This window comes from Bacillus rossius, chromosome 1 (assembly GCF_032445375.1).
Source record: "Bacillus rossius redtenbacheri isolate Brsri chromosome 1, Brsri_v3, whole genome shotgun sequence".
In the NCBI taxonomy this organism is placed as follows: domain Eukaryota; kingdom Metazoa; phylum Arthropoda; class Insecta; order Phasmatodea; family Bacillidae; genus Bacillus; species Bacillus rossius.
Genome location: NC_086330.1, coordinates 235,737,948 through 235,882,126, shown reverse-complemented (window position 1 = coordinate 235,882,126; position 144,179 = coordinate 235,737,948). Strand labels below are relative to the sequence as shown.

Below are 144,179 nucleotides of genomic sequence, written 5' to 3'. Positions count from 1 at the left end.
TGGTACTTTAAGAGTAGATAAGATTAGCTAGTAGGTCTAAAAACATTGTGAAAAAGTAACGTTTATAGTTGGCAATGAACATTTTAAATCACAAAATATACATATTTTATAACATGAAAAGTTGCTTTTATTTCTAAACATGTAATAATTTAAGCCTAGGCGTGTAAAAGTCCAAGTAATTGTGGCAGGAGACAATCTAAAATGCACGAGGGAAAAACGTAAACTCACGAATGTATAAACTTTACTGTCGGGAATATTGTATTACGTGGCTGCTTGTAAGTTCTGATACTGTATTTCAGGGTTTCTACAATCTGGAATGTCAGGGATAGTCAGGGAAAGTCAGGGAAAAATAAAGGTGTCAGGGAAAGTCAGTGAGATAGCTATAAAGTCAGGGAAAGTCAGGGAGATAGCTATAAAGTTAGTGAGATGAAGTGGAAAGTAAAATTTCGAAAAATAACTCTGAAAGAAATATATCTAATCAAAAAACATCATAGGTCTGGCTATTAGCTATGTACATACATCATCTCTAGTTGCAATAAATTCTGTTCCGCTCACTGTATCTTTTGAAGGTTACTGCAGTCATCTGCATGCAGTAGTGAATGAAGATGTGAAAGTAGTAAAGAAGTTCACTAACTCGGCTTGTATGTCTTAAGTTTTGAGATATATTAAGTATTATGCTGTATTTACCATTTGTAGTGTTTTGCCAACACACTTACTAGTTTGTTTCAAAATACAGTGGAACCACTGAATTACACTTATCAAGGGGAAAACTGAATAAGGTGTAATTCGGAGGAAAGTGTAATTGAGGGGAAAGTAAATTTTACTAAAAACTACATGATGATAGATATAATTATTCTTCAAGTCAACGCTTGATGTAATAAAATTTTACAACAATAACTATATTATTTTTGTTTGCAATAAACTTTAGTATTTAATAGCAATCCTATAACTTAAGTAAAAATATGTTATACGCCTAACATTAACAACTTGATATTTTTAAATTTTTTTTCCATTGGTCCACATTGTTCTGCGGCATTTTCGATGGACGTTCGATTTTGAACAATTGTGTTTAATGTAGACATGAGAAATTCTCAATGCCTTGGCTAAGGCCACACGCGATCCAACGCAGTTGTCAAACTAACTCAAAATATTCAATTTTTGCTTAACTGTTAACAGCGTTTCTTTCACGACCACTCGCCATTGCATGAATATGGCGAAAAGTAATCATAAACGTGAATAAATTATCTGTAGAACGTGTCAATAAAGCACGAAAATTTACTTCAAGGTAAACAAAAACAAAGCCCAAAATCACTGGTACCAAACAAACAGAGTGGCGTGCAGTATCTGTTGCCAACTTTTGCCAAGGAGTGAGAAACTGTATTTGCTACGCGGACGTGTTCCTTTCACTACATGGAACGATCACCCTTGAAAAACACCATATTTCAAGGATTTATATATTTTACGGTGATATAGGATGTTAAATAACGCGAACCTGACTTAACCTTTCACTTTGGTAAACTTCGGAACTGTTCGGGTTGTGGTTGTGGCTCTCTTGCCTGTGAAAAGAAGGCTACCTGTTTGTTGCATGTGGAGTAGTAAGCTTTTGTGTGTAACCATCCACCTACTTTGTTTTGTTCCAGGTTGATTATGTAAAGACTGTTACAGTTCATTATGTCTGGGAAAAAAAACTGTATTTAATCAGCTGTGGCTGAACCGGCTCTGTTTCCAGATTTTTAAGCATGGTTGCGTCCTGTAGATGGGCATAATACTCAAGCATTTTGTAGTGTGTGTAAAAAGACTTTGAACTTGAGCAATATGGGAAAGCAAGCATTAGTTTCTCATGGGAAAGGACAAAGGACCAACCCATTTGAAAATGGTGGAAGGTGCAACAAGTCAGACTTCTTTGTCTTCTTTTTTCATAAAGACGCCAGGTAATATTGCAAGTTGTTCTGGATCAACAGCGATTTCAGGCGTTAACCTAGACAAGGGACAGAGTAGTGATTCTTCTTGCTCAAATAGTGTTTTCATGTCACAATGCACTCATCTTCAGATAAACACGGTCACTAGTCTACAGAATGTAGTGCCTCAAAGAAATCTCAACAGTTACGTTTTAAAAGAAGATGCAATGAAAGCAGAGATTATTTGCAGTCTGCAGGTTGTGTGCAAGAAAATGTCTTTTAATTCTTGCAGTAACATAAGTACTGTATTTAAAATGATGTTTCCCGATAGTGCAGTTGCCAATTACTTTAGGAGGAGATAAAGTTGCCTATGTTCTTGTTCACGGGCTAGCACCGTACTTCCAGCAGAATATGCTAGATCACCTGAAGTTGTGCGACAATTTTGTATTATGTTTTGATGAAGCATTGAACAAAATAATTCAGCGAGGACAAATTGACATAGTAATTAGGTTTTGGGATGAAGAAAAGCAAATGGTTATTACCAGATACTTGAACAGTGTGTTTCTTGATAGAAGCACAGCTGAACATTTGCTTAGGAATTTTTTGGATGGAATTGCTCCTCTGTCACCTTCCAAAATAATACATGTGTCTATGGATGGCCCCAACGTCAATTTGAAATTTTTCAAATGTCTCCACGAACACATCAGATCCACCACAAGCAATGAAACTTTCACATTACTGAATCTGGGAACGTGTAGTTTGCATGTGGTTCATGGTGCTTTGAAACTGGCATTGAATCTGTTGGATGGGACATTAGTACCTTGTTGCTACACTTATATTTTCTTTTCCATGATTCTCCAGCTCGACGAGCATTATTTACAGAGCTGACAGAATGCACAAAATTTCCTTTGAAGTTCTGTAATGTACAATTGCTAGACAATGCCAAATGCCTTAAAAGAGCGTTAGAGATATGGGATCATGTTGCAAAATTTGTTAATGTAGCCAAGCTTCCGAAGACAAAATTACAAAAACCTTGATTGAAGCCGTTCGTGATCCATTTGTTAAGTGTAAATTGGCATTCTGCAAGACAATTGCAGATGAGTGTGAGCCCTTTCTTAAGAAGTTTCAAACTTCAAAACCGATGAGTCCATTTATTTTTGAAGCAGTGCAGAAAATTCTGAGAGAAATTATGAACCGCTGTGTAAAGCCTGACGTGATGAAGTGTACTAGCACAAATCTGCTCTCTATTGATGTAAAAAAATCAGACAATTTGATCCTAAGCAATAAAGTTGATGTTGGATTTGCAGCAAAACGCTTTCTTGCAGAAGTATCAACCTCTGTAACGGAAAGAGAAAAGCTTGAGTTTATGCATGATTGTCGTGGTATGTTGACAGCCATGACTGCCAAACTTCAAGAAAGATGTCCTTTGAAGTACAAAGCAGTTAGAGGATTGTCTTCTCTAGATCCCTTGATTATTCAACACTCACCTTCGCTTGGTCAGAAAATGTTTTCTTTTCTTTTAGATGAGCTACTTGCGTCAAACAAAACAGATGATGAAGTTGCAGAAAAGGCTAAAAAAGAATACTGTAACTTGTGTGATATGAAGAAAACTGTACTTAGTGAAATGTTTCAAGAACACTGCAAAAATAATGTGGAGGCAAGACTCGATAGTACCTTTCTTATTTTAACCTTCTGCGTGAGAAACTGTCAGCATCCTCCTCCCCTCCCACTCCGCGTGCGTCAAAAGCAAGGTTGTATAGTCCATTCTCGGTAAAATAAATATTTTTATGGGCTTATACGACTGTCCTTCGCCGTTAATAAATACTTTATAAGTTTTTTATTAGTCACAGCAGTTTCTGCTGAAAAATCACTAATACCTCGAATTTTATTGAATAGAAAAATTTAGCAGGGCCGTAAATATATTTATTATACTGCATAGTTATTTTTCCATCTGCATTCAAACGTGTTTTTTTTTCTTTCTTTTTTACACTGTGAAGGGTCGTGGAAAAGATAATTGCTTCAGCTGTCAAAATAAACATCGCTGACGGCAAAGGCGGGAGCGCATCCTGTCGGTCTGTCGCTGTGATTATCTACTCCAAAAACATGTCACAGCATTTCAGGATAGCATTGTTCTTATATCTTTCGTTTATAGCCGAATGTTTTCTACCTGATCCACACAAGTTCCTTCGGCACGTTTTGAACGAAAATAACAACCAGCCGGCTAGCATAGCCGAACTCGCGTGACGTGAATTCACTTAGCGTGATTATTTATCGAAACCCATAACGAAAACCGCTGTAGATATAAAAAATCATAACAGGCCATTTTTATTCGTAATTAAATTTACTACAACTTTTATTCTGTGCATTTTTTCAATACAAAGCACTGTTTTCGAGTTATAGTCTACAATTAAGACATTTCAAGAAGACAGGAATCTAACTTGACTTCAATTTTCTATATTCGGTTATTACGAGTACTTGTTATTACAACAATTTATCAAGCCATTATCATCTCTCGTAGTAGCGGAGTTTTACAGTACCTGTTAACTCTTTCGTGGACGGTGCGCCGGCCATTCGCGTCATTAAATTACCGGTGCTACCTTTATGGGGGGGAATCTTAAATACCAAATTCAATACCTCAAATTATGGGTGCCATCTATATGCGATGGTGACCTATATGCGAGTAAATACGGTAATAATCTTCCAGAGTGACAATCCAATGTTGCCATTTCTGTATGTAGAACTGTATTCAGTGGCACGCAGCATTGCAAGCTGGTTTGTGAAAAGGAATGTAATGAGTTCTGTGAAGAACACAAAACAGCTACTTGCAATTGATGTGAAAAATAACTTGTTATCTACACAAAATGTGGACATACGATTCGGTACGAAAAACAGTTGTAAGAATGTAAAAAAACTCAATGTGCAACAATTTAGAAGAGACTAGAAGCTTTTTACTTGAAATGTACATGAAATTGACTGGACCAAAGTCTCCATTACGTAATAGTATGGTAAAAGGAGCTGCTTGTCTTTCACCAACAGTAATAATAACACATTAAGGTTACAATATATCACAATCGCCCTTGATGAACTAACTTCAAAAAATCATGTCTCTAACATTGAGGCAGACCTGTTTAAATTAAATTATCTTGTCATCTGTGAGCAATCTGCTGTTAAAGAAAAGTTGAAGACTTTTGACTTAAGTTCACACAGGTGGGACACTTTCCTCTTTGACATCTTCACAGATGCTAAAGCTAACCAGGCATTGTTGTCATTTTGCACAACTATACCGTATTTAATAGCATAATGTCCGCCATCGCATAATGTCCGCACATTTCTTTTTAAATTCTTGAAATGAAATTTTTTTAAATCCACATAAATTCCGCACCAGACAAAGCAACCTTGGTCACCCCTGAAAGGCACAGTAACGGAATGGAAATTTACTGACTGTCAACAATGCTTTGACCTTGAGTTGTTCATTTCTCCGGAGCGGTCACATGCACAGACGTCTGCCGGTAACTGTTTTTATGCACCCAGTGGGCAAGGGACAGGGAGGGAGGCTCGCCGGCGCCGGCTAATGCCGACATTAGACATCTGCCCCATGCAATTAGTGGCCTCTCAATGAAAGATTAAAAAAATATCTTTTCACGCAAAGAGTTTATTTTTTGTAGGCTGGCTGCGGCTTTTGAATGTAAGAGCGCACAGGCGAGTGAGAGAAGAAAAAAAATGAGTGGCGTCTTCCACTAATCGCCGGCGCCCAATTATCTCGACACCTGTCACATTTCTCACGTCCGCTGCGGAAGGTCGCCAGTCACCAGCGCTCTGCAAAGTAGTGTGCCGCCGTTAAAATTTTTTAACTGGGCCGAGGAAAGGGTGCTAATTTTACGAAGCAGCAATTTTACTAATGCAATCCGCGGAACCGTTGGCCGACGTAAAATCAGGGTACTAGTAAACTAATTATGAGAGAACAATTTTTTTACTCTACACAAAACATGTAAAATTTTGAGGAAAGAAATTTATTTTCGGACTTCACCTCATAATGTCTGCACGCTGCACCCCATTTTTTTTTGTCGAAAATGTAGCCAAATTACTGCGGACATTATGCGAGTAAATACGGTATTTACATTATTTCATGGCAACAGTGCAGTTGAGAGGGATTTTCGATCAATAAAGAGTTTTTGGTTGAGAATATGAATGAACTCTCTCTTATTTCTCAACGTAGCATTTATTCAGCTGTGCAGGCAGTGGGTGGAATAAATAATATTGAAATATGCAATGGAATGATCCAAGCAGCTAGGCGTGCAAGCTTCAATTGGAAGGAAGCCCTTGAAAAAAAGAATTCAAAAGGAAACCAAGAGGCTATCAAGGTAAAAACTGCCATGGAAACGCTTGTGAAATTAGCAGTCAGGAAGAGAGAACTTTTCTTGGAGGCACTCCAGAAGGAAATTGACATTGAGAAGAAGAAGCTGAAAAACATGTCAACTAATTAGAAGTTTAGTTTCATACTTTACAGTTTGTTAGTGTAAATACTCTCAGAATTTTTCAGTTCTTCACGGAATACAGAGAAATCAATCAAGAAGAGTGTTTTGCAAGTACCTATCTTAAGTGTATGCAATTAGTTTTGTATGTATGTGGGCTTAACTTATGTATTTTTTTCCAGCATTTAGGCCTATACATTTTGATAAAGAAAGCAAACGTTCAATTTTTCATTTTATTTTTGATGTAAGGTATAGGCTACACTTAATTTATAACATTTAAAAATTATACCATTTTGACAAGTTTCGTGGTCACACTTTTGTAGAAATTGTCATGAAAAAGTCACTAATTTTTATTTTTGTAACTAAGTAGACACCCTGAACAACTGAAAAATAAAGCAATGACTCGAGATTATATTTACGGTACTCGGCTGTACCCATCTTAAAATTTGCTGAATCATTCTTCTCTAATGATGATGATAATTTTATATTGGATGTTTCTTTTTGTGTTGTTGGCATACAGGACTTAAGTTGGGAAGTTTAAGTATGTATTCTATCAACCAACTGAAATCGTAAGAAGTTGTTTAGCAAGAACTGGAAATAAATGAAGATTAAAAATGAAAGTTTCCTGTGTATTAACACTGAAAAATCTAGGAATTTCATTCACTCTCTTTGTATTGTCGGGTTTTGATTCTACTTCCCAAACTAACTTATTAAAACTTAACAATTGCTCCTGAGAGCAACGGTGCTGGTCTTCACAAAACTTTAATTTCCAGCATACTTTTACTCACTAGCATTTTGTTTTGATATCTTAAATCAATTTATAATATTTTGACTAGAAAATTTTTAGAAATTAATAATTGCATTCAGTGCCATAAAATAAAATTACAAATGCATGTCATGCTTCGTTGCCCTGCAGGCGCTGCGACGCAGGACTTGGTGTGCCCCACGGATGTCCAGCCGGACCAGCATCTGTAGACCAGTGAAGTGGAACCTGCCATCCATAGCAGAGTCGAGTGGTTCAGACTCTCCGCTTGAGAGGCGGCACAGTTTCAACGTGTCCCTGGAGGACAACACCTCTGAATGTACGTGTTTTAAACTTAGTGCACCCCAGGAAGTGGAGAACATGGCGGAGGTGGACATGGGCCTTTAAGTTTTTATCGGGATTCTCTTGTTTGTACCCGCCTACTCATTCCATCAATGTTCCATTCACATCTGATCATTCTAAATAGGTCTGTGCATGATTCAATCTAAATACACTAGAGTCCCGTTATAGCGAGGTGTCACGGTTCCGGGTTTGATCCTCGCTATAACCGTGTCCTCGCTATAACCGAATTGGACAAATTTTAGCCCCCAAAAATTAAAATTAACCGAAAATAGCATAAAAATTTTGTTTAAACCTGTATAATTGGAAAATAATAGGTTATATTAACGAAATCTTAATTTCTGTGAGCAGATGTGTGAATTCTCTTTAAAACTATACCGCATAAGTACGGATGCGATCACCGATTGCGTCAAAATAAACAGAATACCCTACCACGCCACGTAAGTATAGCATCTCAGCCCGCGGCCGACGTAGCATTGTCCTGCTGTCTATTGTCGACGCGGGCAGTCTGCTGGCGGCCATGTTGGTTCGGGATGTTGTTAACAGGTGGTGCTAGTGTAGCGCGACGATTTAATTCCTTACAAAAAAGCAGGAGTGCGGCTGCGGCAACGCACGTACGCCTCAAACGAAATAATCGCTGGAAATTTATATTTTTTTCATTTAAAGAAACCTGTCAACTTTTTTAGAAAATTAATTTGGGATTAAACTCAAACCATCACCACCCCTTTCCCGGACAGATACCCCAACAACTGACCGAAACAAAAGTTACAAGAAAACTGCCCTAGCGATTCGGAAATAAATACGGTAGTGCCTACTAGAGGTGTAAAAGTAACGAAAAAATGTGTGCCCGTATGTATTCGTTACTATAACAATTAGTACTCGTTACTATCGTTACGTTACTCGTTACTTCTGATACCGCATAACAAGCTATGTTATGTTGTAGCAACGAATCCAGTCGTATTGTGTACGCGTTCAGTATGACGTCGCGTAACTAATAATAAATAGAATATAAACAATTAACAATATTTGATAGTTAATAGTTTTTGTTAACCAAGAAACAATTAAATCTCATTAAAGCGGCTTTTTAATATTATCTCTCTTAAGATAACAACCAAAAAAACGTGAAAATACGCGATTATAAAAACAAAAACATACATATTTCTAATTTGTAAAAAAATACTTTCTTACGTTGTTTCTGTTCCAATCTCAAACTTTGTCTACACACTGCAGACGGCACAGATAACTAATGGAAGTTTGATAAAATAAAGAATGGATGGGATTCTATTTTTAAAGCCACGCATTTAGGTGGCGACTGCAAGGCTGAAGAATGTGACAGGCATCAACGGCAAGATGTCTAGTGGCGAGCGAGAGGGCATACACGGGAAAATAAAAAAAAAATGTGACGTTCGAATGATAGTACAGGTCTTGTATTGCAAAATAAAAACGGCAATATCTCCTAAAGTATTTGGAATTTATTTCTCCGCCGGGTTTAATGAAAAGAGGAAGTAAAAGAGCGTATGATAAAAGAGTTTTCGGATTTTTAACATTTTTTTTTTCCTGCAAATTCCTCTACACTACATATTTACCAAAATTGGTTTGCTTTCAACCAGGCAAAATAAACTTATGTCGAAAATAGTCTCTTCATTCATGTTGTAATTGAAGGAGACTATTTAAATTCCCATGCATAATATAAAAAATATAATGTACAAGTCTAGTCAAATTACGTACGCATTTAACATTTACAAAAAATTGTGCATGACCTCGGTGGTAAGCGAGTTTTCATTGGTCAGCGAGCAGCGCACAGCGCACACGCACAGAGAATATTAAAAGTTGGTCAACTTTCTGTGCGTCGATCCTGTGCTATTTTCCTGTGCGTATGCTGTGCTCTAGTGTAGGTGGCGCAATTCAAAAACTTCGTTTCTATTTTCTGTGCGTGTGCTATTTTCTGTGCTAAATCATTTGTAGGCTAGCCTTTATTATTTACAATCGCTACGTTAAGCAGGGTTAATTTTGTTTTCGTACCCTACGTACTTTATTTTAAATAAACAGTAAAAGAAATGCGCTTTAGTGTGTAATATTTTAATGATTAAAAACGTAATCTTAGAAAAACATATTTTGGACGTTTGTTATTTTTGTATTTACAGAAAGAGAACGGCGGCCATTGTATCATAGTTATCAACATCTTAAATTATTATGGTACACAAGATTACCGTTTAAAGAAAATATTACATTAATTCTGAGACTTCATTTTAAAATCTACAGTAGAACCCAGATTTAACGAAGTGCTATGGTTACCGAAAATGTTTACTCTAAATCGATGTTTCGTTAAATCCGATTTACCGATTTTCAATGACCCCCGCACTCATAATCGCGTCCCTACGTTTCCATATCGTAGACAGGGTCGACGCTGATATCTTGTGCTGCCGTGCTATCTCAGACTTCGTCAACTTTACATCTTCAACGTCTTTTAATCTCGCTCGTACGGCCCCCGGTTCGTAAGTACACCTCGGTCGTACATACAGATTTTCAGAAACCGTGAAAAATGAGGCATAAAATAAAAAAAAGTTTAAGAATATGTAAAGTGTAAGAAATGCGTTAAAGTTTATTAAAATACAGTCGCAACCTGCAGCGTTTATAACAAATACGAGCTACATACACATTGCGTCACAGTAAAAAATAAAAAAAATGGCCGCAAATTCATGGTAAATTTCCGTCAATAGCGCGCCGTACGCGGAGAAAGGTCATTGTACTCGGTCAGCTGCTGTTACGGCGCGGCGTAGCCGCCGGCTGACTCTCTTTGTTCGCTGAGCTGCGCAGCACTTATAAAAAACGTATTCCAAAAACTAAAACACCGCGCACAAAGCTCTTACCATTGAATATATATAACTTATAGAAGTCTCGAGGGTATAGGATTTATTATTCCAATTTTCTGATCCAAAACTGTGGTAGTTGTTAGCTCCGCCGCTAGACAGCTCTTCTTTCCACAAGAGGGTACTCGTAGTTACCAGCTTCCACGCCAGAGCGCTGTAGCGTCGCTTTTTTCAAGGTCGTGCGCGTAATTCTCTGTCTCACTCTATCGAGAGGCGGTGCCTTTTGTTGAAATCCGAGCGCTTATATACGGGCGGGCGCAACTGAAATGGAGTACGGCCACCGAAAAAAAAAGTGCAGTTAAAAGATGCCAACATCAAAAATTAAGTTTTAATTATAAGAAAACTACAGAAATTTCTTAAACGTAATAACGTAAAAAAAATACTGACCTTCGTGGTTCAGAATTTATAAAATGTTGTGTTAACGGAGTGGCGCATTGAGTAATATGGCAAAACATAATTTGGAATAATTCTTGACAACGTTGTATGATTTTGGTAGCTATGAAACAACTATGGCTGCGATGACTGTTCAAACGCGTGCACGTGTTGTTATTGGTAACTGAAACTAATGTTATGATGTCATACTTTGTGGCTATGCAGTTTATAATTTTTTTAACATAAGATGAAGCATTTTTACATAATGTTTTGGTTGTTTCGTAATTCAAAATAAATAATCTTAAACGTTATACGGTAACGAATGACCACAAAAAAAAAATCAATTTTGCCAACATAGATTTGAAAAGTTAACGATTTACTATGTTAAGTTGCTTATAAACAACGCACATTTCCCGGATCTCCAAAGAAAATAAGAGTATTTGTTATAGCATTGAGTTGCCACTCTTTATATTCCTTGCTTTGAGGTTAGATACACAAGTTATGCTCGTAAAAACGATGCGCAAGTATTTTGAATACAAATATATTTTCTTTTAATAACCGAAAGGTAAATATTATTTCCATGAAATATAATACAATTCTTTAAACACAGACAACATATAAGAGCTTTTTTTTGTTTATTATTCCATATGGCGTGATAAATGTTATATTTTAAAAACAGTTTGTGGATTTTTAATATAAAATAAATATTTATTTTTGACATCATTTTAAGTTGTTCAAAAAATTCACTTTGGTATGAATTCAACCAAATTCATGTTATTAAGGGCAGAAAATTAGAAACTACCAAAAAAGACTATCTACATTGCTGTTTTGTGTAAATCTGTGCACGGACTTAGTAAGTGATATATTTATAATTCCTCATTTTAGCAACCCATTTTAACACAAGAGAAAAAGGATTTTATACTAAAAGTTATTATGTTAAATAATTAATTAGGCAGGAAACATGTATGTATAATCTATTTAAATTTGCATTTGAACAGTGAATATTATTTTGCAATAATAAATAATTTTTTATCATAGTATGTTACGGATGAAAAGTTTGTATTTCCATCTAATCAGAAGTATTATATGACACAATTAATTAAATTGCTTTACAAATTTTTATTCACATGAAAATTATTAAAAAGTGGTTGGGAAGTTATATAAATATACAAAATCAAATCATTATACATACAATTTTATTATCTTAGTGAATTTAAATTAATTGTGTCCCAGTGACTACTGCGAAGAAAAAAATTCTTGCGAAAGGTTTCCTCGTAATTGAAATTCGTCAGAAAAAATCAATCTCTCATTTTTGTTGACATTTCTGACAAGTGGTACGATGAAATTTTAGACTGGCAAATGAATTTTGTGAAGCAATAAACAAAATATCACATTCGTGAACTACAAATGTATAATTGTTTTTATTTTATAATAAAAGTGTATCTAATTACCCATGTCTTTGCTCACGTAATTTCCGGGTATTGCTGATATTCTACCATTTTAAGAAAAGTATGTATTAAATGGAAAGATTTTTGAAGAAATATACACAAAGAACTGTCAAGTATAGAAAATATTTAATAAATAAAAATATTTTTACGACTTATTTTTAATTGGTTTAGCATAAGCCTATTTTAATTTTTATTAAAGTAGGTACCTACCTTATTTTCTATCTCCCGATTTAGTAACTTTGAGAATATATTTTATTTACCTTGATGAAATCTTATATTTTACCTTGATGAAATCTTAACTCTTTTTCATCTGACGAAGAAGCCAATTAAAAAATAAACTAAGACTCGCTCACTTATTGTATGCTAAGACTTTGTCATCGTTTTAAATTACTGTAATTTTTTTTAGTTATAGTCATGCTTAGGATAATAACATAATATGCCTTATTACGCATACATTTCAGTATTCATGAAATCAATGCAATTTTATTTGAAATTTAGAGCAGTTACCAAATTTCTTATCTCGCATATTGATTTTTTGGTATGGCTAGTATTACTTAAACTAAATTTTTGAATTTTCACTGATGTACTCTTTTCCCTTTTTTGTGATTTAGAAAATATAGCAATATACGTAAACCAATTAAACCAAAATCATCCTGAATTTTTATTACCGAAAAAAGTTAAATACAAAAAATTTTAATATTGAATTTATATATATCTTGCCAATGCTGATTTAGTGGGTTCCATTGTTTTTTTTAAAAATAATATCTACCCCTTTTACTACTTAATATATAACGTTGAATAAGAGAAGGTAGTTTAAGGTATGTTGATTTTCCTATCCAATATCTAAAAGTAAATTTGTTTTAATCCGAAGATTTATTTATATTTATTAAAACCACATTTACAATCTTTTGTCCCTTAAGAAAAAGAATTTCAGGATGTAGTAAAAAAATTGGTGGATTTTCCATGTTTATAAATCATAGTGCATTGTTGCATAATTTTCCTGTGATATTTTCAATATACCACAGCTGTCTTAAGATTATATTTTATGTACATGCACAAGAAATTTCAATATAACTAAACAACTAAAAAGTCAATTTTAACTCACATACACACATGATCAGAGAAAACTAAGTACAATATCAATTTCAAACGTTAATTACATCATCAAATTAGAATGTAAAACTCTTCTTTCGAAGTAGGTAACTTATTACTTCCATTCATTCTTATCGATAAACATTCACCGTGCCATGTAGTGGTATTTGAGAAAATATTGTATTTAATATCTTTGATTAAGTGAATGAATGGAAATCTTTAAGAGAGTTAAGTAGACCCCACATCTTCAATGGATTATGTTCACATTTTTTATACTTACACAAAGCTGATAAATATATACAGTACTGTAAAATTGATAATACAGTCAAACTTCGTATAATTAAAAACAAAAATTGACCCAGTAGACAAAACATATAACTATTTAAAACGAAAACTAAAATGAATGGTGAAAACAATTCACTGAATACAAATAAAATATACTTCACTAGAAATAATAACACTACGAGAAAATATTACTAAATTAATTTTGTGGTACGTTAAACCTGTTAAGTGTTCTTTACGGAAGTATAATGAAAACTTTACCATCACTGGTGTGATCATGATTTGAAAAACGATGTATAGTGTTTGTGCTAGACTCTTAGAGACAAATCGCATTGAATTGCAGTTTTAAGTTGAACACTCCGTGAAATGGTTCACATTGTTGCATCATTGGTGTTTAATCTTTTTAAGTTTTGAATTTTCCTTCATGTCGCTTCTTTTTCGTTTAGTGTCGCGTTCTTGTCTGGAGATCCACTTTACCCGATTAAATATTTGACAGCGCACTAAAGTCCGCAATAGAAAATCTTTGTGGTCACGGCACGTGTCAAACCACGTTGGGAAGGCAGTACTGGTACACTCTTTTATAACATTCTCGATCAGGGAGGTGAGATTTTTCTTAAAACAATGGGCTTCGTAATATTTACAAAAAATTTCTAGTTGAAAGGTCGTGACTTCAGTGAGAATGTTGGACGCTACAGTTAAATGGTTTTCTTCGTAATTAGGTGGTTGAAATTTTTCTTTGCAAATGTAGTTCTTATAATAGTTCAAGGCTTTCTTCTTCTGACTTACATTAGTATTTTCTGTTAACACTTTTTCACAAGACAGGCAACGGAATTTGTTCAAACACATTTTGGCAGTGTAACCAGCTAAATAGTGCACTGCACAATCTTCCAGTGTTCCACTGCTCTCCTCAGTAGTTGCGTGTTCTTCACAACCTTAAACAACAACACGGTTAATGAATATAAACAAGCATTTAAATTACGTATCTGTAAATAGTTTACCACTAAGACTGTCCCATAATAGAGTGAATGTTTCGAATCTTACATCTAAATTCCCAAGTTTGAACTAATTTAAGTACACAAAATAAAATATTTGATACACCTCAACCCAAAATTCACTGCATGATTTTGCATGTTTCATTGTAAGAAAATCACTAGATGTTGTAAAACAGTAAAATTTACCAGTGCATTACGTTTAGTAGTGGATGAGCATGAGCTCTTAATTTTTTATATTTCCCACTACTATAAGACATTTTTCGTTTTTAGGACAATTTCGAAGGTAATTCTGCCTGTTGCAGTCGTTACCATGTTCCGACTTCCGGAAACTTGTTACTTAGTTCTTTCTTTTGATGACCCTGAGACACTAAAAAAAAATGGTTTAGCTCAAAAAAATATGTATACACTTTTGGAAGAAATTTATATAGGCCTATATAATTTGTGAAGAAATTTATATACTTCTTCCAGAATTATACATAATATCTTCAGATAGAAAATTTCGGTCGAGTTCGATAATGGTCAAGGAATAGAAATAAAAGAAAATGTCTATTAAAAAAACACGAAATATCCTTCAGTATAAAAATATTGCATTCGTCTCAATTGATTATACTTCCTCAAAGAAGTACGATGTACAAAAATGGTTTAAAGAACAGAAAAAATTATAACCCCGTTTATTTGTAACAAATTAAATCCGTTCAAAGTTGTTGTAAACTTATTAATTATAATCAAAAACTTTTGTGTGTTTTTTTTTTACATGGCACACCTTTCTTCAAGGGGTGACCAAAATGAAGTCTCAAAACAAATTACAGTAACTCCTTACTAATTACAGTTTTAAATATATTCAAAGTTATTGTAATCCTTGAAATTATTATACAAAACTTTTGGCTTAAGACCTAATAATAAGAAAATGACACGACTTGAAGATTGTGTCACATGTGTTACATGCTTGTTAGTTTATCTTATAGTTACAAGAATGTACAGAATTATTTAATCAGCTATTCTTACCTGAAAAATTTGGATCCATTACGATTTCAGTTTGAATTTTTCTTACATGAAAATCGCTTGATATTTCCTTGTATGGTCTGCAGACTGTTGCTAGATCATCAGCATTTGTACAAAAACCTATTAAAAAAAAAGGAATTAAAATTGTCATTGTATATGACTCTTTGATATTTTATATAGGTACTTATGCCCAAAAAATGTAGATAATTGAAATAAAAGTATAAACGTAATTACCTCCTGGATTAATCAACGTGTTGGTGGTGGAGTCACTCATCTTTTCATTTTTCGTTGACGGTTTCGAAAAAAGTAGCACATTTTCATCACCGTCGTCCTCACAATTTGCTGACTGGGGTGGAATGGATAACCTTACCGACATATTATGTTGTAAACTTTGTCGGAACTTCTGTGCAGAAGGATTGCGTCCATAACCACACCGCTGTCGCAGTACAGAAAATAAATTTTCCAGAGGATCTTGTTGAAGTCTTGAAGTAAGAAAAAAATAAACTCCTTCCTTTCAGAGATCCTCCCAGAGCATCAAAATGCTCCTTAATGTAAGGCGTAGATTTTTAAATGTCGGAGGGAGATTTTTTTTACTTCTCAATGTCCATCGACGTAACCAAGCTATGTCTTCCTCCATATTATTTATAAAAAGGGTATTTGTGCACGAAATTGGTTGACGGTGTGGGTTTGATCGGTGCTTGATTTGCTATTTAAATTGTCGAAAAGGTTGTTCATTTTTTCTACAAATTTTGCAGTCGCTACAGTTTCTTCACGGTTCTTGCAGTTACTGTCTGCAGTGGCATATGCCATAAGTGCTGCATAAACTGAATGGCTGAATATTTGTGCAGCTAACTTGACACTCATTTTTTCGAAAGAGTTGGGTCTGACATGACGCTCACTCAGTTTTGGTACTGCCCTGGCAAGTTTATTTTGGGAGTCACTGCAAGCCAAATTTGTAATGGCTCTCCATGTTATTATCTGTCCGTCGATTAAAAAGTCATTCGCCATTAGATTATTTCGCACACATTTTAACAGGTGAGGAGCATCGTAAACAACAAATATTTTATGTTCTCTGAACATAAAGAAGGGGGTTTCTTCACAAACACCAAGATGTTCAATAACTTTTTGGTTTGAAGTACCCTGGTCGCAAACTATGGCACGTACTTTCAAACCTATATTTATTAATGATTCTAAGACCAAATCCATTAAAATCATCAAATCAAAATATTTGACGGTTCCAGAAGACAAATAATAAGAAAATGGCATTTTCCATGAACACAGAAGGCCTCTTAACATGAACACAAGAGACTGCGAAGCAAGTAATTTGCTTCGTCCTATTTCACCAAGATCTTGTCTTCCCTCTTCTTCATCGTTTTTTGTGTTATATGTGAGCCATTTTTTGATAGCCATTTCGTCGAGCATCAGTACACATTCTTTTTCGTGCCGTGACATGGAATTTACTTTAGTTCTCAACTTTTCTGTCACCTCATGAGTGATGCCAGGTGCAAGATTCATTACATTGATCCACTTTCTTACAGTTTTTTCGCTAGGAAGTTTGAACCCTTGTTTTATCCATGACCGATAGAGTGAAGGTGACCTGTAAAAAATTGACATCGCAAATTCTTTTTCGTCTTTTTCCCAAGGGACTCGTTTTTTGTGGTTTATTTGCATTTTTAATAAAGTAAATGGGGGGCCGGAAACATGTTCGTTGAGCTGTAAAAGTAAGTCACATACAGATAATTTTTTAGATTTATTTTTTACAAACTGGAGTTGGCTCCGTTTACTTTTAAGCATCAATACTTTCTTACGAAGCTTGGCCTTAAGTCGTATTTTCCTCGGTGTATCATTATTGCTTGCCAGTGTGGTAGGATCACTAGTAATGAGTGATGCTGCTATTTATATATCGTTGGAAAAAGTATCACATATTTGGGATTCATTCAAAACAAATTCTGATGTATGACATTTGGAAGGGCTAAGTTTTTGTGTTGCGTCGTCATGTTCAGTAATCATGATTGTTTCTTGATCTCTAGAGTTTTTTTCTGTACTGGGATTGTGCATATTCGGAATTGCAAAATAGTTTAAAGAGTTCTTCAGTTCATTTTTGAATTGATTGGTATCGAAATGATCAGCACATATAACAATGTGTTAATGAACTATCTGGGAGTTCCAAAAGCTTGTTGTTTCCACTCCTCAAAATCCACTCGAGACATCTAAAATAAGAAAACATTTTTCTTAAAATTAATTCTATTTGTGCCGCATAAAAAACTCAATTCAATTTTTTGAACAAAAAGGATAGTGTTGTAACACCTCGAGTTTAAATGAGTAGGCTACCCTACATCTTAGAATATCGAAATAAATGTGTTATATAATATTTTTTTGGATATGCAATAAAATGTTTTAATTTAAAGAAAAGTTGCTTATGACTTAAGTAGTAAAGGCAGTATTCAATGCATTTTAAAAAGATTTAACTACGTTTTAAAAACAAAATTCTATATACTGGTATGTTTGTGTGGAATAGATTTTCCCACTATGTTTTTGTTTTTATTTTTATGCTGATAAATTCTCTTACAAAGTATGTACTCTGGAAAATAAAAGCACTTTATCTCACAGTCTTCTTTGACAGTGCCATTAATCTACTGACATTAAAATATTGTACTTAATAAAAAAAATTCATGTAAATATATCATACATAATCACAAATAATTAAATATTTATTTGATTTATTAAGCAATTTAAGTAGTCTATTCCTAAATTAATTTTTAAACACTTGCCTAAACAAATGCATCTGTTGTAAAACCGACGATGTGGGGAATAATAAGGTAAAACTACTTTTTATTATAAATTACACTGAAAATTATTTAGTGTGGTCGGTTGTAGTCAAAACTAAGTCCTAAATTATTTTTCAGGGTAATTAAAACTCATTAAATAATTTAGAACATATATTGCATACTTACCTTTTTTCACTCGGCATATAACTGATAAAGTGAAACGAAAGTATAATTCAAAACTTACCGGTCTTTGTCTTTCACTGGAAAACGGAACATTGATATGCCCCGTGAATAGTTCCTCTCATTCTGAAAGCCTGTGTAGGCACATTTCTTACCCTTTAGAATGTTGGACATTCTAAAACTACCAACGCGAAATATAGTTTAAATAAGTATTTTACATTTAAAATAAAACCATATTTTGAACGGAACACTGACTATTGGCCCAAAACAAAGTTTTAATAGCTAATTTTAACTTCACTTGGGTACAGAATCCCATCACTCAGTGATTCCCGTGGCTAGCTTCTTTTGGGATTTCATCATTCTCAAACGATGGTAAGGAAAGCTCCTCTTCAAGGTCGCCTAAAGATGCTGATAAGACCTGCCGGGTAATTTGAATCGTTGGTCTGGGATTTTCGAATGGGCCGGGGGGGGGGGGGGGGGGGGTGAAGGATGATGTCACGACTGGGCTGGTTAACCTAGTTCTGCCAAATACCGCCAGGGGCGTATACGGCCGATACCCAAAGATGAAAGCGATCGCAGCGGCGGAGCTTGGAACTACAACAATTCTTCTGAGAAACCGGACAGAAAATTTAACCTGGGCTCGCGACTTCTATACATTATATATATTCAATGCTCTTACTGAGAATAATAGAGCTGTAGCAAACAGTATGTATTCGGTACTGAGTAACAGGTAGCGCCATCTAGTAACGAGTAACGAAACGTTGCACACGGCTGCATCTCGTTACTCACATTTTTCGTATGTTTTACGCATGCGCGCGCATATTTGATGAATTTGCGTTACATAGAACCATGTTTGTTTATTAAGTAAAGTATAATTTGGAAATTCGTCGTCAAAGTTTTTTACTGTTTGTTAAAGGTATTGTGTGTGTAGACAAAGTTTGAGATTGGAACAGATACAACGTAAGAAAGTATTGTTTACAAATTAGAAATAATTTTTTTATTATCGCGTATTTTCACGTTTTTTGTTCTTATCTTAAAAGAGATAGTATAAAAAAGCCGCTCTAATGAGATTTAATTGTTTCTTGGTTAACAAAAACTGTCAATTATGAAATATTGTTTATATTTTATTTATTATTATATACGCGACGTCATACTGTACGCGTACGCAATACTACCCGATTCGTTGCTGCAACATAACATAGCATGTTATGCTGTATCAGAAGTAACGAGTAATGTAACGTGATACGATAGTAACGAGTACTAATTGTTATAGTAATGAACACATACGGGTACGCTTTTTTTAGTTACTTTTATACCTCTAGAGAATAATGATAATGGCGTATTGGTGTGACGTGGTCATAAGTTGAAAAAACCTGGAGGATGGGAAAGGGAATTTTTGGAAACGTGTGATTATTGGCTAGCACTGTTACTATGCGGGCGTGTTTGGAAGATAACGTGGTGAGTCAAGCCAGGCATAGTAGGGGGGGAGGGGGATGCGGACAAAGAAACCCTTCATGACGTCATGTGTTGCGGACAGTCTATCTATCCAGGCGCGCGCAATGGCACGCACCTACGCAATTCAGTTACAGCACCCGGAGTTTTTAAGTAATTTGAACAATTTTTTTTAATTTTTTCGTATTTGGACAGATGATGCAAAGGCACATATTAATATATAGTACCTCCATTCTATTACTGACACCACATAGTGTAATTTTTAATAAGATTCCATTACTATTTACTTTCATCTTTTGGAAATCTATATTATTATTTTAATAAATTGGTGTTTTTTGATGGTTCCTGAAAACCTTTACGTTAAATCGCTGTTTTCGTTAAATCCGTGTTCGCGATATGGGGGTTCTACTGTATAATGATCACTGTCGCATATAATATATATGGCTGCTAGATACTGTCAGAAATATTTGATTGTGCTGAAGATAGTGAGTTGTCCTTACAGAATGGGAAAAAAAAAAAACGTAAATAATCAGGATAGACGAAATTTCGTGACATATCGCGGATTTCGCACAAATTCGTTTTATTTCGTGTTTTCAAGCGGTTTTCGGTGTTATTTCGTTTTATCGCGCATTACCATATAATCGTGCCTCTATGTATAACGTGTATGAATCAACCATAAACCAGCCAATATTGCAAATAGGTTTTATTGTTCTTGTTACTGTTGGTATGTACCGGTATTTGTTTATTCGTGTCACAACTACAAGTTGCCAACACTGGTGCCATTTTGTTTTTCCTGTGGTAAAAGAGTAAATAAAGCATACTATGGTAAATAACCATACGGCAAAATTGCTGTTTTTACTAATTGTTTCTGTAAATACCACATTTTACAAGCAAATAAAATTACCGCAGCCTGTTAAATAAAGTTCAAAAATAAACAGACCGAGCTTTTAAAAGCTATGTGCTACAAGTGACCACATCTGTGTACTTAACTTAAAATATGATAATGTTATTAGGGTTAAGTGTGTATACTAAATTTCTAAGTTGGAAAAATTAGTAATTCCACGTAAGTACAGCATAATTTTAGGTAAATGAATTGTATATCTGATAACATTTTTATGCCATAAGTGATTCTCCTTGAAATGTATGTGTTTAATTATACTATTTTGGCTAGTGCCCCATTATAGGCCGACTCTAGATTTCAAGGTTGACAAAACTGGCCAAAAAGGTTGGCCTATTTTCGAACCAATACTGTATGTAGGTTTGTAAGATAGGGAGGAAGGAAAAGGATATTTGTTTTCATATTTAATTGCAATTGGTCAAAATTGACCAATGTCTGGAGTAGTTTGAAATACAGTAGACTCCTGGTCATCGGGGGTAATGACTGGCAAGGGATCCATGGATACCAGAAAAATAGTTCAGGAATGTAAAGAAAAATGAAATTTTTCTATCCCAACTATCTGGACAAACACTTTATAAGACCAGTCCCTCAAATTATAGCCCTTATTCGCAGGGTGGCCACTCACCGGGAAAACCGGGAAAACCGGGATTTATCAGGGAAATCACGTTGATCGGGAATTATTAGGGAAATGTCAGGGAATTTTTTTTAAATCCGAGAATTTTTTGTGTCATGAATATTTCCGCAGAGCTGCCAACCATTACGAATTTTCTGTAATTATTACGGATTTAACACAGAATTACAGAACATAGCTGGTTTATTACAGAAACGAGGCTTTGTGCTGCTGGGTAACGGAAAAAAATTCCATTTCTGGTGTGCGTGTTTCGTGAACGCAGTTCGAATACATCACGTGGTTGCGCAGATAACGGAATTAATAAATGTGTGCATGTACTGTCGAAATAAGTAGATTAATTCTTGTGTTTTGTAATTGAAATGGTACGGTATTACGTCGGTTGTACGATACAACTAGTACATATTCTCGGACTTTTCGTTTGTTAGCTACTGACATTGCGATAATTTTTGTACGGTACTTTGGCTAACCTGTGTTGTGTTAATTACTTTCTTGAAAGCCATTTTTTTCATCAAAGTGTTTTTGTCGTGTCTACAGACGTGAAACCATTTTATGTTGTTCGATAGTGTTGTGTTCTTGAGTGCCGGTTGTAGAAATGAAGCGTGTGGCAATAAATGTGTATCTGGGGCAAAAAAAAAAAAAGAACGTTATTCTTCAGAACTTTTGACCAAACTATTCAAAAGAATGGCCTTGCTTGTCATTTTCAAATGTTTTGGAACGCCACACATTTTGTAATGTATGCACGTGTAACTTTTTGATTGCACATGGTGGAAGGGATGACTGTAGACGGCATATTGAATCAAAGAAACATGCAGAACATTTTAATGCCATGACGAGCAATAAATATATGTCGTCGTTTTTCGCTACATCTGAAGAAACGAAAGTAACAAACACAGAGTTATTGCTTAAAATTTTTTTGGTAGAACACAATTTACCGATAGCAGTAGCAGATCATTCGGGTAATTTATATAGAGCTATGTTTCCGGACTCAAAAATTGCAAGGAAATACAGCTGTGCGAGATCAAAAACATCTGCCTTAGTGGAGTATATGGCTGGTGAAACTAAATTGAAACTTTTGAATCTTTAGTAAGTGGACCATTTGCTTTAGCTACAGATGGGAGTACTGATTGTAATGCAGTGAAGATTTATCCATTAGTTGTTTCATTTTTAAATCAAACACATGGTAAAATTTGTACTGTACTGTTATCCCTTGTTGAGAGTACTAAGACTAAGAATATTTCACAACTAGAAATGTTACACTTCAAAAATGAATGTAAGAACAGTTATCAAAAGTTGTGTGAAAAAATGTTTGAGTGCTCGCCACTGAAATACCCCATTACTAGGGACAGGAAAAATTTGCGGGTTCAATGACCTGTAGGATGAACTCCATAGTTCTGTGTACTCTCGGTCAAATGCCACCCACTCATTAGCTGCTTGCTGTCTTCTGAGACGTCCCAACGTAGCAGCCTGAGATTCGATAAAGCTTTGGTCGGGTGTTTCTCATTGGCCCAGAGTCATCCAGGTGAATAGTGAGCCAATAGCAGAGGCAGCACTGAGGTATAACTATTTGTATTTTAGCCTAGCGCGAAATGAATTCGCAATTTTTTCCAGTTTCTAGACATAAAACAAAATACAGACTGCAGGTCATTGAAAGGGACGCTATAATGTAAAGTGACATATTTAAAATGTATTATGTTATTTAACGAACTTCCGTATGTATATAATGAATAAAATACAACAGGGTGCTAAAATGTGATTAATCTTTTTCTTTAATATTATATTATTTCATCAAAAGTATGTTTTTTTTTTGTAATTGTAAATATCAGGGAAATTTTGAATTATTAATCAGGGAAATCAGGGAATATTTTTGGTGACTGTGAGTGGCCACCATGTATTGTTCCAGTGAAACTGAGCGCTAATCAAAACAGCGATACTATTATACGGTTTTTCCATAAAAGAGTTTTTTTAATCAAAATAATTGTTTTTCCAAATAGAAAAGTGTGATTTATAGGGATAGTGATTTTTCGTTTTCGCGAAATAGATGCAAAAATATGCTAAATTATATATTTTCCGCTCTAATATCCGAAATCTGGACTATTCCGAGATAAATGCAAAATCAAGGTAAAAAACGTAGATTCGTCTTCACTCTACACAATTTATTTACAGATTGTATTTCTTTTCAGTTCTGCCCCCCCTACAAACTATCATATAGTCTGGACCCCCCCTACAAATGGCCATATGGGCGCCCTTGCCGTGAGCATACGTAAAATCGTGGTTCTAGTACAGTAAAACTCTGTTAAGACGTTTTTCAAGGGACTGGATGCTAAAAACTTCTTAACGGGGAAGACTTCTTACAAGGGAAATACATGGTTAAAATTCAGTCGCTATATAAAAACCAAATTTACTCATATAACATACTGTATTAACTATAAAATTACACTCGCCTATTATCATCAGCATACTTGGAAAACTATACAATTACATCAATAAACTTGAATTATATACACTGAATTAAATGTAATAAGCACAATAAAAAACTTATTAAAACACTAGCAAATAAATTACTGTTTTGAAAAATATTGTCAGCTTTGACTGTTTTAACACATTTTCCGACTGACGCAATACAAAATTGTCAAGTTCCCACAAACTCTTGCTCACACTATTAGGAACATTTTGTGTTCCATGCACAAATAACTTCAGTTTGTCCAAGTGGTCAAGTGCTTCAGAGTACGTGAAACCTCGATTTTACGTACACTCACGGTTCTCCAAAATTTGTCCTTACGACCTAGTTGTACGTACGAACCAGCGAGGCCAAATTACGTCCATTTGTTACAACAAGGCACCTCGTCCGTCCGTCAAAACATTTTTCGAAATCAGTGTAGCCAACAAATGCGAACTTTAATGGTCTAATGTCAGAGGAAATGCCCAAATAAGCTAAATATTTTTGGTGATCCTGTTCACGTTTGAAAATCGTACAGAACTCGTGTTCCCGTACATAAAGGATCAGCTAATCTTTAGAAAAATTTTAAGTTATTACAATTCAACGAGTTTTTCAAGCCGCAATGCATATACAGTAGAACCATGTTAATCCGTGACGTGCTAATTCACGAATCGGATAATCCGGGGCGATTTAAAAGTGCAGAAAAAAGAGAAGTAAAATTTGTCAGCGCTTAAAATTAACGTCACGCGGGCTGGCGGCCGGCAAACACTGCAAGCCATCGCGTGTAGTCCAGGAAACCAAGACTTAAAAAGGCACAAACCTGTGAAAAATTTGCCCAAAGCTGAGTTTTTGTACAGTGGTAGAGTTGATTATGCTTTATAACATACCGAAAGTTTACTGCTGTAGACCTTGTGCGTATCAACTAAAATTTCCATTTAAGTCCTAGGTGACCAACTTACATCAGTCCATAAAAATGCTACCTATTTATACAGTTTTTAGTTTAGACTGTCCGTAAACTTACCAAAATAATCTAGAAACTCTAATACACCCATTAATGATAGAAAAAATTTAATTTTTTTTATTATTTAAGATATGATATAAAGCGATTAATTCACAACATATATTTTTTTTATCTTTGACACCCAGATAAAAATACGATTTACACGGATTTGAAGAGCCCAATGCGAAAAAATGTCTAAATAAATGTTTTTAATTATACTTTTAGCTTTAAGAAAGTATATTTATAAAGAGTCTAGCATAATCAGTTGGCTCATTAAAGCTGCCCGAGCGTTTCAGTGTACTGCGGCCGTACTAATATTTCACGGCCGGCGGGCTTGGAAACACGCTGCGTACTGCGACACTTAATAAACTTGGTCTGATTTAGGGATTACTTAAAATATATTTAATGCATATGATAGGGTGTATTCATCTTACATCTATTGAGATATACATATTCTTTTTTATTATATGAATGATTTTTGATACAATAAAATTAAAAATAAAGAATTTCTACTTGGAACTTGTAAATCAAAATTCTAGAGGACCTCTGGTTTTATGTGTGTGTGTTCGTATTTTATTACAAAAATTTTATAATTAAAAATTATTTTAATTTCATAAAAATATAATTTTTTTTATTTCTAATACATTATATTATTTTAGAACATAACTATGCAGATGTAGCCTATATATATATATATATATATATATAATTGTATAAAGTAATTTTACTACATAACAATTGAAGAAAACGATACACCGTAAATGTACTGAGTTTTGTCACTATTACAACATAAATTGTATGATAATATTATTTTGTCCAGAAAATAAATAAAACATAAGTTGTGTTGTAAAATGTATTGATAGAATTACATATTTTGTATTTTTTTCTAAGTTAATTTATTGGAGTGCTGCGCCTAGCTGACTTCGTTGGATTGCTAGTGGCAAAGAGCGGTGGTGGATGTGTTTGCAAGAGTTTGACCGTATTTTATGACCCTAGCTGTGAGAGGGTGTTCGTTCCAGAAATCCTAATAGTAAAGAAAAATAGCCTTTTCTCTGTAGTCACGTACGGGTCTGCTATTCGCGCAATATCGTCAGTTTATCACAACTTTCCGGTAAGTTCGGTCGTTTCTCGGTTAGCTCTGGTTTCACCATAGTAAACGGAACAAAATTTTGTCTGTAGTTAATTCATGTTCCTATTACCGTAGCAGTATGGCGTTTGAGAATAATAGCGTTTAAACTTTGAGGTGTTTATCACAATTACCATGTAGGACATTCTTTTATATTACTTTGGTGCCAATATGTGAAACGACTTAAAAAAAGTATTTAAGTTATTAAATTTACGAAACATTTTTGTGGATCATTCCAGAAATTATCATTAAGGCCTCAACTGCTCATTATTGGTGTGACGCACAAGGTTAGCGGCAGTAAACTTTTCATGTGTTACTAAGAAATGTATATTCTACTACTGTACAAATTTTCGGCTTTGGGATAATTTTCTTTGTTTCTTCACAGCGAAATTCGTCCCGACCCGAGCCTACTTCGGCAACCTCGCAGTAGTATACACTACGCGGCTCGGATCGCTTCAGTGGTCAGACTAATTGTTTGAGACACTTAAAAAATATACCAATTTAAAGATTAATAAATATGCAACAACGTTTACTTTAAGTGATTTCCACGTTGGGCTCTTTAAGTTTTAGTTTATGTAAAATGTATTTATATTACCTTAAAATTGAATGTAAGTGAATTCGTTAAATTTAATGATTTAAATGGTCTATTTTATACAAAGATGTTTAAACTTTATACTTTTTATCACTTTTATCAGATAGGGCAATGTTTCTAGATTATTTTGGGTTCCATACTGTCAGTGTACTCAAACTGCATTTGCAATATCCATTATTGTGGATCGTTACATAAAATTTACATTTTGGACTTAACTGCTCGTTTTTGGTGTGACGCACAAGGTTTGCGGCAGTAAACTTTTCATGTGTTACTAAGAAATGTATATTCTACTACTGTACAAATTTTCGGCTTTGGGATAATTTTCCATGTATTAAAAACCTTTGTTTCTTAACAGCGAAATTCGTCCCGACCCGAGCCTACTTTGGCAACCTCGCAGTAGTATACACTACGCGGCTCGGATCGCTTCAGTGGTCAGACTTATTGTATGAGACACTTAAAAAATATACCAATTTAAAGATGAATTAACTTGCAACAACGTTTACTTTAAGCGATTTCCACGTAGGGCTCTTTAAGTTTATGTAAAATGTATTTATATTTCCTTAAAATTCAATGAAAGTGAATTCGTTAGCTTTAATGATTGAAATGGTCTATTTTATACAAAGATGTTTAAACTTTGTACTTTTTATCACTATCCTCAGATAGGGCAATGTTTCTAGATTATTTTGGGTTCCATACTGTCAGTGTACTCCATAAACTGCATTTGCAATATCCATTATTGTGGATCGTTACAAAAAATTTACATTTTGGAATTAACTGCTCGTTTTTGGTGTGTCGCACAAGGTTTGCGGCAGTAAACTTTTGACGTGTTACTAAGAAATGTTCATTCTACTACTGTACAAATTTTCGGCTTTGGGATAATTTTTTATGTATTAAAAACTTTTGTTTCTTAACAGCGAAATTAGTCCCGACTCGAGCCTACTTTGGCAACCTAGCACTACGCGGCTCGAATCGCTTTTGCGGTCGGACACATTGTACCAGGCTCTCAACAAATAAACTAATTTAAAGTTTAATAACTTTGCAACTACTTTTATTTAATGTTTTCACATCGGGCTCTTCGTGTTTATGTAATACGTATTTCCTTTTGTGCCTTTTTTTTTTTCATAACACCTCTCTTCTAATATTATTGAATAAATAGCATATTTAGTCAAACTTAGTGGAAGGTTTTTAAATTTAATCATTGAGAATAATGTTTTGAGTAAGTTTTGGTTTGCTATTGTGAAAGTATACTATAGTTATTACATTTGAGTGCCATGTTGTTGAGTGGTAAATAAAGTATTATTTGGGACTTCTCGTTTTTGGTGTTCCGTGCAAGGTTTGCGGAGGTAAACATTTATAATGTTGTTAGAAAACTTTAATGTTACCAATGTTTTAAATTTCAGTTGGGAGCAAATTTTACAAAGATTAAAAATCTTCGATTTCGTGGGAGTGAGAGTGGCCACAGCGCTTGCAGCTGTGGCTCTGTCGCAGTGCGTAGACGACATTGATAAGCTCGGGAGTCTCTAGTGATCCTATAAATTAAGCTAGACTTTTGAGAGATATGTCCCTGTAAAGCTTAAGAACCATACAACAACTTTTGTTGAAGAAATATTTGCGTAAGACCCTTTATTTTTATGTGAATTGTCTTTTTATTGCCTTGACTGATGTAAATAAACTTATTTCATTAATGAAACTTTTTTTTTCTTGCCTTTAATATTAACACTTAGAACTTTATTCGTTATAAATGTGTGTAGTAGTGCTTTAAGATTATTTTCATATAGCTATCGAGAGTCTGCGGTAAAAAGTGCATAAATGGGAAGCATTTTAATGAACTGCTGCAAGTCGCTGTCATCTAGGACTTAACTGCAAATTTTCAGTGATACGCACAAGGTCTACAGCGAGAAACTTTCGGTATTTTATTAAGCTTAGTCGACTCTACCACTGTGCAAAAATTCAGCTTTGGACAAATTTTTCACAGGTTGAAACCTTTGTTTCCTGGGCTAGTGGGCCGCCAAACTCTGCAACGCTGTTTGTACCGACCCTTTGTGTCGCCCCCCTTTAAGCTGTCATATTTGTCACTCTTTAAACTTGAGGGGGATGTCCTGACTTCTGCTTCTTGTCTCCCTTTGTTTGAATGTTGTTTCACGTGCTGCTGAGTTTCTTTCCGCCCGCCAACGCACTGCAGGTGCCTGGCGAGTGACGGCGAGTGACTTGTCTGGCTGGAATTCGCCTGGACGAAGAGTGGGCGGAGGGAGGGGTGGGGCTACCCAATATTTATGTGTGCAAGGTCAGCACGACCTTATCTTTCTCTCTTCGGCTGTTGTAAATGACCGTGAACTAATGGCTAGGCGATGCCATATTTTTTTAAGCCTAGACACTAATTCGAAGATGGCCATCACCGCCAACTGATTATCCGTTTTTTTTTTTTTTTCAGGATTGCAACTATCCAGGCATCGGCAGGTCCCAATTAACACGAATAATGTTCTGTGATTATCTTGGTCCCGACCATTACGAATTAACGGGGTTCTACTGTAATGTTAACCAAACTGTGAACAGTTGAACTAACAAAAACAAACTCCACTGACTTGTATTCGGATAACAATTGATTGGCGCGACCAACGATAGTTATAAATTTCATCCGTTCGTCCATCAAAAGTATGTTTTCCAAGCTTTTGACGGACGGACGAAAATTTTCGAGCTCTCTTATTTGCTGCAGGTCACGTGATTGACAGACGGATGACGGACGGACGGAGGCGACGGGCAATTGTAAACCTGGACTCCCAATCATCCGTTTCATCCGTCCATCACCCGTCCGTCAATCACGTGACCTGCAGCCAATCAGATGGCCCGAAAAATTTAGTCCGTCCGTCAAAACCTGGCCAAGCTTTAGCTTTTGACGGACCAACGGATGGTCCACCGCCTTGTTAAGTCTATCTTCTTCAATACGACTTTCCGAAAACAGTCTTTGATTTTTTTTAATTTGCAATATATAGAAGGCTGTGTCGTATTGACCGATTATTATTGTCATAAAAACGGTAAAGATTGCTTATGAGAAAGAGCTTTTCGGAAGAAATGCTGATAAATTACGTCCGGGAAAGGGAGCATTTGTATAATATATATAGCCGGGATAGAAATAGCTTCTTTCTGTTTCTTGTGACGCAGTAATAAAAGAAGCGTAATTTTATTTATTGCTGGCATGACTAATGTTATTTTTAAGACGGCACCCGTTTAATCCACTTGTCAAAGCAAGGTTCCCGCCTGTCAATTTATTAACACATTCATAAAAACAAAAGTTATTTAACCCAAGTAAATTATTTTCACCAAATGTTTACCTACAATTGAGAAAGTATGTGGCGGAAAGTTGTAGCACTGATATTTTAGAATAGTGACGGACGGACGGATGAAGCGGATGATTGGGAGTCCAGCTTAACTCCGGCTTTAGTCACGTGTTAGAAAATGGTATGTAGATGGAACAGCGGCTCAGTCAAGCAGATGATTGGTCGCAAAATACACTTGTAACGGCGTGTGGCGCAGGTATTGACGATTGTGTGTGTTTATCATTCGTCAGAATTTATGCCTCAATGAGGGAAATGGTGTGTTGATGGAACATCGTCTCAGTCAAGCAGATGATTGGACGTAAAATACACTCGTAACAGCGCGCAGGGTGTCGCGCAGGTTTCGACGATCGTGCGCGTTTATCATTCGTCACCAGTTATTACTCGAGTGGGGAAATGGCGCACAGATAGAACAGCGTGTCTGTAACAGCGAGTGGCGTAGGTTTCGACAATCTTGTGCTGTTCAAATTAACTCATCATTTTTAAATACATGTGTAAATTTTTTTAATTAACTTTAAAAATTGTTCAAATGCTTAAAGTTAATGTTATTATTTTATATTTTTTCTACAAACGCGGAACGTTATATGCGGGAAGCATATATAAGCACATGTTATGAAAGGGAAAAATTAACATAGAAATATATGGAAGTGATCAAGGGAATAATTTTTTGAACTTAATAAACGGTAAATGTGTTACGCGGGAACGTCTTAAGTGAGTTTTACTGTATTATTAAAATGTGGAAACTAACAAGTTCTAGTGTTGTCACAAGAAACGAACTCGAACCCAAATTTATTGACACGAACTTGAACCGAACTATTTTAAAGTTTGGTTCGAGTTCGAAATTTCGAACGTTCGTACAGCCTTATACTCTTGAAATGTCACACGCAAATGGAAACTTATCAAATAAGCCTAGCATAGCAATTATATATTGCGTCTATTAAAAACATGAGTTTAAAGAATTTAAAACATTTATCCAGGACTCTTTTTGGTCATTACATATTTTGGATTGCTACATCTAGTCACACACTAATGTTAATTGTTGCTGACACCACATAACACAGTACAAACAATTACTAAACGTCCAAAATATTTTATCGGCACAACTACATTGCCAGTTCACTATCTAGCACTAGCGGCCGGCCGAGGTCGACGTGCGACCTTAAAGATAAGGTGTAGCGCTGTAAGCAACTACCGCGTCTGCCATAAAAGGCAAGTGAATGGGTGTTATGTGTTTTACGGAGGGGAAAAATGAAAGGGAGGAGGGCATCGTGTTGTGAGGTTGTACGGGCCAGCAGATGTTTTCCTCATAACGGTAGTTCCGGATAACTGGATGCCGAATACACGCATACACAGGGGAGGAGTACAGTTTAATAGACTATTATAATTACATCGTAAAATGTTATTGGTCCCGAAATGTTTATATCAGTACGCAGTGTAACATAGTTACAATTATTTGTAAGTGAGGACTATTTCAAACTTTTGGGCACGGTAAACGAATCTTACGAGATGATATAGCTTCAATTATTTAATGTGTACTACTTTTTGTGGTGAAGCCTTTTTGTACTCTTGTTCTGTTTTGTGCGAGTACATTACAATAATAGTAATTTTCACCGCGACTGATACTGGAGAACATTGTAAAAAATTTCACGTGTATAAAAATTTCATAAATACACATGAACAGATGAATATAAAACAAATTGCAATGACTACTAAGGTACTATTCCTTAATTTGTGGTATCATATTTGGCTTTCTACTAAGATTATGCTTTATTTCAAAATAAATGTTGACGTACTTTATATAGTAAATTTAAAATACTTATTGGTGGAAAATAACTTGAAAGTTTATGTATTTTGTCGCTCAAAGACTTGTTGGAACCTACAGCTTCGAAGAAATTCGATACCCCGAAGATCTTAATGAAATTTAAGAACAACTGTTACTAATACTTATCTTTATAACCACGGCCGGTGCAAGGTAAATTGGCGCCCTAGGCGAAAAACCTTAATGCACCCCCCCCCCCCTCGCCCCTTCACGAACACCCCAAAAAAAAAATTTCCTTTCCTCAAAATACATCACGTAAGTCTAAGATTTTGTCAACAATAAATTGTAAGTAGGCTTGTGTTTTTTTTTTTTTTTACTTTTTTACTTATTACAAATCATAAACAGGTCACTGTGGACTTTAAATAATTACTTATATCAATATAAACATTCCAAACTGAATCCATTTTCATCTAGTTTCAATAATCGTTAAACATATTATATCAGCTGTTATGTGTTGTGCTGCGCCGCCCCCAGCTACTTGGAGCCCTGGGCGGTTGCCTAGTTCGCCTATATGAACGCGTCGGCCCTGTTTATAACACTATCTAACAATGTTTCAGAACATCAAATACAGCTCCGTAGGCGCCAATACTTTAGCCACTAGGGACACTAACAATTGCTCACCGTTCGTTTATTATTTATATTCAAAATGAAGCTAATAGTCTGTTATTATTCAAAGCATCTGTATAATTTCATTTAATTTATTTAAAAACCGACATTATAGGTTTGAATTTGTCTACAATATTAATTTATTTCAAGTCAAATTCTCTAGTTACACAATCAAGTAATCTTAGTAACATTTAGCATGTTTGAATGCGGGTGGAGCCAGGTGGAGTAGCCTAACTTTCCAGTTGTAGTAGAATAATGTAATAAAACGGCTACTTTGTTATGTATTTATTTACCTAGATGTGTATGATTTATGAAAACATTTTTTGGTTAGTTGAGCGTTGGCAAGTGCCAGTTGTGTGCATATTAACTCAAACAACAGATGTTTTCTTTTATGTTCATTGAAATATTCATTGTAGCAATATAATTGTATCAGTGTACATATTGTTAGTAATTAAGTATTTCACTGTTCTTGTAACTTTAACCCAAAATATATGTTATGTGCGGTATTGTAGAGTTCAATAAAAAAAATGTATAAGTATGCCTATTATAAGTAAGCATGCAAGACACATTCTTTGTTTGACTTATCAATCAAAAACGTAGACTACACGGACTTCATGTTTTTTTTAAACTTCGAAACGAAATTTGGAGAAACAATTAGCAAATGTTCATGTAGAAAATAGTACACTAGCAATCTGATTAGGATAATATTTCCTGGAGTAGTTCAGCTTCAGTTGCCTGAGCCAGTGCCTAGTAATTCGGGTCAGCCAGACAACGCCGACCAGACAGAGCGGAAAACTGTTCCAGCCTATCAGGACGCGCCATTGGTATTAACGCAACCTCGCGCGATAAGAGCAGAAAAAGTTGAGGTCAAGCCGATATTTTGTAATGCGGAAAGTGCCGAGATCGCCGATTTTTCAGAGTTTAATACGCTGTTATCTTCTCAAACTATTAACAAATTATATTGTGTTTTATTCTCTACAAATCAACGGTACATTTGTTACAAAACACGAGTCAGAAACGTCAAGTGTATTTAAAAAGGTAATATCAGAAGTTTCGTTCTGCAGTTGTCAGACAGATGACAATACTAAACTATCATGTATGTAGTGTAGACTTATATATAAAGTTATTTTATATTATTATTTTTTTTGTTTCGCTTGCAGTAAAATGTAAAATAAACATGAGTGATAAATTTACTTTGTAATATTTTATGTACCAGAACTGTTGTACGGTTTTTATTCAAACGAAGTGGTGTTGTATCACACAGTAACATCCACGAAGCGTAAAGAAGGTTATAAAATTGATGCCGAAACAGTTAAGCATAAAATCGGCGTACCTTTAAAAGCAAAAAAAAAAAATTATATATATGTTCTATCCGCTCTGTCTGATTATGTGTGAAACGGGTGTGATAGTCCAGTGTTGTGTCTTCTCTTGGCTGCTACAGCTGTCTCATCCCACCCCTATCAGCCGTCCTTCATTCGTCTTTCTATCTTACTCCACCCCCCCCCCCTCCCACCCCCCCTCCCACCCCCCTCCACCAACCTTCGGTGGCATTCCGTTTACCTACTAGTTCGTGGGATCTCCACATGATCATGCTCCGTATGCTCGTGGCAGAATGAAGCGATATCCGACGAGGAATAAATGAACCACTTCAACTGACCGCGCGCGAGAAAATATTATCTTCCATGCACTCTTAAGCTTTTACACCAACTGCTCATGGAAATATAGGTAGCCTTCCATAAATTTAAAATCCACAGATTTGCATGCAGGCAGTATTGATCTGTTTGCATGAACAGATGCTTCATTTACCTGCACTACTTGTCCTGCAAAAGCTGGGTTGAAGAGTTTGCCTGATGCGCTGTATAGATTGTTGGCTTCACATGGACCCATGTGCAGTACAACCTTCATGTGCGCTTTTGTACAGGCATTTTTAATGTTTTCAGTAATTTTTGCCTTCATCACTGGGTTGTTGAAACGAGACAAAAATGCTGCAGTTTTTTCTGGGAAGAATCCTTTTGCTTGTCTCCCCAATGACAAATATATTCTTTCAGGGTGGTCCCAGATGATATGACCACAAGGGTACTCAGAGCCTTCAAAAATAGTAATCAGTGTCATCAGAGGTTGACAGATTTCAGAAACGAATGTGATTGTGTTTTTACCTCCATTTCCAGTTCTGGGGTTTGGAGTGTTTTGCATACCAACAGACTACTTGCATTTTTATCTTCATATTGAGAAAGAAATTTTATAAGAGGATCTCGGTATTTGTCAAAGTAGACAACCCTCTTAAACCACGAATTCCATCTTGTGATGACTGGTTTTGCAAACAACACAGGAGGTAATTCAGGGTATTCTGACATCAGAAAGTTGGGGGGCTGAATTGTATCCCCTTGGAAAGGGTACCTTTCAGACTTATGGTGGCAGTAGTGTAGCTGGGTAGGAACTGGAATGGTACCCTTTCCGATTTCTTAAAATGTTTCGGTTTTAATGCAAATATGCCCTGGAAAGGTATCCTCTCGGAAAGGGTACCTTTCAGGATTTTCTGTACAATGACACAGCAGAAAATAACCTGGAAAGGTACCCTTTCCGATTTCTTAACATGCATATTATTTTCTGCTTTAAAATCCTGAAAGTTATCCCCTTGGAAAGGTAACCTTTCCAGTTTGCGACATGTTTGTGCTCGAAATGGTTAGGTTAGTTTAGGTTAAGAAAGGTTAGGTTAAGTTAGTTTAGGTTAGGTTAGTTTAGGTTAGGTAAGTTTGTTAGTTTAGGTTAAGTATGGTTAGGTAAGGTTAGGTTAGAGGGGATAACTTTCATTACAACAGCCTTAAACCTCGGGTCTACTAACATTGCAGTAGAGTATGGCTCTTTTCGATCGTAGCATGGAAATTGTGCTTGGAGAGCCAGAAGTACCTCATTTGCAAACTCCCGTCCCTGTTTTGCATTGGTGTTGATGTAGGCCTTCAGACATTTTTTTAGAGAAAAAATGAACGGAATGACCATTGATGCTGATGGTGGACGTTCACCACAAAGTTGGGTTGTAGCATCATACAATGGTTGCAATATATTAATGTAAGAGTCAATAAGGTTCCATTCACTCAACTGCAGATTGTCCATGTTCAGTGTTGGTAAGTGACGAGAAAGGGGTATCTTGTTGTCAAACAATCTCTTCAGCATTAAAAACTCTGAATTCCATCTTCTCTGACAGTCTTAAATCAAGTTTAGTACCGGCAGATCTAGTTCTTTTTGAAATTGATGCAACTCTTCAGTTGCTCGCGCACTGTGTTTGTATCGTCCAACAATCGAACGTGACTTTTTCAGCACCTCTTTGATCTCACATGTTACTTTAACAGCATCTTGCAATACAAGCTGCAGTGTATGTGCAAAGCACTGCAGCTGCGTAAACTTAAGTTTGCATAGTGAATGTCCCAATTTAGGTTTCGTCCATTATCACTCACAATGTACATGTCCACTTGTTTCCTGCATTTTGTAAGTGCCTTCGTTGAAGCACTCTAATAGTTTCTCACTAATTGCTTCACCAGTGTGTCCACCAGGAAAGCTGTAGCACCCTAAACAGTTCTTCTTCATGTCAAAATCTTCAATAAAATGACAGGTCAGCGACATGAATGCTTTATTACTAGCAGATGTCCACAAATCACAAGTGAATGATAAAGAAGCAATTTTGGATAAACTTACTGCATTGCAATAGATTCGGACATTTATGCCTTTGTTTTGTTGTACAGTTCAGGTATTCCTCTTCTTGAAAAAGTGTTACGAGATGGCACTGAATAAAGTGGTTCAGCTATTTTAAGGACTTAGTGAAATTTATAATTTTCCACTGTACTGTATGGCAACATAGCATCATCTATCCATTCCCCAATACAGTTCGTCAGCGAAATGGCCCTTTCATGTGTTGAAGGCCATTTGTAAGCTTCGTCTAAGCGAAGTTGCTTCTTTGTTGGTTCTAATGTTTTTTTCCCCAATATTTCCGCCTTTCTGTGTTGCTTCTATCTGTTCAAGTTCTATTTCAAATTTGGATGTTGCATCAGATGTCGAAGCAACCCAGATGTGCTACCAAAATTGGTTATTAAAACCTTTTTGCTTTTTTTACACTGTGCAGACACATTATCTGACAATTTTTGGTAAAAAGACCAGATTGGAGTTTTACTTTTATTTTATGACTTTCCATTATGAAATTCACGTACCTAATTTTACACCTTATGTAAACAACTTCACACTAAAATACTCGCCAACACAGATATTATCACAATGCGTTTAAAACCGGAGTAAAATACATTGAATATCTTGTTCTGTAGAGAAACAAAGGAACCTAAATCTCTGGTGCTCAGCTTTGTGTGTGGAACAGCATCGGTGACAAACTTTACGGTATGTAAATATTTAGAAGTATCATTTCGCCACAGTTTCGCTCAACGCCTATCTTTGCTTTCGCCTTCGTTTGCCCTAAACACCAAATTTATGAACGTTTAAATACATTTCGATGTAATATACATCAGTGTCGCCAACGTCTTTCTGCAATATTTCTTATTCGTTAAAACGAACATCGCCGAACATGCGCGAAGACGCCATATTTACAAGAATTTGATACGTGCACATCACCAAACATTTTACTCATGGCCATATGGTACACCTTGTTAAGTGGCACAAAAAAAATGTTTACAATGGCAAACGAAGCTGAGAAATTGCAGTGGCCACAATTACACATAGTAACGTAAACTAAATAAAGTTTACACTATTCGCTTTACTTTTATTGTTCCGTCTAAACTTGTCTCACGGTTTACTATAAAATGGAGCGCTAATGCAACGTTAACTGCGGGAAATGCTTTGCATAAAACGGGAAAATAATGCAATAAAACTATAGGGAAAATGACTGTGCCCGTAAAAACAATATGTTAAGTACGCAAATTCGTATATCTGGGTACGTAAAAATGAGGTTCTACTGTAATCACAGATAACTTATATGTTCCGTTATGAAGACACCTAAAGATAGGTGACGCAGTGATTTTATCTGAAAAATTTTTAATATACATTTTTGAGAAATATTACTTTCCCAAATAATTTCGGGAAAAATTCATTCCCAAAATTTCCCGAAAAATCTGGATTCCGCCCAGCTCTACTCATTATTCTACAGATACTGTAATTTTTGTATTCTTGTATTTTTATCTTCAACAATATATAAAACTTAACTCTATTTCCCAAGAATGCAAAAAAATTACTTTTATTGTATTATCCTGGTACCCGTAATATATTTTTGTAGATTATTTTAGTTGGTTTGTGTTTTTGTGTGCCATTTGTTGTAATTACATCACAAATTATAGTCCGTTTCTTTTTTTTTTTTCTAGTGACCTTTCAAACTCCTTTGGAAGAATTTGAGCTACAGCTGCTAAGATCTGAAACTGACTCAGTGTCCTTCCATGAGGACTTATTTGATTTTGATACTGTAGCCACGAGGGCAGATTTGGAGCCATGTGTTAATTCGGTTTCAGTGCAGACTGAAACTGAACTCAGGTATGTGATAGGTGTATTTTTTTATATGCCTAAAAAATTCACATCACAATACTAAAACATAATTACACCATTCTGGTTTTTAGAAGTTTAAAACTGATTCTCTAAGTTGTTTTCATCTTTTGGAGAAATTCCTACAAAATAGGCCCACATATTAGAAATACTAACCGTTTCACGGTTTCCGTGACAAAATTTATCAGGAAAACTGCATTCGAAGAGAAAAAATGAAAAGAAGTAAAATTTTTGCAAATTAATTATAGACTAAAGAGGTAATTACTAAATTTTTCATATTTTTAACCATTTTTATTTTATTGGCAAATCTCCATATGTTCTGTCCGTCTGTTTTGTACTATTTCCGCTGTAACTCCATTCCCTTATCATCTCTGTCAGCAATGGGAAGGAAGATCTTATTTGAAAAGGTACATGATCTGTTCTAAATTCTTTCACTTCTGCCACTTTTGACTACTTCCTGAACATGCATGCGTGAGAAAGATAAGACAAGCTAATACTTTGGAATGTGAGGGGAGTGAGAGGTGAGAGGGATCACTAGACATGCATTTGTGGTTTTATTTTATGCTATAAAGTGGTGTTATTTTTAAGCAAAAATTGTGTTATTTTTCAAGTGAAAATTAAGTTATTTTCTTATTAATTAATATCTTTACATTAAAAAAAATTATCATTAGTGGCATGTAAGATTTGGCAATAAACAAACGCTAAACATACTAAAATATCCAAATGCAGTCAAACCTCTCTGAAACGACCCCTCACGGTTACCAGGAATAGGGTCGTAAGAGAGGGGGGACGTACTAGATGTTTTCCGAAATTTTCAGTTGAATTCAACCCCCCCCCCACCCTTTCACAAACCGCTAATCGCTAAGAAACCAGCCGTACAATGGCAGGATGCTGTCACTCACAATGCTAGACGGCTTTGCTTTAAACCCACTTCAACCTTCATGACATGTCCGTCACCCTACAGGCCACCTCTAAAGAAAATATGTCAAAAGACAGTTTATTTTTACTGGTTAGTTTACATGTAAGTTTTCTGCTTGCCGTAGTTGAATACACTAGAACCCGGATTTAACGAAGCTGTGATTTACGAATACATTCTCGGGAACCGTCAAAAAATTGGACATTTTGACCAAAATGTGAAAATCAGAAGAAAAAAAATTTAAAAAAAAGAAACGAAAGATGATTAGCCTAAAATCTGTTAATTTTAACACACAGCATATTTTTGTGCCGGCCCAATAATGTTCATGTAAGAATAACAAAAATATAATGGGACATTGCCTTTAAAAATATGGCAGCGGTAAGTTCTGCAATGCGAGTGGGCGCACACTAAGCTCGTCCGACGGGCGACAGCGGCTTCATGACGAATAAGCCCACCCCTCCCTCCCCTCGGTACACATTCTTCAAGGATAGCTCATCCCTCCCAGACAATATGTCACTTTTCACACCAAGTTCGAGTTCAGTAATCTCTGGCAAGAAATTTACAAGCTTTCAAACTTTACGTGGTTGTTTCGTTATTGCTCGCGCGAGAGGCGAGATGTGGAATGTTAAAAGAAAGATAAATGTGGGGGAGACAGACGGCAGCCAGTGTGTTTCCTGCGTGGGGAATAAATGGCGTAGCCTTTTTTTTTTATACTGGGTGAAGCGACCTTTTTCTGTCAACCCACGGGAAAAGATAATTGCTTGAGATGTCAAAATTAACATCGCTACGGCAGTTACAACCAGTCGAGGTGGGCGTGCATCCAGTCGGTCGCTGTGTATATCTACTCGAAAAACATAACATCTCAATTCATAACAAGATTCCTTATAACCTACACGTATTGCCGGATGATTTCAGCCTGATCCATGCAAGCTCTTTAGCCACGTTTTGAATGAAAACAACTGGCGGGCCTGTGTTGTGCCCTTTTTTTTCCAGACACATAAAGCTTTTATCAATTTGCTGACAGTTTTAATATATTTTTACTCTCCTCGTTAAAATGAAGCAGATAAAGTGATTAACAAGTACAAGCAGCATCCAAGATCGGCTGCAGCGCACGGTAAGGGGAGAGGGTGAGCAAAGGCGCAAAAAGCTAAACGTAAACATTTTGCCACCCTGCCGGCAAAGGGACGTGGAATGGGGGTTTTTAAACGCTGACAGCGGTCGACAGGATGTGGTATCTATTTTTAGATATGCGCTGCCTACGGCAGTACCTCACTCAGCAAGAGAAGCGCAGTAACACGCTACTCACCACAAGAAACTTATTTTCTGTCCGATTTTCTTCGGATTTTCGGCAATTTTTTCACGGTTCCTCGAAATCTGGTTGTAATAGAGGATGGTCGCAATAAATGGGGTCGCAACAAAAAGGTTTTACTGTATATCACTCATATCACTATTAGTCAAACAGCTTAGCAATCTGTAAGTTTAATTTTACTTTGATTATTCCTGAATTTAAAGTTTGAACAAAAATGTAAATATGCATGCAAAATTAATTTGGCTACTAGCGAGTTTAAATTTGCTTAACTTACCTGTTGTGTCCCTATAACACTTTTTTTGTCACAACTTAAGCCTACATAACTTCACAGTAAACTTTAAACAGAGAAAGAAATTGTTAACAAACACTGTACATTTTCTTATGTTCTAATATGTACCAAGCTCTGTTCAAGAACACTAGTGACACTCAAAATAAAATGTAGACATGGTTTTTAGATTGGCCTTGCTCAAATTTGTTCTTCTGTTCGACAAAACACTGCTGTAAGCTGAAAGAAACCTTTCAGAATCAACATTTGAAGAAGGAAGCCAGATGGCTTCAAAACACTTTTTAGCATAACTTGGATGAGACAAGTTTACATTGGCCAGAACTTTGACAATGTTATATCTACCACTTTCAGTTACTTTTTTTAAATATTGTTTTGTAAGTCCCAGAAAACACCGACGAGTTCTGTACTTGCCATTTGCATTTCCCTTACACGCCGTAGTTTTGACAGTGTGTTCGGGTCTACTTCTTCTGACAAGATACACTTTGGATCAAGAAATTGGATACTGTCAATATTTCTCTTGCATGGATCAGCTGTCATCATAGAAGAAAGTTTGTCACGAGACAGTGCCACAGTTTTCTTGAGTGTCAGTTTTACAGAAGCACTAGTAGCTACACTCATTTTCGAGAGAAGTTCAGCAGTCCCATCAAAATAAATGCCTGGTAACACCTGGTAACAACAGGCAAAGGAAAGAGTGCACATGGTTTTCCATGCCAGTTTTCTAGGAAAGTGTGGAACAAATGCTTTCGTTTTCTTGTGTTTATGAAAACGTGCTTGATGTTCGGAACAGCAGTGTTGAGTACGTTAAGTTCTTTTGCCCAAATGTTTCCAATAATTTTATTTTTTGTGCCCAACACTGAATGTGAATCAGACTGTCACCAATCACAACTTTCAATGTATTTGCACATTTGGTCATGTATGGAGCAGAATCGGACACCAAACAATTAACATTTTCATACTGGACCTCATAAACTTTCAAAGACTCCAAAATTGCCCTGACACAATTTGTAGCGTCTACTGCTTCGAGGAATGGACTCCACACACAAATAATTCTGGAGTATCATCTTCACTCAAAACACGAAATAGAACAACAAACACACACCTTCCTATGCTGTCTGTGGTTTCATCACACATGTCAATTTTTTTATCCTTTATTTTACATTTTACCTTTTCACATCTTGTATTCATTACTGCTCCAACATGTTTTTCTTTAAGTGTTCTGGCATGTGGTAGAACTCCAGCACCTTCAATGTTTTTTGTTCATCCATTCTCGAATGTTTGGATCATCAACCTTTTCCAAAGGTATATTTGCTTTTATAAAAGCTGTTGTTGTGTCCGTGATGAATTCTGTAGAAGTGTCTTTTTTACGTTTTTCATCACGAAAAGATGATACAAGAGATACTTGTCTTTTGCTCGAAGTTCCAGGTTGTTTTTCTTCTACAAGACGCTTGTGTTTATCAGTACTGACGTGCTTTGTACATGAATCTCTTCTCGCCCAGCAAATGGACACGTTACAATACCGACAAAAAACTGTGTTTTTATCACTCGCGTAAATCCCCTGGCTAGTAAATTCTAAAACTCGTTGCTTTGCAGTAATGTGTGGTTTCGGCATTTTCCTTACATAAAGTAAGACTATTTACTTTAATGCCAATCTTTTTATGAATATATATTTTTTCTATCGCGTTGATTCAACTTTTGTCGGTATTTGTAAACGTAAACAAACAATCAATGATGCCGTGCATACATGGTGTGTGCCTGTGCGAGCTGTGCGCGAAACTAAACCGAGTTGTTGGTTTTCTTAGCAGTCGACTTCCTATACGTGATTCGAGAGTATCGAAGGTGACAAAATGGCGCATGCGCAACGAGATGTGACATGATTATATAATTATGTCTTCAACCAACGTGCTAGTTTTCTTTTCAAACTAAACAAATGTTACAGCTAAATAATATTGTATTTTTATTAAGCTGAAAACGTTTCGCATACTGAAAATGATGTCTTATTTTGAACACAGAATATTCTTTGAAACTCAAAACCGTCATAACGCCTGTGCCATGCCTTAGGTGATACCGAAAGCATAACCTTTTAATTTTTAATTGAGGAAGGGAAATGTGAACAATTCAAAATTATAGTTTTTAAGTGAGAATCTGATGGACGCGAAAAGGATTGAGCTAAATAAAAGTATTTAAATTGTTTATGATTTTAGTCGGGAATGCAATGATTGTGATATTTGTTTGCCACATTTTTTTATAAATAGTCATAAATGATGTATCTACGACTACTATGCTTTAGTGACTATGCTGTAACAATCTGATTTACCAAAAAAATTATATTTTTGTAAAAACATTTACAACATTATCACAGATTTCACATTTTTGTTAGATTATTCTCCTTTTTTTTCAGAAAGTGAAAAATTGGTTTTATTAAAGAAAAATCGCTGATATTCGCATAAAAATTCGCGTTATCACAATTGCGAAAAATGCATGTCTCTAGGGATCACATTCAGAGTTTTTTGCTGGTATCCTCTCACGTCCTTCCTCTTCCCCTCAGCATTCTTACACTGAGGACTATGTCCATCGCCACAAATTCTTTACTTTTACTTTTTATACACTTAATTTGTGATCAATGGCTTTTCTTACTATTTGCTGGTTTTTTCCCCCCATATCTGCTGCATCCTGTTTTAAAAGAAGCTTAGTAAATTGCCCATATTGATTATGGCACCAAAATAGCTCTCGTAAATACTGTAAACCAATCCCTCACTTAGCACGTCTTCAAATTGTGTGAATTCATTTAGCGCGAAGTTAATTTTACAGCTCCAGTCTTGAATAGCACGTCTGTTAGTTTCAGTTAACACGAAAAAGTCTGGCCTCGTCAGGAGGTCTGCTTCAACTCGGTAAACAACAAACGTGCCGTGGCTTACCGATACATGTAGGACGGTTGATGTGTGGTATGCTATGCGAGGGGGGAAGAGATGCACATGCAGGTCGGACTATCCTTTTGGCCATTCTACAAACATCAGCTACAGATAGTTAAGTTGCCGCTATGGAGTGTAGAGACAAATGTTTTTAGGTCCGCGCGTATGCTACCTGGCCGTATCGTTGTCGCCTGGCCACAGACCGCGGGTCGAGCATGGTTCTTTTCCTCGCCACCGTCATAGCGACGACGTGTCGCTGGTATGACGGCTGAGTTGTGACGGCCGCGTGAAAATGCGAGCACGGATCCCATCGTCATATCTCTCCCGTCATCGCTAAGGCGCCTTACCTACGACGGCTTGGCAATCGATAATATGCAGAGGTTGGCAGTGAATTTACAGAAAGGATGTGTTTTATTTGGCATTTGGTGTATCTGCTAGCAATTTACAGCCAATAGAAAACTACCTACACGAAAACAAGATTGTGGACATTCGTAAAACTTAGGCATGATGTGTCTATCGAATTATATATTTTCCACGACTATATTCAATATTTATAACATTTTTCATTGTACGCCTGTTGGTTTTCCGTATATATAAGTTTTGCATACTATTTTTTGCTCAGTAAAACACCCGTCACACCTCAATCTCAAAATACAGGAATAATAAAATCATTTTACATAGCAAAGTCTTTAATGATTATTAAATAGTAGGTATATAAGAAGGTTAAGGAGTGCATTAGAAACTGTGAAAGTTTGTAGTTTTTAATATGAAAATATTATTTAGCGATCATGTGAAACGTGTTGCCTGTTATTATTAATTTTGTTTTCAATGGTCAGTTATAACCTACTTTAAATCATATGATGAAAATAATTTAAAAACACTTTTGTGACTCGACGTGAAACATTACAATACTAGACCTGATTTATTCATTATTTGGTCATTTTCGTCACCGTTTAAGTTAATTTCCGATTTGAAGGTACCGAAACAACTCTGTGTGCTATACGTCCCTGTTCAAAACATACTACTGTTATATTTAATTACATTATCCTTAGACTTGTTTATAGTATATTTTCTAGTGCACTGCAAGTTTTTTGACACTATTTTGTACCGTAGCATATGTATTGGGTGATATGCTGATAATATTATTTATTTAGCATCTTGCAAGCTTGAAACACTATAACAGGAAGTCGGTGTTAATTAAAGGCCTGAATATAATTTATTAAATAAACTGTAGTGTGTCTGCATTTTATAACAACCAGAAGAGTAGAGGAACTAAAAACACCCTTTAACGGAATTAATTACTTTCTTTTCACACAAGCCGCTCCTCTCACAAATTACAATTTTCGTATGAACTATAAACACGAAACCTCTCAACTCTACGTGAAACACTATTGTTCCTACATTGTTACCATTTTATCATACTGAACGTATTTGAGCGAATCTTAGGTGAATAAAATACAATTCAATATGCGATACAGCAGGAGCAAACCTAGCCACCAACGAGGGTAGGGAGTAGGCCTAACCTAAAAGTTACTAAATCTTGGGAGGAAATGCTTTCTGTTTAAAATGCGATAAAACGAAGGTTTAGAATAACTATCGGACTACTATGTAATTATCAGCGGCATTCTTGTGTATTTTCAACCTTATCTATGCATGTATTTTATATTTACAAGTGATTTTTTTATTACACTTATGGAAGCTTAAGGGGGAATTAGTTGTTTTAAGAAGTTTAATATGCCACATGCTTATAGGTGTTTTACACTTAACTTTTATACAGAATAATTTTTTATTAAGTGATATGACAAAAGTAGGCAGATTGGCAGTTTTTTTAGTATTATATATTTTGGTAAACTGAGTATTGTGCAGTTAAAAATAACGAGAAAAAAGAATCAATGTGTCTTATTCACACGAAACATAGAAACTATTTATTTATGCGGCGTGATTATTATCGGAAACAAGTTGTTTCGAAGTTTGTTCAGAGAAAACCCAAACTTTTTTTTTTAGATACATCGTACTTATATCTCACATACGTAATTTCTGAGTAAATAGAATTGAGGCAAAACCCTAAATTTAACGAAAATATATTATTTAATTCATTTGAAAGAATTATTTCCCAGTATTAAATTTAAGTTACATACGTAGTCGGCTGTATGACGGCTATGACGGGTCTACGACTGACAAGCCATTTAGCCTTACGTATGACGGGCATGTCGTAGCTAAGGCGTCTACCAGAAGGCGAAAAAAGATCAATGCTCGCTTTTAGTAGCGAAGCGTCATACCGATGACGCGTCATCCCTATGACGGGTGAAAAAGAGAACCATGCTCGCCCGGAGGGCTGTGATAACTTCAGTCAAGCAAGCGCACACGTTTGCCAGCACCTGTACGTGCAAAAGCATTTGTAGTTGGAATCGTGGCTTCCAAGCAAGAGAAGAGGGTGATGCATCGTGTTCAAGTAGTGTTAAGAAACGTAAAACTATTACTCTTGAGACAAAACTTGAAGTATTGCAGCGTGCAGAAAGTCTTGAAAGACACACATATATTCGTCGCTCATTAGATTTAAACGAGTGAACTGTGCGAAAATATGACTCCCTAAAACATTTGTCTGTCGGATGCGGTTGGTACTAGCGGGAATTTATTTCATGTTAGTTACCGGAACAGAAATGAACACCTAATTCACATGGAAAGTTTATTAAATGAATGGTGCCATGAAAAAAAAAAAATCACGGTTCTAAAAGGATTGGTGTGAACCAAGCGGTGATACACAATAAAGCAGTTTTAATTTTTTGAAAAATTAAAGTGAAAATATCCAAACAGTAACGTCAGCTTTTCTGCCAGGAAAGGGTGGTTTGAAAAGTTTGTGGAATTATACACTTTACATTGCATAAAAAAGAAAGGCAAGGCCATGAGTGCAGATGTAGATGCAACTGAAAACTTTCCAGATGTACTTGAAGCCATTATCAATGAAGTAGGGTACAGAACACAATGTTAATGAAACGAGTATTTATTGGAGAATAAAAAATGCCAGACCAAACATCTCCAAGAATGAAAACACCGTACTAGGATTCAAAGTTTCAAAAGATCGTTTTACACTTTTACGGGCCAGCAATGCTGATGGTTACCATAAATTACAATCACTTTTAGTATATCGTTCGGAAAATCAGAGGGCACTGAAAGGATACTCTAAGAGTCATTTGCCTGTGATACGGAAAACTAACCGCAGGGGTTGGATGACTGCCGCCCTTTTCAGTGTCTGCTTTCTCAACATTTTTGTACTGGGAGTGACTGCATGAAATAAGGCACTCAATCTAGACAAAAGTGTCTGTGTTCCATCTCTTCAGGCTTTTTAGTATAAACCTAAACTACATACATATATAAACATGTTAGGTTTGTGAGGCAGGTTACATGCTGCCCAAAAGGTACAACTTGAAACAATGATGCTGCCTTGGTTTTTAACATCTTGCTGAATAAATTTATATATTGCTCATACAAGAGTACATGCTTGTTATTGTGTTCACATGTTATTGTAGTCTATGGCCATAGCATACAAATCCAAGCAAACATTGGCCTGATCATAATAACCATCCTGATAAAATTATGTTGTCACGTTAATTCGCTGGTTAGAGTTAACACAGCAATTTCTGTCATTAAAATTGTTTGTAGGGTTTGTTCAGTTATATAAATTTAAACAATATTCTATAATTTGTTCTAGGTTTTCATAGGGTTCTCCTCATTTTCGCCCACCCATTCCTTACATCAATGCCCTTGTTTTTATCATTTCCCCTTTTCCCCCCATGGTGATCTCTTATACCCTCACTGATGCTGTGATGTTAGGCCTCGTTCATTAATTCACTCATTCTTCGTGTATTCTTTCTTTGAGTTTCTAGCAAATATTTAATTTGTTTTGCAGCTTCGCAGCAGAAACCCCACCTCAGGTGCTTCGCGAGAGGGTGTACTATTTCCAGAAAGAGTATGACGAGTTGCGGGAGTACACCAGGCTGGAGCAGGATACGTGTCCGGATATACAAGCCAGCTACGCAGTAAGTCTGCTGTAGTGATTCTACTTAGTGAGTCTGGTGTGGCAAGTGTGCATAGCTCAGTGAGGCTTCTGCTAATATTAGTTTTCTAGTTTGAATCATATGAATTAATATTTGAAATTATTCTTGAATGTTAATATTCAATTGTAATAGACTGGGAAAACTGGGAAACATTAGGGAATTAAAAATAAGTCTGGGAAACCTGTGAAAGTTAGAGAATTTCTTGAAGAGTCAGGAGATTTTTTTTTATATTGTTTCTACATCATAATGGTCTTTCAGTGGTCATTCGTTACAAAAACGTGACTTTAGTTGTATCATTTTTTTTTATTATGGCTGCATATTACAGTATTTACCCGAATAATCTGTGCACAATTTTTTATAAAATGTGTGCAGGTAAAGTATGTTGCACGGCTTATTCAAAACTTGACAATGCTGCACTGCACAAGTTCTGTCAAGCTCCAGTATTGAATAATGTGCGGTTTCTTAATGCACAATGGACATCTTTTACGTGGTTCCTAAGGTTTTTTTTTTATGAGAAAGTATCAATGATTACCGATGGTTTGTGTTTGGTATGTTCTAAGATTGCTGAAAAGTATTTAAATTGTTTAAGATTATGAGAAAATGGAAAATCATATTACATGAAGTTTGTAGTCACGGATAATCGTATACGGGATTGGGCGTAAAAAAAATAAATTGGTAAAACAATAAAAAAATTTAATCTTAAAATTTGTTGTGTGCGCTTCTTTTGTCGTTCCCCGTAATTTGTTTAATCTTTATACATAGCATTGATTTTGGTGATGCATAGCTGCCAACCATTACGGATTTTCCGTAATTGTTACGGATTTAACACCGAATTATGGAATTTCGGAACATCGCTGGTGTATTACGGAAACGAGGCTTTGTGCTGCACGGAGACTGAAAAAGTTCAGTTTATGCTGTGCTGTTTCGTGAACGCAGTTCAGATACATCACTTGGTTGCGCAAATAACGGAACTAGTATGTTTGCGCATGTACTGTTGAAATAAGTAGATTAATTCTCGTGTTTTGAAATAGTAATGGGATGGTATTACGTCCATTGTACGACACAGCTAATACATGTTCTCGGACTTTTGGTTTTTTGGCTACTTATATCACGATAATTTTTGTACGGTACTTTGGCTAACCTGTGTTGTTTTAATTTTTTTTTAAGGCCATTTTTTTCATCATAGTGTTTTTGTCTTTCTACAGACGTGAAATTTTTTTTATGTTTTTCGATTGTGTTTTGTTCTTCAGTGCCGGTTGTAGAAATGAAGCGTGTGTCAGAACAAAAGTGTTTATGGGGGGGAAAAACGCAATTCTTCAGAACTTTCGACCTAAACTATTCAAAAGAATGGCCATGCTTGTGGTCTTCAAATGTTTTGGAACACCGCGCGTTTTGTAATGTATGCACGTGTGACTTTTCGATTTCACATGGTGGAAGGGATGACTGTAAACAGTATATTGAATCAAAGAAACATGCGGAAACATTTTATAGCCATGTCGAGCAATAAATCTATATTTTCGTTTTTTCGCTACATCTGAAGAAACGAAAGTAACGAACGCAGAGTTATTGTTTACAAGTTCTTTTGTTTGTCTTCTGTTTGTTTACAAGGCAGTTCTAATCCAACCAGGATAAAAGAAGCAAATATAAAGACAGTTGTTCACAAGTTTAACTTTCAATACTTTGAATTAAAGGTTCAAAATTTCCAGTAAAATTATTTACATTTCTTACATTGTATTGTTCAAATAGTTTTTTTTTTCGATTCATTAATTTGCATTGTATTCATATATACCTATAGGCCTATATATTTCTTTTTTTTTGCATATTATTTTCCTTGTTTTATCTTGTGTGTGTCATAATTCCCCAGGAAAAATTTATCGTGCATTATTTACGCGTATTTTTTTCTTCATATATTTATCATTACTGATGGGTGTGGTTTGAGGTTGGTAGCTCTGGTGATAAGTGGCATAGATGTTAGTGGTGCTTCACAATAGTATACAATACAGCTTCAGTTGATAGCAAGTTTACATTATTTATACTTTTTCTTTGCATTACAGTAACATGTTATCATTTACAGTTACGTAATAAATCAAATATTATTTGCCCGTTATCTATACTCATCTATTTCATAGAAAATATTAATCCCTCAAAGGTGGTACTATGAGCATTTTTCTCTCATTAAAACATATGATTTTAATTTGAAGACAAGTCTCAGCAATCTTGTCTTCTCGTCTGAGTTTTTAACTTTCATTGACCAACACCCAAATTGGTTGCAACTAGGGATGGGTCGGTACCGGTTCTCGGTTCTTGGTTCCTACGGTTCTCAGCATTTTAACCGGTACCGAGAACCGCAGCTAAATTGTTGGTGCTGGTACCGGTACTGGCAGTATAGCAAAACCCTTTTCGAAAATAGTCCTTCACTACAACTTAACTGCAGCATGAAATGGCTCATTTCACGTCCAATTCACATATGAATAATTTTTTTGGACTTCTGTGGAATAGTATTCATCTGTAACTATAAAATAAATTACATGTGAAAATATATAATATTCTCGTCACATCTGTAAACAAAGTACGTTTTACATTCAAAACAACAGTTGAATGTGCCATAGATGTAGTTCGTCGATGTGTGCAACGCTTAACGTGTCTCTGTAGAGATGTGAACAGAAAGACGCCATAGTTTATTACTTGAAACACCTCATAAATTATGTGTGATTAATGTTTATTTTATTTTTGAAGTCAGAACCGAGGACCGAGAACAGAGAACCAATTTTTAAGAACCGGTACCGAACCGAGAACCGGGAAGAAACAGGAATTGACCCATCACTAGTTGCAACAAATGGTGCAATGTTGATCTTGAGACAGTTCTCTGTTTAATTAATGGTGTGCATAGTATATGAGAACTTTTGTCATCACATGACCAGTCGCATTTGTCAAACCTTAGGAGATTGTTGTGTATATTATTGCTGTTGGTGACACTGCTGATTCAGTTATTATTATTATTACTACTATTATTATTATTATTATTACATAGCTGCTAACTCGTACGATTTTTTTTTCGTATTTTGTACGAATATTTGTTGTTTGTACGATTTTAGAATTATATAATTTTTCTTGTGATTTTTTTTCTTTCAAAATTTTTGCATTTTGTTGTGGCATGCTACCTCACTTGTGTGCGTTTAGGTTCACGGGCGATCGCTTCAATAACAGTTTTTTTGGCACAAATCTAAGGACTTCAGCGGCATTCAGCAAACGAAACCATTTTGTGTTCTTGGTTTTTTTGCCGTCATTATTTACAAAGTTTTGAATTAATGGATTACTGAAGCTATTGATATTTCATGTTATATTTATGAGAGCTGGCAATTTAACGAGTCGTGCTTATGGTTAAACGGGAAACAGAAGAATGGTTTATACGAAGAAAGTTTAATTAACGAATGTTTTAAATAGCGACAATTGAAACACGATTTTTTAAATAGGCCTGCTTTGGTAGGCCTACTGAAGAATTTAGTGGTTACCTTAGTGGCTGCACTGCCTCTGCTTGTAGCTTGTTTTCTTTTCCGCCATAATACCACACAATATTCTGTGATATTACCCATAGAAAAGATAGTATATGATATATTACCATCGGTACCGCACGATGGATTGTTACGTGGCATTGTGAACAAAAGTAATTTTGTATTTGTGGTAAAATTAATACTGCTTGCTATTAGCATTTTGATATTTTTGAATGAAGTTGTGTTACGGCACTGGGTAACCCTAGTATTTATAATATGGCGGGATGCGGTGACAAGAATAAGACTTACAAACAATCGTTTCTGCAGTCGTACTGTGCCGACTTCCCTTGGTCAGTACGTTCGCGAAAAGGTGAGAATTTTGCGAAATGTGTAGTGTACAAGTGAGACGTAAATATTGGGCATGGTGGAAGGACTGATTTAAAATTGCACGCAAAGTCATTGAAGCACAAAAACAATGAACTAGCTGAAGCTCAAGCCAACTCAAGTAATATAAAAACTTTTTCAGTGTTGTGAATGATGATTTGAGTGTAATTCGGGCAGAATGTTACTTCACTGCATTCACTATTGATCATAATTTACCTGTTTCTGTTGCGGATTATGCCGTACATCTGTTTTGGAAAATGTTTACAAGATGTGAAGTTGCAAGACGGTATGGTTGTGGACGCACATAGACAACTGCAATTATAGGCGAAATGGCAAAAGCCCATGAAACGAGTGTAACAGATTTGTTAAAAACTGTTCCTTTTTCGGTGGCAACAGATGGCAGCAAAGATGAATCGAAGCTGTACCCAATAGTTGTGACCTATTACAGCACTGAACTTTCAATTATGAATTGTGTTTTGCTATCAGTCAAGTCGTTGAAGGGTTCTTCCACAGGTAAGAACATAGGAGAGATGATTATAGCTACACTGACAGATGGTAACATACCATTGGAAAATTGTATTGCTCTAGGATCTGACAATGCAGCAGTCATGACTGGTTCAAAAAATGGGGTTGCAGCTGTATTAAAACATCATCAGAAAAATGTCATAGTCTTAGGTTGTGCCTGTCATTTGTTACATTTGGCTGCAGAGAAGGGGTCGAAGGGTCTTAAATTAATGTGGATGAGATTCTGGTAGATATATACTATTATTTAGACAAAAGCAGCAAACGGAAAGACAGACTGAAAGAGTTTCAAAAACTTTACGACACTGATGTCAAAAAAGGTGCTGAAACATGTATGTACGCGCTGGATTTCACGAGGTGTATGCTTGAAACGGCTAGTGTATTTATGGCAGCCTTTAGTTAAATTCTACAAGGAAGAAATTGCTACTCAGGTAGCATCTAGTTCTGGTTCTATAAGTAGCTACAGGATACCAAAAAAAAACAAAAAAAAAACTGATGATGTATCGGCTGGTATTGGTCAGGCCAGTACCAGCAGCCAGTCAGAAGTCAAGTCGGGGGAAACCATTATGCTTGATAATGTTTCTTCAAAACGGCCTTCTTCACAAGAAGACCCTGTTTCTAAGAAGAAAAAAACTACACGTGGATCAAGAACAGAAGAAACTTCTCAGATACTTCACGGCAGGAAAGAGTGTTTATGTTTCTTACAGATAATGTGAACAAAGCTCTGTGTTATTTCCTGTTCATGTAATACCACTTTTTGATACAGTAAATGTTGCACTGCAGTTAAGAGAGCCTTAAATTCACAAATTAAGAAATATGCTTTCTCAACTGGTGAAAGATTTGCTCATCAAGTTTGTTAAACCATTAGTTATCAAGTCAACCCCTGTACGTGATGTTAAGTACAATACATCAGTAAATCAGAAGAATGATGATATTGTTGTAGGTAGCAGTGCATTACAGGTTGTATCTACATTGAAACCGGCAGAAAAAGTGGTATTCTACAGTTCTGTGAGAGAGTTTTTTCAGCTCTCGTGTGATTATATTTTTTTTAAGTTTCCCTTAGAGAATGAAACTTTGATACATGCTGAAGTCGCAGACTTGAAAAATATTGAATCTTCTTCCTTTTCACATGTCAAGTTCTTTGTTGATAAGTTTCCTTGTATGTTGCTTGTGAAAGGAGAAGACACACGTGAAGAGGCAAATGATTTGCTCCAGGAACAATTCTGTGCTCTGCAAATAGAAAATGATATTCCGACTAACCAGTCTGATAAGATGGATGTTCAGTGGTCCACAATCGGCAAAATTGAAGGACTTTATGGTTGCCGCAAATTTTATAGACTAGCTGTAATGATGCAGAACCCTGCCCTCCTAATTAAATAATTTTTCTTTTAAACTATTTTCATGAATGTAAATATTTCTTAAAAAGTCTTTCTAATTATATTTTACCGTTTTCATGTATTTTAGGGTTGATATTTTTCACTTGCTATGTGTTTTAAGAAGGTATTTTGTATTTCAACAGACATTTTCTATCATTAGTAATTTTTAGGTAATTATTCACAAAGAAGTCGCTGTTCTAGATTTTTACGTGGTTAGGCCTACTTATTCATGTTTTTCTCAATAAGTTTAATTTTGTAAAGTAATTGTATTATAATTGTTGTTCTTAAATTTTATTAATATGTTGTAATATAATTATAAATCACGGGACTGTGTCTGGGCTGGTGTGATGGTTAGAGAGAGAGGCATGAGAGGCCTGTAAGTGGGAGTGAGAAAGGAACAGTGCTTCCCCGCCAACCGAGATAAAGATGGTAATTCCCCCCCTGCATGGGAACCGGGTGATAACTGCTCTCTCACGGTGTGGGAGAGAGAACGAGAATGGAAGTCCAGACCTGCCAACCCTCCCGCTTTAGGCGGGAGACTCCCGATTTTGTACCCTTTCTCCCGCCCTCCCGATTTGTCATTCAAATCTCCCGTTTTTTGGTTCTGTTTCTCTTGAAGTTTTTAATGCAATAAATTTATAGAATTAATATGTTTGTACCATTATTCCGTACAATCGTATAGTAACTACGGTTTGTACCATAACGTGTAGTTATTTTAATAACCTAAATGCCCACAATTGTCGGCTAAAACGCTTGGTTAAGCCTACTTTTAAGAAAGAAACTTAGTTATTTACGATAATTATGGGAGCTGTTTTGGTACACGTTCATCATTGGTGTTTATTAGCCAACCAGAAAAAGGTTTCATTTGTTTTCCAAGATGGCGTGTTTTGTCAACATTGTAAACTGTATTTTCGGTGGTGTTGGTTTGAAATAGACTGAGTGGATTAATAATGAGTTTATGATACCACTGTTTGCATTCGTGCCCAAATTCGCTTCGGTTTGTCAGCCGGCTATGTTTGAATTGTTTGTTCGTCCCCAAACAAATTCGCCTTTGTTCGCGTCTGTGCTCACAGATGAAGTGTAGAGGTAGCATTATAGTACAGTCTTCGAATTTATTCAACGGTGTATTCATAAAAATATTATTTTGTGGAAGCAGTTGCGTGATGAGTATTTTGTATGCGTTGTTTAGTCGTAGGCCTACTCCGCAATAGGAATTTAATAGAAATGGCGCTAAGTAAGCCTACAGTGAAGTATCTTGCTGTGTACAAGAATACATTTAGTGACGAATTTCCGTGTATTTTGCAATCGAGGAAAGGTAAACATGCTGCATTTTGTTCTTTGTGTCGTGATTTTTCTGTTTCGCATGCCGGAAAGATTGACATTGTGAAGCATATAAATACGAAGAAACATGCCGTCAATGCTATGGCATCATCTCAGAAATTAGACGTTTTTCGTGAAAAGTCGGAAAGAAGATATTGTCACAAAAGCAGAGTGTTTGTTAACGTATTTTATTTTAGAACACAATTTGCCCATTGTTTGTGCTAATCATGCTGGTTTACTTTTAAAAACTATCTTCAAAATTTACAATATAAACATCCCCCCCCCCCCCCCCCCCCGCGCTCCTTCATTAAAAAACCTCCCGCTTTTTGACTGGCCAAAGTTGGCAGGTATGGAAGTCCCCGATTTCGAGGTAGAGGTGGGTCGAAAAGTATCAACCTGATACTTTGTCACTGATACGCGCCTGTATCAGGATAAGCAAACGAGTACACTTGAAAAGTATCAGAGACTTTAGTATCAGTTCAGAATTCACCTGGAACAACACCACGGCCAATGAGCGCAGTACCCGATCGCAGATGACTGTCACTTGGGCGGAGCTTGTGAAAGGGGAGGGAGCAGGAATGACGAATAAGGGATAAAGAAGGGAAAGAATGTCGGGGAGGAAGCGCAGGGGAAGGCGTTGAAGCCTTGAAGGAGAGGCGCAAAGCGATATTGTTACAAGCAGGGCTGCCACTCATGGGTTTTTTCACCCAGATCTGGGTTTTTCCAATGGTGTTTGGGTTTCTGGGTTTTTAAATAATGAATTCCAACAATTCTAGGTTTTTTATAATTTTAATTATTTTTATACCTAAAACAATAATAAAGGTAGTAGCTACTGTATCTGTTGCAATATCTGTTTGATAAATGCAAACAAGTCTATGTGTTTCACACACAAAAATACATATAAACACAAAACTAGTTTTCAAGAAGCTAAGTCGAATATTAAATTAGACACATTCTTCAAAGAGGCTTGCAGAACACAAAACCAATGCAACAATTAACCTTCAAACCAATCTTATAGAATCAGACTCTGAATAAAGACTAACGTACATGATGCAGTTTTATAAAAACATTTACCGGTTTAAAGTATGCAGTGATGGTGTTTGTTTTGTCATGTATATATTTGTAGGTTTTTTTTATGATATGTGCTGGTCCAAGAATTACTTATACAGCCATTTTGCTGCAGTGTAATTTTCTTGTATTGGTTGTATTTAACCGTTTTCAGTCTTGTAAGGTAATTAATTGTTTTATATTAAAACCAGTTATGTTTATATTTTTGAATTAGTACGCAAACATTTTCAACGATAGCATTTTAGACGCATCTGGGTTTTTTACCCATGTGTCTGGGTTTTTTTGTAGGTTATCTAGGTTTTTCATGAATATCAGAGTGGCAGCCCTGGTTACAAGTCGTTTTGTTTATTGTCCTACTTTAGTACACTCAGTGCGCAGTGCGTGCACCGTCTCGTTCAATAATAAAACTAATGAAATTTGAATATTAAAAAGTACGTTAATACAAGATATAATATTTATATTTATGCACCTAACAGCTATGAAAATGCAAATAAATTCTCAGTTGACACTAATAACAGATGTAATCAACATATGGACTTTTTTTTTTTCGATAACAATTAGTAACTAGTGTTTTTATACATTAAAAATTCACGATTTTATCAAAAATAAAAAAATAAAAAAACAGATAGGTACATTAGTAAGCATACTATATCAGTGTTTACGTTTCAAATGTTTCTTCAGATTAGTCGATGATTTATAACTCAGTTTTTGTTTACACAAATTACAATTAGCAAACTCATTATTTTCCGTGAAAAAATTCCACACAAATGAAGTCTTTTTCGTGCACTTATCCATTCCTTATTTCACTATAAAAATACTAACTACAAAGCATGACAGCCCGCAACATGGTGATACACGGCCAGGACGAACTGCAGTGAATGTCGAACTGATTGATACTGGCTGTATCAGGCGGGCATGAGAGTATCAGAGGTAGAGAATTACCAGGCGTGATAAATAATGTATCAGATTCTCCTTCCGGTCGCACGGTCTGCGTACGCGGAGCTTTATTTCCTCCTGGGACCATCTGATACAGAAGTATCAGAGACTTGTACCTAGGTACATTACTGTATCAGTATCAGGATGGGACTGATACCGAAAATTGCTGTCCCAACCCACCTCTATTTCGAGGTGAAATTGAAAAGAGACTGATCAGGGGAAGCCCAGATTTCTGTGTGTACAAGATTTTTTCATGTATTGTAACTCGTTCTTTGATTGGCTAATATCTGTAAGAGTGAATGAAGCGTGCGTGTGATTGGTCGGTGAGATCAGGTGACTTCTCCTCCCTGCGTGGAGAAGAGAGTGGCCAGACTTCACCAGTCATCTGTCGAACGCTGGACGAGTAGGTCGCGTTCGATGGCTTCTCGCTAAATTATCATGTAATTTACGAAGAGATCATTTCACGTTGGTGGTCGGAGCCAGGCCTATATTTAAATCAACCTAATTTTCTTTTTTTTCGTTTTGGATATAATTTAATTAGAAATTGCGGCCACCTTCGTAGGCATGTTGGCTCGGGGGGGAATTCGTTTTCGCTGGGTGCGGTTCTCTTCGAGGTCGTCCCATTTTCTTGTACTTGCAGTAAAAGATTACTGAAGGACTCAATCTACGCGATTATTTTCCGGTAATTTCTCGTCATGCGAGCTACCAGCAGTTTTCGACGGCAGATAGATGTGTGGAACGAGTGAAGGAACTATTTTAAGTGTTTGGATTCGTCGGGGCATTCTGTTTAGAAAAATAAAAATAATAAAAAACATCAAAATTTGCAATCGGCGTTGAACTGTTTATTTTGTCTATAACGAACCGTTATATACAAATAAACAGTTCAACGCCGATTGCAAATTTTGATGTTTTTTATTATTTTTATTTTTCTAAACAGAATGCCCCGACGAATCCAAACACTTAAAATAGTTCGTTTACTCGTTCCACACATCTATCTGCCGTCGAAAACTGCTGGTAGCTCGCATGACGAGAAATTACCGGAAAATAATCGCGTAGATTGAGTCCTTCAGTAATCTTTTACTGCAAGTACAAGAAAATGGGACGACCTCGAAGAGAACCGCACCCAGCGAAAACGAATTCCGCCCCGAGCCAACATGCCTACGAAGGTGGCCGCAATTTCTAATTAATTTATATCCAAAACGAAAAAAAAGAAAATTAGGTTGATTTAAATATAGGCCTGGCTCCGACCACCAACGTGAAATGATCTCTTCGTAAATTACATGATAATTTAGCGAGAAGCCATCGAACGCGACCTACTCGTCCAGCATTCGACAGACGACTGGTGAAGTCTGGCCACTCTCTTCTCCACGCAGGGAGGAGAAGTCACCTGAACTCACCGACCAATCACACGCACGCTTCATTCACTCTACAGATATTAGCCAATCACAGAACAAGTTACAACACATGAAAAAATCTTGTACACACAGAAATCTGGGCTTCCCCTGATCAGTCTCTTTTCAATTTCACCTCGAAATCGGGGACTTCCATTCTCGTTCTCTCTCCCACACCGTGAGAGAGCAGTTATCACACAGTTCCCATGCAGGGGGGGAATTACCGTCTTTATCTCGGTTGGCGGGGAGACACTGTTCCTTTCTCACTTACACTAGCCACTGTCCCTTGTTCTAGAACCATTCCACACGTTAAATGAACATTATCAATAGTAATTATAATACAAATTTCTTTACCAAATTAAAATCATTAAAAATAACCTGAAAAAGTAGGCCTAAACAGGTAAAAATCTAGTACAATGGCTCATTTGTGAATAATTACATAAAAAATAGTAATGATTAAAAATGTCTAATAAAATACAAAATACCTTCTTAAAAACACAGCAAGTGAAAAATATCAACCCTAAAATATATAACAAACAGTAAAATATCATTAGAAAGACTTTTTAAGAAATATTTACATGCATAAAAATAGTTTAAAAGAAAAATTATTTAATTAGGAGGGCAGGGTTCTGCAACATTACATAGCTTTCACTATGCTGTCAATTCTGGTCATACCTCATAGTAATGCAGAAGGCGAAAGAGTTTTCAGTGGGGTAAAGAAAACTAGAACCACCTTCAGGGCATCTATGTCAGATGACATTTTAAATAATATTCTTTTTGCAAAGTATCAGGCAGCCCAACAGAAGTGCTATGAACAAGATTTTAACGTTGATTTTTTAAAGAAGGCAAAATCCGCAGTTCGTTTGTCTTTGCAGAAGGATCAGCATCATAATGACAGCTGTTAAATCTTTGTCGCATAAAAAATTGGTACTTTTTTTAAATTGTACTAATTTCTGTTTTTTGAGGTTGTCAGGTTTGTTGTTGTTGTTATTATTATTATTATTATTTTCAATGATGCTGTATCACATTTCCTGAAAATGTAATTTTTTTCATTTGTTTGTGCAAAAATAAAACTGAAAACTATAAAAGTGTGCACAACATTTGAGGGTGTGCAACATGTGATGCAACCAGTTGCCCAGAAGTTTCTATTAATATAGTTGAACTCCAATTATCCGAATCAATTGGGACCAGACACCATTCGGATAATCAAAAATTCGGATACTTGGATTTTTTCTGAAAAAAGGGGTAATTTTAATCATTATTGTTGTATGTTGTACAATGTTAAAACGGTAGAAAAAACTATTTTTTTAAGAAAAAGAGCTTTTAATTAATTAGATTAAAATAAAATACATTTACGTGTTAAGCATACTATGTACAAACATACATACATATATGTATATGTACCTACTTACAAGTGCTATACATTACATAGTATGTATGTATGTACATACAATATGCATGTACGTACCGTACCGTAAACTTGTCATTGCTTGTTGAACAGCTCACTCAAAGTAAGCTGTTTGTGTCTTCATCCGTTTTCGGGCAGCCAAGTCGCGCATCCGCTTGACAGTTTGAAGTTGCATGTGGTTACACTCGGGCTGACACTCCATCCACTGCAACGCAGTTTCAAGGCCGGCAAATGCTTCACCAGCTGATGGTACCGTGTCCGCTTCAACTTCGACGTTAAGGTCATCTTCTTCCTCGACACTTTCTTCTCTCACACTTTCAACAAGTTCATCATCATTTAGAATTTGAAACCCAGGGTCTGACGAATCACACACCATCCACTCTCCTATATCTTCAGCACTAACGTCTGAACATCCAGGAATTTTCAAAATAAATTTTCTGAATTCCTCAAGGGACATGTCATCCTCATCTTCTCCTGTCTCTTCCCTTCCCTTTTCTTGATCTTCTATACCTTTCAACTTGTTCCACGCACGTCTTAATGTGACTTGCTTAACCAAGCTCCAGGCTTCCGCCACCATGTAAGCGCAATCTTTCAAATTAATTTTTTTGTGGTTTTCACACACACCCTCTTCGTCTTCACCCTCTAACAAAAGTTTCCTTAAAAGTTGCCTTCTGTAATGGCGTTTCATGGTTTCCATAACAGACTGGTCAATTGGTTGCATCAAGCTTGTGACGTTTGGCGGTAGAAAAATTGCTTTAAACTGGCCATTCCTTCTTTCCGACAATTCTGTGGTGGGATGAGTTGGTGCATTATCAACAATCAAAAGCACTTTACTACCTTCTTTTCCAAGAGATTTTTGGTGTTTTTTTTACTTCAGGAATGAAAATTTCATCGTACCACTTGGTAAACAATGTTGCAGTCATCCAAGCCTTGGGTTGGTTTTTATAACAGAGGGGAAGCTTTTTCACATTTTTAAATGCTCTTGGGCTTTTTGACTTCCCTATCAACAGAAGGGTTTTTTTTATGGCTTCCTGTAGAGTTCGCACAGTTAAGCACTGTAACACAGTCTTTACTAACTTTATGTCCTGGAGCACTACACTCCCTTTTAGATGCTGAAGTGGTTTTAGGCAGAGCTTTCCAAACAAGACCTGTTTCATTGGCATTGTACAATAACTCAGGACTTTAGGAGTCTGCTACAACTTTAAATTTTTCAATAAAATCTTATGCAGCTTTGGAGTTTGCTGATAACTTCTCGCCACTTAAATCTAATTCACGGATACCGTGCCTGGACTTGAAATTTCTTAGCCAGCCGTTACTTGCTTTAAAGGATGAACAACCAAGCTTCTCAGCTGTCTTAGCTTTTTCACAAAGAATTGGGCCTGAAATTGGGCTTCCCACAGAACGTTGCTGCAAAAACCACTTAACCACATTTTCTAAATCTTTGTTGGTTGCTGCCTTCATTGATTTTCTTGAAGAACTTCCATCTTCGTTTTCAAGCACTGACACGAAGTTTAAAAGTGTAGGTTTACTCCTTTTAATGTCTGAAATCGTTGATTGTCCAACACAGTACATCTCAGCCAACTATTTACCCGTAACTCCTTTACCTGATTGCTCTATAATTTTTAGTTTATCCGCTAATGATAACACAACATGTTTTCTTTTAGAAGCCATGGTGAACGACGAAACACATTCATAAACAAAACAACGGACCGGCGCGAAAGAGTACCATCACAGTAGCAGGTAAATGACATACTGACTGACTCATAAAAATGAACAGTGAAAGATGGGCCAGGTCGCCCACCTGGCGACGTACGATAGCCAATAATAGAACTATGAGACGGTGACTCATCATCCCAATAAAGTTCCCACTTTCCTACGTTTCCATCTTATCTGGAATCCTGAAAGCGATTCGGATAGACGGAGTTCGGATAATTGGAGTTCTACTGTAGTCCAATCAATAAATGCATTGTAGAGTACATGGAGTATGTGAGAATTTTTGACTGCAGGACATTGTTAGGAGTAGTTAGTAGGTAAACGTACTAAAAGTCTCTGCCCTTGGGTGGTGAGCTATGAGTGGGATGGGGGTGTAAATGTCCTGTGGCCCCCCCCCCTTTTTTTTTTCACTTATATCTTGTAAACGGTGCACTGTAAAAAAAATGTTGCAAATAAAAATATAAGCTAATTAAATTTCCTATTAATTTTTTTTATACTGTTCGTCTAATTCCCTGTGTATTTTGGGGTATACGTTATTGAAAATATATAATTTTCAAGAAAAGTCATTTTTACATCTCACTTTTTGTCAAACATTTCCTTTTAGTGTCTCCCATGATAGTTTCTCAGAAAACAAAGTTGTACAGCATACATTTTCTTCAATTTGATATACACTTTTGCCACACTTGCATTTTAACTGCTGTCACTTACTATCAAGGTGAATAACACTTTAACAATGACAATAAGGAAATGACAATTGAAACAGCATTTTTTTATAATTATAGCTTTTAATATATTATTACAAATCAATTAATGAAAGTATTTACATGGACTGATAATAATTCATAAATGCAATCAAGTTTGCCGGTCCTCATGCCTAAGAAAGAACAGCAAAGGCTAGCCGGCCGGTTTCTTCCAAAAGACTGTGGTGGGGTTCTCTCTCACTTACTTTCTTTATCTTCAGTTCACTTGAAACGTTCGTCGAGCGTTGTAGAAACAATTGACATGTTAGTATTGTGCATCTGTTTTTCGTGAATGTTTTTAATTATTGTGAACGTTGATGTTGTAGTGGGAAAAATGGCTACTCAATGTTGTGTGTGACAAAATAATTGATGGACCAGGTGATGGTGTTTCCATTGTGACAAAAAAAATTATCACTTGTCAAAACAAATAGAGAAATTGGAGATGGCAATAGCTTCTCTTTAAGAGAGTTTAGACACTCTTTTGATTCGTACTGAATGTTGGAAAAAAATACACCAGACCACAATCCATCAAGGCTCATTTGAAGAGACAGGCACCTTCAACGTTCTCTGAACCACCTGAGCCTTGAACTTTTAAATCTAAACATTTCAAATTTGATTTTGAAACAGAATGTTTCTTTTTTGCTGAAAGTGTTAAGGGTGAGCAAAAGAAACCAAAGGAGGGACATAGGAAAATATTTTCAGTTAACCAACATCACGAAAGGACTCGACAAAACTGGCATACAAGTTATAAGTATGGGTGCTGTTTGAGCTGGACATGACCCCTTCTGCTTTACAGGAAATATACCTCAAAGAACTTGATTGATTTTTTTCCAACTCTGGGTTTCAGCTCATCATACTACAAAGCACAAAAAAATAGAATTATCTGTGATTGCCCATGCTCAGCTAACCTACAAGCAGCTGCATTCAATCAACTTGTTTTTGATAACGTGGATTTCTATGTTTGAATCATAGACGGGTTTAATACTTCCACGCTATGGTTGGGATCAAATGTGTCACTCCATCCAAACATGTTGAAAGAGGTTCAGAAGTACCAAGAATGAGCACAATGTCTGCATCTGCTGAAACTGGAAATCTCCTAATTATTCTGCTAGAAACATAAACCGCAATGAAAGTAGGTCTACAAAATGTGATTGTGGCACCCATTGATGTACCAAATGAGCCACCACATCCTGTACCACATGACATCCTGTGGTTTGTTGCAAAACAGCAAGGTATTGCAGTCCCCGAATGGAATGGGTACATGCATTGTATTGTGACACTCTTTTGAGTGCCACGTTTTGTTTGCTTAGGTTTTGTGTATGATCGAGGCGCGGGTGCTGTCGTGCACACTATCTGTGTGCGAGCGCGCGCAGCGGTCTGGTTAGTTGCTGGTTTTGTCGTGCGGCGCTGCGATCTGGTGTGTGTGTTTGATGCCCGAGTACTAGTGTTAGTGTAGTTGGTACGCGTGGGAATTAAGCGCTGGGAAGAAGGAATTGGTAGTGGTGGCCGTGCGTTAGGCTGTTGGTATGAGAGCTGGTCGAGTGAGTTGATGTGAGTCGCCTCGAGGAGTAATGTCGTACCTACTGGAGAGAATAGTTGGATCAGGAGTTAAAACGGGTTAACTGTAAGAAGCCTACGCAACAAATGACTAGCCGTTTTAAAACGAAAATTCAGCTGCGCGCCCGAGACAATGGTACAACGGAAGAGAGGTTCACCTTTCATTGATTAGCTAACGAGAGTTATTAATTCAATCAGCATTAGTTTCACGAGGGGTTGTGATTATGAGTAGCAAGTGGAGAAAAAAAGGAAGCCGAACTGCGTCGGAGTATTGGACTGATCACGAGAATAAAACGTTTTGCTCCTATAAATCTACACGTCGGAGTACGAGAAGTTGAAATAATATTATATGCCGAGGACAAGAGGGAAGTCTACTGCAGAGAGAGTTTTTCATGGGGAATGAAGATATGAAGAGGTCTGCTACGAGGATACCGTTTTCTACCGGCTTGGATATTTAAGTAGAAGGCGGAGTCTACGAATAGAAGTTTTAGTGAAATCAGTGCAGTTGTGATGACGTCAGCGCGGCTACTTCAAGGCACGTCAGCGGCTCGAGAGAATGGGGCCGCTTCTCCAAGACTTCTGTAAATTGCTGGGGGCAATTTGATTTTTCTTCTTAGTTCAGTCTTCCTTCAAACTGTAGGTGTTGGCATTTTATTTCTGTGGATCTATCGAAGAGTTATTGCTCTCTTAATTGGGAGTCTAGGTATGTGTAGGCTTTCCTCAGAATTAATTTTTTTGTCTCGTGGAGTTGTGCTCTGAATTACTGTTACGTTGAGTCACTGTTCTCGTATTTTTTGCTGCCGACTCAGAATTCGTTTTTTAATGGGGTTAAGTGGTGTGGTGTAACCGGTGCACCGGACGGGGGCAGGTGGTTCAAGAATTTGTGAAGCAGGAGGTTTTGTATTGGAGGGGAACGGCCTGTATGCCCTCTTTGCTCGAGACCTTGACCTCCATTGATTATTCTATTTTATTATGTGTCTTTATATGATCTTAAGACTGTTGGAGTCTGTAAATGAATTAATGCCTTTTTCTGATGTGGAATATTTGCTGTTTATATTTTTCTTGTTTAACTGAATATTATAAACTCAGCCTGGGTTTTATTATTATAATCCACCCTTCTGCTTGGTCCCTGTTAGTGTTTGCTGGGCCGGCCAGGCAAAAGAGGGGGTTACAGTATTGCAAAGGGACAACCAAGTGAAAAGATTGACGTCCGGGCCTGTGGCCCCTTTGAGTCCGATATGCCACCGCCCAAACACCACCACCCTCTATTCAAACCTCCCGCTAACGAGTGTGTGCGTGTGTGTGTGTGTTTGAGTTGGTCGCCCAGCAATAGGGTGCTTAGCTGCAGTGCGCCGCACCCCTATATGTATTCTAATTAAAATATGTATTATATGTTATGTGGTCAACTGTAAATAATTATTGTTCTTGCGGGGTTTTGCCACCTATTCTCTCCGCAGTAGATCTCAGGAACACTGCTGCTGTATCGATTACCCAGACTGCTAATCCAGCTAGCACGTCACTGCATTGTATTACTGGCAGGAGAGTAATTATTAAAAATAAATTAGGTAGTGTTGTGTGACTAGTGGAAATTTGCATTACCTATGACCCGGTCTGTTTTATACGTAACTGACATTTACTGTGAATGAAATAGCAATAGCTGGAAAACATACGATATTAATGGGTTCTTTGATATTGACGTGAAGTTACTGTTAACATGTAATTCAGCGAGAGGAACAACCAAAATAATTTACTTTGTATGTTATCATTTTGTTCAGACCTAGGTGTCAGTAAGTAGATGTAAATGACGTCACAGGAACACATCGACTACCATGCTGGGTCTAGCTATAATCTGTCGGAGACTTGAGGCTCTCTTCCTAGGACCTCCAGGTGGTCTGCTGCGACGCTGGAACACTGGACGCTGGAAGCTGTAATTGGCGAACTACAGAAGATCTGATGTAGCCGGGGGTCTGGCTGAAGAATCGACTTCCCTCTCGTCCTAAAAAGTCTGTTTTAATTGGGATCGGTCTCACCAAACGTCGTGGCCGATCGTAGCTGGCGCTGACATCAGTTGTCCGGAACCACTACAGGGACGAACGGGACCGACGCGGAAGTAGGCACTAGATGTCACCGATACTCCCTATCTGAGACTTATTCAGTCCAGAACTATTCTCACAAATAATAGTGTGGAGAATTCTAGATAGCACACGACCGCGGATTACGCGAATCTTCAATTCCTCGGGCGGCAACCAAGGCTTTGGTTCGCCCCAGTCCGAGAAACGTCTTCCCGCTGCAAGATGGCGATGGCGTCTCCCCTTTCTTCTTCCTTCTAACTATTTATTTTCCGTCCCTAGCAACCAAGGAGCTATAAGACCATCAGCAAACCAAATTAACTGCATAGTGAAATAAAACTTGGATTTTAGCGTGTAAGAGTGCTGAACTAAGGCAAATGAATAAAGTTTCCAAAAAATAATGCTTAGAAGACCCTGAAGTTAAAAGGTGTGTTGTCTCTGGCAATTAGATGTGCAGACCTGCCAACTCTCACGATTTTGGAGTGAGGCTCGCGATTTTAAGGTCCATATCACGCCCTCACGCCAAAATAGTGTTTCCTCACGATTTTTTGGGGCCCCAAGATTTTGTTTGTAAAAGTTACAAAACAAGTTTTACGAAAGCTTACAGTAACAAGTTGCCATCAATACTCAAGTCACGTAAAGGAAGCAATTTTGCGTTTTGTAGCGTGTGCCATGCTGATTTTTCTATCTCGCATAATGGAAGAGGAGACATTGTGAAACATGTCACTACAAAAAAACACAACTAACACGTGAAGTGTATTGCTTCCAATAAAAAAAATTAATTTAGCTGTGAACAGTGATAATAATGTTACACGAGCAGAATGTTATTTTACATCTTTTTTAGTTGCGGCCCTGCATGATCACTACACGACAGTGCTAAATTATGTTCAACTAAATTAAATCTGCAACCTATAATTTGTTGAAATAATTTTTGAAGCAGAGACCATGTAACATATGTACAAGTATGTCACTTAATTTTAAAGATTCTCATTTGTTTTTTTTATATCTAACCTGTATTTATGGGCCTGAAAATTTTTATAGAGGACCTCATGATTTTTTTAATTTGAATGTTGACAGGTCTGGATGTGTTATATAGGTTAACTTTGATTGTCCTCTTTACAATAAAATAATTAAATACATAAGATCGGCTTATGAAATATACAATTAATGTTACAATAATAATCAAAATAATAATAATATAACTGTAAACAATTGTACTGGTTACAGTATTTAAAGTAATATTGTAAACCTTATCTTTTCACCCCTAAACAGTGTCACGACAGGTCAACCGAGTGAGTGTTCTTTGTTTCTTAAATATAATCATTTTTAGTAAAGTAAGTGCAAGCACGGCCAATGACGCTCCCTAGCGGGCGACGGCGGAACTAGTATAGAACTTCATTTAAACTATTTTTCAATGCACAAGTAATTATTACAAACATTCTGGTCGTGGGTACATGTATATTAATTTTATAAAAGGTTCATGTTATTCTCTATAATAACCCAGGGCACGCAGTCTTGAAAGTGTTAACGGTAATTGTGTTCGGCGCGAAGGACGCCATGTTTCCTGTAGCGAGCCTTGTCTCACCCTAGTCTCCTTCTTCAGCCGGCCGAGTGTGGACGTCTATGCAGACACCCCGAGGACAGTACCATTGCATCACTGATAGGTAGCTCTGTAAACCTAATTACTTCAAACCACTTTCTTTTTCATCCTTGGGTCCTCTCTCGGTCAGTGAAGGCTGTTTCGTAATTAATTTTTATACTCTCAGGAGTTTTTACCATCCTCTTTATACGTAAAGGCTTGGGGCGGCCACGTGTGGGTCCGCCTCCTCAACTTATACTGATTCCTGCCTCGGGCGTTTTAACCGTGTAAAGGGAACAGTGTAGAAGGACGTGTAGGTATTAATAAAACCAACTTAAACGAGTCACGTGTGTTTTGTGTTTGGAGGCCACGTGGGTCCTTACCCCAGTCAGCGGCATGTGGGACGCCCTAAGAGCCCACTGCGGTTAGGTAGAAGCGTGCCCGACGCTGAGAGCGGGCTGAGTATAAGAACAGGTGTTGATACCGGGGTCAGGAGGGCTAATATCTTGCCGCACATGGGTCACGTAACGCCCTGAGTAAGAGTTTCTAGTCGTGTCCACGTGCCCACTCACATGGTGGCGCCCACAGTTTACACAACTAGTTCAAAACGTAGCACTGGTAGGCCCTCAAGATTATCCTTCCTTTTATAAATTCCCCCCTCCCCCCCCCCCCCCTCCTTCTCAAATTCAAAATATGACATAGTTTATACTGCGCTGCACTATACATGTAAGGGGTCGTCCATTAAACACGTGATGATTTTTTAGCAAATTTTTAACCCCCCCTCCCCCCTAGTGATTTGTGGTGAAGTTTTAGACTACCCCTCCCCCTCAATAAATGACGTGTATTTTTATGGTACAAAATATTTTTAAAAAATTCAGAATATTATCTTTAAATATAGGTATAATCTAATTAAATTCTGTAAAATTAAGCACAGTGATAAAAATGTCCAGACACACATTAAGTTGCAGGTTTATTCTTACTGGCATAAAAATAATAAAGGAAAGGCTTATATGTGATTTACGCATGTATTCGGCGCCACAATCACAGTCTTACTGGTGACTGGCAAGCCGAGCCGGGTGGTTCATGTTGCGGCGGGCGGGGATATTGTTGCCTGGCTACGGCTAGTCAAGGTCACGGGTCACTTTTCGGTTTAGTAGAAATCGGGCGAAAAAATAAATACACGTGATATCTCTCTACATCCCCCCCCCTCCCCCCTTGTGATATTTCGTGATTTTTCCCGACCCCTTTCGAGCCTCACGTGATTAATGGACGATCCCTAAGTTGTGTGACAATATCAATCAAAAACGTGTATTTTTGATTAACCCCTATATTGGAAAGCCAGGGATGTTGTTGCAGCTGTCATGAATACATCACACTCTAAGCTCTCAAGTTGTGTTGTATGTCTGGGCGGATTACATATGCTATTTTCATTTTTGGGGTGTGCATCTCATGATGGGAGCTGGTTTGAAAGAAGTTTTGTCCACTGTTTATTCTCCATTATTAGTGGACAAAATGCTGAATGGGCATATCTTTGCCAGAAGATTGCAGGGTCATTTTCTTGTTGAAAATACCTTGTCAAACGTTATATTAGATGAAGTCGAACTCTCGGAGGAAGAGCAGACATGCATCAGCACCCTTGTCAGATTTTTCTATCCGAGCCCCTCTCATTGAATTCTTTGAACCAAAACAAATTACTCAAATCAGTGGCTATCAAATTTGGAGAAGCAATGGACAAAAGTAGCAACACTGGACCCACTGCAATGCTATGAATCCAATAATTTAAAATGGTGAATTTGATATACGAGTACATCTATGCAGAGAGGTCGGGTGATTTACTTGCTCACTTGAACTGCTGTAAGCGAATGATTCACTATTTTCACGCTTCTGGACACTTCCCGTAGGCCAAGTCTTGCATCTTATATGTAAAGTCTCTCTACTCTATTGACACCAGAGAAGTACAAGAAGTTTGTAAACAATGGTTACTTCACTACGCGAAGAAATGACTGGTTCTGGTCCGGCATGTGGTCAGACATGACCATCGAGATAACCTTGATGTGGTAATTCTCAAGCCGAGGTGGCATGCCCTTGGTAGAGGTATGACAGATAGTTCTCTCAGTAAATCGGTAATTGGGATGACTGCAACTCAAGACATGTGCTTTACTTGAAGAATATTGTGGTGTTTTGTTTTCATCAAGTGAGCAGCACAAGGATTTTGGAGAGAAGGGGAGACACAAGTGACATTAGCAAGCTTATACAATGGTTTTATAATTGCTGTCCATTTCTGAGGACTGAGAAAATCATGTAACTTGTCATAAAGAGGCAACTGTATCAACCATTTGTGATGGTTATATTATATTTGTGAAGACTCCTTATAATGGGAGAGGTTGTACAGTGATTTTTAATGAGTTAACGGACAGATCAGAGAGGACAAAAGCAGCTGAACAGTCAACAATATCAACTCAGGAGATGTGTGGACATCAATGTCAGTTAGAAAAGTGAAATTAGTCGAGAGGATTTCCCTTCCAACTTTCATAATAAGAGTCAGCTGATATACCTGCTGATGATGCAGCTGCAGAAAAATTGGATAAATACGCTTCAAGATTTAGGTGATGCTGACGATATTGTGTAGACAGCTATAGGGGGAAAGTTAAATCTGAACCGTCTCTGTTATCGCTGTGCGCATGGGCTGCCTTCCCCTTGACCGCCCCTTAGCGCAACGACAGTGTCTGGAGGGGAAGGCGTGGCGACCCCTCCAAATCAAGGCAATGGAGTTTCAGCCCGTCTTACACGAACGCGACACAAGGGTTATAACGCATGAACTGCATGATGTAATCACAACTGGAAAATACACTTCATCTTTAACCCATGTCCAAATCATTCAAACACATACATATTTACAAAAATAAATCAAGTTAACAGAACATCAGCATGCTAACGGTCACACTATTTGTTTGCAGTCATAAAAAACCTCTCTGTGAAAAAACTATATTATCTTAAACAAAAATATTGTATGTGTTAAAATTACTCTTTCTTTGAAAGCTTGGTTATCAAATTATCATTTGGTTAAGGGTTCTGTAAAAATAGCATTTTCTTAAAGGTAAAATACAGAACATCTGCGTTTTGTCACTACTTTTTCCGTCACTAATGTTCGACGCAAAAACGCGTGTTAATTATAGATACAAAATTTTAAGATGCCAACGTAATATTTTAATAGTTAGATAGTTATTATGTTATTTACCTAATCGGAGTCTGATGTGAAGCTGGCATTATCCGTTTCACTAGAGGAATCTTCGTCTCTAGATTCTTCAAGATTAACAATAATCTTATCTATTTCAGTATCTAATAACCTATCACTGTTCCAGTATTCATTCTCGATTTTTTTTCCACATGCCGGCAGCATTCTTTCCATTGCTCTTTAGAGTAGCTACTAAACAGCTGTTCACATAATGTCTTCTTGTCTTCGAGTGAGGATAATATTTCTTCGCACACTTGTCATTTAATATATCCCCACACTAAGTCAATCGGATTGAGGTCAGGATGATAGGGTGGAAGCCTGATTTCTTCGTGGGAATTCATTATAATGATTTCGTCAATTTTGAAAGTTTTGGAAGTGGGCACTTGTTTCACAAGTAATAGTAGGTTGGCTTTAGTTAGGTCAGAGGAGAAAGCTACGTTGTTTATTTTTAGCCACTCTTGAATCACTTGTTTGGTGTTAGCGGAAGTTGTTTTCTTATTTGTCAGTACATTGTGATAACTTGCATTGTCGAGAACGTTGACTGAGTTTTCAGGCAAATTTGGAAGCAGTTTATGTGTAACCCATTTCGTAAAATTTTTCTAAACTCATGTCATTATGATAATCTCCGGTTGTTTGTTTTGACCGGAATATCAACAATGCATTCCGTACAAATCCCTCCTCTCCTCCTGCTTTCACAATTATTAAACGCTGGCCTTTTCCGATTGGCTCTGTAACACCCAGCTCATTTTCCGATTGCCAACAAGAACTAACGCTGTGGGTAGCATGGATGTACGTTTCATCTACATAAATGATTGAACGACCATCGATTCGAAACTTGCGCATTTCTTGTAGGAAATGCCCCCTCCATGCTGCTATATCAGGCTTCTCAATCAAAATCCTTCTCCTTGACTGACACTTCGTCCAACGGAATCCCAGTCTCTTTAACAGTTTTCTCAAAAATTCTTTACTGCAGTTCAAAACACCATCATCTCCCAAAGCCGTCTTTAATTTATTTAAAGTTGGGACTGTTTTCCTGACAGTGTAAAATTCATGCACTTTTCTCCTCACAGCACCACAAGTAAATACGTCGACTTGCCAGTAGGTGTTGAAAAGTTCGGACCAATTTTACTTTTTACTTTCCCCTCAGCCAAAATCATTTTTACCCTTGATTCAGACACACCCGTCGCAGCACTTGTCGCTTCAGTAACATTGTATTTTAAACTGTCAGCAACTTCTTTTCTTTCAGATGCATCGCAATGTTTTATACAATTTCACTTACCTGTCCTCGCAAGGGTCGTCCTGGAATAAGGTTCGACTTAATTCCCGAGGTTGATGGGATAGGCTCGCTTGTTGTACCGTGTAACCCAGGTCCCGGCATGATGCACTGACGCAATCCTCACGCAGCCGAGTGAAGCGTGTAACTGATCCCCTCCACTTCCCCTGGCAGCTATCACGTGACGGTAGTGTATGTCATGCTACGAATTGGGGTCTGCACAAGTTCACAAATATCTTGCCGGGCTATATCAACAAATTGCAAAATTCCTCAGTTGCTGTTATTGGAGAGGACATTGACTTGGCTGTTCTCTTGGTAGCCAAAACCCCAACTGATCGCGACATTCTTATGGTAAAATCTGAGAGAGGTTATAACAATTATACTTAATTTAACACCTAAGTGAAAACTTTTTGCCAAGTAACATTAACAAACAATTGATTACATCATTTCTAACTGATAATCTGCTTACTTTGAAGTAGAAAAAACAAAATTTTATTTCACTAATTTTGTGTAAAAGATTGTGTTTTTAAAGCTTTTTATTTTAAGGTATATTTTGAAGAAAATACTCCCTTGCAGCAGTTTCTATGTTGTAATTTCCAGGAAATATGTATTTAGTTTTTCATTTACACATACACACACATACCATAAGTTAACGTCAGTTACTTCCAGACAGATAATTAAATTTTGAAATGGAAAATTTTGGGTGAGTTCGTTAATAATGGAGGAAGAGGGTAGAAATGTGTTGGACTAGTACTAATGACTTTTATTTGAAAGTTTTTTTATATATAACAAAGAGGGCTAAAGGACAAAAAATTTCTTCCTCACTTAGTAGTTACAGTATTAAATCAATCTAAAGTTATTGTAAACCTCCTAATTATTATACAAAATTTTGTCTGAAACAGTTATTGATACAACCGAGGGGTTACCAAAAGATACACAACTCTCTTAGTAAGCACAGTATCAAAGCCATTAAATGATATTGTAAACTTATTAGAATTATCTAAAACATTTACTTGAAATTTATTGTTTTTGATGTGACCAAAATTTACTGCGATAGGTGACCAAAATGGTTCGAATGGGCTGAGACCCTTTATTTCCAACATACACATAAATACAAATGAAATTTTTTTTATACCTGACTCTATAGGCTGAGCAGAATGGAATGTTTTTGAGATTGGTTTATATTTTCCCTGGTAACTGTTTTCCTGATAAAATGATTCAAATTTATTAAATTGTATCACATTTCAGACATGATAGCTACTTGCAATAACGATAAATGCTTTAACTTATCCCAATCATAGTATGATAATGGAAATTAAGTTAAAATAACAATGAAGAGATTTTACTGTCAAACTGTGCACATAGTCAACATAAAACATTTAATTGTCCATTCCAAATGTGTAATGAACACTGTCACTAACATTATTTACCTTATTAAATTGAACCTGAACAATTTAAATACGTACTTACACACCAAAAAAATATATATATTTTTAATTGAGTTTGAAATCACCAGAAAAATTGCACACCAGGGTTGGTCTTAAATTTAAATATGCAAAAATGCTTTGCCCAAAAAAATACAAGTTACATTCGTAAGACAAAAGGCACTTGTAACTGAGAGGTTCCACTGTACTGTGCTCTTAAATTATTCAAAGTGTATATTTTTCAGGGTGCTTCAAGACTCAAAGCTACACAAGCCGAATGTAGCTCAAGGTGAGCAAATATAAATTATTTATATTTAGTGTTATTAAAGGATATTTATGGGGGAGGGGGGGTACTTTTTTTTTACCTGAATGTGTAATCTTTGTTTTTCATACTCATCATTTTATGAACTCTTGCTTCAAGAAATTCTAAATATGTATGTATCATGGTTGCTACAGGAAAAGAAAACCGGGAAATGTCAGGGAAATTTAAATGGTCAGGGAATTCAGGGAAACGTCAGGGAAAATTCTACGAATTATGGAAATTTTAAAGTTGCGTATAATTCAAACAAAGCTTTGTTTTGATGCGCTCGTACCGCTACCGAACGACTCCGCTAAAAGGCTGCTGCTTAAGGCACACGGCAACTGCAACTTTTTTTTACTTGGTCTACGATTGTCCGTTGCAATAGGCTGTTACAACCACCCACCATAACTTCTGGCCAATCCAAGCACTCGTTTGTTCACTAGCGAATTCAGGCCTTCATTTGTTCGTGTTTTGCTCCTTTTTAATTTGCCCTTTAGACTTTGTATTATATTCCGTTCCATGCAATGAACTACTGAACGGGCATGGCGTCGTTTATCTTTTGAAGGCTATTTTCACGTGGAATAAGGTGAGTACAAAGCTTATTACGTGAATTCAAAGGCGTTGTTTCAGGTGAAGTTGGTTTTTGATGCGATCATAAGAAAATAAAGTGCATTTTGATAAAGAGGCAATACCAATTCTCATTTTGAAAACTACCCAGCTGATACGAAAACAGGTGGCTTTTGTGTGCGGTTATGTTTTTGCATTTTTTCTACCTATTTTTTTAAATTACTTTTTTTTTTCAACCGTTATAACTTGTGAGTTTTGTTGTGACACATTATGTATAAAAAAATATGCATAACTGAACATGTTTTTCCCCAGAATCGTTAGTTAACATTGTAAGTAGGCTATTGCATGTTGTAATTCTGCTATTGTAATTCTCTAAGTAGGCCCGTTATATTGCTAGGTGTGAATTTGTATTAGTTTTTGTATTTGTGTAGTTATATTTTTTTAAGAATTAATATACAATAATGTTTTAACCTAACCTGAAAATATTAATATGTACTTTTTTTTTTAGCTTAAAGATGTCAAAGAAAACTACTTTTAAGGAGAATTGGCTCAAGGAGCCACAGTTACAGCATATCAAACCCTCTGCTAAAAATATAAATCTGCGTACTGCACTTTGTGCTACAAAAGTATTCAACTCAGCAATATGGGTCAAAGAGCTGTCACCAGCCATGTCTAAGGATAAAAACACATTCGCAATTCTGACGTCTAAATAACACAAAAAAAAAACCTTATTTTACCTCATGTTGAAATTTTTATACTACATTTAATCATATGCACGTTAATATTTATGGTATGTACTTCAAAAGAAAGTCAGGGAATTTTTCTCTTAAATTTCTGGAAAACAGGGAAATGTCAGGGAATTCTAAGATTTTATTTCTGTAGCAACCATGTGTATGTATTTTATATGGTTAATTTCAAGTACAGCAAGTGGTTGGTGTTAGACTTTCACCAATGGCCGTGGTACAGCAAGTGGTTCATTTTTATCGCTATCAATAGACTGCACAGCTTTCTGAAAACTGTTGTAACCTTTTGAAAAAGCCTTAATTGCATCAGCCCTTGCGCACCACCTTGTATCAGATGCTCTTTTCAAATGCAATGTCTAGTCTTGCTTACGTTCACAACCTTGCCCACCTTCTTCGAGGTATTTAAGCATAATCCCCCAACGATGAGTTGATGCCGAAAAGAAGTTGTACAGTGCCTATGCAAATCTGAAAAAGGATATTGCTCCAACGCAGCTTTCCCCAATATTTATTCCAACAAAATTAAGTGTAGTGGTCTGCACACGGAACATAGTGTGCAAGCTTATTTATTCTCTTAATGTGCGCCTGAAGGCCTTTGTAACAACCAGAAATATTTGACACATTGTCATATGACTGACCTCTCAAATGTTTTTTATCAGTATTGCATTAATTAAAAAGTTTATAACAGTGGTGGCCAGTTCCCCCTTGTGACTTTCTATGGAAATGGATATAAGAAAATGTTCTCTCTCTTCACCGTTTTTTACGTTGTAACATATCTTAGCACTACAGTCAGCTGATCGGTATGAAATATTTATGGTGTAGAATCGACACTTATTGAAAAATACTTGCCTTGAAGAATTTCTTTTACAATAATGTGCTAAACTTTGTCTTTCAGTATTTCAATAATTTTCTCACAAATCATTGAAGACAAATAGGTTGGTTTTCCTTAATTACCATATATGTCTTAATGAGAACTGTAAAAAGGGTCATATTCTGCAATTAACTCTATATTCCCAAGTAGTTTCCATTATGTTAAGAACCTAGATGTTTGTTATCACCACTGGATGCTAATCCACGTGATGACAAATTTTATCACTGACATCACTCTTTGTAAAACTTTGATCCAATATTCCCTTTCTTTTTTAATTCAATTTTCAAAGAGTTTTAAATTCAGTAGTGTATACGTTGTCTACTAATCAGTGTCTGTACACATACTCGCTGCATTGCACTATTCTCATGATGTTTAATTTGGTGTAATGCATTTTTGCAATCTGAGAATTCAGTTTTAAATTGAGGTCTGATTTGAGCTTCACAAAAAAGAAGACACGGAAATCAGTATGTATTTTCAGTAGAGTAGATAACATGAGCCTCTCTCTTTTGATTTTACCGCCACTTACATGTGGCGGGAAAAACATAGATCCAGAAAAACTTATTTTAATGAAAAACTTATTTTAATATCGTCAAATTGTTGACATTCGTGAGGGTCTCTAGTACACCAAAAAACTTGTACGTCATCGGTTAGGTTTTGCCATAAACGAACATCATTCTGGTATTCAATTCCTAGGTGGATTGCGCTCAGATGACCTCACTTTTCTCTGGACGATCTGCACACACTAACACGACTGTCTCTTGATGGTCCTGGCCAAGGTCAATCTGCTGTAAAGAGTCAGTAGGAATCTCTACCATCACTACTGCCATTGTTGCGCTGGTAGACATACTCGGAGTTGGAGAGGCACCATGAGGTTAATTTTCCGTCGATTCATGAGTAAACCCGAGTTGAAGAAGTTTTGTTGTCTTTGTTTTTTTGTTTTTTTTTTCTCTCTCTGTGTTTCTCTCTCTCTCTCTCATTTTTCTGATCCACTTTGGTGTTTTTTTTCTTTCTGGGCACTGCCAACGGTTTGCTCCTGAAATATTGTGGTGATAAAAGTTGTTTAAATATGACGTACTTACAAAGTAGGATAGCATGTTCTAAATCAGGTAACAAAACTCAAACCAATCAATCAAAAACACCAGTATATAAACTACAAAATAATAAAGGAATAAATTTTAATAGTTTACTAAAATTTACACCCATAAAACAAATTTTTCTCAAGCAACGAGATCATATATCAAACACAGCGAGTAACCCTATTCGCCCAAGGTTAATGGTGAATAGGGTCACTAAAAAGGGTGTATCTTGTCAGCAACAAACACTAGAAAAAAATTTAAATATATAAATTTACACAAACAAAAATAGAGTTTTGACATGTTATTCTCAATTTTACATAAAAATCAGATGCTCCACTTAGTATTTTAAAAAATTAAGCCAATTTCTTTAGTGTTAACAATATTTACGTACAGTTTGAGAATACATTTTTATATTCCTTATGATATCACTTTCCTTTAAAAATATCACGTAGGACTATAATTTTCCGCTGCATTGGTACAAGCCAAAACGATGATGTTCTCTCCTCTTTAACACATGTTTGGCTGACAACTGTAGAATCCTTCTGGGCAAGAATTTTGCTGGATGGTTTATTATTGAGAGATAAACCAGACTCATCGCAATTACAATTTGCTGTTGGACTTGTCATTAATTGTACCTTTTTATGCTTCTTTTCCAGTAGGTCAAAATATTTGTTTACTTGGTTTACAGTGACAGAAAAAGAGTTTCTGGTTTATGCAGGGTGCCTTCATAGAAATCCAGTCATAATGTCTGTTCCTGACATTTTACATTTTTTTTTTTTTTTAATTTTGTGGTAAGTTACCCCATTTTATCGCATAATCGTCGCACCCATATTTTTGGGCGTCATAATTTGGATAAAAAAAACCTCTCGCATAAACGTTGCATTATATTTTTGGTCCCGCTATTAGATTCGGAGCGTTTTGTATGGGTATTTTTTCTGTATAAAACAATGTATTTTATAATAGAAATCTAATATTTATTTGGACATTACCTCTTATTTAATTAACATAAATATGTAGTTGTCTGATGTGTAAATTTTCTTTTAAAGACTTTTTATACGTTATAACAGTCATCTGTTCATCTGCGTCGCCGCAGTGTACTTCTTACAAAAATGTAGCCAGCGCTCATTGCAATCATTAATGTTTGGTTATGTTGCTTTCCGTATAGAGCGCGCACACGTAGCTGAATATCGATATCTCGCCGAGTGCTTAGAATGTGCGCTCTCTTTCGTGTAGTGTGTACTTACTACGGCGATAGTTACGCGTTCTTTCGGCTTGCATTTGGATCACAGATTTTGTTTTTCTATTTAAAGTTGAAAGGTTTTTTGTTGCATGACATTAATTTAAATTGTTTGGTGTGCTCTTTTATACTTCATGTTTTAAATAAACGTACTTTCCATGAATTGGTTTTGTTTTTATTTTTATCTATCAAAAAAAAAAAAAAACCACCTAATCGTCACACCGCTACTTTTCAAACTTGATTTTAGAGTAAAATGTGCAACGATTATGCAAGAAAACACGATATTTTCTTGAATTGCTTAAGCAAACTAAAATGCAAATTGTCTTACCTCTTGATTTGTCACGCTGAAACCAGTTTTAGAGAGTGGAATCATTCTGTTTTTAATGTTAATTCCTGTTCATCTGTAAAAGTTGTTTTACGTCCCTCCATTTTTCTTCACCTCCCCAATTGCACATTTGCGCCACGAGCATAACATCTCTGAATACACGAAAATGGCACGTCATATGTCTTGGCTGCTGTGCATTTACTAAGGTATATGTTAACTACAGCATCCATTGCTTCTCCCATATTCTCCTCTCTCTACCTTTATGTAGTTTTTCCATTTGTACTTGCCCATCTGTCCAAGAAAAAATATCCCAGTAATGAAGTTGCTCAATAAACAACATTTAAACAGATGACCTTATTTGTCCTATGAAATCTGACCCGATTCACCAGATTGGCGCAAAAAGTTCTAAAAATTAAGTTATATGGACTGACTGAGGTGGAAAACTTAATGAAAATGGATAATAAATCATTACTTTGTGTATATGTTGCATTCATGACCTGCTATGCTTGAATACTGATATTTATCTGTGAAATAAAACCAACGAAAATAAGAACTCTATTAAAAACAGACACTTGTGAGTTCTTATCTACATGAAACAGCAAACATACCGGTAACATTGAAAACACGTTTAAAAAAGCTTTTTAGTTACGCTCTTCAGCACTATATAGCAGCAGCGGCCTATCTCCTTTTCATTTACCAGTCCTGATATGGAGAACTAGAATGGCCCGATTCTCTGAACCAATTCAAACCATTTTATCTTATATGTAAAGTAATAAACATTGTATTTTCACAAAATAAATAAATAATTATAAATTAAATTATTTGAATAAAAACTTACCTAGATGTCACTTCAGTTTTCTACATTTATTTGAATGTCTTTACTGCATAGTTTTGTCAATTTTCTCAAAGCACTTTTATGCGCAATCTATCTATTACAGTGTCACACTCTTTTTCTAAATTCAAAACACTAAATTTTTCAAACACAATTCACGGTCACAACGCATTGACTGAACAAAATGAAATACATAGTCTATGATTCAACGTATTCGAGCAAATCGCGGAATCCTCCATTATTATTTTTTCATGTAAAATTAATCAGTATTTCCAACCAGAACCAGGTTTGCAGTATTGATTACTCACCAACCTAATTAATGAATGTGTGTGGAGATAATTCAGAATATGTTCAGAAATTTTATTTAAATTTTGCCGAGGTAGCGTTAGGGTAGTTTTCTGTGTGTTAATATCATTGAGTTTTATTTTAGAGAAATAAGTAAGTAGCTAACCAAAAAATATTTTTTGTGAAATTGTTAGTCCTTTTAAAAAAAATAAACCTAAATCCTTTGTAAAACGAAGAAGAAAAGCATAAAATTAAAACTGCTTGGACTTTTTTTCCTCACAGGCCGTGGGGTCCATAGGCAATAGGCAGCTGCCTGAATTGCCTTATGGATAATCTGGTATTTGCCATGGTGGTTGAATGGTCTTCAAGGGTTTAATTCCAGATGGGGTGTAATGCAGATTTACTGTGAGCAGGAAACTTACCATATGTAGCTATGCATATTCACACACACAGACATATATATACTCACAAATATATACATACATATACATACCTACTCATACTAACCACCATCATTCCTTTCACTCTTCGCCCTTACCATTACAATCTGTCATTGTTCCTTCTATCTCATTGTCACCTAAAGACCATACAGAGATGAAGCCATAAACTCTTAGACATTTGTTCACCATTCTATTCATGGTTTTGGCCTGATAATGGGTTTTGCTGGATCTTGGCAGTGGCACCTACTTGGGGGGTCCTTATTCATTCATGTGGCTGCCACTGCTACACCCTTTATTCCTTTGCTTGTTACTTGATAAATGCCGTTTTTTTTTTTTCTCGGGTATGCTAGGCAAAGGGAAAAGTAATGTTGATTTCTGCTTCACAGTTAGATCATTTAATTAAAAATATGATTCTTCATTTTCATTTCTGATCTCTTTCCCCTTTCTTTGTCTCCTTTTCTTTCTCTTTTTTTAATTTTTTATTACTGAATTGATGTTTTCTTTAATTAAGAACAAAGGTTATCATTTATTTTTCAAAATGCTGTGTGAACTGTGGAAGGAACAAGAGTACATTTTAACAAGTGTGATAAATTTTCCCTTTTTCCTCTGATTTATTGTGTGTCTCTTCTGAGAAATCAGATCAGCAGGTTGTCACTGTTGAGTGTCAACTGACTCCAACTTGCAGGATGACTTTAGTAGAGTAAATGCAGTTTTATTCAGGTGAGCTGTTTGATAAGTTTGACCTACTGGATGGATAGTAAATTTTTTGTCAAAACAGCAAGCTGACTGGTTTCTAAAAAAAACTTTGAGGATGATAAAAAAGTTTAAAAATACAATTATAAATTTGTAGCATATGTCCATATTAGTACTTTGTAGCATTCAAATCGTTATGTTTAGCCAAATAGGAGAGTTATCAAAAAACTGTATGTTTTACAAACAAGCTGTTATTATCTTGTATGTTTCTTTACAGGCAAGGGTACCTTCTCCCTTTACCAAAAAAGTTCTTAGAACAGTCTGGACAAGTATGTAATCAGATACTGGCAGCACGTCAACAAGAATATCAAATTGAACCCGAGCTGACGTCCGTGGTAGCAAGTTTAACCAATGAGCTTCAGATAAGTGTATTGGAAGTCGAGCGCTTGCGCAAAGAAAACCAACGCATGAAAAGCTTCGAGAAAGAAACTGACGAGATATGCACGGATTTGACTAAGCTTGCATCTGAAAACGAGGCTCTCAGACAAGAGGTTTCTTTGAGAAATAGGCAGCTAGAGGTTTTGCAAGGAAAAATAGGGGACTTGCATATGATGATCTCTAAAGAAATTACATTATCAAATGCCACAATTCCTTTGAATCATGATAATTGTAAAAAAATATTGGATACGGAAGGTAAGTATGTAATGCTGTTTGACCAGTTGCATTTCATCATATCAAATGTGATGAAAATGAAAGAGAAAAATAAGGCTTATGAAACGAACACAAATGAAAATAAAACAGATCAAATTCCATCTGATGTCAAGCCAAAATCTTTGACTATTAATAAAGAATCTTCATGTTCCGTCAGTTTTTCCTCAGACTTAAATTTTAATGTTGACAGTAATGGAGACTTGTCTGAACTGAACTGCAGTCCCTCTGAAAGAAATTACAGAGAACAGCTAAATACTTTGAAGGTCAAGCTAAGCTTGGCTGAAGAAAAAATCAGTTCTCTTAGTGAGAAACTTAATAGAAAGGAACAACAAATAGCTTTGATTGCACAAGAAAAAGTAGTTGGAGGAAAAAATGTTGAACATGAGATTGAATCATTGAGTCCTGGAATGGATTTCGAGTGCTGTTTAAATGCACCTTTAAGGAAAAAAATATTTGAGAGCGAAGCAGCATCAACACAGCTCTTGAATCATAAGGAATGTGAATTGAATGCTAAAGAGAAAATAAAATTGCTACTGAAAGAAAAAGATCAGCAGTCTTTGCTTGATCAAGAGCAGCTTAGTTTGGTAGATAATTTAAAAAGTGTACCTGAATCCCTGTATACCGAAAAGACTGTTCTAGAAACTGATAAATGTGCTTTACAAAACTCTTACTCTGAAGAATTGAAGATTGAACTGCAGACTGAAAAGGAAAATATACGATTGTTTGGCGAAGATCTTGAAAATGAGATAAAAAGGGTAAACTTGCTTGAACCAGAAAAAGTGAACCTTAAAGAAAGTAGACGTGAAATTTTTAAGGCAGAAATATCGTCTCTTGAAGAATTACATAAAGGTGTGAAACTTGAGCTAGAGCTCGAAGGGGAGGAATTAGCAATGCTGCTGCAAGAGAAAGAATCAGAAGAAATTCTCGGTGAAGATTTAAAATTAATTTGTGAAGAACTGGGGAAAGAAAGGGAACAGCCGATGTGTGAACATGAGAAAACTGCCTTTAAAGAAAGCATTGAAATAAAACTGGAGTCTCTGAATGTCAAGATAGCTGCCTTGAGGAAAGAAAATATTTCTTTGCAGGCTTCACGCAGTGAGCTACAACTAAAACTTCAGGTCAGTGAAGAGAAAACAAGGTTGCTTTGTGAAGAACTTGAAGATCTAAAGAAACAGATCAGTGTTCTTCAAGATGAGCAAGTGAACATACTAGAAAGTTTTGAGATGAGAGAAAAAACCCTCATTGCTCAGTTGACATTAGGAAAGAATTCTGATTTTATTTTTAAACAAGAAACAGTCCAAGAAGAGGAAGCATTTAAACATCTCTTGAATAGGAGTGAATGTGAGACTCACTATTTTACTGAACTCCGGATGGCTGAAGAAAAAATAAAAATTCTTCAAAAAGAACTAGTGGAGGAAAAAGAAAAGTGGTCCAACTCGATAGACAGTTTGAAAAAAGAAATAATTATGAAGGAGGAAGCACTATCACAGCTGCTTAATGAGAAGTCTTCCTTGATAGAAAGATTGGAACAAGAAATAGTTAATAAAGATGAAGCATTATTTCAGCTACAAAATGAGAAGGAATGTGATATGAAGAGGTTGGAAGAAGAGATAAAAATGCTTCATGAAAAATATTTGAATAAAAAAGAAGAGCAGATGTTTCTTAATCAAGAAAAAACTGTCTTGGTAAAAAGCTTAGAAAGTAACCTTGAATCCTTGAATGCTGAAATTGTTTTATTACAGAGTTCAAACATTTGCTTGAATCAAGGAATATGTGAAAAAGAGAAAGCATTTTTACAGGTTTTGAGTCAGAAAGAATGTGAAATGAAGATGACTGAAGAACAAATTATATTGTTGCATGAAAAACTTGTAAAAGAAAAAGAGCGGTGGACCTTGCTTGAAAATGAAAAAGCCATATGGGTGGAAGGCTTACAAAGAGAACTTGAAACTGATAAATGTGGTTTACAAAACAAAGTTTTGAATCAAGAACTTGTCCAGAAAGAAGATGAATTTTCACAGCTTCTTTTTCAAAAGAAACAAGAGAAAATCAGTTGCACTGAACAATTGGAGCATTTTAACCCAAAATTGGAATTCATTGTACTGAAATTGAAATCGCTTTGTGAAAATTTGGATAAGGATGCTCAGTTCTTTCAACTTAAAGAAAAGTCTGACCTTAATCAAAGCATAGAATATGTTTTAGTAACATTAAATCTAAAAATCTCTGCATTGCTTGAGTCTGGTAGCAGAATGAAATGCGAAATCAGTCAAAAAGAAATTGAAGTGAAGCGCCTAACCGAGGAGATGTATTCTTTATGTGAAGTGAATGAAAGTTTAAAAACAAATAGCCTTCAGTTAGAGTTGGCAATGCCACGAGTTCAAACTGATAGAGAATTTGAGATCAAATGTCTTTTTGAGGAAATTGGATGTTTAGATTTTAATTTTAAATCTTCAGAAGAAAGAAACAAGGCACTTTCCAAAGAGCTTCACAACAGTAAAGAAAATATTTCCAGGGCTAGAGACAATGGAATGAAGTTCATCAAGCAACAAATTGAATGTTTGAAAGTGAATCTCTGTCACCTAAGGATGGCTAACTGTCTGAGAGAGGATTTGTTACTGGAAGTTAAGAAGATGATGCAGAATTTGTTGGACGGCACCTGGAAGGTTTATAACTTCCATGAACCAGCCGATGTGCTGGAATCGTTGACTTTGAACAAGGGTGAAGCCATTTTGAATGCCATAACTACCATACAAGACACACAATTAACAATGAGGTTAGCACTCTCTCATAAAGTTAGAAATGACATTGAATTAGAAATTGTAAAGAGAATAGATGCTGAAGGAATGAAGAAATTAAGCCTGTTAAGCCAAGAATGTGATGGAAAGAACGTGATTTTGTCAATGATGGACAAAAATGTCTGCGTGAAGAACACGTTACAAAATGATTCTAATTCCTTAAATATTGTTTCAATATTAGACACAGTAACTGATGCACATAAGTATGATTCAGACCAAAATCTGTCACCATTTCCAAGTCTGTATGATAAAGTGCAAATGCTTTCAGTATCTAAAGCTCCAAGTAAAAATCCTTATGTTTCGAAAGTTAAAGGATCCAATGAATCCGATAGTTTTGAAAATATCAGTGTCCAGTCTAAGTGTGAGTGTTCGACTTTGAGAAAAGAGTTAGAAGCAGCTGAAATGTTAGCTAAAAAATTGGGTAACGAATTTAAACAATACTCCAAGGCTCTATCAGAAGAAATAAAGTGCTTGAACTCTGAATGGGATAGTCCAGAACACTATAATTTAAACGATCTCCTGAAGGTGTTATTGGATTGTGTTGTTGAAAAACAGATTGAAGTTTTTCAATCTCTTGAAATGGAAAAATGCAGTTGTGAAAAGTTTTTCGGAATCCTACAGAATGTCCCAAAAAATTGTTCAGATTTGGTAAACCAAATCAGCAGTGAAATTTCCGTAATGAAGAGAGTGCCTTCGAAGTGTGAATCTGTCATAATAAAACTTTTGTCTGATTTCGATAGAAAATCTTGTGAAATCTCTGTTCTTTTAGATGAAGTTGGCAAGTTGCGGACAGATGTAAAATTCCTAACAAATCGTTTAAAGGAAACTGAAGAGTGTCTAAACATCACGAATCAAAAGAACTGTGTTCTTGATGATAATTTAAAAATCTTGGAAATGAATAATTGTGAGCTGAAAAAATGTGTTGGTACAAGTGATGAGAGGTTTGAGACTCTTTTAAATGAACTTGATGATTTTTTTTTTAAAAATCACAGGAAACTACAGGAAACGGAAGAAAGCTTGGCAGAGAGCGGAAAATGGCTGAAAAATGATTTGATGATGGAAAAGACATCATCATCAAATTTATGTGAAAAGCTGTTAATTTTTGCAGGTGTGCTTGAGGCATTGAGCCATGCTAGACAAGAGTTATGTGTACAACTTGCGTCAGAGAGAGAATACAAGATAAAAGCCGATGAAGTCCAGCAGCTTCAAGAACAGTTGTTAGATGTACAGCGCACAGGTAACCTTTTGCGACAAGAATTAGAAAATTGTCAACTTACGAATACGAAATTGAGTAATCAGTGCAATAAGTTTTTGGCTTGTGTTGTTGAGATAGAATCTAAACTTGAAACTGCTTTCATCTCAAACCATACAGCGCGTGATGCTCCAATTGCAGAAAATGAACAAGAATGCCTTGATTTTACCCCACAAAAGGAGGAATCGTTTTGTGTCAGCAAAGTTCTGGAAAAAAAGTTGGCGGGCATTAGGTTTAAAATTTCCAATCTGGGATTGGTCACAAGGCATGCACTTGATGCAGAAAAGATAAAGGTTAAAGAAGAAAAGGATGTAACACAAAACCTCAAAGAACAACTTAGGCAGAGTGACAATTCTATCAACGTTTTAAGAAACCGGTTGGAACTGTCCATCAAAAATCTTGAAACACTCAACAGTGAAAATGAAATGCTCCAAGCTCGTGTTAAAAATCTTGAATTGGAAGTAAAAAAACATTTAGAGAAAGAATTGTGTTTTCAAGGTAGACAAAGTTTGTTTGAAAGTGAAAAGCGAAACCAAATTGAGACATTAAAATATGAGAATAGTATGTTAAATGCTGAAGTAGAAAAAATTAAACGTTTACTGGAAGAGAAGACGATGGAATACAGTCTTGCGGCTAGGCAGAGTGCAGATAGTTGTGACAGGCTAGCCAAAGAAATAAAAGATTTAACCAACAAAAATGGAGAACTTGTTGATAAACTAAGAGATGTTAAAGACAGTTTCTCGTTGCAGTGTGAAATGTATAAGGATAAACTAAGAAATTGTGAAATCAAAATGGGGGAAGTTCAGAAGGAGCTGACACAAAGTGAAGCAATGATGAGTGCACTCCAAGTAGAGCTGTTGGAATCTCGCAAAAGGGCCATTGATTTGGACGAGGAAAATGAGAGCATGCTTCAGTATATCCGAGAACTGGAATCAAATATCAAGGCTAGTTACGAACAGAGTAAAGATAGAATATTTGAAAATGAGGCCGAGGAGACAGAAATCACTCTGCTGAGAAACGAAAACAAAGAATTAGGCACTCAAATGAGACAAATGAGTGTGTGTGTCGAACAACTAGAGAAGAAACTTTTAGTCTTTGAAGAGAAGTCTTTAAAGTTAGATTCCGTTGTGAAACAGAATCAGAGGCTGCAGTTGGAGCTAAGGAAAGTGACAAAGGCGAAGAGTGCCGTTGACAAACAGGTTGAAAAGTTGGTGGTAGAGCACCGGCGAGAATTTTGGCGCAAGTCATTGATGACTACAACAGTTGGCACCAACACAGGAGGAGAGGAAAACGCTTGTGGTGAGTGTGTGTATCTACTTTTTCTTTCTTTCTTTCTAAGTCACTAATTTTGAAACCTGCATTTTAAATGTTTGTCAAAGTCTGAATATCACTTTATTATATTAAATATAATTTTGACATTACTTTATATTCATCCTATACAGTACTCTATAAACATCATAACAGAAACATTATAACAATTTTTATTTGTTACCTGTTGGATACAAATTTCCCTAACAGAGACAGGAGAATCATAGATATTTTTTTTTATATTAGCCTTAATTGAATAACATTTGGGCAATTATATTCACAACCTAATAATTTTTTGTAATATTGGACTTAAAACTATTAATAATATTCAAATGTAAATCTGTAAAAATTTACCAGACATTTCATAGAATGGATATAGACACTGTGAGCGCTACTCTGGCGGCAAACGTGGTAACTAACTGTAGGACGGCAGGAGTTGAGAAACTGCTTTACTAGCCTTCGGGGAAAATTTTTCAAAACTATAAGGAATATTGGTGGTTATAAAAAAACAAAAGGTATTGCAAATTGATTTGTTGGGTACATTTATTCACAAAGCGAAAAACTGAAGAGGAACAAAAGAAAATTTGTGAATTAAAGTTGTAGGCCTACATTGCTTATAAAGAATGATAAATCTAAAAATAGTATGTATACGCTATTAGGAAGCCCATTAATTTACGTACAAACTATGTGATTATGTTGCGAGCAAGGAAATCACAAATTTGACTTAAATTCTTGCATAATTTTTTTTAGCTGAGATAGTAAAGAGGAGACATGTGAAAATAAACTTTAAATTAATAAGAGAATTCATACATTTCCGTGCTGTAACAGACATACCATTTAAAAAATTAAAAAATATATGAAACAATACAACCATTATTTACTTTTACGGATGTCACATCCTTTTATACATTTTTTACATGATAAAGTTGTGCCATCAAAATTCATTTATTTCAAGGTAAAATAAATTTGAACAGTGTAATGTGCTTATTTTAATATTAGGTATAAAAAATTATTATTTTTTTACTGATTGTTAGAGGCACTGGAAAATAGTAAAAACAATATAGGCGTGAATAAAAGCGACAAAATGGTTTACAGACGAATAAATGCTACAATCCCGTTTTTAGAAGTAATTATTAAAATTTCCCGTTATATTAAAATTTCCAGTAAATTTTGGGTTTACCTTATATTTTTAAATAAACAATTTCTTATTATTAATGGCCTAACCTTATACAATAAAGAACATTCTTTATTTTATGCATCTTCTTACCATGTTTGAAGATTACCTAATAAACGGTTATGATGGCGAGCCATGTAAACAATCAACACGATCTATGAATCTTGTAAATAACACGAAACACAATTTAAATCCGCATAGGCTCGTGCGGAAACTTGGTTAACGGCAAACGTAACGTACAACCCAAACAAATGTAAACGATTAGAGACGTTTATTTACGTGCATGAATATTTTCACGGGAAAGAAAGTGAAAACATGGAAGCGGCCATGTTTGCCAACGTGTGCGTGTGTGATATTAACACAAGCAATCAAATTATTTATTGTTAAATGACAACTAAAATATAAAAACGCATTAATTTAAGTTTACAACACACGCAGCTTATAATTGGCAACTACAAATAAAATTACGAAAATCTACTTCAGTCAAATTCGTTAGCACTTTAACGAGGAAAAAGATGGCAGCAATGTAGCTCTATGCTTTTGTCGCTCATTTGTTGAACGTACCTAGTGTTTTCCTAATTTCCTAACCCGAAAAACAAACGGTAATCTCTGAAACTAAAATATTGCGCTGCTATTCACAATAAAATTAAGGTTATTAAAGTCGGTTTTCTGTATCGCGTTCGCGTGCAATGCATTATGGGACGGACAAAATCTGTTAACATGCATTCACGTGCAATGTGCAGAGCAATACAAGTCGCACCATTTCTATGTTAGTGACACTAACATACTTATGTGCATAGCTTGCAACATTCGCATAAACTGGGAGAAGAAATAAAATTAAAGCTATATAAATGCTATATGGCAAAATATAAATGCTATGAACAGCCATTATAAATGCTTTTTTCCAGTGCCTCTACTGATTGTTGATGTATTATATTATACATTAGATCCTTACAGGTTTATATATAGTCTTGGTTCACTGGTAACAATCAATAGTGTCACAAATATACTCGAACAAATATTAAAAGAAGGCTGCCACATTGCATGCTTTCGAGAAGTGTGAAAGCGCCACAAAAAGGTTAAAAACAGTAAATATAAAAGTATTGTAGATGTAAATATATAAGTATGGTAGATATTGAAAGTTATATGAGTTATTCTATTACGAAAAACTATGTTGTGATGCAAATGGATGTTAATAAAACCATTGGTGTTTTTTTTTTTTTTTTTTTTTAAATGCTACTGTGGCAGATCAAGTGTCACGTTTATTACAAGTAATTGTGGATTATTGTCTTTTAGAATGTGGCAATTAGGTCATGGCTGTCAAAGGTTTTCCATGAAATAAAACAAGCATCTCCAACAAAGGGGACATTATTCTAACTCCACTATGTCTTCATGATGGAAAATTAACAGCTGGAGAAGTGAAAACTACTTACAGCATTGCCAGTGTACGAATTCATAGGATAGCTGCACTCAACGAAGTAAAATATTTTATGTAACTAACAAACTATCAATTGAACATGTTGACAATATTTTGACATATTGTTCATTTGTGTTGTTTTTAGAAAATGTGCAGTCTCCAATTATTTAAAAATTGCATAAAAACAGTTTTTAACAATTTAAACACACTAATGTATTACTTATATTGAATAAACATTGTATTGTATTGGTGAAGATAAGTTAAATAAAAAGAGAAAACAAAGCTAGATGAAAATAGATAAATGCAGGTGACTAACAATTTGGATGAATGGCATTTGTCTTAATTATAATATTTGTTTGATTATTGTATATTAACTGAAACAAGTGTAGGTTAATAGTAAAACAAAAGTTTCTATTTTATCAATGCAATTCTCAACATACGTTAAGTCCTTTCCTAATGTTGTGCATAAATGTGGTTTTTCTGCCGGTAATTTACTCTTGGTTCGGCTTACCAAACCTCACCAAGGTAAATTACGATGGAAGATTCCGGGATCTTAGGTTGAATAGCATTGCTTTGTTGTTTTCAAAAAACGAGTAGAGAGGAAATATGCCGACTGGGAAAACTACAGAACAAAAGTTGATAACCTGTTAAGTTATTATATTAAGACATTAAAAAAAAGGTTAGGTAATTGCAACATAAAATACACACTGATATCGGGTCAGCCATAACAAAACATATTTATTTAAACAAGATAATAAAAGAGTATCAGTTGAGTATTCGTACAGTCAAAACAAAAGAGGGGCCCCTTACACAAATGTTATTACTTAATGTTACATTTTCAAAAATTAAGGTAAATTTATTAAAATTACAGAAAGTATTAAAATATTATCATTAAAATATTATTCATTAATTAAATGTTGATTTCGATGCCAAAGGGGTAGTTTGATGAAATAGTCGATGAAATTGCAAGAAGATACGCGTGACCGAAACAGGTTAACTACCCATGCTGCATGCTTAGGATTTAGTCGTCGAAAACTTTCCTGGGATTTTTGTTGGTGGCTCCCATCGCCGTAGAACCACGGGACAAGCCCTGGGGTGCCCAGATGTTATGGGCCAAGCTTATGGATCACACCTCAGGCATGGGGCACCGAGAGGTCGCCAACACCCGGACCGCTAAACAAGTTTATAACAACAAAAAATTAAACTATCCCATAAATAATTATAAAACCATGATTCCCGGGGGAAAGGCGGTAAAACTCACCTAATGCGGTAGTAAATACACAACTTGTTACGTTGTATGTTTTAGGCCCGGCTAACCACACATAGAAACGTAACAATACAAAACAAACAATGTTCCTGAGGTTCTGCTTTATTTGGAAATAAAAGAGTTTATTAAATTATCTTTGTTTATTTCTTTAAAAAAATGTTTTTTCTCATCGTTACATGGCTTCAATACACAATTTTACAAATGAATTTAATTAGAAAAACTTCGTTACTTGTACAGTTTTTGTCTTTTCGTATACGAATTTTAACGATATCTTTGAATTTTGATAGGATGAGGTCCAAATACATACCACAGCACCATACATATTGCCGTTGATGGTCGAGGAGTCTTGTCACTCGCCAAAGAAGAAAAAAAAACTTAGTAATGTCCCTTGGTTAATTACCTAACTCAAGGTACCGTTGATCGCGGACCGAAATCACACGAGTCGGGCCGATGCCGACGCCTAGGGCCTAAATTTCTAATTACATAGTCCGAAGAAAAAAAAATGAACTTAGGTTAAAGAATTACGGCGTGGCCCCAGCCCCTAGGCGTTAAATTGTCCTTTAAAAATTTTTCATTTGTTTCGTGACTTGCCGACGACGCGACCGAGTTCGGCGACGATCGAGCAACAAGTGACTTGGTCGACGAGATTACCTTCCCTTGTAAAGGTGAAAACAAGGGAGGCAACCCCGTGGGCCAACTGACCAATCAGCGCACATAATTCCAAAACATGACCATATAAGGAAATTCGTGCGGGCACATCACTTGACGCCAGGGCTTGCCCTGATTGGCTGGCTAGTGGTAGCCTCCAGAGACCCTTCCAGACGGTCGCTACAGCTGTGCGTACAACGTGACGCGTAAATCCCAAACACGCATTTACAAAGTGAAAAAATAGCTTTCTGGCGCCAGAGTGTCGCGCCTGTCCGCTCTTCCTTCTGTACCTTCCAGACTATTCTCAAAATATTACACTAGCAATATCCAATAGAATATAAAATTACCCAAAAAATTCAAACACAATGTTAAAAATTTAGTAAACAAAGTTGAAATTCATATAAAAACTTTTGTTTAAAAATGATGTCCTGTAAAATTATAATATATACTGCTTTAAACAAAACAATTACTGACATTAATTATCAAATATCAAAATTAATTATTATGAACTGGAGTTAACCCTCAAATTAATAATTAAGTATCTCAAGGAAATAAGTATTTTAAGGCTTTCCATGAAATTTAACCAAAGTAATTAATAACAATTCTTAACATATCTGAACTGTTTTCTATATCAACAAAAAAAATATCCTTCACCTCAAATTTATTCTTACTATTCTTATGACCCATTTTGCAATGCTACAAACTTTCGACATGGATGTCGATGGATACTTGACGAGCACAAAAATTTAGAAGTCTACATCATGGCTGACAAAAGTAGAAAGGAAAGTATTACCTTTTCTTTTCCAATAGGAAGGTGACCATAGATATGACAAATGCGTAGAGATGAGAAACTTAATATTGGTTACACTTTTCTGCACTTAACTGCAGTAACTCAGTAATTAAGTCTTAACCACAATATTTATATAAACAAAAGGAAAAATTAATTTATGATGTTTAAAGTCTTTTGAAGTCCATATGTTTTTTCTTTTAAATCCACAAAGCTTAAGACATAAATATATTTTAACAAAAAAAATTACTTTTATACAAAAACAATTATTTCTTACAAATTGATACTTCATATAATAACAATTTCATTATACTTGAAATAATCAAAAGGTTAAAACAATTAGGTATTGCAAAGCAATATAATAAAAAAAATGTAGCCTCCCAGTTTGCATTTTTAAACAACATATATAAGCAACAATGGGCGCATGCCCACACAAGTGACAACAGCACATTTTCTACTGTAAAATGCAAATCACGTGTACCAATACCTGTTTTATACTTTAGCATCTGACACTGGGTACAAGACATGGTATTAATCTTAAATTTAACATTTTCCTTTTTGTCTAGGAATAAATATTACAATCAATACTTACCGCTTCTAGTATGCACTTATTACTGCATACAATGAGACACTTAACTTTTAATAATCTTTCAGCCCTCCTTCCACTAACTACAATACAATTTAGGCTTCCACAAAGCCATGAACTTCAAACCACGACGTACACCTATATTGCATAATATTTTCTTTTATGATTGACTGTCGCTTCAGTTTTAAAATATTTTCCATATTTCACATTTTGTGCGGCGATGCCGACTATAATAATTTAATGAAAATCTATCAAAAAAATTTGCTAACTAGTAAAAAAAAATGTTTTTTTTAAACACACAACAATTTTCTCATAAGCGTCATTTGAAGGTTCTGAAACGAATTCCTCTGACGATTTAGCACTACAGATGAAACAGCATAGCTTGTTGTCTGCCTTCCTTTTATTTGTCAAATGAGCATTAAATACAGGCTCCATCTGTCTTCTTATCTTCTGCTCTGAAACAGAAACAATATTTTCAAACAAAGAAATATAACAAAAGCTTCATATAATACTGTGAAATTGTTTTTAAACTAATAACAGGTCATATAAATAATGTCAAGCATGTAAATATGCGCTTGCAAAACTCTCATACTGTGACACATTCATTTTTATTTTTGAAAAATATATTAAAGTACTTTTTATGAGAAAACGGGTGATCCTACATAAAAAGTTGTAATAACATTTTCTGTGTAGCTACATTTTTTGTAAAAAAAGTTTTTTTCGTAATCTCAACAGTTTCTGATATATATAGTAAATTGTGTTTCGATGGCGGCCATTTTGTTTTTTTGTCTGCAGCATTCAAACGCACAATTTTCAAGAGTGCCACCATCGAAATTATGTTTCTCTAAGGTCAAACGAAGATATTAAGATTGCTTCCACACTTGCATCATCAAGGAGCACACGGGAGCCTATATTTTTTTACATTTGACAGGGGACTAACCATTTCAGTATGTATTTTTTGAAAGTAGATAAAACTGGTTAACATGATTCTGCGTCCGGAATCTGCAGTTGCCCTAGTTCTCCATGGGTCTGCAGTCCTCTGCTTGCAATGCGACACAGGACCTATGACGTCGACTCTTGGTATGACTTAGCGCCCGCCAGAGCTCAGTTCTCACACATCGGCGACACGGTCTCTTCCTTAATAAGTGTGACAAAGACCAGTATAGTCCTTGCACTCCAATCGTAGTCGGTGATTCTTGAGGTAGCAGTTCATGCTTCTTCGCTCACGAATAACACCATGATATCAGGATGATCAACATAATACTTTCGCTATAGTTCAAAGACACTCAAGCTACTTCACTAAATTAAATTTAATTTGTGGAATTCTCAGGTCAGCAACTTAAAATTATTTGTGAAACCATACTTGGACAGTCAAGTTCATCCTCATATATTCTGAGTCTGATACAATGAGTTTTATTTTCTTCAATGCGACAAAAAACTTAATACATCCTTTCTGTCCAATAACTTAAAACGTTCAAAAGTATCATAGGACCAGAAATGCCAAGACAGACTATAATTTAATGAAAATATTTATCTTAAATAAGGGATCCCCTACAGCGTTTTACACAATCATATTTTTACATATTTCGAAGATGCTAAAACACACACATTTTCGAACAAGTCACTGATTTGTGAATCTCTTTCTACATGTGTCGGTGATTGCATATGTATCATTTGTTGCTTAAGTTTGACAGTGAAATATTTTACAATAGTTAAATGTTCAAAATAAGAGTACCTAATGATATTTATTCCTTTTTACTTAATGTATAAAATCCCTCAGTATAAACAATTATGTACACAATGCGGCATTCTAAAAAAAATTTATGTAGTTCATATTTAATTGTATTACCAAAATATATTTCAAAACAACTCTGTCCTTGGTGCGGAAAAATTAGAATTGAATCTTTGCTGATCATTTTGTTATCAAACAATTGAAAAATGAACTAAAGAACTCTTTGAACTAGTAGTGTCATTTCAAGAAATTTCATAGAAAAGCCTTAAATATCCTGGGAAAAGCTTGTAGTTTAGTCTGGCAAATGGTTGGCCACCCTACTGTATTATCTTGCTTGTTTACAGGTTTTCAGCATTAATGTATTTATTTTCTGATGGTGTGGCAGGCCACTGCCGGAGCCTCAGCATGCAAAGAATGGCCAGCAAACTGTGGGTTTGCCTTTACGGCAGTATAAAATGTTTCTCATCACTTGCAGTAAAACCCTATTCAGATGTTTTTTCAGCAACCTTTTACAACAAACTTCTATGCTGGGAAAACATTTTACCTAGGTGCTTACACACTGTGTTCAGAGCTTCAAAAAAAATATGTTTTGTAAACTGCTCCTCATATCATGTGTGTGTTTATGAAAAGCACTTAATAATACAATGAGGGTGGAAGAGTAGTTGTGTTTCAGTGTTTTGTTTTTAAAATAAATTTTAAGGAGAACAAAATTGGTTAAATCAAATGCTTTCAGAATAATTTTTAGACATGAAACAGCCAGTACATATTCTTGAAAGCACTCAAGGGACTTGCGTTACACTTTCATCTTCATTTCCCCGTTATATGATGTTATTGTCACTGTTCATATCTCATAGTTTCCCTATGCTCGATGAGAAGACTACGTGCCAGTACATAGCCTTGCACCTAGAAGCGATACTCCACTAGAAGCCCCAGAGAGCATCGCACTTATCCCGTCTCACTGATACATGCTTGAAAATAAATACTGATTCTAACTGCACTCTGCTCAACTTTTACTCCCAAGGGTGTTATCATCAGGACAGTTTCTGCCAGCTTACAGCTTAAACCACTCGTGTAGTGGTTTTTGGATGGATGTCTCCATATTTTTAACTTATGTTTTTTATTATTTAAAAATATTTTTTCTGCTTTGCTTAAAATTTCCTCATGTCTGGATACAATTGAGTTCACATATGAATCAATATTTTGCTCTGCACATGTATGGTGCTGTTGGATTAGTGTCCACTTTTTCAACAAATTCCAGACTTTATTTTATATATCACTTATTGTTATTTCATATGAAAATACTTGTACACATTAATGTTTTGAAACGAAAAATAAAAGACACAACATTTAAACAAAATGTAGCATTGAACTTCTTGACAGGAAACAATACTGCTTTTTTGCATCACAAAAACTTTTAAGAAAGTCCTAGAATATTTTATGAGTTACGAAGTTGAAAAAACAGTCCTGCAGTAGTGAAAACTAAGATATTAATTTTACTCTACTTGTTTCTGCATCTCAAGGTAAGAAATGGAAGTTGGCAACCCTGAAAAGGTTCAATAATTTAAATATTTTTGTATAGTAAAAAACTTTTAAAAAAACTGGTATTGATTACAACAATTTTTTCAGTGGATCCAAATTTGCTTATAAAATTATTTTTTAAATAGAATTGAATGTGTAGATTGTCAAGTGAATGTTTTTCAGGACCAATTAATTACCGCCTTAAAATCTAATAATGGGAAAATTTGATGTTCTTTGCTTAGAGCAAAATTGACTGAACAAAAGCCATTAAATATCCTTTCTGGGAAATGAATATTCTGAGATCATCTTAGTTTTGTTTGGATGGTTGCAGGTGTCTGCAAATGCAAAAAACTTGAGGAGACTGTGAGTAAATTGCAAAAGGACTTAGTTCAAAAAAATGCCACCATTATTGACATGGAGTTCAAGATGAGGAGCAGAGCAAGGGAAAGGGACCTTGAGAAGTGTCTCCAGTCATACCAGAATGAGGTGAGTTGAAAATCTGAATATTTTTTACTTATTTAGGTATGTAGTTTTCTGTTCAAAAATCAATTTTGTAATAATAATCCACATAAAGGCTAGAAGCATCCAAATGTGTATTTCATGCAAGTAATATTTTGCAGTGAAATCTTCCGATGATAATGTGCAATTGCTAAAGCTGGCAGCCTTTAAAAATCATCCTGCTTTTATAGAAACCAATAAAAAAACTATATAGTGGAGTCAACTTTTATTGCAACTTTATTACAATTTTTATTGCAGCCAGTAGCTCTTATCTTTGGCATTCCATTAAATGTGATTTTTTTTTTTCAAAGTTGTCAAATGGTTAAATGTTATGGAATTATTGTGAACATAACACTTACATACAAAGCTAGTATATTAGTTATTATCTTTCCTTAAGAAAAGCCTTCACATTGCAATGGTATTTTTAACTTTAGTCATCATCGAACGTGTATTTATATAATGTTTGGACTAGTGTACATATTGTCGTAACCATGAATAACTGTATTTTAATTTTGCAAAGATTAAAACAGTACTAAAGGAGCCCTAGATCTACGGTTCATATTACGTTAAAAGCACCTGTTTGTGGGCACCTTGTAACAGGTAAGACTTCCGGCTAGTTCTAATTGATCCGATTTTTATGTACATGATAACCCTTGAAATATTAAAGTTCTAGATAAAGTTTCTCTTTAGGTTGACACTGAAGATTCTCTGGCATAAATAAAAGAAGCCACAAATAGAGTTTGTGGATTTTTTTTTTTCTGTACCTAACACGGCCCTCATCTTCCAGGGTGGCCAATGAGCGGGAAAAAATCGGGGATTTTTTTTTGATGGGTCAGGGAATTTTTTGAGATATAATGGTTTCTTCATTGGCCATTTGTAATAAAAATGTGACTTAGCTGTATCATTTTCAAAATTGTGTGTGCATATTACCATATTCATTGAATAATCCATGCAATATTTTTTTTTAATGATTGTTTAAAAGCATGTTGTGCAGCTTATTCAAAACTTGACAACACTGCAAGGCAATGCTGCTTAGCAAAAGTTCCTTCTCCAATGTTGGTTAACCTGCTGTTGATTAAATGACAGCAGACATCTTGCATGTAGTTTAAAAGTGTATATATTTGTGGAAAACCTGTTGAATGATTACCGAAGGTTTGCGATTGCAATTATCTACATTAGCTTGAGTATCCATAAATTTTTAAAATGGATGAGGAAATGGGAAATTGTGTTGTGGTAAGAAAATCTGCATAGTATACGTGACTGCAGGAAAAAAATAGGTTTGTGGCCGAACTTATATTGATGCTTCACTGCAGGAAACAAAACATTTTCGGTCGGCACGGTTCTGATTATTTTTCATTCCTGGCCATTTTATTTTTCCTCTCTTCTAAGTAAATGTATTATTCACATTTAATCCATAAATAAACATTTTTGCCTTAATATACAATTTAATTCAAGAATTTTAATGGAAGTATTGAAACATTTAATATTAATCTTGCAGCAAGAATATAGTATGAAAAAAATAACTGGTAGATGTCTACAAAGTTTCAAGAATTTGACAGGAAACCTTTAAGGCATGATTTAATTTAGAATGGTTATGCTAGTCCGGAATAAAAAATAACAGGCCAACAATAGTTTTGGTGCTGGGATATTTAGAGCTGATTTCATATGAACATGGTGCCCTAAATTTAAATATGGCATTAGCTTTTATCTACGAGGTCAAATTTAAGATGTAATGTTTCAGTGAAATGTACGTTTTACATTATTCTAGGTTAAATCCATGAATCAAATCTAAAATTTATACATAAAATTATTATTAAATTAAATTATTATAGATACAAAGATAGCACCAAATCATCGATGGAACCAACTAGTAACTTAATAATTCCACAGCTTCTTTTACGTGAACTTCTTGTATATATCTTGGAACAGTCCCTTTTTAAACTCCAGCAATGATCTGCCATAATGTGCATATCCCATCTTCCTTGATAGTGGTCCTCCATAATTTTAATTGATTAAATATTTCACCTTACTTACATAACACAAACACCGGTTGGTTATTTAGGCACATAATCAATCACAGCAGTGCAATTTATGTAGTTTTTTTCCCCCAGCTTGTGTATAGATCACAGTACATGTCATTAAACAAATATCAGCATAAAATGCACTATCTATGTGTGGATAAATACTGTACATCGACTAAGCTTTTCCAGAAAAACTCTGGCTAATTAAAGAGCATGTTTTCCTGTCTTGGCTAAAGCAGGGAACAGCATTTCTAATAAATGCAACCGCACAAATTTCGAAAAAATGGAAGAGGTTAATTTTTTTTATATTTACAATCACGACGGCCACCCGTCTAATGTACAATCGTAGTTGCAATTCATACGCGAACTCACAGTGACTTTACACTGGTGTAATAAACCACCCGATAGAATTCATGTAAATAGGGTCTTATTAAATTTATTGAACACACTATCAATCAAATTCTTAATAGGTATACTAAAACATAAAATGCACAAACATTCATGCCATGGGAGGCATCCAATGTTTTACGCCAAATAAATCGCTGATCCCAAGGGCTTCTATTGAAAAGGTCAAGACCATACCAAAAGCTACCTCCTTGAAAGAATATGGGAGCATTCCGCTGCAGCACTTTGACCAACCAAGTGAAGGTGGTTTAGCCACCCTGGCTGTGAAGACCAGAACTGACAACGTGGAGAGAGAAGTATTGCCAAGGTCGGCAGATTTGCTCTGGATGTTTGGGAAGTGGAATGATGATGTCGACCTTCCAGGGGGGAACGGCTTCATGGAGACCATAACATGAAATGAGCCTTACAAGACCTCATGTATACTGTGCCTCCCGTTCATTAGAGCCCCTCCCTCAGATTTTGATACAATCTACACAGCCCTCACAACAACTGCTGAGAAATGCAGAGAGCTCCGCCAACGCTGCTGTTTTGTCACTTTGGACCATCCACTCTGGTTAAAGGCAAGGAAAATTCTTGCTTTTGTCGGCCCAGATAGCGAGTTGAGTGTGTAACATTGCAAGACCCTGCCCTCCTAAATAAATAATTTTCTTTAAAACTTCTTTTTTGTATATGTAAGCAGTAATAAGTCAATGTTTTTTGAGTGATGTATAAGTTATGAAACGGTATAATCAGACGTTATGGATACTAATATATGTTATTTTCACTTGCTATGTTTTTAAGAAGGTATTTTGTATTTTATTAGACGTTTTTAATCATTACTATTTTTTATGTAATTATTCACAAATGAGCCGTTGTATTAGATTTTTGCCTTTTTGGGCCTACTTTTTCATGTTTTTCTAAATAAGTTGAATTTTGTCAAGTAATTTGTATTATGATTGCTGTTCTTAATTTTAATTAACGTGTTGCATAATTCTAGAACAAGGGACTGGGTCTGGTGTGATGGTTAGAAAGAGAGGCATAAGAGACGTGTAAGTGAGAAAGAAACAGTAATTCCCCTCAGAGATAGATAAAGACGGGAATTCCCCCACTGCGTGGGAACTGAGTGATAACTGCTGTCTCACGGTGTGAGAGAGAGAACGAGAATGGGAGTCCCCGATTTTGATGTAAAATTTAAAAGAGACAGATCAAGGGAAGCCCCGAGTTCTGCGTGTACAGGGTTTTTCATGTATTGTAATTTGTTCTGTGATTGGCTTGTATCTGTAGAATGAATGAAGCGTGCGTGTGATTGGTCGGTGAGATCATGTGACTTATCCTCCCTGCGTGGAGGAGAAGGTGGCAAGACTCCACCAGTCGTCCGTCGAACGCTGGACGAGTAGGTCGCGTTCGGTGGCTTCTCGCCAAATTATGAAGTAATTTGCTAATAGATCATTTAACGTGGGTGGTCAGAGCCATGCCGAGTATTAAATTAACCTAATTTTTTTTTATATTTCTTTCGGACAATAATTAGAAATTGCGGCCACCTTCGTCGACATTTGGCTCGGGGCGAAATTCGGTTTCGCTGGGTGCGGCCACGTTTGAGGCCGCACTGACTGCATGTATTTGCAGCAAAACATTACTGAAGGACTTAATCTACGTTATTTTTCGTTAATCTTCATCGCCCGAGCTGTGAGCATTCTCGACAGGCGAACGTACGAATGAAACGAGTGCATGAAACAGTGAAAGTGTTTGGATTCGTCTGTGCATTCTAGTTTGAAAAAATAAAACAACTAAAATTGACGCAACATCTGTTTATTTTTGTATATAACGAACCGTTATAAGTGTAACGTTTCGTTACATACAAAAATAAAAAGATGTTCCGCCAATTTTAGTTTTTGTTTTTCTTCACAATAGAATGCACAGACGAATCCAAACACTTCCAAAAGAGGTTACTCACTCATTCCACATACATCTGCCCGTCGAAAAATGCCCGCAGTTCGCATGATGAGAATTAACGAAAAAATAGCGCCCTTCAGTAATGTTTTACTGCAAGTACACGAAGTCAGTGCTGCCTCAAACGTGGCCGCACCCAGCGAAACCTAATTTCGCCCCGAGCCAACCGCCGATGAAGGGGATCACAATTTCTAATTAATGTCCGAACGAAATATAAAAAAAATTAGGTTAACTTAATAATCGGCCTGGCTCTGACCACCAACGTTAAATTATCTATTAGCAAATTACTTCATAATTTGGCGAGAAGCCACCGAACGCGACCTACTGTTGCAGCAATCGGCAGACAACTGAAGTCTTGCCACCGTCTTCTCCGCGCAGGAAGGATAAGTCACATGACCTCACCGACCAATCACACGCACGCTTCATTCACACTTACAGATACAAGCCAATAGGAGTACAGAACACAATGAAAACAGTTTTCACTCCATAGAGCCAGGGACTTTACATTCTCCTTCTCTCTCCCACACCGTGAGACAGCAGTTATCACACCTTTCCCACGACCAGTGGGGAATCCCAGCTTTTATCTCGGTTAGCGGGGAATCATAGTTTCTTTCTCACTCAGACTTACAGGCCTCTCATGCCTCTCTTTTTAACCATCCCATCAGACACAGTTCCGTGTTCTAGAATCATTCCACACGTTAATGAACATTACAAACAGAAATTATAATATAAATTACTTTACAAAATTAAACTTATTTAGAAAAAACCTGAAAAACTAGGCCTAAACCGGCAAAAATCTAGTACAGCGACTTCTTTGTGAAAAATTACATAAAAAATAGTAATGATTTAAAATGTCTATTAAAATACAAAATACCTTCTTAAAACACATAGCAAGTGAAATAACAACCCTTAAATACATAAAAACAGCAAAATATCATTAGAAAGACTTTTTAAGAAATATTTACATGCATAAAAAATAGTTTAAAAGAAAAATATTTAGCTAGGAGGGCAGGGTTCTTGCAATGTTACATGAGTTGTGTTACTGTGCGGCTTGGGGGTTATCATTTGCTCATGTCCTACATGGGCACAGTTGGCTTTATTATGGATGGCAGCGGCCTCCAAGTTTTGTGGAGTGTTTGCTTCGTGATGGCATCCACAAAAACGATGATGTCAGGCCACTACTATTCCCGAGCTGTACCAGCTCATATATTGGCCCAGCTCGCTTTGGCCAAAATAATTCTACAGACGATGTCCACATCTCAAGAAACAAAGCTGACAGATGAAGAGACTGATGCACTATCGTATCTCATAAAGAATTTTACATCAGAAAGATTTGACATTAACAACCCAAATGTTGACAGTCTTACGGAAAAGTTCAAAAGAAAATTGGAAATCTTAGAGGAACGAGGAAGCACAGCACAGCTGTGGGTGCAGTATTTCAGGATGGTGTCAGTCCTCAAACAATTTATCGAGGCTGAAAGAACTGGGAATTGGATGTTACACCTGCAGAGCGTCAGAAACATGATTCCATATTTACACGCCAGAGGACACTTCAACTACGCAAAAGCTAGTCAACTCTACCTGCAGGATATGGAGGAGCTCAATAAAAAACTGACCCATGCTGAATATCTACAGTTCGTTGTACAAGGTTACTTCACAATAAGGCATAGCAAAAAGCATTGGTCCGGAATATGGTCAGATATGACTATCGAGCAAGTGCTCTTGAGAGCAATATCTTCTTGTGGGGGCTATCCCGTGGGCGGGGAATCAGTGATGGGACTCTAGCCCGGTGGATCGCTGTCATCAAATTGAGGAGTACTGTGAGGTCTCCTTCTCAACATCCGATCAGCATTTTGACACGACAAACTCCAGAATACGGAGGGACGACAGCGATTTGCAGAAATTCAGCGAATGGTTTCAGTGCCATGACCCATTCCCTAAAATGAGTTCCCTCATGTCCATCAGCACAGGAGTTATAGCAGATGACAGCATCAACTGCCACAAAGCTTTTGAAAGGGCACAGCCAGTATGAAAACCATTGAAGGGGAAAACTTCAAAGAACTTCAACTTAGCAGCCTAGTGGTGCCTCAACGAGCCGTGAAGGCTACAGCAAAGATCAACGGAGAATCAGCCCCTATCAGTCCGGACACGATTTTCCACCGCATTCCATTTCACGTGAAATCACAGCTTCAGCTTGAATCGTACTTTGGATTTAAATTGGCCCCGTACCCACTCCCACTGTTTGATTATGACGGCATGATGCGGAAGAGTAGAAAATCTGAACTGTACAAGCTGTTCACTCCAATCAAAGTGGATTTCACTGTGAATGCAGACTACGTAGTGGATGGTTGTTTCCTCCTGCACAGAGTTGTGTGGAACAGTGGAGAATAGTTTTCCAATATCATTCACAAGTACGTAAATTACGTGAAATCCAACTACAAGTCTGACAGTATCACCATAGTTTTCGATGGATACCCAGAGGATGTGGCCGAGAAGAGTATAAAGTCTGCTGAAAGAGCGCGAAGAGCCCGCGCTATGTCATCTTCGTCGGTTATATTCCAGGAACATACCAAGGCCACAATGCTGAAAGATCGTTTCTTGTTGAATGATCACAAGAAACGTCTCATATCAATGCTGACAAACAAACTGATGGACGAGGGCATTCACGTGAAACAAGCCTTGGAAGATGCAGATTCTCTGATTGTGAGCACAGCAATGGAGAGGTCTATAGAGGGAGGCAATGTTTTCATAGTGGGAGAGGACACCGATCTGTTGGTCCTGCTCACTTTTCATGTTGCTGTCTTTGAAGAGCCCATCTCCAACGTGTTCATCAAACCCGGGAAGCAGATCCAGGAAACTGTCGTTTACAGTCCGAGCAATTGCCGGCTGCCTGAAAACATGAGGAAGCATGCCCTGTTTCTCCATGCCTTCACGGGGTGCGACACCACATCCTCATTTTTCTGACAGGGGAAAATAAAATTGATCAAGAAATTCATGGCAGACCAAAACCTCCTTCATCGGGCCTCTATTTTTCTTGACCCGATCGCAACTCCTGATCAAGTTGCAGAGGCAGGCGTTCACTTCATAAAAACCTTGTACACGGATGGCAGCAGCAAGTCCCTCAATCAAGTGAGGTTTGACCTCTTCCAGAGGTCGCTTTCAAAAAAGAATTTCGACTTGGTGTCCTTGCCTCCTACAGAAGCACCTTGTTTGCGTTGGCCAATTGCGGGTGTGCCTACCTGTCGAGCATGCTCCTCAGGCAGTGCTCGCCTGCTCTTGGCACCGACGAGTGGGAGAGCGCTTGTACCTGCAGTCACCACTGTGTCTTCGTGCCCACCGTCAAAGCCCTCGGCATGTCACAAAAACTTATAAATTAATTAATTTTTAAAATCCTCTATGATTGCTTAATCATAAATGACCTCAAATCATTCCTTAAGTTAATATTATTCTTGGAAGTATCAAAACAGGGTATGTTATTTTTTTATCTAAAAAATTAATTTTTAATTGTTTTGTAAATACTAATACTAAGAACAGCAATGACTGTCAGCTTCTGCCCCGGTGATGCTAGCACTTTTTCCGCCTTAAAATAAATCAATAAATAATTGAGCGTGAGTCTAAATTTATTTTAGGAAGTTTAAGTCTCTTTAAAAATATGTAGTAGAGCTATTTTAATTTTTTGTAACTAAATGAATTTCTAAAAGCTAATTTTTTTACAAACTAATCACAAAACAAAATTAATTCCTAGGAGATAGAAAGCTTTTTTAAAATGATTTGACAGGTGGGGAAACATGGTGGTTTCTTTTCCCCACCAGTTCATTCCGTCCATTCTCAATTTTAATCTCAACTACCCAGCTATATCTAATTATCTCTTCTTTTTTTTTAATATCAATGGTCACTGCTTCAACTACAGCTTTCCGTATTAAATTATAACTTGCAAATTATAACCCAACTTTGCATAGAGTCTTCTATCTTTGGGCACTTACTGATCTGAAAAATAAGAGTTCTTGGACTGGTATTATTGTAGTAATAGAAACATCAGGAGTAGCTGCCCTATGAAATAATAAGATATATTTTTTTATAATGGTTCCAGACTTCAGCCCGTTAACATATAAAGGTGTAAAGTTACTAAAGCTTGTGCCGAAATTGTTTTTACCATGTCATGCGATAAATTTGGATAAATAGTTCCTGATTGAAGTTTTAGCAAAAAAAAATTAGCGCATGTTGTTAAGGCCTGTTCTCCCTTAGGTCGTAATGCAGTCATTCATTTGTGCTAGGTGCACACCCTGAAGGAGCAGCTCCATATGGCTCGTGCAGACCAGGTGGCTGTTGCTGATCTCCTTGCCCTGGAAGTGAGACAGGTGATGCCCTCGCCCCAGGTCCAGTTCCAAGACCGCGCTGTGCAAGCCTCCCTCGAGGACGCATCCATGCGCCTGAGCGTGGTGCAGGTGAGTGTTGCCGGCCTGGAGGCGAGCCTGAGGCCCAATGAGCATTTCCGCCCCACAACGGCTCACTTTTTATTGGCTGTGTGGGGCTCTTACCTCCAGATAAACTTTCAGTAGTTCTATATGTACAAAAACCTTTCAATTATTTGGGCCTGGATTATCCGGTTTTTGGGTTACCTGTGCTTAAATTTAGTAGAGTAATTAGTTTGTTATATTCTGAAGCACTTCAGCACACTTCCTCACTTGGCCATTCTGTATTTTTAACCATCCTTACACTGTGTTAGAAGGCTTTTTATTCAGACTCTTACTATCTGCCACCCTCTTAGCTGTCACATTTGTCACACTTTAAACCCAATGGGGATTTCCTGAATGCTGCTTCATACAGACTTCATATAGGCTTGTTTGTTTCACACACCATTATGCTAGCCGTCGGCTCTTCACATGACCTTACTGACTGACATTTGGCTGGCCAGAATTTGTGTGTACATGTTTGATAAGATTACGTGCTCCATCTTATAGTATTTTAAAATTGTAGTCCATAAAGTTATTGTCCAAGATAATGGCAAAAAATATATATATAGTAAACAAAAATTAAAATGAAATAATAAACATCACCTTTACTATGTTCAAATTAGGATACTATTATTTCCTAAAAAGCTAATTAACACTTTCACAAGTACACATAATAAGGTACATACCATGCATATCAATCAATATATGATTATTTGTAATGTTTGGATCAACATGGCAATATCTTCTGATGTATCAGTACCCCTTGTTTGACGGAAGTCCTAACGCCTCGATGGTAAGTCCGCAGGAGAATAGCAAATGATGAAAATTTTGTATTTTCTACTACAATGCTAAAATTGGAACTGGTAGCCTTTGTGTAGAAAATGTTTAATGTAGATAATTGCATTCCTTCACTAAACACATTTATATCTCTATTAGGTAATATTAGTGGCTCTTGATTTGTTCATTTACTATTTAAATAAAGTAGTGCATTTTGAAATAGTTCATGTTGATACCATTTTAACTGATATCACAGTAGAATCAAACTCAATTCTGTCAGTCACTTGAAAGTTATTTTACACGAAGAATTGTTCAGTACACTCTTCTGATATGAATTTTTATTACAACATGTAGATGCACAATAATTGTATAAATAAATCTTCAAGTAATTGTATGATCAATGATATTTCTGCCTTAAATTCTTGAAGACTCACATCTATTTCTGGTGATGATTGAACACATTCTAAAATTTTCTAAAAATAGAACAAACTCCAAACTTTTTACATATACTTTTTTTTTGTCATCTCTTTAAACAAAAAGTATCCAAACAAATTAGTGACCTGAAGTTATAAACTTTAAATTATAGAGAATACGTGTAGTCATGGAATAACACAAATTTATTGATGAAAATTATATTAATCTATCAACAAAAATAATTTATATTAAATGTCATTATGTATATATATTAATTTACTCTACATTACCTTGAACAATGGTGATTTAACTTTCCCACTGACCGTTGTCAATGCGGGTGAACTAGCAACATGTGTTCATTTGTCCATCAGGACTGGTTTTCATGTTACAACTGTCCTAACAACATTGTTTTCACATGCTATTTATTTCCCACACTTTTAACTGCAACATTTCATGACTAACAAGTCACCACTCTACAAGATGCACATTTATTTCGGCATCCATCTTTCCTGTGAAAAGCACGCCTCGAAAAACTGATGCGTGGAAAGGCGACGTATGTTCGTCCAGCCTGGCACAAGTTTCTCGCTGGTCAATATGCGTGTAATTTTATGAAAGGACAAGGAACCAAGAAGAAAGAATAACTTGCTGCCAAGGTGTAGAAATGGAAAAATTATATGCTTCGTAGGAGAGGTGGAGGAGTGGACAGCTGCCCTCCCCTCTCCTTCCAGTAGCAGTGGGAGAAGGAATGCGTAGCAGCACATTGCTGGTATTGTTCATGGTGTTGTCCAATACACAAAAAAACTTCACTTGTGCTCATAGAATGCAACCCGAATTCTAGGGCCATTACTGTGAAACATATATCAGAGTTTTTAATTACAGTGAAAGTCCGTTGTAGCGAATATGGTCTATAACGTAAAGTCTGCTATAACGATAATTGCCATCGGCACCGTCAGTTTTGCTTATGCTGCATATGATAAAAATTTCGGAAATAACGAATGCAGCGTGGGCTCATTTTCGCTATAGCGATAGATTACACACCTGTAATTTTGCTTTAAAACAATGAGAAAACATCTACAATTTCCTTAATAAATGAGAAACAGCTTCGCACAATTCCACGCGTCCAGCAAATGAAACAACGCGCATGATGTGGCCGTCTCGGCAACATCGCACAAGGTGGGGCCCCACAGCAAGCATAGCTTGCCTCACGGCGACGAAAGCAAGTGCGACAGTGCCCCGCTGCAAGCATTACTTGTTTAGAATCACGCGGACTGTAGTCCGTAAATGAGCAAAACTCGTCTCACACTTGCATCGTAAGCGTTGCGTATGGTGTAGTTACGGGGAGTTGACGAACACGGAACTTGTCGAGCTTGTCTCTTCTAATCAAAACGAAATGGCGTCTGAAGATTATGACAAAGACGACGAACCAAGTGATGTGTCTGTTCCGTCGAAAACGTCAATGATGGTGGCACTTGATACAATCAGTTGTTTTTATCAGCATACAAATGCTTCGACGAAAGATTTGATGAATTTTCAAGAGGTCCAGTCGTTTATTTTGTCCGAAAGTCTAGTGTAATCAAGGCAAGTGAAAATTGATTCGTTTTTTAAAAAGTTATTTTTAATTTTGTGTTATTTTCCAAGGGTCTGTACGAGTGATTATTTTTGTGTTACTGACCAATTGTCGGAAAAAATTATTTTATATAATTTGTATGGTTGTCCAACGTAATTAAAGAGGTTTTTTTTTTTTTTTGTGTTTGGCATTTTTCATAGGTGTCAACGTGAGTAATAATGACAAATTTTAAAATAAATTTCACTACATCTTTGAGTTTACATATTGTTAGTAAGTATTAAAAACTCCGTAAATATGCACCCGATATCATCAGCTTAGCGCACATGTCTCCAGCAAACCAGCTGCTGTCAAAGCGACAGGAAGCGGCCGGCATGACCTTGCGTGACCCCACCCGCCCGTCTCCATGTAAACAAACAGCTGTGCGCTTAGCCACGATGTGCGTGACGCCCTTATTACGGCCACGCGGTCTCATATTTCGCAGTCGGCAAGTGCTGATACAGCTTAAAAATGTTATTTTAGTAAGTTTTTTTATGTGTATTTCCTTTACTTTTGTTGTGGATTTCCATAGTATAAGCAAGCGAGAAAATAATATATTTAAAAAATGCTACAAAAATAAGTTTTTTTTTTTTAATTTTGGCTATAACGAAAAGTCGTTGTAACGAAAATTCGTTATAACATAAACTTTTGGCGCCATTATAAATTTACGTTATAACGGCATAGCTGCCAACTTGTACGATTTTCGCGTACAATGTACGATTTTGTGCCCTAATGTACGATTGTACTATTGGTGTAAATTATTGTACACTTTCCAAACTTTTTCCAATTTTTGTCTCATTTGGGTGATTCGTAACAGTAAATCTATACTGATGTCATATAATTACGGTATCGAACATGCGGTATCAAGATCGTACACAACAGAAGATGTTTAGTAGATAATAAAGAAAGCTCGTAATACTGTATTTTCGGAACTAGGATTCTCCATTTGTAGTCGTTATGCCATATTTTCACTACAGCGTACCGTAAGATTCACTCATTGTAGGAACGTAACTTTGAACGCCATTGGCAGTGGAAAATTACCGTGTTTGCTACAGGGAGAAGCTACACCTACGCGTACGGGAATTGTTTGTTTTCAAGTATGCGCGGAAATTCGCGGTAAAAATGGTGAGTAAACAGAAAAAGAAATCTTATAACCAAGTATTTTTAGATTGTTATAGTAAAGAAATTCCGTGGGTTAGGCGTTCAAAAACTGGCGCCAATTATGCTTTCTCTGCTTATTGCTCGTGTGAAATATTTATTTCGCACGGGGGTAGAAATTACTTGAAAATTCACGAAGGAACAGAGAAACACACAAGTAATGCTTCACTTGGAAGTTCAACCAACATTAGTAATTTTTTTAGTGTTCAAAGTGACAATTTTTGTGTTATTCGAGCAGAATGTTATTTCACATCATTTATTCTGGAACATAACCTGCTGGTGTCTGTAGCAGATCATGCTGGACCTTTGTTGAGAAAAATGTTTCCCAGGAGCGAAGAATCTAAGAAATACAGTTGTGGACGCACCAAAACCACTGCAATAATTGCAGAAATGGAAAGTGAGCGTCAAAATGTTGCAGCAGGTATGTTGAAAAAAGTTCCATTTTCAATTGTTACAGATGGGAGCAACAATGATTCTAAGCTTTACCCAGTTGTAGTGACCTTTTTTAGTGAGAAAGATTCTCAAATCAAAATGGATTTGTTTGAAATTGTACCATTAGAGGTTGCTGCAACTGGGAAAAACATCAGGAAAATGTTGCTCAACCGTTTAGAAAAGCATTCCATTCCTGTTAGAAATTGCATTGCCCTAGGTTCCGATAATGCATCGGCCACAAAAATGGTGTAGTCGCAGAACTTCAGCAACACCATGAAAATATTATTGTTTTGGGATGTGCATGCCATTTACTGCACTTAGCAGCAGAAAAGGGTTCCACAGGGCTTCATGTTCGTGTAGATGAAATCCTTGTTGATATTTACTACTATTTGCATAAAAGTGCTAAATGTAAAGAGCAGCTCAAGAATTTGCAAATCCTTTGTGACAAAAAATCAAAGAAATTCTTGAAACATGTCTCCACTAGGTGGCTAGTCTGGGAGAGTGTATCGGTAGGTTAATAGATTTGTGGCAACCCTTAATTTGGTATTATAAAGAATAAGTAGATAGTAAGCTTGAATGTCCAAAAGGTTCTTTACATTTGTACAAAATCCCTAAGAAGTTGCCAGGTAAAGTCGAAGAAAGTTCTTGCAGAGCTTCAGATGAAAACAGAAATGCAGGCTTGCTTTCAGGTGAAAGTTCCTTAAAAAGAACTTTAACTTCAGATAACTTTTGTTATGGCAAGAAGATCAAGCAGTCATGTGAACCAGAAGAGCAAAAAACCATTCCAATTTTGTCACGTCAAGAGAGAGTTTTCCATGTTTCTCACTGATGACCTAAATAAAGCAGTTTGTTACTTTTTGTGGCATGTTATTCCTGTTTTTGATAATACAAATGTTATCCTGCAATCTCGAACACCTCACATACATCTTCTTAGGGGATTGTTGACAGACGTGTTAAAAGAATTGCTTGTGAAATTTGTAAAACCTCATGTCATCAAGACAACACCAGTACTTGATGTTCTGTACAATAGTGCTACAAACCATAAGTCCGATGAAGACCTAGTTTTGGGTTGCAATGCATCAAAAGTAGTGGCTACATTGACACAGTCTGACAAATCTAAGTTTTACACATCAGGTAGGAATTTCTTTAAACTCTCATGTGATTACATTATTTTGAAATTTCCCTTGAAAAATGAAATTTTAAAGCATGCTGAAGTGGTTAGTGTGAAAAATAATGAGAGCTCATCATTTTCTTCAGTGAAGTATTTTGTGGACATGTTTCCTGCTGTTCTACTTGTCAAGGATGGGGAGACACGTGAAGAGGCACTAGACATTCTTCAACAACAGTTTTGTTCTTTGCAGGTGGACAATGACATCCCACTGGATTCAGTGGAGAGAATAGACAAGTTGTGGTCTTACATAGGGAAAATAGGTAGTGGTGTTGGTGGTCTTAAGTATGACAGAGTTGCTCATGCAATGCTATCAGTGTTGGTTATTCCACATAGCAATGCTGAGTGTGAGAGGGTTTTTAGCAGCATTAAAAAAAAATAGGACCACTTTCAGAGCTTCAATGTCAGACAAAGTTTTAAACAGTATATTGTTGGCAAAACGTACTAACAGCATTTGTTATGAACAAGACTTTGATGAAACTTTTCTCAAGAAAGCTAAATCTGCCACACATGTATCCCTGCTGCAGAAAAAATAAATAACGTATTCAAGCACCATGATATGTATCCAGGGACATGCACTTAGAATCATTAAAAAAAAAAAAAAAAAGGTATGTTTCCAAAACCAAATTATTACCATATTGTTTTTTTCGTGAACATTATATGTGCAAAACAAAATAATTATTGCCGCGCCTGTATTACGCATAAAAATTGCCTTTCAATGATTGTACTATAATCAGAGGCGCAACAACAGGGGAGGGGGGGGGAAGGGTATTTTGCCCCCCCTCTGAAACCTTGAAGTGGGGGCAAACAGGGGCAAAGAAAGTGCTGTGTAATTAATTTTTAGATAATAAAACTGCTTAAATAGCACCATTTTCCACCTTGAAATAAAAATATAAAAATACTAGCTGCCCGATCCGGCTTCGCACGGTTGTATTAATTGGGGGGGGGGAGGGGGAAATGAGACTGAATCTCTTATTTACAGTTATAATAAATGAAATAAAATGAAAATTAATTAATTTTGACAAAAACTTAATACAACAATACACGCAACGTTGTCATGGAGACGAAGTACCCACTGTTTCCCGGGCTTAAACACCAAACAAAATTGATAATCAGTTTATTATTAATAATAAATTACTAAGACCATTGATCGAAATAAAAACTACCCTATCTCTCAAGTTGGAAAAAATTACACATAAATGCCCATTTTCATCGAAATCAGTTGACTTGGTGAAGGGGACCTTTTTAGAAATCAGATGTAGTTAGTAATTGTCTTCTTAATTTGAATAATTTATATCACTTTCAAATCCCGACCGACTTTGTTCTACCAGTGTATAGTTATTTACCTGTATATATCAAAAAATTGGTGGTCTGTATTTAATGAGTGATGAGGACTACACTAACAATGAAATAGTCGTTGCCATGGAGACGAATGAAGCATCAACAATGCTACAGCCGTTGCCGTGGTGATTTTCTGCCAACTCATACATACATCACATTAGAAAACTGTAAAATTATAAGATTAAGACCATTAATCGAAATAAAAACTATCCTATCTCTCAAGTTGGAAAATATTACACCTAAATGCCAATTTTCATCGAAATCGGTTAAGTGGTTTAGGAGTCCATTGAGGACAAACATTGTGACACGAGATTTATATATATTAAGATATATTGCCCCCCCCCCCCCCCCCCCCCCCCCCTTTGAAAATTTAGTTGTTGCGCCCCTGACTATAATTGTACTATTTTCTTTTGTAAATTGTACTAATTGCTTTTCTGTAAGGTTGGCAGGTATGTAACGGACTTTTACTGTATATTTCAACTATTTGGGAATCTGTAGGTCCCAATTAACAAGGATAATTGAGATTTTACTGTAGTGACACCTTGTAAACAGGTGACAATATAGATTGATGTTTTATGAACTATGGTCCGATTCATACTCACTGTTCAAGATAATGGTGTTACTTCTTTGGCAGATGCTGCTTGGAATTAAATATTTTGACATCTTAAATGATATAATAAACACACCAAACACTGATTGGTGTAGAACTTATTTTTATCAGTAAGTTTTGCTTGATATTTTTAGGGATATAAGGCTGACAATTTCAATGTTTCTTTCAGCACTATAAAAATATGTGACACTATCTTGAAGAGTGTATACATTGAGCAAGAATTATAAACTATTTATTTGTTTTGGTAAATTAAAAATCATGCTACAGATTAGGTAACACTAAACAGTAATTCTCACAACTGAAGTGATTGCTTTCCTTGACTTTTTGTAGTGTTCCCTGCCATTTCCTAGTTTTTGGAGGTTGCTTTCAATTTATCCATTTTTTTCCAGGTTTTCAAAACTTCTAGTAACCCTATAATTTGCTGCACTAGCATTGTACGGGCGTGAAGACTATATAATAGTTTGAGGCAACTAAACTTGGGATGCGCGAACAAATGTTGAACTAGCACCCCCACATTGATGGAGCTTGAGTGCTCAACCAGGCAGATCGTTTGAGGTGGTTTTTCTAGACACCTCATGTGGCGCTCCTGGTGAATATTTGGGATTCAGTCCCAACCCCGGGCATTCATAAAAATTTACTGTCACTAATGCACTACTCAATTATTTTAGAGCAGAATGGCCTTGATCACCGTGTTGCATAACTGTGACATTAAGCACTACCTTCAACTTTTTATCTTTACCGGTGAGGGGAAACACAATTACCATCCCGATCAGATTATTTCAAATATAGTTAATTTAAAATATAATAGGTTTCCTATATGTGATTATAATATAGTTACCTACAATTTTAAATAGTATATAAGACAGGAACTAGGGGCAAAATTATAGAATCTATAATTATGACAAAGCTCGGTATTCTGTTAAATAAACTTGATCTTTTACAAAATATGGATTTCACGTAACAAATACAACAATTAGTTTCTAAACAGAAAAAAAATGCTTCTCACCTCAGTAGGTAAATATTTCAAGCAAGGCAACTATTGTATCACATATAACATAATCATTAGATATAATTTATGTTTCATTAAAATTATCAAGTGCAAACCAAATAACTAAACTCATTGCAGTAGAGCAGTGTGTAAAAACCTATATCTACAAAAAAAAGTGTGTGTAAATATGTACATAAATAAATCTGGTAGTCTTAAAATAATATTTTGCAATTAAAATGAGTTTAAAAAATAAATAATATTTAATATAGTATTGAAAATATGTATGATCAGTTATTCTTGGAATGGTAATGCTAATAGGGCAATTTTACAAGCACTATTAAACAATCTTTTCAAAATACTTTACCTACTCTGTGAGGGTGTGAGCATAGTGTCATGGAACATATAAAATGATAATATGGTAAAAATTGTTATTCTACACCTTTATGTATTCGACAGATGATCTCTCTGATGCTCGTAGATTCGTATACTAGTGTAGAATGTACAACCAATTGATGGAGTGACGAATTGTCGAAGTCAGCAGTTATTGCAGTGCCGACACACTAATGTAGTATCTGTAGATGTTGTAAGTCCTGGTAGAGCTGAAAACAGTAGCTGCAGTATGTTCTTGTAGGGCTCAAACACAATTATGTAAAACTTGTAGCTGTAGAAGTAATTATGCTCGGCGACAAAAGTTCATTTATCTGCACTGCATGATCTTTTTTTCGAAGTTCAGAATGCCAGTAAATCTTTTTATTGTACAAATTCCTGAAGTTATATCAGAAGTTTCAAATGAACCTTTACTTCACAAAAGTTATCCATTCATTCTTCATTAAAAACTTTCAGTACTGAAAAAGTTCTTCATTAAATGTCTTTTTGCATCTAGCAAATATTTAATTGATGAAACATGAAACAAGATATGTTTTGTCTTTTAATTCCAATTATATGAATATAAATATTGCATATATCATGATGGTTTCAAATAGACTGTTTTAAAACTTTACTAAACAAAGTATTCCTCTATGCCATGGTCAGGAAAATATATTTTCATTTTGTGGGATGTAACTCCAGAAAAAGTCGGGAATTTTAAAATAATTCCGGAAAAGTCGGGAATTTTGTGGTGATGGGGGGGGGGGGGGGGGGGGGGGGGGGGGTCAGAGAGAGAAATTTTCCAGATAAGCTCAATTCTGCATTATCATTACTGTCAGTGTCATTCTTGAATGGTAATTCATTATAAAATTTGAATTAGGAATATCATTTTTAAAGTTGTGTGGCACATTACCATATTTACCGTACAATTCACGCAAATATTTTCTTAAAATGTGTGTTGAAAAGGTGCAGCGCATGGTTCCTTCAAAACTTGACAACGCTAACAAGCAATGCTGCATAGCAAAAGTTTCTTCAAGCTTCAAGTTGGGTTAACCTGCTGTTGCTTAGTGGACTACAGACATCTTGCATGTGGTTTGAAAGTGTATAGTTTTTGTGAAAAGACGGTACAGTGATTACCGAAGGGTTGCGGTTGCGATTATCTACAGCCGCTGAAAACCCCTAAAATTATTTAAATTAATGATATGGAAATTGTGCTATGAGAAAAAATTAGATTGTGGCCAAAATTATAATGCTGCTTCTTTTCAATTAACAAAACATCTTCTGTTGGTATGGTACTCATTTGTCAGTCGTGACCATTTTTTTCCTTGCTTCAACAACTACAACAGTATTGAGAATGCTCTATTATTTTTAAAGAAAACCTTTAGGGCAATTATAATTTCTAATGATCATGCAAGTCTGGAAAAAAAATTAATATAAAGTTGAAATATGGTTTTTTGGTTTTAAATTTTGTGCGAGGCTTATTCCAATTCAAATATTTTTTGGTTATGGTCTAAATATCGCAGGTGAGAGGCCATTTTGATATCTTGGGTTAGGTTATATTAAAAGGGTGCCACTTTTCGGTAAAATATTAATTAAAAATTCCTAACAGCATTTTTTTTTACTTCTGACATGTTTTGCAATCATTCTCTAAGAGGGTGTCCTGATATGAGTACAGTCAAACCTCTCTGAAACTACCCCTCACGGTTCCCAGGAATAGGGTCGTAATAGAGGGGGGGTCGTAATAGATGTTTTCCGTAATTTTCAGTTTATTTAACCCCCCCCCCCCCCCCCCCCCCCCCCCCCACCCCCACATTCGCAAACCGCTTATCGCTAAGAAGCTAAGAAACCAGCCTTACAATGGAAGGATGCTGTCACTCACAATGCTAGATGGCTTTGCTTTAAACCCACTTCAACCTTCATGACAAGTCCGTGGACCTACAGGCCACCTCTAAAGAAAATATGTCAAAAGACAGTTTATTTTTACTGGTTAGTTTACATGTACGATTTCTGCTTGCCGTAGTTAAATACACTAGAACCCCGATGTCACGAACCCCGGATTTAACGAAGCAGTGATTTTACGAATACATTCTCGGGAACCGTCAAAAAATTGGACATTTTGACCAAAATGTGAAAATCAGAAGAAGAAAAATTTAAAAAAAAAAAAAAAAAATGAAAGATCATTAAAATCTGTTAATTTTGACACACAGCGTATTTTTGTGTCGGCTTTAATACTTCCAATAATGTTCATGTAAGAATAACAAAAAAATAATGGGACATTTCCTTTAAAAATACGGCAGCCGTAGCTTGTGCAACGTAAGTGGGAGCGTGGGAATATCGTCTAGACAGGCTGGCCGCAGCACAGGCGGCGGATGCATGACGTCATACGGCTTACCTCTCCTTCCCTTGTCCAGACTTCAAGGATCATCCCTCCCAGGCATACAAACCATCGTGTCTCTCTCCCCCTCCTCCCTCAACGTCCTTTGGTATGTGAAACTGTCAACATCCTTCCTCCCCTTCTCCAAACTGCGTGCAACGAAAGCATGGTTTGTATAGTCCATTTCTAGTAAAATGAAAAATTTTTAGGGCCCCCCGCGACAGCCATTTACCGTTAATTGTTTTGATACAATTTGTTTGTTAGTTACACAACATTATTTCTGCTGGAAAATCACTGAAACTTCAAAATTTCTTTAATGGAATAATTTAGCAGGGCCGTAAAAGTATTAATTTTTTCCGCAAATGAACTATACTCGCCCCTTCCTGCAGGACAACATTCTCGACGCGTGACGCATGGCAACTACAGTCGTGTGCCGCGCACAGCCACGAAAAACCTACGCGATTTCCAAACTACACTAGATATCCGACTGGAGTCTGGTTACGAAAAGCATTTAAGAATTTGTTAATGCCCAACTGTTTCTATTGAGATAAAATGGCTAAAAGGCATGTTTTCGAAGTTTTAGGTGTAAAAAAACCCGTTAAAAATTTCTTGAAAGTATCATAGGGAAATGCATTACACCTTTATCTTAATTTTTTCCGCCATATAATGTTACGGTCACCGCTTAAATTTCACAGTTATCTGACGGGAACGAGATGACTGCGCGCCAGTTCAGAGCCTTGCACTTAGAGGTGTTACCGCGCTAGAACTATCATTGAGCGTCGCTCTTATCATCCCGCTTCACTAACACACACGCTGACCAGACGGCGCCCTAAAGCTGATTAGAGGAAGCATGTAGAAATGCAAGTCAGGAAATTTTTCCAGCCTATCAACCAGGACCCGGGCAAGTCTCGACTATCAAGCTTTTCACATTAAAATACAAGAGACTTGTATTGTGTAATTTCGGTGTTATTTAGCGGTTTTTCTTAAAAATCACTTTTTTCTCATTTTCCATATAAATTCGCTGAAAATTTCGCGATTCACCATATAATCGTGGCCATAGTTATTGCTCGCGCGAGAGGCAAGACGTGGAATGTTGGAAGAAAGATAAATGCGGGGTAGACAGACGGCAGCCAGTGTGTTTCCTGCGCGGGGAATAAGTGGCATAGCCCTTTTTTTTTATGCTGGGTGAAGCGACCTTTTTCTATCAACCCACGGGAAAAGATAATTGCTTGAGCTGTCAAAATAAACATCGCTGCGGCAGTTAAAACAAGTCGAGGCGGGCGTGCATCCAGTCGGTCGCTGTGTATTGTCAACCGATAGTAATGAAAATCAAGAGAAATCCAGCAGGTAGCTTTGCCTTAACTGCGTACCACACTAGACACTCGCAAAAAGCTAAACGTAAACACGTTGCCACAAAAACCTTTATCTGCACCCTGCCGGCAAAGGGACGTGGAATGGGGGTATGTTAAGTGCTGACAGCGGTCGACAGGAAACACTCGGCAAGAGAAACGCAGTAACACGCTACTCACCACAAGAAACTTATTTTCTGTCCGATTTTCTTCGGATTTTCAGCAATTTTTTCACGGTTTCTCGAAATCGGGTTGTAATAGAGAGGTGGTCGCAACAAAAAGGTTTTACTGTAGTGAAGTTATGTTATATATTACAAATACTGTGATATTGTGAAAATGTTAATTTAAGTTAGCTATATTTAAATTCCTGTATTATTTTTTTGAATGGTTGGTTAGGATTTACTTTGTAATTTATGTAACTTAAACTAACCAAACATTTTTACTATTATATAGTGTTTTAATTAAACTAACCGACATTTAAAATAGTTAAAAGTAAATCTGATGTAGTTTACCTAATCAAAACCGCCAACCACATTTTTAAAAAAAATTTAATGTAGCTAACGTAACATAGTAACCAACAATTCTCACAATTTTACTCTTTGTTGTACCTAACCTAACATAACCACTTTTTAAAATGGTAATTACTGGTAAACTATGTATAGTATCGCAATGCTCTCTTAGATAATAACTTGAACACATGTCAGGAAGTAAAAAAGAAGCATTATGGAATTTTCAGCATATATTCCTATGCACGAAGAACTCTAGCTCTTATAAAATTTATTACTTCTTATGCAACCAACTCAAACTCACTTATCTCTCTTTACATGGCACTTATAAGATCAAAATTAGAATATGGTTCTGTTATCTGGAATGGCATCAACTTAAAGGCTCGTACACACTGCGCTGACGTTTCGTGTTAACACGCATTAACACGTGTAAACACATGTTAACACGTGTTGCAGAAAAAAGTCGTCATGACTTTTATATGGGAGTGCGCACATTGTTGTGATGTGACGTGTTATGATGTGTTATTGCGTAAGCTGACGCGGAGCGCGTCATAACACGTCATTACACGCGTCACAACAATATTTAGGCTCCCAGATTTTCGTCAGACGTGTTATGCGTCAGACGCGAGTATGGAGGAGCAACTGATAGAACTTGTGCGTACGTACGAGTTGTTGTACGTTTTCAACAATAAGGACTACAGGAACCAGGCCTACAATATACATTCCACTGATTTCAATTTGGAATTACGAATTTCCAGTTAATCATTTAGATCAGGTAAAAAAACAAGCGTTAGTATTCATTGTTACTTATAATTCATATAATAATTTGCTTATGCAATGGTATTGTAACGATTGATGCAGTACACTTGGCAGTTCCGCTTCGATTGGAAATGAAGATGATGCTATTAATTTGACACCAAGAACAGAAGAAGATAGTATTTGTGAAGGTGTGTCTGTTGATGAGCCGCACATTTCGCGTGATGAAATCATGGACAATTCGCAGGATATACCCACCACAGAATACATTTCTCAAAGCACTCTTCAGACCGTTACAAACCCTGTTCAGCCACCTTCAACGCCACAAACGTCCGTTAAAAATCCTCCACACACGAATGTGCATCAAAGAAAGAAGAAACCTCCGAATGACTCACCCCTTAAGGACATTGTCAAAGTTATGAAAGAAAACAGTCGCGTTAGGTCTCAGTATTTGTCCAGTGCCACCGCACTTACTCAACAAACAAATAATCCCCATGACGAGACAGACATGTATTTTTTAAGTTTGGCTGGAACTGTCAAGCAGCTTTCTCGCGAGAAACAAGCTAGAGTGAAAATGCAAATTGGTAATGTTGTTTTTCAAGCTGAGTTACGTGAAATTCAGCGTTCGCAATGAAGCTATAGTCCTGGTACTCATTACTCTCCTACGTCTCATTCGTCTGCACACATTGGTTCATGTGATGTGCCCCCTTCCGAAAATGAAGTTGACACCAATGCATACACATAATGAATCACTTTATACACTTACAAGTTATGAATGAAAGTATCAATACCCGTCTGGGACGTACCATATTCGGTACTGTAGTTCGCTGGTCTGAGACATGCATTGGTGTCAACTTCATTTTCGGAAGGGGGCACATCACATGAACCAATGTGTGCATCACCACTATAGTCTACGACTGTTGGTGGGCATGTGACAAATAAATAAATAAAAAATAAATAAATAATTTTTATGGAAAAGTGGCTCTCCTTTAGAATGACTTGCTTTTTTGGTAACTGTAACTTATTGCTACAATTAATTTGGGTTACATGCTTAATGTCTTAATGATTTTACTCTTAGTGAGTTTTGTACATGGATACTTATCACATTTATATTGCCCTACCTTGAATAAAATTAAGTTTCAATCTTTGTTTGCTCATTTGTCTGTTGAATACTTGGCAGTTTTTAAAAAAAAATGCTGATTAATTTTAAAACTGAAATAGTGTAACAGTGCAGTCAGGGTCAGGGAAAACCTGAAAAAGTCAGGGAATTTTGACATTTTGTGTGGCCACCCTGTTAGTCGAAAAGGGGAGTAGGGGTGGTAGTGTCAAGATGAATCAGATGAGATTCCCGGCGGGCATTGCTGTGCACTTGTGTGTCTCCAGCCCTGGTTGTCTGGAACCACTTGTATGTTGGCAGGAGCACAACCTACTAAGCCTGCAGCGGCATGTGGCCCGCCTGGAGGAGGACAAGCGAAGGTCACACGAGGTGGCTCGCCATCGGCTGGATCAGCTGGAGCAGGAGAGGAGGAGGTGCCAACGCTTGCAAGCTGCAATGGCGCTGTGCCGGTGTGGCTTCGCTGTGCCACAGGAGTCCCCCGCGTGGGAGCACGATTCCCACAAGGACGAGGCCTCGACAGGCAAGACCCGTCGCAGGAGGTGAGCCGTGCAGTGCTTGTTGCATGCTGCTGCACGCACGTGGGACAGTAAGTGTTTCCTCTCTCTTCTTGCTTTCCTTTCATCAGCTCAGCCATATGTGACACTGGGGAAGCACAATGAACTTCTAGTGCTGTGAAGCCTTTGTAGGTGGGCCACAAATTTTCGTGTAGATTGAAAGATTATTATATATTATAAAAACATAATGTATTTCATTTCAATTTTGCTAAAAATTGAATTTTACTTTTGAATAAAATAGATTTGTTATTACATTAGAACCCTGTTATGTTACTGCATATAATACAATGTTTTCCTACTGATAACATAATTTTTATGGCCAATATTTTTCCCATTAGGACAATGAATGTATGTATTTCCTGTAAATAGCTATTCATGAATTATGCATTTTCTGTCTAAAATCTAATTAAAGCAAAAAACATTTTACAAACCATACTATTCCAACATTTATCCCATCCACTTTAAACTGTTTACTTTACACTTTACGTACAATTTTTCTTTCTGTCTTTCTTTCTTCACTATTGATGTGTTAGAATGTTGCTTTACTTGTGGTTCATGTTTCACTAACCATGATTGAATGATCATATATAATTTACTTTAAAAAAAAAAAAAAAAAAAAATCTTTTTTTTCTTCTTTCTTTCTTCCAAATCTAATTGATGGTGTTCTTGCCAAGTTGGCAAGCATAAAATTGTTCCATCCGAGTCTCACATCACCGCGCATTACAATGCCATGCTGTGGGACAAAACAGCACGAGCTCAATGCAGGTAAAAAAAGATATTATTGCACTCGGGGAAATAAATACTTAAAAATAAGGGCCTGGTTAAGTTACTGAAGAAAATAAAAATTAAATTTAACTAAATAAAATGTACTTTTTTTAAAAAAACAATCTACATTTGGAAAAACCAAAGAACAGCCAAAATTTAAAGCATAAAGCGTACCAACTTAGACAAATGTTACTACCCTGTTTTATCGCATAATCGTCACACCCATATTTTATGGGTGCCAAAATTTGGATTAAAGAAACTCGCGTAAAAATTGCATGATGTTTTTGGTCCCACTGTTAGATACCAAGCCTTTGTGTAGGTATCTTTTTCATATAAAACTATGTATTTTAAAGTAGAATTCCAATATTTATTCGAACATTACCACTTATTTAATTAACAGAAATACAAAGTTGTCTGATGTGTAAATTTTCTTTTAAAGACTTTTTACACATTATAACCTTTATCTGTTCGTCTGCATCGCCGCGGTGCATGTCTTATAAAAATGTAGCCAGCGCTAGTTGACATCATTCATGTTTGGTTATGTTGCCTCTTGTATAGAGCGCGCACATGTAGTCGAATATCGATATCTCGCCGATTCATGCAACGCGTGCTCTCTATCAAGTGCCAAATTAACTACATTTGATAGCCTGCACTCTTTCGTGTTAAGTGTGTACTACGACGATAATTACGCATTAGTTCAAGTCACAGATTCAAGTGGCTTGCGTTCGGGTCACAGATTTGGTTTTTCTATTTAAAGTTGAAGAAAGGTTTTTGTTGCATGACTTATTAATATAAATTGTTTGCCGTGCTCTTGCATACTCCACTTTTTTTTTAATGAATGTACTTTCCATGAATGGGTTTTGTTTTTACGAATAACTTTACCTAACAAAAAAAAATTTGCATAAACGTTGCACCCCTACTTTTCAAACTTGATTTTAGTATAAAATGTGTGACGATTATGCGATAAAACACGGTATATCTAGTGACTAAAAAAAATGGCTTTATTTTTTTCCTTCAAAAAGGTTAAAAAATTAGTATACAAATAACCAAGCTAAATTTAAAGTACTGGGTCTAATGGACACACCCACCACAATGGGTTAAATTTTTAGTTTTGGGCATAAAGATATAACATTTTCACAGTAAGGGTCACATTAAAATATGGGTAGCACTATATATTCCATAGATTATGACCCAGTATCTCTTCTTAAAAATAAATTTTTACTATCAACATGGGTTTAGAACCGGAATGACCACTGTGTTATTTTGAAATTTATATCAACAAAATTAATAATTGGTGTAAATGTATCAATTTACTCTCAATAAAGATAACACAAAAATTATTCTTTCACAAGGAAATGGTTCACAATCAAATTTGATTATAAATTGGACAATGCTGTAATTCCCTAAAAGACTTGGTATTGTTTTAGATTCAAACTTATCATTGTCACATTCCATACCTTCCGGTCTAGCTCAAAATTTGGCATGTAGTGGACATTCATAAACACTTGCCTAAATAAGTTGGGAGCTGAATATTATTTAGGTTCCAAAAGAAACTATTACTGTTGTCAATTGGTTACTGAAATAATGTTTCGGACACCAAACTGATAATGACATATTTTTATTTTTATTTCAAGAAAATTCACAGTCTTTATGGCAGTCATCTTGTGACCACAAAAAACAACATGTGGAGAGATACAACCTTTCTCACATAACCACTTTAACACAGTTCACACATATGTCTTATGGTGCACACGAACTCACGGCACAGCGGAAGGATTCGGTCCTTCGAAACAGAGACTGTGTTCACCCGATCCTTGGGCTATTACCGGTGTCTGTTGTCGAAAAATTTAATATAAAAAGTTCTAAAAACAAAAAAAAAATGTTGATTCTATGTCATAATTTATTAATCTGATTAATGCGAGTGTAAGAGATCATTCAGCCAATTGAATCTCCTCAAAACAGCACATCAGTCATCTTTGAAGTCACCAATTTTAATACACCAATCCCTCGCATAGCACGTCTTCACTTAATGCGAATTCAGTTAGCACGATGTAAATTTTACTGCCCTAGTCTCGAATAGCACTTCTGTAAATTTCAGTTAGCACGAAATCGCCACAGGCTAAAAAAAATCTCGGAAACGACGCGACGTCAGGTATGGAATTCGAGGGGGGAAGAGTGGTTTGGAATGCGAGGGGAAAGAGATGCGCACGCAGATAAACAAACACCGGGCCGTACTGTTGATGCCCGGCCGCAGACCAGGCCCTACCGTTGATGCCCGGCTGCAGACCAGGCCGTACCGTACAGAAACCAAAGCAGATGAAATTGGACACGTTTTTTAAAAAAAAAGCAAGATGATAGTGTTAATTTCATCCCAGAAAATATTTAACTAACTTTTATGTTTTGTATATGTACATATTGTACATACAGTAAACTCCCGGTATATCGCGCCCCGATTGATCGCAGAATCGGGTATATCGCGGGTCAAACCATGTCCCCCAGTCAGAAATGAATAATAATAATAATGGAATAAATGGTTGACAGCCGATTAGGATAATTTTGCGTTGTAACTAACAAACTAAGCATCGGGCAGAAAAAAGCCTAGGCGTAGAAAATGTCCGCAGTAAAATTCTAAACAAGATATCTCCGTACATTATTCCTCTATCTTGTAGGGTTTTCAAATTATGGTCCAATCCAGCCCAGTGATATTTTCTGAAACACTAGTTCTTAACGTCGCTTTATCTCACAAATGAAGCATCGGACAGGGGACCTGATAAAGCCCACCATCCAGCGACATTATCCAGCGTGACTCGGCTGGGGATTGATGTTGGATAGGCTTGGTTGTCGGCAAGCGCTGGGTAGGGAGAGGCGAGCCGAGAACATGGAGAGAGGTAGAGATTAGAGCGGGCAGAAACTTGAGTGGGGGAGGGAATGTGTTCACGCAGCACACAGGCAGGGCATGAGTCACTTGACTGAGCAGCGTCGCTGCGTACAAGGCAAAATCAGGTAGTCCGGTGTTTAAAATTCCACTCCAGAATCTTAATTGGTACTTTACTGGACATCTGTATATAAATGTTTTGTTACAACTTAAACCTACAGACGTAATATTATTGGGTAATTCATTTTATTATACAAGTTCATCTTTTTACTTTGGTATAATGTTTTAACATTAAATAGTAAAGTAAATCGGCTAGCGTATTTTTAATCTTTGCCCAGGAATTCCCAGTGGTCCAATATTTACGTGAACCATACTGTACCACTTTTGCCGTGAGGTAGTAAACAAGTCCCGGAAATGTTTATGTGTAGCGGTCTCCCGACCTTTAAACAGAGGCTGGGGAATATAACACTTGCCGATCCGAGCCACACACACTCAGCAACTCGACACAGCGTTTGGTGAAATAAGTAAAGACAAAGTTTAACACGGTTTTTAATACGGCGTCACTGATTGCGCTAAAATTAAATTGGCGCAATTTTTGTTTCCCACATGTGACCATTTATAATTTACTGTAAGCATGGATAATAAAGTTTAACCACTTGACACGATAGACGATTCTTTATTTTTTATTGTACGAATGCTAGAATCGTTTTTTTCCTGTATCTGCGGCCTGCTTCTACAAAAGACAAGCTATCTGTAAGTAAATCTAGAATTTTTATTTTGTCAATCAAACTCGGTACTTTGCGATTCATATTCGGTTTGAAGTATCACTACGGCCTTTCTTTTTAGAAGACTTTGACCACAGAATAGTGTGTAACCGCACACACTGCACTTACTTTTTTACGGACACTGACGAAGCAGATACTGTGGCTAACACCACGAGACTGGCAGCAGCAGCTTGTGTGCCGCACATTTGTATGGCGGCGTGTGGCGCGCACGTAGGCCGTGCGACAAACTGTGCGCGGCACGCGGAAAAATAAAAACAATTCAACATTTAATATTTATCTTTAAAATTTATTATTTTTATTTTTTCACCCGTGTTTAGTGGAAACTGCGGATGCAAAGTCCGCACAAAGGCGGGCCGTCTATACTGTGCGTGCTTGCCGACCTATTAGAACACAGGCGGTGTTTTATGCCTTTTGACCTTGGTCACATCGAAACATCGCGGTTATGCAACAACGCGGGTAAAAGTTATGTCCCCCGACAACCGCGTTAAATAGGGAGTGTACCCGTATTTTAATGTTATGTTTGTGCTCTAGGGAAAATCTAAATCTGTTTATCTGTTAACTGATTTGTTTACATAGCCGCTTTTATAAGAGGTGTGCATAACAAATAAAATGTTTACATATGGCTGTGTGTTTTAAAGTTATATAAAACCGGTTCTTAATTTCATAAAAGTGTTTTAATTTTGTTAAGTTTTAAACGTAATAACAAAGGATCCAGCTGCTTGCTACAGCAGGCAGACAGACGCGCGCGCGTGTTGAAGGTCACGCCTGGGCGGGCAAGCCAACCTGCTGACTGACGGTAAATATGTTACCACTTATCTCCCGTTACACTGTGCCATGTTTTCTTTATCTAACGTATTCGGTGGTAGGCTTAAAAAGATAAATGATATGACATATGCATTTTCAAGTATTATTCTACGCATTTATATTATGTAAAGATTACTTCCCTACACATCTTGGAACACATTAAATAATTTAGCCTTATATTTATGGGGACTAATGCTTCAGAATACGCGATTTCGATTAACACAAACATTTTTAGGAACGAATTAGTCGTGCTAAGTGAGGGATTGGTGTACTTTGATCCAAATATCTGCTAGGAAACAAAGGGGTGTTTTAATGCCCACTTTTCAGATGAGAAAGAAAGCAAGAAATCTTCTAAATTGATCCAAGTTAGTTTCTGAAAGACTATTATTTCAATTAAGTATTATTCCAGAATAGCAGTCTACAACCCTATTCATGATCACAAATAGAAATATCTTTATAGATTTTGTAATGTTTCAAGTGTTTGTTTTAAAAATTTTAGTCATAAAAATGTCTTGTGAATTCTAATTGGGATATTTTTTTTATTTTTAGTTTATCAGTTTACTGGGTATTAAGTAGTGGTGCACCGATATGGCTTTACCGATTACCGATTCGATTACCGATTATGAGAGCAATAATCGGCAGATACCGATTCAGTTACCGATTATAATGAAATAATTTTTTTAAGTGTAATAATGCACACAAAATGTTTTATTCCCATGTGAATTTAATTACAAGAGTAGGTAAAATTGAGAATACAGTTATAATAACAGTATAAAAATATATAAAATACACTATTAAGTCATTGCAAAGAGTAAATTAAATTAACTTCTATTTATATTTGTTGTTGTAAACAACTTGAACTACAGTCTAATAATTGTAATTTACAATGGGTAAATTTTTGTTGCGGAAAACTAGCATTATTATCGACTATCACATAAGGTTGCATCGAGAAATTACCGTTTAACAATGTAAACATGCTGCTTTATTTTGTTCACTTGAGTTTATAGAAAAATGTTTCCACACTTCACTTTTTTTCTCACCACTCGCCATCTTACTATAATAATTATATAAAAATGACTAAAAACCAATTCTAGCACATGTGATTTTATTTATGTTCACTGAATATATGAAATTATAAATACTTTTTCACTTTTCACGTCACATACAAATAAACAGATAATGTTACCAAAGACGCCCATAACGAGTTTGTAAAACGCAGTGATGAACTCTGAAAGGAATCGGGACCACGATTTTGAACCGCTACTACGACTCGAAAAGATCGATTCTCATAGAATACACTGCAACTGCTTGTGGTATTTTGATTGTGTGCCATCTATTTTACGTCTCTGGCTATAGGTAATGTACAAGGCCACTAAACAAAAGACAGAACAAAAGACGAAACGTAAATAAACGTGTAGGAAAAATGCATTTTTTATAGTTCGAGGCAATGAGATTTATTAAACTTAACGAAATATCTGTAATCTTGATATGACGGAGTTAGATGAATTTTGTAATATATACAAATATTACCGTATTTCGTCCTAAAACGTGTAACAAAATATTACACGGTAAAAACCTACTTAATTACGCCAGGACGTAGATAATCGGCAAAGTAATCGTTAAGATAATCGCCGATTACGATTAATCGGTAAGTACCCATAATCGCTGATTACGATTCATCGGTATCCGCATCGGTGCACCACTAGTATTAAGTTAATTCATGTTGGACTATTTTAATTTACAAGTTTTATATTAACAAAGGTGAATACTTTTTTGGTTAACTTCCTGGTAAAAATTTTGGTGTATTACTATTTTATTTAAATCATGAGTATTTCAATTTTTTACATGATTTATAAGTTAAGTTTCCAGGGTTTTTCAGGATTTTTTTAGTGTTGAGCTTAAGATTTCAGTTAGAAACCAGGGGAAGCCCTGGCCTAGCATAAGAAGCAGACAACAAACAATAGATATCTGCGTTTAAGATAGAGTGATTTGGTGAAGAGTGTTGTACAAAAATTTAGTGAGTAATGAATAATGATTAGTGATGGGTCGATTCCGATTCCGGAATCGGTCGGTTCCACCGATTCCACTGGAATCGTGGGATTCAGAATACAATGGTTTTGGAATCGACCATGACCGATTCCTGCATTGTTTTTAAGTTTGCAAAATACATAATCTACGCGACGTAAGAAAATATTAAAATGCATGCAAATATAATTTTTAAAACTACATAATACAATCTTTTTTTACGGAACTGATTTACGAATTACGGTGATTAACGTATTTATTTACTTGCACCGGCATTTTCCCTACTGTACAAATGCAGTATCTACTTTCCCACTTTAAGCGAAAGCATTTTTAGGAAATTACGTTGCAGCAGCACTGCATTTAATAGCAAACCTTCAAAAATAATTAGACAAAACCATAAATGTTTAAAGAAAATTAAGCAAATGTAAACGGCAAATAATGTAAACGTTAACTATTTGATCATGGCAGCTACATTTGCCATTGTAAACAACCTAATTTTTTTTTGTGCTACCTGCCATGGTAAACCATACGGCCATGAACAAAATCTTTGGTGACGTGAACATCTCTACACATTAAACTTTAAAGAATTAAAATGAAATAATTTTTGAATGAAATTTTACCCAAATTCACAGTGAATTATTGCAACCATATTAAAATAAATTTAAAAGCAACATAACCAAATTGCTTTAAATCGGCGTTCTTGTGCATGTTCAGCGATGCTCGTTTTACGTTAGATATATTTTGGAAAGGCAGTTGGCAAGTCTGAATTTCCAAACATTGCTGCGGAAACGTTCGTAAATTTTTATTACCAAACGGCAAACATAAACAATCTTTTGAAAGTAGTTGTGTTAGTTTAACAGAATTGTTTCCGATAAACTTCTGAAATGAATTAAATGTTAACACGCAATTATTTGAAGAGTTTAAATATTTTGTGTAAGAAAATCTCACCATAAAATGTGAAAATTTTGAGATGCTAAAAATTGCACAGAACTTTCTTACTCAAGAACCGAAAATTTATTTTCTCTTTACGATTGTGAGGAACTGCAAGACTGGATGGATTTATTCTTTTCACCAAGTGAGATAATTAAGTTCTAGGTAATATATTAAAACGTAAGCATCTCTGACATTTTATTTTATTGTGGTGCATATTTGTTTGTCATTTCCATCATAATGAGATAATAAGTTTTATTTTTACATTTCCCTTTTTTATTTTTTTTCGCCATGGTCCTTTGAAATATGTATAAATGAGGTTATATTGACATTTTATTTGGATCATTATTTAGTTGTGCTTGAAAATAAAATTCTTAACCTAACCGTACAAACCCTCTTTTTTTACAATTAATTAATTGAGTTGATAATGTAAGGTATCTAAAGTTTGTTAAGTTATAACATTATTTACAATTTAAGTCATTAGACATCTTTGATTATTGGCAGTGTTTGAACACGTGTTTCGTCTAACTATATGCAAGGTTAAAAGGCCAAATTGTGCTAGAAATACAAGGTAGCGTAACTTGATGGTAATGAACATACTTTTTAACATTATATAAGCTGTATATAATGTTAATTTCTGCACAGAAAATGAAACACAATATAATTACATTTTTAAAATCATAAACAACCTTTTTTTTCTTAGTATATTACTCTGTTGAACATTGTCAGATAAAAATTAAGGAATCAGGAATCGGATTCGAAGAATCGACCCTTTAATTTACGAATCGAAAATGGAATCGGAATCGGTATATTTTAGGAATCGGCCCAACACTAATAATGATATTGAAATAATGTACAAGATGTCCATAAAAGAATGTACCAGTTTCGATAATATTATTAAACTTAACAACAAATCATACATGTAATTGAAGGTTAACTAACTTGGTTTTTTTTATCATATGTTCAATATACCCTCTTATATCGCATAATCGTCGCAACTTTATTTTGGGGCGTCAAAATTTGTATAAAATAAACCTCTTGCGTAATCGTCGCATAATGATTTTGGTCCCGCTATTAGATTCTGGGGTCTTTGTGTAGGTATTTTTTCCGTATAAAACGATGTATTTTAAAGTAGAAATCTAATATTTATTCCGACATTACCATTTACTTATTTAATTAACGGAAATACGAAGTTGTCTAATGTGTAAATTTTCTTTTAAAGACTTTTTACACGTTAGAACCTTTATCTGATCGTCTGCGTCACTGCAGTGTACCGCTAATAAAAATGTAGCTAGCGCTAGTTGGCATTCTTCATGTTTGGTTATGTTGCTTCCCGTATAGAGCGTGCACACGTATTCGAATATCGATATCTCGCAGATTGCATGCAATGCCCTATCTCTGTCCAATGGCGAGTTAACTACATTTGATAGCCCGCACTCTTTTGTGGTGTGTACTACTACGATAGTTACGAGTTCGTTCTGTCACCACTCACCACCTCCAGCTAGCTCAAATTACGTGATGAGTGGAACATACAGGTTGCAGGTCACGAAGAAATTAGAAATTTATACACATAGTTTATGTATTACCTGTTTTATTCATTTATGTAAACATCATACTATATTCGGAACAACAGAATACAGTAGAATACCTCCCGAACGACCCCCCTCTGGAACGACCAGTTTTCGAGGAACCGTGAAAAAATTCGAAAAAAAATGAGTAAAATCGGATGAAAAACAAGTGTGCTATACACTATGTACGGCGCTGCGCGTCACGTTTTTCTTGGCGAGCGCTGTACTGTTGGCAGGCGCACGCATGGCTAAAAACAGATACCACCCCTCCAGAGTCCAGACTGGCCACCCTAGCGATAACGGTAAACAGTGGTGCGCATGCGCATTTCTGTTGCCGTCTCGATCCTGTGTCTTTGTCTTGTGGCTTGTTAGTGTGATCTTGCTCGCTGGTGGATACGCTTCTTTTGCTTGTTGATTCGGATATTTCTTGGTTTTTATTATTGTTGACGACTTATTACGCTTTGTTTCTTGGACGCCGATTTGGTTAGTGGTTTGATTTTGTGAATTTTGTATATTGTTGACGACACACGCATTTGTTTTTGGATTTTTATTTTGTAAAATTATTGGCTTGATTCCATGAACGATTGTTGACGACACACGCAGTTTTACAGGGATTTTATTTTTTTTTTTTACATTTTCGTTTTGCATTTGTGAAAATGAGTGCCAAGCGAAATACACTTCACGATTCTCAAACAGAGAGAAGAAATTGTGAATGCAGTACAGAAGCAAGGCCGCAATGTGCAACTGAAAAATTTGAGGGGCGCAACGTACAAAAACTTGGACGAAGCTATGTTGGAGTGGTTTGGTGAGCTGAGAGCTCAAAATTTGCCTGTGAGTGGGCCAATGATGTTGGCAAAGGCGGACGAACTTGCTTTGAAGTTAGGTTTGACAGACTTCAAGCGTTCAGTCGGGTGGCTGAATCGTTTCAAGGCTCGGCATGGAATATCCAGCCACAAGATAGTCGGCGAAAGTGCGTCGGTTGATCCGAAGTCTGTAAGTGAGTGGTTGCCCTTGCTTCAGAACATCCTCAGCCGATACCAGCCTCGAGACGTTTACAACGCAGACGTGCTGGGGATGTTTTATATCCTCTTGCCAGACCGTACTCTTGCGGTGAAAGGGGACGTATGCAAGGGTGCGAAGAGGAGCAAGGAGCGCCTCACAGTCCTCCTTTGCTGCAACATGGACGGCAGCGACAAAATGAAGCCCTTAGTAATAGGAAAGTCAAAAAACCGAGAGGTTTCAAGGGGAACATTCTTCATTGCGACTACGACTTCAACAAAAAAGCGTGGATGAATGCAGCAGTTTTCATGAAGTGGCTTCGCAGCTTTGATGCGAAAATGGGTGTGATAAATAGGAAAGTTGTCCTGTTCGTCGACAATTGCCCTGCGCATCCTCCGCTCGATAACCTCAGAAATATTGAGCTGGTGTTCTTGCCTAAGAACACCACCAGCGTGCTTCAGCCTCTGGACCAGGGGATAATCCAGCAGGTGAAGCTGAAGTACCGGGATATGCTTGTGCGGAGCATGGTGTTGCAACATAACATCGGGAAAGAGATGAAGAAGTGAGACGTGTATAGGGCAACGGAAGCGATTGTTACCAGCTGGAGGGCATTGAAACCAGAAGTAATCGCCAACTGTTTCTGACACGCCAACTTCGTCACACCAGTCAACAATGTGCCTCTCCCTGCCACCAACCCTGACGACCCTGACAACCCACCCACAGTGGACGCCGAGCCCCAGCCGGGCCCCTCGACGAAGCTGCAGCATCAGATTTTCACTCTGCCATGCGACGACGAATCGTGGCAATTGGCCCCAGACTGCACGTTTGCAGAGTTCGTGACAGCGGATGACAGCGTTGCAGTTTGGGGTACACAAGATGATGATTCCGATGACGTCAAGGGGCAGGAGCCGAGCGATGAAGAGGAGGTGGAGGAGGAGGGGGAGGGAGAAGCAGAAGAGCCAGAAGTTGTGCCGACGACGAGAGACGTCCTCAAGGCTGGGGATGTCTATGAATATCTTCTGAGGCGGCATGGTGCGAGTGATGCTGTGTGGTCCTGCTTAACGCAGTTGAAAGAGTTTGCGGAAAATGCCATCTTGAAAAAAAAGCAGGCAACTATAAAGGACTTTTTTAAAAAGTAAGGCGATAAATAAAGTGTTAGGTGTTGTGTATTTATTTTTTTTATGTTCGTTGTTTTTTTTTGTTTTACGTCTCGTCGACGTGTCTAACATGTGTGACTTTGAAGAACAAAAATGCTTAAAATAAATTTAATTAACAGCTGCCGCATATATCATATTGGATAATACTGTAATCTGGTGAGTTTTTTTTTTTTTCATTTGTTCTTTGTTGTTATTGTTACATTTATGTATACACTGTTCCACTGCTTACAAGCATAGTTTATTGAACTAAAAGTTTATTTGAAATTAAATTTTTCGGGTTATCTTGAATATAGCTTAAATATATTTTTTGTTTATCATTATCTGAAGCTGTAAAAAAAAACGTTGCCATCGCTTCGGCCCATTTTTCTGTTTCGGCCGCTCTATATTTCAAACCACCCAGTTACGTACCATGTAAAATAGCTTTTTGGCCCGACCCTTATTTATAACAACCTCAGCTGTCACACTTTTAAAACCCACGGGAAAATACTCTGACGTCCGCTTCCCTTCTCACGTCGGTTGGTTATTATGTCCGCCGCCCGTTAGCTCGCCTAGCGCCGAGAAACGTGTCTGGCAGGCATCCGGCGCGGCGGGACGAATGGTGACGCCGAAAGATTGGGAGGGGGGGTGGGGCAATAAATGGATAAAAAATAAACTACCCACGTTACATAACGTTAGCACGATGTTATTTTAAAACTGCCCAAGTAACGGACGGTTCTTTCCGTGAAACTGCCCGTGGGCGGGGGCGGGGGGGGGATTGGCCAAAAATTGCCCAAATTCTCTGGAACGACCTTTCCGTAAGTACGACCGTTTTTTCAGGAACCGTGAGGGGTCGTTCCAGCGGGATTCTACTGTACATAAAAATTAAATGTACTTAAAAAATATATAAAACACGGAGCCATCGCCCGGCCACTGCCTGCTCGGCCCGCCGCCCAAACAACGACCGCTCGTCCTGGCGTTCGGACAATGACTGATCTTACAGCCTTCCTTTTCTTCGTGCGGGCAGTGTCCTGGGCTCGAAGACGTAATTTTTAGCCAATCACGGCACATGGTAACAGATGTGTCCACAAAATGCTTACTTCTGTTCCCAAGACGCAGCGATTTTGTCTCTTTCTCGCACTCCCGTGACCGTGAATCACACGCCTAGCGTGTGAAACAAAGCCTCGGTCGTGGAAATAACGAAGGAGAATCACGTCAGCATGCCTTCCCACACAAATAAGCCAGCAAAAAATTACAAGAAAAATTAAACTTATGAATTTTAAAAATAAAAACGATATACCCGGATAATTATTTTCACAATAACTTTGAAAAAAGGAAAAACTTTAAATCTTACCGGAAATATGACAAAAAATTCATAACAAATTATTATTGCTGGATGGCATGGGGAGGGCTGTAATTTGGGTTGTTACAGTCAGGCTCGCATTCTGGTTTTAGATTTTGTTTTTCTATTTAAAGTTGAAGAAAGGTTCTTGTTGCATGACTTATTAATTTAAATTGTTTGGCATGTTCTTTTATACTTCACTTTTTATTTTATTTTTCTCATTTAAACATCACACCCCTACTTTTCAAACTTGATTTGGGTATAAAATGTGCTACGATTATGCGATAAAACACGGTAGTCACCTTTAGTTATACGTAGGGACCCTGAAAAATGGTAAATAAAAACTACAAATAGCGGTGTGATCGCCTATTTCAATATGACTAGCCCGGTTATTGGCAGACCAACAAAGATAGTAATTTGGTTACTACCAAATTTGAGAAACTCTAAAGAACATATATGATCTCTGAGTAAATGTTTATGATTATTGGTGTTGAATCAATAACAATCTGTAACATTTTACGTTAAAGTGATCCACTGTGTTATTAATAAACACAAAATTATACTTTATCATTAATCTTAATACTGTATTTGCTCGCGTATAGGCCCCCCCTCCTTTTTTTGTAAACATTTTTGAGAAAAAATTTAAAAACGTGTTTTTCTGGGTTTATCTGAGCGCAGGGCAGCTTGGCATGCATCAAACAGCAAGCCATGTATTGTGAGCGGCAGGTGATTTTGTAAGTGGCAGTGATACAGAGACTGGTATTATAGTTTGTCCGTTCTCAGTAGGACCGTCGTGAGGCATGCCAGACTAAGCAGTTAGTCCTATCTCAAACGACATAAAGATAAAGGACGCTGGACTCGCGGGCTTGTGTTGATGTGCAGTGTTGACGGAGTAGAAGAGGGGTGGAAGAGGGGAAGTGAAGGAGGAAGGGAAGTGGGTGAAGCAGGTACCTACACTCCTTTGTCTGGTTGGCTAGCTGGCAGGATGGAGGTAAAGCCACGCCTCTGCCTCTCTCTCTCTCCCCCCCCCTACCCCTCGTAACCGCCCGTCACCGCCCCCGCCGCAGCGCTGCCTCTCCGCCCTCCGGACTAGCTGCCTCTCTCTTCCTCGTGCCTCGTCGCTGTCTCACCCACCCTCCCTCATTAGAACAAAGACGCACGACTTGCCAGTCGTTCCACTGTTTCATTTAATCATAATTTAATTGGCGTTTAAATAAGTTGTGGCGGTATTTCATTTTGCTTTTATTAAATGTTAGTTTTTCATATCTGAAAAAAAGAAAAATCTATTTTTTCCTCCAAATTCGCGTATAGGCCCCCTCCCATTATAATTTGAATTTTTAAATGAATAACTATATTCAGTAGAATGGTTTAAAAGATTAATATTGCACAACCTGTGTAATAGGACACCTCTTCAAATAAAAATTTAATATTTACTTATATTGAAATAATATCTTGGAACTTGATATTACAAATAATGCTATATTCAAATGTAGCAAAATTTTAACTTATTTTAGCTCAATCGGGACTCTTCGGTTAGTATCTCAGGTTATATGGGTGTAAGTACAGTAAAACCTCGCTCGTACGGCCCCCGGTTCGTACGTACACCTTGGTCGTATGTACAGATTTTCAGAAACCGTGAAAAATGAGGCAAAAAATAAAAAATATATTTATGAAAAGTGTAAGAAATACGTTAAAGTTTATTAAAATACAGTTGCAACCTGCAGCGTTTATAACAAATACGGGCTACATACACATTGCGTCACAGTAAAAAATTTAAAAAAAAGCCCTTAAATTGATGGAAATTTACTGTCAATAGCGTGCCGTACGCAGAGAGAGGTCATTGTACTCGGTCAGCTGCTGTTACGGCACAGCTGAGCCGCCGGCTGGCTCTCTCTGTTCTCTGAGCTGCGCATGCGCAGTATAACTCACTCTACGCTCCGCCCAGACTCGTGACCTTCCATCAGCAGCCAGCCAGTAGAAGCCAACGTAGCGAAAAAAAATGAAAGCTCCACCTCCTGTGTACCAGTTTTGACCAGTTCTAATACCAGTTTATTGGTATACGCACCAGTTTTCTCGCCGCCATTACATGTTCAAGTTTACGTTCATCGTGATGTCTTGATACCAATAATTAATTATTTACGATCCCCAGAAATAAATGGTTAGTTTAAAAAATATGCGTCAACTGTACAATACTTCCGAAATTATAAAATACGTATAAAAAACAGGTTACCAAGACTCTGCTTATTTTATCTTGTGAAGTTTATTTCTCGTACCAGTATTTCGGCTAAGTTGTGACATAAATACAGTATCAGAACTTACAAGCAGCCACGTAATATAATATTCCCGACAGTAACGTTTATACATTCGTGAGTTTACGTTTTTCCCTCGTGCATTTTAGGTTGTATCCTGCTATAATTACTCGGAATTTTACACGTCTAGGCTTAAATTATTACATGTTTAGAAATAAAAGCAACTTTTCATGTTATAAAATATGTATATTTTGCGATTTAAAATGTTCATTGCCGATTATAAACGTTACGTTTTTCACAGTGTTTTTAGGCCTACTAGCTAATCTTATCTACACTTAAAGTACCCACGGTATTTTTTTTTATTTGAGCAAATATATTGTGTGTTAATTATTATTTTATTGATATAAAATATAAAAATAAATTGTAAACACGGGGCTTACAACACTGCCTTCAGTGTCGAGGGTTTTTTTTATTTTTACGTTTGATTAGCTCAAGTGTTGTTTCTGCACGAATAGGATATAATTTCGATCGAAAATACATCAGCATAATATAAATACACGGCAGGTCTTTTCCCGTGGTAGAAGGACACTGCAACGGCAGTTCATTTCCCGCGGCTATGGTGGGGAAAATGGTGGGGGGGGGGGGGGGGGGGGATTGCCACAAATGGACAAAATTTGGCCTCGCTGGTTCGTACGTACAACTTGGTCGTAAGGACAAATTTTGGAGAACCGTGAGTGTACGTAGAATCGAGGTTTCACTGTAGTTGAATCAGACATAAGATTTATAAATTGCTACTGGGTTGTTATTTACTGTTAATAATTAGAAGCTTGTGGAGTTGGAAAGATGTAACAAGTTCTCGTAGTTCATAGTTACCTCAGAATATGCCGCCAGTTAAGGACAATACCACCTTAAGATAGGGTATTTCAACTATACCGGGAACTGCGCATCTCAGTGACTACATTCGTAATGACGTAGTGATGTCCTAGTTCTCGATCTTCACAATGATGGCTCCACAGGAACAGCGGTCCTCAGTGTATACGGCTGGATGTTGTACAGGTTCCGATGTGGACAGCGATTGGTAGTTGATGAGTCTCCAAACCGGTGATTCTTGATAACGACGAAGGACAGTTGTTCACATTCTTGATAATGATGTAGTTCTTTGCTATCCTCGATGACGACTATGTAGTTCTTGACTATCTTCGAGGATGACGATGTAGTTCTTGACTATCTTCGATGACGACTATGTAGTTCTTGACTATTTTCGAGGACGACGATGTAGTTCTTGACTATCTTCGATGACGACTATGTAGTTCTTGATGAATTATAAGTTTTATATAAATTTTAGATTCGTATATCTCGAAATCTCAGTCAAGTCTGCTGCTTATCATTTTCTTTTATGCTCCTTCTTCGAATTCCACATTCCTAATAAAAACCCTCCATCGACCTTCTAATTCTAAAGCAAGAATAGAGGAAGTAGGCAAATATATATTTAAAATCCAAAGATATCGTTGCTAAAATTACTATCAAGTATAATGAAAAGAAAAAGAAGAAAGTTCCCCAAAACATAAGTTGTGGCAATACTTCACAAATAATTATATACAAATTTTGAAATTAAATAAAATTATCAATTACTATAAACTACTGGTTGGTTTATAGCGGTGCAAAAAAACTAGTGAAAGCGGTGTAAAAAGTCAAAATTTTTAATAATGTGGTAAATAAAATTTGTTTCACTTAACACGTAGTACATTTATGGGGGGAGGAATAAAGAATACAGGAAAAGTGAAAATAACTTAACTGTTAGATTTTAACTTTCATTATGAGATAATATTGAATACATCTTGCTATTTTAAACACTTGAACATTTACACATTTAAAATTGTAATATTAATATAAAATAAACCCTTGTTGGGAAGTTAAAATAAAATATCTACAAGAACTGGTTTTCACTTATGCTATATGAATTGTCAATTGCCAAAGTACATAGAGACCATCATTCCATGATTCTGGTTTCAGATTTGTTCTCATATCTGTGGGAATATTCCCATATACTGAGAAAGCCCTTTTGCTGTCTACATTTGAAACTGGAATCCACAAAATTTTAATATAGGATTCTGCATATTTCTGATGGTCTTCTTTTAGCCCCAATAAAACTGATACTAAACCAACAGAAGTGGCACTGTCCAATTGGGATAAAACTTGCCTTTTGAAAGCAGAATAGCCTTCCAAAAAGAGTTTGGAAGAAATTTTCTTGATGACAGGAATATTCTTTGCTGCATTTAACAGGGTTTCATCTACAGTATTTATAGATATATTTCTAATGTTAAAAAAGCTTTCCCATGCACTCAAAAAAAGGTTTAGCAGTATGAGTGTTTTCTAAAAGTAAGAGGGATAGCTTCCTTTCACATGCAACACCCAAAACTTGCAGTTGCTGGGCTACTACAGATTTCATAGTAACAGTCATTGTGTCCAGTGTAGCATTTGTTGTTTCACCAAAATTACCCTGAGCAACACTTCTGAAACTATCTCGAAGATCTTGTATTTTTGCTTGTAACTTGTGGGCATATCGTTAAGACGAACCTTCAAGTTGCACAATTGTTTCAATGACAGACTGGCAGTGTTCAGACAAAAAATTTGCTGAAGCAATGATGTGCACAACTTTAATGTTTGTCAGATCTTTGAAATACTGTACTTCAGCCCCTCAATCGTTGGTTGTCTTGAAATATTCAACCAAATCGCTGAGATACTCTGCAATGTACAATGCTGATTTGTACCAAGAATTCCATCTTGTCATAACTGGCGATGTAAATAGTACACACTTCTTTTCTTCGTTTGGGTACTTCTCCCTCAGAAAGGAAATGTATTTGTGTTTCCTCTTCCTGGTGTTAAGGAAAGCCACTTTTGCATTAGCAATGCAATTGTTAAGTTCAGGCAGTTTGGTGGACCAAATGTTCGCAACTAAATTTAGATTATGGGTCCAACATTGAATGTGAAGTAGATCAGGACAAAGTACTTCACGCATTTGGGCACAAAGAGTCATGTAGCTTCCTGAATCTGTAACGATTCCAACAACATTGTCGTACTTCACATTGTAGTCAGTTAGTACATCCAAAATAGCCCTGGAACACTCTGCCGCATTTGCATTTTGGAGAACTTTAACACCCACAATAAACATCTTTTGTTCTTGATTGGGACATAAAGTTCTCAATAGCACAACAAAAACATAGCGCCCATTCCTATCTGTCGTTTCGTCGCACAATACAGTTACAAGCTGATCCTTGACCATTTGGCAGACGAATTCCTTCCGTTCCTGACGAATCTGTGGTACATATTTTGATCTTGCTGTGTCTGCAGAAGGTAGGTCCCCAGCTCCTGCAAAATACAAAAATTAGTTTTTTTTTTTATATATATATATTATATATATAAATCAAAATTTAGACTATGTTTAACCTTTAAAAAATTAAAATAAAATACATTATGTTACTTTTCGATACCTAAGTTACTTTACATGTATATGGTTAGTAAAATAACCTGACATCACATTATCCAGAAATGTGAAAAACTGCTTCTTGCACAAATATGAGTATTTATACACAAAGACACTATCCCTTTGTTTACCATCTTACAAAAAATACCTACTTTGAATGTACAGTAGAATCCCGCCGATGTGACCCCCCTCTGATGCGTCCATTCCGTTCATACGACCGTTTTTTGAGAAACCGTGAAAAATTTGAACAGAAAAAAATGAAAATTTGAGTAAAATCGGCTGAAAAACAAGTCTGTTACACTTTGTTGGGCGCTGTGTGTTCACGTTTATCTTGCGAGAGCTGTACTGTAGGCAGACAGGCATACAAAATACGGCTAAAAATAGATACCACCCCTCTAGACTGTCCACGTGGCAGTGTCTAGCCGAGCTAGGCACGTCCACTATCGCACGAATAGCCATCTCAGCTGTCATGTTATCTTACCCGCCTGCACCAAACGCCACTGTGGTAGCTTCTGCGAGAGCATAAGCAACTCGTCCGGCCAGGCTGGCAGTAGCGGCGGCTTGATGTCATACGTGACGTGACGTGACGCTTACCTCTCCCATCCCCTGCTAATTTTTCAAGGTTCATCCCTCCCAGAGCCACAAACCATGTAAAAACACCCCCCCTCCCACTCCCCTTTTTCCAACTAACATTTGAACACATTCACTCCCTTATTTCAACCCTCTGCGTGAGAAACTGTCAGCATCCTCCTCCCCTCCCACACCGCGTGCGGCAAAAGCCAGGTTGTATAGTCCATTCTCTGTAAAATAAATATTTTTATGGGCTTATACGACTGTCCTTCACCGTTAATAAATTTTTTTATAAGTTTAAGTTATTATGATACAATTTGTTTATTAGTCACACAGCAGTTTCTGCTGAAAAATCACTAATACCTCGAATTTTATTGAAAAGAAAAATTTAGCAGGGCCGTAAATATATTTATTTTACTGCATAGTTACTTTTCCATCTGCGTTTGAACGTGTTTTTTTTCTTTTTTTTACGCTGTGAAGGGTCGTGGAAAAGATAATTGCTTGAGCTGTCAAAATAAACATCGACGGCAAGGGCGGGAGCGCATCCTGTCAGTCTGTCGCTGTGATTATCTACTCCAAAAACATGTCACAGCATTTCAGGATAGCATTGTTCTTATATCTTTAGTTTTTACCTTATGTTTTCTACCTGTTCCGCACAAGTTCCTTCGCCACGTTTTGAACGAAAATAACAACCAGCTGGCTAGCATAGCCGAACTCGCGTGATATGAATTCACTTAGCGTGATTATTTATCAGAACCCATTGTTCGAGGTATGCGAGTCCGAGGTGTAATATGAATTTAAAAAGTTGTCTTTTTTACACCATATACTATTTGAATATGAAATCTATGCGAACAAAGGAGATTTGTTTATGTACTTGGTTTTTTTTTTTTTTTTGAGGGGGGTGGGGTGGTAAAAATTGGCCCGAATTTTCTATTGCGACCATTTCGTTTATAAGTCCGTTTTTCTGGAAACCGTGAGGGGTCGCATCAGCGGGATTCCACTGTTCTTGCTGAGCTATTGCTTGATGTTAGGATCTTCTAATTTTTCTAATGGAATATTTGCTTTCATGAATGCTGAAACTGTGTCACAAATAAACTCTTCTTTCTCCGTTTTCATAGTCTTTGTTTTCTTTGTGCTTGCTAATCTTTCACATGCTTCATGCGTGTCTCGTCGTTCCCAATCTATTCGAATGTTGCAAAATTTGCACATCATTATTTTTTTCTTTGCATCAAATACATAAAATCTGTCAGTTGCAAATTCCTGCTGACGGTTGTGAATTGATACAATTTTCGGCATGATTTAAACGCTTGTAACGTGTTTAGATATGGCAAATTTGCAATTGTATAACTGTTGTTTAAATTACATGCTTCATTTGAGGGCAAAATACTAGATAAGTTACTGTTTCAGAAAAATGTATGAACATATAAATTCAAGAGTAACACTTAAATCCACTTTTCAATTTAAAAGAATATATAAAAAGTGCATATTCAACAATAAGCAACTTCAAAACAAACAAGCCCAAAGTTTCTGAGCCAAAGATGATAAATCTGTTTCTCAACGTCTCAGAGAAGACGAGATAAAGTGTGTAAGTTTTGTTCACAATACATCAAGGACGTCATTTTGTATGGAAGGACGCCATGTTGGTATAATTAATGTTCTTTTTGTAAATTACCGTAATTCAGTATTGACTTCAGATATATTGTGAATGTTTTAGAAAATTAAGACTTTTTTTTTTCCGTATAAATGGGTTTTGAAAGAAATAAGTAAAGATTCACAGTCAAAAATTATAAAATTCAAATTGGTGTCTCTATGATAAAGTATTTATGTACTTTCTTGTTTATGGCTTGCAATGGTCATTAGGAAAACCGTTGGCCAACGAATGGAAGCAAAACAGTTGTGTTATTGTTAGGTTAATAATTAAATAAACCCGTTTCTTGAACCCGAGGGCGTTAAAATATGTAGTTATTTATATTATCAAATTATAAAGTGAAAATATGATTTGCCTAGGCATCGTTCTGTAAAATAATTTCTTGTAGTGTGGAGTTTTATCATTGACTTGTAAACATATTCTTGTGCAAATCTTAAAAATAGTGATTTTAAATGGACTATTTTGTGCGAAATTTCATGAAATAGAGGAATTTAGCCCCATTTTGCGCAAAACGAGAAAAGTGGCAAATTTCGCTACGCATAAACGGTTTTTAACACCATAAAAATAACATAAATTGTTGGTATGTAGACCCTATATGCTTGTATAAAAATTTTGTTAATAAACCATTCGCAAAATAAAAGGGTCCCTAGTTATATGACACATCCAACCTGAAGTCGAATTATTCCCAATTTTTGTTGACACGTCCAGAGTAATGGACGCAATAGCCTCTTCAATTATGTGTCGCAACTCTGGCAAATCATTAGGTAGTGGCAGAAAGTAGAGACTATATTTTATTTACCCCCAAAGGAAAACATTGCATGGTGTTATATCAGGTGAACGTGGAGGCCAGCCAAAAAGTTATGTCGTCTAGACTATTACAACCAGTCAAGCGGTCAGGGACTTTGACATTCAATCACTCTCGTACGAAGGGATTCTGATGGAGAGGTGCTTCATGCTGTTGCCAAATGTTTACAGGTTCATCCTCTACTAATTGGGGAGAGAGACATTCTTTTGCGTTGCAAGCGAGAAAATAATGCTGTATTTTCCCATGCGCTTATCTAAAACTGTTTGTGATATTCTTTAATTTACCTTTGAACCAACACACTGCAACACTTACAGTTGAAACTTTTAAATTATATATATATATATATATATATATATATATATATATATATAATGAAACAGGCATTTTATCCCTCCTGAATGTAGGGCAACCATAGTTACTTTGGTTTCATGGAATATTTGTTGCTGGTCCCTTCGTTAGTGACAAGTTATGAACCTGAATTCCCATCATTTAGTATGGTTGGTTGCTTGTATGTGTTTATTTATGGAGCAATTCTCAGAATATATATGTATAATTTTTTTTTTTTTTTTCCAGGCCCTTAGTTGGAGTGGAAAATCAACAGCAACATGCCCCAGTCGGAAAAGCAAATGTTAATATTAAGACTTCCGTCTGAACTGCATCTGGGAAGGACTGGAATGTAATTGCATAATACTTGAATATTTTTTATACCTGTATGTTTTGCATCTGGTGTTAGAATATTTCAATGTAAGTGTAATATGTAATAAATGTAATACACATTAGGTTAGTAAACAACTTTACCTGTTTTTGTTTGAACAGTTAGTCATCATTGTAAAAATTGTTAAAGGTTTTATTTTATAAAATTTGTGAATAAAAATTTTTATATTAGTCAGTGTTTCAAACTTTTCATTTTTAATCTACATTGTGCAGTCACCTAAAATATATTGGTGCTTATAAAAATTTACACTTTTTTTTGTTCTGTGCATAATATGCCAATACTCACACTCTTACAAAATGTAATTATTTTTGCTTTTGTAATGTAGGTTTCAGTTGATTTTAGCTCATTTTGAAGATGGAAAAAAATTTTTGCTCTAAAACTTGCTCTTCGTACACATTGTTTATCCACAACAGCAAATAAATATATTGTTATTTTGTAACAAGTAAGATCAACGTGGCTAAAGATGGCTATCATGATTTCTTTTAAAATAATTCCTGAAGTCCATATTTACTTGTAAGTTTTAGGTCTTTATCATAGTATTTCAATGTAGATATTTCGGAATGTTGTCTACAAAATAATTTGTAGGACTGTTACGATATTCCCTTTTTCGATACAGATCCTGCAGTACCACCACCAATATCCCGATACTATCACTGATACCTTTGTAATTACTGCCCACACTTTGTAAATAAGTAGTTGAAATTTATAAATATACTAGATAATGCCCGGCATGCGTTGCAATGCCTCAATCAATTTTTTTTTGTAATTTTTTAAACGTATACTAAGCATCTCTCTTTATCTCTCTAATTCTCTATCTCTCTATGTATATCTTTATAACTCTCTCTATCTTTTTATTTATATCTCTATCTCTCTATATATCTTTCTAGCGGACCCGACAGACATTGTCCTGCCCAAATGTACTTTTTGTGAGATATGGATATGGCGGTAAGTATTTCTACGCTGGACATTTTGTATCTTCTCATTATACATACCCCTCCTCTTGGGCACGCCACTGCCGTTACCAAAAACCTTTCAAATGGTTACGCAGAAGGCAACAACAATGCAAAAGCCCGTTGCCATGGAGGCTAATTATCAACAATGCTTAGGTTTTCTTAACTCAGAATCGAGATAAAATATCCAATTGTGAATCTAAACCATCCTCGAATCCCCGTGAACTCACACACAAAATTTCATCAAAATCGCGTACAAACAGACAGAAAAAGTACTGTTTTATTATAGTAA

The 144,179-nt window shown here is 36.4% G+C and overlaps 2 protein-coding genes across 2 annotated transcripts in view; both read left to right on the top strand.

The window, feature by feature from the left end:
- Positions 1–7,520, top strand: part of LOC134546216 (centromere-associated protein E-like) — a 207,207-nt gene extending 199,687 nt beyond the window's left edge. The window contains exon 9 of the mRNA XM_063388840.1: positions 7,287–7,520. Within this exon, the coding sequence (XP_063244910.1) occupies positions 7,287–7,520 (234 nt within the window). The remainder of the gene's footprint in view (positions 1–7,286) is intronic.
- Positions 7,521–46,222: 38,702 nt separating this feature from the next.
- On the top strand, positions 46,223–143,075 carry LOC134546210 (uncharacterized). Its single transcript, XM_063388826.1, has 10 exons — positions 46,223–46,290; positions 47,228–47,357; positions 47,748–47,815; positions 54,418–54,463; positions 73,107–73,150; positions 80,506–86,282; positions 95,752–95,906; positions 104,548–104,718; positions 119,987–120,225; positions 142,796–143,075. Exons 1-10 carry the CDS (start codon positions 46,223–46,225, stop codon positions 142,872–142,874), a joined length of 6,777 nt encoding a protein of 2,258 aa, XP_063244896.1. The 3' UTR covers positions 142,875–143,075.
- The last annotated feature ends 1,104 nt before the right edge of the window (positions 143,076–144,179 follow it).

What these genes read in the sequence shown, in the direction of transcription:
- LOC134546210 (XM_063388826.1), top strand. Translation starts at nt 46,223, where the DNA reads ATGAGTGCAGATGTAGATGCAACTGAAAACTTTCCAGATGTACTTGAA. An exon ending in CAAGCCGAATGTAGCTCAAG is followed by an intron (nt 73,151 to 80,505) that starts GTGAGCAAATAT and finishes GTTTCTTTACAG; the next exon opens with GCAAGGGTACCTTCTCCCTT. An exon ending in TCCAGTCATACCAGAATGAG is followed by an intron (nt 95,907 to 104,547) that starts GTGAGTTGAAAA and finishes CATTTGTGCTAG; the next exon opens with GTGCACACCCTGAAGGAGCA.